The sequence below is a fragment of the Haemaphysalis longicornis genome, unplaced genomic scaffold, assembly GCF_048455015.1.
Source record: "Haemaphysalis longicornis isolate Haplotype H1 unplaced genomic scaffold, Haemaphysalis longicornis Haplotype H1 scaffold_6, whole genome shotgun sequence".
In the NCBI taxonomy this organism is placed as follows: Eukaryota; Metazoa; Arthropoda; class Arachnida; order Ixodida; family Ixodidae; genus Haemaphysalis; species Haemaphysalis longicornis.
Window position 1 is genome coordinate 22,541,494 of NW_027526407.1, and position 144,179 is coordinate 22,685,672.

The 144,179-nt window shown below is 44.3% G+C and overlaps 2 protein-coding genes across 2 annotated transcripts; both read left to right on the forward strand.

The window, feature by feature from the left end:
* The first annotated feature begins 5,194 nt into the window (after positions 1-5,194).
* On the forward strand, positions 5,195-110,407 carry Hn (phenylalanine hydroxylase). The gene is made up of 13 exons (XM_077673694.1): positions 5,195-5,362; positions 57,461-57,583; positions 61,464-61,644; positions 64,343-64,437; positions 69,624-69,691; positions 70,489-70,539; positions 77,973-78,118; positions 83,312-83,447; positions 85,972-86,098; positions 104,182-104,277; positions 105,888-106,021; positions 109,168-109,283; positions 110,223-110,407. Exons 1-13 carry the CDS (start codon positions 5,210-5,212, stop codon positions 110,261-110,263), a joined length of 1,467 nt encoding a protein of 488 aa, XP_077529820.1. The 5' UTR covers positions 5,195-5,209; the 3' UTR covers positions 110,264-110,407.
* On the forward strand, positions 40,849-46,223 carry LOC144142299 (uncharacterized). Its single transcript, XM_077673695.1, has one exon. It carries the CDS (start codon positions 41,277-41,279, stop codon positions 42,537-42,539), a length of 1,263 nt encoding a protein of 420 aa, XP_077529821.1. The 5' UTR covers positions 40,849-41,276; the 3' UTR covers positions 42,540-46,223.
* Positions 110,408-144,179: the final 33,772 nt, after the last annotated feature.

The following is a 144,179-nucleotide window of genomic DNA, read 5'->3' on the forward strand; positions in this document are numbered from 1 at the left end:
GAGTACCAACCAGGGGATCGTGTGTGGGTTTGGACTCCCATCCGACGACGCGGACTGAGTGAGAAACTTCTGCGACGGTATTTCGGACCCTACCAGATTCTGCGACGTGTTGGCCAACTTACCTACGAAGTGATCCCCGATGGTGACTCCGGCACATCACGACGACGTACGCGGCCCGAAGTCGTCCACGTGGTTCGCTTAAAACCTTTCTACGGAAGATGACGAACTTTTATTTTTATTTTCGGACTGTCGCTTATGTTAGCATCGGGTAGATGCACTCTTAGAGGGGGGGTAATGCCGCGAACCATACATTGGGTTTGTTTTTTTGTGTTTTGCTTTTACCGCCCGGCTGCGCCTGTCTGTGTTATCTCCGTGCCAAGGGAAGCGCGTGTTCCATTCCTTCTTTCTGTGCCGCATGTGTTATCTGTTGTGATAGGGAGAGCATTCCGATTTACGTGAACAGCCCGGAATAATCTTCTTGCATCTACAATGTTCTCGATGCGAATCGACGGTTCCAGAACCACGCGCGCCGAAAGATAAAAAGCCTGCAGAGCAGACGCCGGGGCATTCGATTCTGCGACGCTCGCCGACGCACGTACGTCACTTTGTTGACCGCTGCCTCGCCGCCTCTGTATTCTTTTCAGCTGTTAGGGGAGCACAAGTTCGCTCCAATAAACTTGTTTCTTTTCCAAACAACTGCGCCGTCCTTGGCTTCGTGACAATATATATATATATATATATATATATATATATATATATATATATATATATATATATTCTGAAATCAAAAACTCAGACAGAGCGCGAAAAAATAAGGTTAGTAGAGACAGGAGTCCTCTCCCTGAAACGTCAGTAAACTTTTATTTTTATTTTCAATGTCTTTCTCGTGTGTCTCTGTCTCTACTAACCTTATATATATGTATATATATATATATATATATATATATATATATATATATATATATATATATATATATATATCTTACCAGACATACACGTCGTACCAAGCATCGCACCAGACTGGTATTCTGGTCGGATCCCACATGACGGGAATTTTTTCTTCACTTTCTTTCTTTCCAAATTCTTTATATGTTTCAAAGACCTATCCTATCCTCCCCTTTGCTTTCCTCCGAGGTTTTCTTGACTGCCAAACTTTATTTCTGTCTTATATATATTCTCGATTCTCGAGGAACATTCTCTATATTCTCGAGGAACATTCTCGATTGCCCATTCGGGCAATCGAGAATGTTCCTTTTCTAGCACACACTAAGGACTTATTTTCAAAACACCAAATAGTAAAGGCCGAATACATATATCAATATAAACTTATCCGCACATATAGATCTGCTAAGCGAGGCAAAATAGACACTTTTCTGGACCTAGCACATTTAGAGGAAACCGTAAATGTATATTCACACCGATATAAGCCACCTTGGAAGATTCCATCATCACGGACTCATCATGGACAGCAGCTGCTCAAGCATACACTTCCAAATACACTAAATCACTTGCACTGACAGGACGTTGACATTGTGACTGTTAATGATGCCCGCATATTGGATATGTTTTTGTAGGTGTTGTACTTGTAGATTTTCACTGTTTTAATTATTTTGTATAATCGTGTTTTCAATGTACGTCGTACGTGACCGTAAATTGCTGTGTCGTCATTGCTGTCATTGCCGCGTCGGCGGACGGTGCCCTGTCAAGCTGTATTGTTGCAGCTTTTTCGCCGTTCGCTTTTTTCACCTGTGTAAAACATTCGTGGAAATAAAACTTTGATTGATTGATTGATATGTATATATATATATATATATATATATATATATATATATATATATATATATATAGGGAGAGAGAGATATCACAGCACAGACACATAAAAATAAAAAGGAGACTCGAACGAGTACTGGTAACACCACAGTTTTTTATTTGTCAGAATAAAGTTGGTTTCCTTTGGGGCCAGTCGACATGACAGTAAGGCCATAGTTTCTTTGTGCCTCGCAATGTCGGTGTCATTGTCTGGAGTTGTCCCTGAGAACAGTATTGTAAGCGATCTATCGAGATTGGCCCGCACTGCAGTACCATCCGTGCGCCATCTGGGGAGAGCTTCGGAAACTGCAGTAGCAAAGAGCGCGAATTTCAAACTGTACAAAACGCAAAAACAAAGGAAATATCATAAACTGTCAACGATAATTCGAGGAAAAAGAGCAGTTGCAATTACAGTTGAAACTACAGTGACTACAGCGAGCTACACGAGAGGGCGCTGCGGTGCAATGAGTATATAAGCGCGTTCCGGAATCAACCGACGTTGCCAACTGCAATCTAACCCCGCTCGACCTGTCTCTGCGCTTCACCGATCATAAGGCAGTGATTGTGAAGAGGAAACGCAACCCGGAACTCGGCACAACGTACCACTAATAACGTCAGCAAACACCGTATATATACACTGCAAACACAGTTGTACACTCATTATGCGCTTACTGCGCGATAGTTCGTGTCAATTCAGCCCAATTCGGGACAATAAAATCACAAATTTCCACGCCGTGAACGATGCCGAGGGTGCGAAGTACAGAGACGCGAATTGTCTTTCGTATGGCGCTTGCATTTACAGAGCATTCACTGCACCTCAAAATCATATAAAACTCAGAGTGCATCAGAAGCACGGACGATGACGCTCATCACACAGGCAATACCCAACTTGCGTCCCTGTGCTTCGCACCCTCGGTGTCGTTCACGGCATGAAGGTGTGTGACTTTGTACACCACCGGCCAGCCTGGGCAGTTGATCTTCATCCAAAGCAAGGACACTCTTTCTGGCACATATATGCGTGTACGTGCGTATGTGCGTATGTGTGTGTGTGTGTGTGTGTGTGTGTGTGTGTGTGCGCGTGTGCGTGTGTGCGTGTGCGTGTGCGTGTGCGTGTGTGTGTGTGTGCGTGCGTGCGTGCGTGTGTGTGTGTGTGTGTGTGTGTGTGTGTGTGTGTGTGTGTGTGTGTGTGTGTGTGTGTGTGTGTGTGTGTGTGTGTGTGTGTGTGTGTGTGTGTGTGTGTGTATAAACGCGTGAACATGTTAGCGTCCGTATTCTTCCAGTGTTCTATAAGTAGAACCTTTTCAAGTTGGGTTAGGAATTTTTTCGTACCCCAGCTCCACCCCAGCAACATCGAATCATCTGGCAGAAATGAAAAAACAACAACGTGTCACTTCAAACGTCTATCCGGCAGCGACTGCAGTTGTGGGAGCAAGATATTTACTGCCACGTCGGATGTGGTCCACCATTTTAAAATTTCAGCCATCGTTTTGGAGTTCCCTTCAGTTTATATTAAATCCGAACGCTCGGAATACATTGCTCATGTTTCTTCTACGGTATACGCTTAGTTATTGCCGCCATTCTTTTTGACAATAGTGTGACATACGTACGACCGTAGATGGCGACACTGTATTTCGCCTTCGATTCCTATTTTATTATCATTACGGTTGAACGTCCTACCCGGCAACACAAAGGCTCGGCATGCAATTTGAAAGTTTTTATAATCAATTCCTTACAGCTTACTGATGTTGGGATCAGATTGGTTAGGCAAGTTCACCCTTCAGATTCAGTGTTCTCCATCACCCTTCGGCTTGTCCTTCCTTACTTATCCGTCCACTTCCACCTAATCTAGCTTTTGCTCCTTCTCAGCGCACTGGCGCGAATACCGACCAGTCACCGCCTACAGGGACATTGCTTCCCTGTCCGCTTCTTAATTGGCGAGCACAAACAAACCACTGTCGGAAAATCCCGGAATGTTTCGCGCGTAGCTCGAAGACGTTTAACATTAATACCTCGAAAGCTCTTATCGCCAAGTTAAGCCGCCGGATGTTTTCGCGCTCAACGAGTTGTTCTTTCAAGAACGACGCCAATTTGCCAGTGACTGGGGCAAGCGACTGACATACGCCGTTCCGTGCATGTATCGCCGACAAGGTCGCGTGACCATGATCTCGCTTACTGAATTCCCCGCCTCGTTTTCGTGAATGACCTTTAAAACGGACTGTGATTTTTAAGGAACTTTTTACTTGTCTTCGGGAGTACCTGTTACAGTTCATTACTATACTTGGAAACGCCCGAGTGTGAAGTGATATGCAATGCGAGAACAAGCATCAAGCTTGGAAATTTTGCTATGCCACACACGTTTTTTTTTGTGAACGAGCTCTTGGTAAAATGAATTGACTTACTTTCCAGCTGTCCACTGCAGCTCATCATTGGTCCACATTTTGCTATCTGTAAACTTTTTATCTATTCTCAACCCGTGTTCGGAACACTTAAAAATTTCTACACGTAAAGCGTTACTCTTACTTATATGCTAACACAAGACACGGAACAAGGAATGAATTTGAGCTGAGCAGAGTGAACCCGCGCCTGCACTATGTGTCAACGTGAGGTCCTGGTCTAGAGTACCCATTTTTCATGCAGCATGCTGTGTTACTTGCCTTATATTTTCTAGCATGAGCTTAATTTGCAACACATCTCATGGTCTCGACAAGCTATATTCAAATGTAGTATCTGTTGTGACATCTGAGGCCCATTAAAAAGCCACACGTAGGACTTCGAATTGCACCCCCAACCTCGCGTTCAGCAGCCAGATACTCCAGTTGCCACGAGGATAAGTGAAACTTAATTTAATTAACTTGGTACTTTACAACAAATAAAAGTCTTTCTGTTATCTGCAAAATGTTCCTCGCTAAGATCTCCGAAATTACGTATCAAAGAACAAGTGTAAATATCATGGAATGTAAATGGCAAACAGTTAACGAATTGAGCTAATGAAGAAAAAAACCACTCTGAACATGATAATTGTGTCAACCTCCCGGCACCAGAAAACTTGCAGCAGGGAACTCCAGAATCCGTTCCCCAACATTGTTAATCAAACTCCACAAAAGTGAAGTCCGCCGAATTTCAAACAAACGACCACATCAGCTGTTTTTTTTTTGTCGTCGGTTTGCAGGCACCGAGGAATAACCCGGAATTGGGAGCCATTTGTGTCTTCTCTGTTTACCGTTCCTCCCTGTTAATTGATGAGGTGACCCACAGTAAAAATTCCCGCCACTACTGCCTCAGACGTTAGGGCACAATCTTGTGCCTTGGCTCAGCTTGGACCATCCGAGGCCGTACCTGATAGACCGTTTACGAATGTGTTTTGACGGCGTGGTCGCCTTATCGCGTCCTTCCCTACGGCATGTTGGCATCTTCATCACTTACACTTTTATTCCTCGTGTCTTTGACCTCAGATGTAGTCTGTGCTTTTCTTCTTCCTGGTGTCGTTGCACAGACTTCTCCACGAGGGAAAAGTTTAGCTTGTTGGCATTGTGCTGAAACACTTGCAGACAAGGTGAGTAAAATTTAACTTGATTTCAATTTTGTTTTGCGCCATATTATAACATATTGCGAACATTTATTTGTTCTATGCTACTATTACCATCGAAGCGCACGAAATTTTAAAATTGAAGGTGAACAAGTCGAATGGAGAACGACACAGCCACGTACATACGTAACCATAAGTTTACTAAACGGGAACAACTGAGCTGCATCCCAAATATCCTGATACCTTTAGAAACTTTTATGTTCTTTTGTTCAAATAGGTCGTTCCTTCAGAAACCACATCTAACGCTAGAAAAATCCTGTATCAATTATTTCCTCATAGCCTGAAAACATTGCAGCATCTCTTTATTGATGGTTTTGTCCACCATGAGAAAACATCTAATTAAACTGCAATATAGACTAGACAACACCAAAGTTTTTTTTACAGCAATGCCATTTACAGTTTACCCAACAAAGTCTAAAAAAGACAAAGCTCTACTTTACCACAAAAGAATGAAGCAGCACGCGCACTACAAGAACCGACTAATGCATTGATCTATCACGTAATGCTAATAGGTTTCACCATGTCCAACTGTCAAAAAGTAACCTATCTTGAAAAATATGTTTTATTCGTGATCGACTGTACAAACAAGTGCTGAAGGCAACCTTCAAAACTTCACGTTCTTGCCACGCCGTTTCTGCTACCTTCAATAGCGCTAGAATCGCAGTTTACAAGCGGTTATAAGGGACCGCCAGTTTTCACCTAGATTTTTATGGCGAAAATAGGTCCCAGAAAAGACCGGCTCTTGTGTATTCAAGGTGAATTTGTGCGCAAAAAGGTCAGCAGAAACATACTAATTGTCTTCAAACAATTTCGATCAATCTGTTTTGGCACTCATCGATTAGCACTCAGTACGTCGAAAATTTAGCGTCGCCAGCGACATAACCGAGACATGGTAGGCAAAATGGCTGAAATCCCAAAAAGAATACACCATATGTAAAGATAAAAGAACGTAGTTGAATGTGGGTTTGAATAAAAATCGAACCCAGACTGTCGTCATTGCGGTCCGAGCCCGCATTCCCAACGTTACTACGAATTATTGTCGCAGACTTAAGGGGCACCCAGTGAGAATTCGTCATTGTGTTTGACTTAAAAACCTGTGTTATCTTGGGACAGGCACTATGTCCTACATAAATAATCTCAGCATTCTAATTACAGACGTAGCTATAGGCGAGTAGCACTGTACATTCCCGCAAAATTTCCTTCCTGCTTGGCGTTGTGATCGTGGGTATGGGCTGGCATGCTGTTAGGCTTAGCGTTATGCCGTCTGTTCTCTTTTCGCCAACCGGTAGCCAATGGCTCCTACCTGCTTCGACTGTGCTTCGCATGACGTAAAGCTCAACGTTACCACCAAACGCCTTGACAGAAAGGATATAACCACACAAAAGGGAAACGTGACGATACCTAAGAGAGGAAACGTGATTTAGGCACGAGCCTCTCCGTGCTTCGCCCTTCCGCCACTGCCTCGCCCAGTGGCGCTGCAGTCACCAGCGATTCACGGCGTTATGGCGCTGCCTACAATGCCAGCATATTCGTTCGGCGAACGGAGAGAACCGCTTTTGCATTTGTGTGGTTTCAAATAGATGGGGAAGGAAGTGTACTGGGGATATTTTTGAGTTCGGCAGAGACCTCACCTGCATACAACCCAGCGCGATGTAGGGAAAGTGTAAGGGAGTGAAGGGATAGAGGAGAGCGTTAAGAGATAGAGAAAGCGAGAGGCATTCAGTAAAACAGGAGAAGTTGTGAGGGGTTCTCGAAGCTTTACGAGCTATTTATCTCGTTAAATATAGTTACTTGTAGTGGTGTTGTGAAGTGCTTTAAGGTAAAAATTGTTTCTTTATAGCCATGTTATCTCGAAAAAAGAGGTTACGGATTTTAGCTTAGGCGTTTTAATTGCGTAGAAGTCACATTTTTGGCAATATCACGTTCGTTGAGTTAGATTTTTACGAATAGATCATTGAAGAATGAAACAAAGTTAACATATTATCGTCAAATTAATTACTGTGCTGTTGAAAGGTACCAATGGCGTGGGAAAAGAAATCCCATTCGTCAACTCCAGTCACACTCCTTACATATAACCGGGCGCCACCCTCCCCTTGTTTAAGTTCCTTTTTTACATAACAGAATGACCATTTAGGACCTGTACTTTATTAAAATACTATTTCGGGTATTTCTGTACAGGTAATTTAGTTTAGTGCATCACTTGGCTAACAAAACGTATATACTGCTGGTGGTGAGCTTACGCCACTTTGTTTAATTATACTCGGCACTATGGCACTTTACGGCCAAAGGAATACTTTCTCACCTGCGAAAATACAAGCAAAGGGCTCTAGGAATACCGGGCTTTGTCTTCAATTTAAGAGACCTATTTTAAATGAATAATGTACAGGTAATTGAGTTTAGTGCTCAACTTGGATAACAAAACGAACGTTGTCCTGGTTGTGAGCCTCCGCCGTTTCAACTAAATATATTCGGCACTATGCCAATTTCGAGGACAAAGTAATACTTCGCCACCTACAAAAATACAAGTTCTAGGCTTTTGTAAAAACAGCCTTTGTATTTTTCACTTAGGAAACTCAGTTTTTTTTTGTTTCTGAGTCACTTTGCGTTGTACCTCGAAAGGAGTAAAATATTTACACCCCGTTAAATAGACTTTCAGGTTCCAAAATTTTTATAAATAGGGCGGATTTTTTATATTATTTCTTCGTTGCTTGCAGTTGGTGCCTATGCAAATCACTGAAACGGATCCCAGTTTATAACTACGGTTTAAAATACTGCAGTAGGAGCTACATTCAGTCTTTGGCAGATATTATAGACGGGTTCAGAAGGACGAAAACCTTGCTACAATAAAAAAGATGGCTTGTTTTGGTAAAACCCCTGAGAAACCTGTAGGCGCTTCCAATGCGAAAGCATAACGTGTCTTATTAAACGCCTCTGAGTGCGGCTTCCAGTATTGCGTTCAGATTGTTGTGGCTGTTGCGGCATTCTGGAGGGTCAGAGGGGCACGTGCTTGATTTACGAAAAACACAACGCTCACGTTCAAGGCTGCACTCTCGGCTTTCAACGGTGTTCCGATTGCCAGCGCGGTAATTTACTTTCTTAATACTGCGAACGAAGCTCGGGCTCTGACCGCCTTTGTTCGCAGTCGCGTGGGAGCTGTACTTCGGTTACACACGCCAACGCCGACGCCAACGCCATACGCAGGCTTTGTCGCTCAATGGTCAGGTAATGCTTTGCACAAGAAATTACATTTCTTGCTGCTCACCGAAAAGTTTTGTTTGGGAAAAGGCGTCATCCACAATGACCATTTCTATAACTGGATCAAGCGTACTGCTTCTCAGGGGGACTCTTTTCCTTTGGTAAATCTGAAATGAGTTCTAGGTTTTACACTTCAGGAGTCTACAACTGCTACCAACTGGTTTGTTCAACGCCAGTTGTAAGCGATTTAATGTAACGTGACGTGTAGTTTAACGCAACGTCTAAGCTTGGTGGTCTAGTGAGTTTATAGCACCACGAGCAAGTAGAACACTTTCGTGTACACACGAGTATTGTAGCTACAAGATTAGGAAAACACTCAACAAATGAGGGCGTCTGTGCTGGTTGTTCGCATGTAACTGCGACAGCAAATCTCTTAAAGTTTGGCCTGGTTCTAAAAGCGTGTAGCGCGCTGCATACGCCCAACTATTGCGGCTACCGGGATAAGTAACAAGCAAAGAAATGTTTTGTTAAGTGCGCCGCTAGATACCTGTGAGGTTAGCAGTGGCCATTTGAAGTGAAACTATTATGTCCAGGGTTCTATATATTTTTCGTGTAAGCCAACATGATCTCCCGAGGCCTCACGAGCGGTCGAAGCGCCAGACGTTGGAGAACCATCGACCGATTGGGTATGCGACATGTTCAACACCAAAGTAACATGCCGTTCAAAACACTATCTGGTCTTCAGGCTTATACATTCAAACCCATGCACGTGCACCTTGAGGAGGTTATTTATCTTAAAGACATCATTCTCGAGATCGGTGGAGTCTAAATAAAAATTAGAGCCCCTTTCATAAGGGAAAGACTAAAATGCAAACCCTTCTTCGATGCAATGCGAGTCAAAGTCCACAATCCAAACTGCTTCAACGGTGTCACAATGGCGCAGTCGGATAGACTTGGACTTCATAACGCGAGAGACTCGGATTGAAGGACGACCACAGAAGCATTTTTTTTTCTTCATGCGTTTGGTGCGCCTTCGCTAATCATCATCGTTTTCTGAAGCCCATTGCATACAGTTGCCTTTTCTTCAGTGAGTTTTGAGTGGCAAACGACGCCATCGGTATGGCACATCAAGCTTCGCTTTAAAAGATCGTACTTGTATGTATGCGCCTTACCCATGCCGTTGTAACGCTAATAAATTTCAATGATACCTTGCACACAATTTTGGTCTCACGTCTATGTCGTCTCCAACATAGCTTCGCTAGTGATCCGTATTCACAGATTAAAATGGCTCATGAATTTCAGCACTGTAACCGTTCTGAAGCATGTAATAAACACGAATAGATAAACACTCTTCTTTTATGGTTTTCTGTTATGACAAGTAACAGCTCCGCTTCGCAAGATAAAATACATCTGCGCGCAATTGTAATTAGGGTAGGTAACCTGCCACCTTTTCTAAACGTCTGATCGACCACAGTGTTTCATAAATGCCATGGCTATTTCGCGATATTTCAACCAATTCTATATTCCTTTGTTTCGCGGAACTTTCTGTGCCATTTATAACCATTAATGCTTAACACTCAATAGCGGGCTCTACTCGTAATCAACATGATCACTTTCCGTTATTTTCAACCAAATATTATAGTCACACCCACAACCACCAGATCCGCGTACGAAGCTTTGAAGCGCATGTGGGAAAACATCTTTGTGTTCTAAGACACAAAATATTGAAGTCACAAAATATACATTTACTGACTATGATCCCATACTCACCGCTATCGCACTGGCTCACGTTACCCACTAAAACTGTCAAGTCATGCTCATACTTCGGTTTACCTGACTTTAAATTAAACATACTGCCGCTTGTACCTTGTGTAAGCACGATTCCAAAGCATCAATGCACAACTCCTCAATTTCAACTGTATTTTTTCGCATAGTTTCATCCCCAGGGTGCAGCCATCCTTCTTACAAGGTGTACAGGTAAGTTCCTAGGGTTGTACCTAAGGGAGCCATGAAAATAAAATATAGGGTTAGGACACTCAAAAGACAGTTTTGTCCCTCTAACAGTACTTTCAGTTTCTTGCAAACTTCAAGCAAATAGCCAACATATTACGGAAAACATACGAAGCCGTAGCGACTCCCCGGTCGCTATCCGGCGATTTATGTATTACGTCACAAGATTTTGTTTGTGCGACTGGCGGCCGCTCTCCTGAGCAACTCCAAAAGACTATTATTGGGCGACTCTAGTAGGGTTCTAGGCCTGACCCACAATACGTACGTCACTCCTGCGCGTATGACGTCACTGTGGCGCTCAATGCTAAAGTTTTTCATAGTTCCTCATATTTTTGGTCAAAAAATTCACGCATCTCCACTAAAGGAAATCATGAAGAGTGGGTGATATACCGGGGGATTGTTCTTACCGTGAATCACCCGTGACATTACCCAGTCGCGCATGTACATGAGTGACAACGCGTTTGTACAGTATATACAATTAGAACCCAATCCAATCCGATACAATTCAATTTATTCCAATCCAATTCAATCCAAATCCAGTAAAATCCGTTGCTCCTCGCGCATGTGCTACACTGTGAACAAGGATGCCAAGGGACAAGCCACGGACAAAGCGAGGTCCTAAGGTGCTTCGCCCCTAAAAGGCATTGTTTGCAACTGGAGTGGAGTGGAGTGAGTTACCTTGGACTAGTTCTCTCAAACTCAATAAAAATGTTTTCTATCCTCAGGGCCCCTTTACAGATTGCTCTAACCACCTGCCACCCCTCTGTGAACATCATCAATGGCTGCCATATGTTACAAAATGAGTGCATTCCAACGTGGAAGGCGTTTGAAATTAGCGAGAATAGCATTTTCTTTCGGCACACGCTGTCATAAAAGTGCGAACGGTGGGTGCGTCGGGAGATAACTAGGCACGCGCAGTGCACTATCACTATCGTCCGGCTACCGGGTCACTCAACCTGTCTACTCTCTGCCCTCGCCTCCGTCACACTATACTCCTCAGTGATAACCATGGACGGGATAAGAGCCAACTTCAGACAAGCCGCCATGGCTCAATAGCTGAGCGGTTGGGCTACTGAGCACGCTACGGCGGTGTCAACTTCCAACCGCGGAGGCTGTTTCTCATGAATGCCGAAAAGGAAAACGGCGCTCAATCGAACTTTCGCCGAAGGTACACCCGGGTTATGAGGCGCGCGGTGTTGGAGGGCTCCAAACTAAATTTTCTCACCTCTACTTATTTAACGTGCGCGTAAATCTCGACCCATGTTCCTTTTCACTTTTTGCCTTCGTACGAGAAGCAGCCACCGCTGCCGGGATCGAATCCGCATCTTTTTTCTCAGCAAAACGACGTCTTAGGCACTGCTCCACCGTGGCGTATACATAACTAGATAAGCATTTGCAAACCAGAGGAATATAATTAAGTCCACATACTATCGCAAAGCCACACTACCACCTCACAGAGTTCTTGAAAGTTACTTTCGATTTGCGTAACGCAAAATGAGAGCTTCTGGGGTCACCGTGGTTAGCCCAGGTACTGAGGTCTGTGTACGTTGACTTCACGCCTGTCTACAACAATGAAAACAGCAGCTGTGCGATAACCCTCGGCAACTAAACCAACCTTACACCTGACTGCCTATCAAGACTTGTCGGTCCAACGCTGCTTCCCAAGAGTGTATTATCTCGTATTTTGTACTTGAACAGCCCAGTGCGGTGCCTCTTTACGGCTGAGAAAACTACAACGCACCCTCTCAGAGCCACCCCATCAGAGGCACAGTCAACCTTCACGGCGGGAAAAGAGCTCGCCGCTACTATTCTTCAAAGATGCTCAGACAGCACCTGTTGTAGTTTCCCTTGGAACCATACACGAAGCCTGTTGCTCTGCGTCTCGCCCACCGAGACATCTCCGCCGTTAGTGTCATCTGAGTCCTTCGTATTGCTGTGGGGACATCTAACGCACAAGGCCGATTCAGACGGCGCAGAACACCTATCTTCACGGCCCTCTGGGTACGCTCACGTGACCGGTTTCAGTTCCGCCCCTTGACGTGCCTAGTCCGTCGACGGCTGTTCAAAAAGCTTGGACTTTTTTCACGCGCAATGTTGGCCGGGACCGCGGCCCCAAAACCAGTTTTTGAGCAAGCAATGGCGCGTTTCCGTTGGGTGGCTCTGGTGGTACTGGCCAGGTGGCCTGCTCCAGTGCAGGGGCAGTATTGCTTTGCGGCCGGCAAAGCCCCGCTCACCCTCCGTGTTTCAAATATCTTGTTGAGCTCGCATGGTGTGCATTGATTAACAAGTACAAAGATAAACTTTGCGGCTTTTTGCAGATGATGAACTATTCGAAACCTTTCTTGCGCGCCTTTTGTTTGCGTAGGGTGGCTTTTTTTTCAGTACATTTGTAGGCATGGGAACAATTGCAGGACCATAAAAAAGTCGCTTTTATGGTCTTGAACTGCCCGAAAATGCTATAACGTAGTACCAAACAAACACAGTAGCGTGTAATATGACATAATCTGCAAAGCAGGCCGCTACGTGTATACAAAATAATGGTTTTAATTACTGTGTTTCTTCATATCACAATTCCTACCTGACTGCGTATGTGCCCTTACAATCTCCTGGTTTCGATAAAGAACACTCGTCTAAATTTGTAGCGTGGAATGTGTCTTATTCCACTTTCTTGCTTTGCCGAAGTCGTTATTATTAGCTTCATCCTGATATTATTGAGCCGCCAATGTAGTTGCTAATTTTCATCAGACTGGCCTTGCCTTAGTTGGGTACATTATATCAGAAGCAATATTTCTTGCATCTCCGTGACGTCAGTAGCTACTGTTGTCAAAACCAGTCCCCGGTTTCCTTTGCAACAATCATTCAATATATTTTCTTGGCGCTGCACGCTGTTCGTAAACCCGGGTACAAAACGCCGAATGGATTGCAGTCCCAGTCACATTTCTAGAAGTTTGATTTTTAAAATAAAAAATCCTTTTTTCCAGTGAGCGGATGGTGCGTTAGCGACCCACTGTGTAGAATATTGCAATTTATTACGTGAGTGTCATTGCCAGCACATTGTGACCGCTACGAAGTATCCAAGCTGTCATTTGTTGTGGGCTTTCTTAGAAAATAACAAAAGTGCGCAACAGTACACACTTCGAGAAAATATGATTTGTTGACAGCATTACCAAATCATCAGGGAGGCGCACTACACACCTGTAGCGTACTCATTTCAAACACAAATAAAAAGATCGCACGTAAGCGTCGCTTCAGCACCTACCCAGAAAGTGCGTGGGCTAAAAACTAAGAAATGAAACAAGGAATAGGTTAGAGGAGCACTGAATATGCAAATGAAACGGATAGGTGAAACTTACCTCTGGTCTCTTTCGGGCCTCGAAGCCAATGTAGGGACTTTTCTATACAGCTGTCGCACTTTTTCTCACACAATGGAGGAATTTAACCACGAGAGCAAGCATTGAAAATTGAAACCCTTGCATAATTGAGGAGATGGCCAAACGCAAACAGCTTTTCCCGTATTCACAAATCGTCCGTGGGTGCACCTCCAAGAAATTGTACCTTCACCAGCGCCCACTGGTACAGGTGAGAGCAAAGAAAAAACGTGTTCGTATAGAAGCTTTTCGGAAGTTCCCAGAAATAGCACGGTTGAATATCCCATGGCCTCACAAAACATCTGAAATTTCAATATTTAAGCCAGCCCGGAACCGTTTAGGCAATGGCCTTTGAAATCGCGCTCCTCCAAAACCCTTTTATTTTGTTTAAACAAGCAGAAATTGCTGTCTGTGGAAGCCGAAAAATTAAATGCGCCATTCGTCACAGAGAGCCCCTTGATGTTTGTTATCCAAATAGTACTCCGACAGAGGGGTTCAATAAAAAAACTAAATAATACGAACCTCTCTGTGAATAACGTATTTAATGCCTGTGCTACACGGTAAGTTTTTATTGACAATTGGACACTCGTCTAGAACTTCTACCTATGTATTTACAATAGGCCAGTCGATAGAGCATCGGTTCAACGGCCTTCCTAAGGCCTTTGAAACGACCCTGTAGCGCAGGTATAATACAAATTGGATGCAAAGTTCAGCGTTACCCAGAGGCTTCGGAAGTGTTTCCAAGGTGGGTAGGCTCAAACCAATCGACGGTTATTAATAATGTTATGGCTATTCCTCGGCACGATAAACACGATTGATTGATGAATTGGTTGGTGGAATGCCTGATTGATTCTTCGTTTTATTTTTATTTATTTATTTATTTATTTATTTATTTATTTATTTATTTATTTATTTATTTATTTATTTATTTATTTATTTGTAGTAATCACATTTATAATTCTAGAAACTAGAGCGCGTTTTCGCGGTGTCTCAAATGTATGGCTTTTTTCACACAGGTTTGCCCTACCCATTGAAACTTGAACCAGAAGCCTAATATTTTAAGAGCGCTTTACCTTTTGCAAACATCCTACACACAGCAATAATTAAAGTTATTTGTTTCGTTAGGGAAAAGCAATTGTACCCTCTGCGTGGCACTTGAACTGCACTGTACGCCTTCTCGCGTGAAACAGTTACGACGTCGTGAATAAAATCACTAAAAGCAAATCATATACTTGTCGAATTACAAAACGCTGAGGCGCTAGTAATAGCAATGCATCACGAACAAGCTACAAATAGAAAACAAACAAGGCGAATTGGTGGAATGAGGAACAAAAAGCTTGGCAGACGGGCTGAACGTTCTGGCTCATTGACTCGCTCGTGTTTTTTAAATGCAGAGCATTTCAGTAACTCACGATGTTACCCGCGTTGACGTCCGTAGTCGTAGTCCGCATCCCTCCCCCTACACTATAGAAAAAAAATATTATCCGGCGCCTGGCTTCGATCCCTCGACCCTGCCGGCGGAACGCAATGTACATGGTGCTCTACGCACTGCGCCACAAAGCCGACACAGAATGGGAGGCTACAAACCAGCCTTATATCCTTGACTCATTCAAACTACGTCAAGAAGCTGCTGATACAACGCATTCACTACCACCAACTCCCCAAACATTAAACGTTAACGCAATACACCCACCCCTTATGCGACGCATTTACTCGAGTCCCCCTCGAGGGGAGATGGGCCCAATTTTTAAATGCAGAGCATTTCAGTAACTCCCGATATCACCCGCGTTGACGTCCGTCGTAATCCGCACCGTCGTTGTCCGCACCCCTCCCCCTACACTATATAAAAAAAATACTATCCGCCGCCTGGTTTCGATCCCTCGACCCTGCGGGCGGAACGCAATGTACATAGTGCTCTACGCACTGCGCCAAGCCGACACAGAATGGGAGGCTACGAACGCGCCTTATATCCTTGACTCATTCAAACTACGTCAAGAAGCTGCTGATACAACGCATTCACTACCACCAAACTCCAAAAAAAGTGGCAGTGCAACGCCAGCATGCGCGGGAGGGAAAACAAGCACAAAAAGAACAGAACTCCTGCTAGCGCAGTTTCAGTCAGGGGGCGCGCCAGCACTGCGAAGGCGGGAAATTTGACATGCGTCGGGTGGTAGCAGTGAGCGGATAACGGCGCTACAGCCCATTATGGCGAATCAGTGCTCTGCATTTCCCACAGTTTTCACGTAGAGTGGAACGGCTGTAACTTTTTCCGTGGGATTTGGACCACTCCACCCAGTTTTTTAAGAGCCATGATTTGTGTTCTTCCAAGACCAGCGGATGGGCTGAGCCGCTTAGTTGCGGGAGCGAGAGGCCTCAACCCCACTGACGCCATCCTTCCCCAGCCATAGCCATTAGCAATTTCTGTTGTACTGCTATTACACTTTTATAATATAACGTTTTCTCTTCGAGCTCATCGGTGTAGAATATTTCTTATCGATGTGCAATATCCATGCTATTAATTTTGTCAGATCATTTTTGGTAATTTTTTTCTGTATTCTTCTTTCTGTTGTTTTTTTTATTCTGTATGAACAATTTTCTTCATTACCGCTATTATAAACATCAAAGGTGTTACTTCCACCTTATCTGCGTTTGTGTGTAATGCGAGGCGTCAAACGATCCTGGCTGTTTGGGTACTGGGCAAATAATGCCACGCATTAAAATAAATTTGGGTTATTAGTGTGCTGGAACAATGGAAAAAGCTCACTGGGGACGTGATTCGGCGCCTTTCCTGGCCACCATCAATCGCATCAGCAAAAACAGCAGGCACGAGTTGTTTCCAGAATGTCAGTGCATTATACTGTCGCCACATTCATACCTTATCTTTTTATAGGTGATGCAACCATGCATGTTCATACATGCGCCTGATGCCTCATCCAGTGGTAACTACTGCAGGCTCGTTTAGATCATCAACACTGCAAAATATTAACAATTTTTGGGGACAAATGACTTATTACCACAAGGAACTCTCTTCATTTTTTTGGTCACTGAGAGCTATGCCAAACGCTATGATGCAACCCAATAGTCTGCATCCGCAAATATTAGCACACTCATTCTCTTGGCGCCGACTGGCACCTCAGAGCAAGAAGCAACGAAACAGAAAAAGAAAACACAATATCATGAAGTCTCGTAAGGCATAAAGAATAAGAAAAGTTCATACGCATTTCGAAGAATTTTCCCGACCTCAAAATTCCTCACGCACTATTCCGTCTAAAATTTGACCCAGTCAGACTAAGAGCATCTAACCCAACCTGCAATGAACTACAAATTGAGAGCATCGCCGGTGGGTAAGCTTTGCCCAAATACACACAGAAATCCTAGACGAAACATGTTTTCAACTAGTCTCAGAAACTGACACTTCGCTTTTCTTCTCTTTGTACATTAACGAATACGGTATGCAGTTGATTTGGTTTTGAAAAAAAAACATTGTAGACACAATACAAACAAAGAAAGGCGCCCCTGAAAGAGTTTCTTCCTAAAAATGCCGGTATTTAGTTTCCGTTGGCTCTGTGTGGAATCTCTTGAAGTCTACAGGAGGCTTTTAGCCCTGGACGATATTTCATTTTGCTGCCACTCACCTTGGAACAATTCGACCCGGCACAAAATCCTTTCAGACGTGTTTACCCTACGACCTTATTTGGCTTTGCACAACCGGCGCTTCTTGTCGAATGTGCGAGAGCTTTACGTCAGACCGAAACGAGAAACCGTGGCTTGTACTTTGTCCTCATATTTTTGCGACAAGAGATTTAGTATGCAAGGCACCGCGTTGGCAACCATAACCTGCCTCCCCTTAGTATGAGTGCTGGGCAAGATTACTTAAGTGCATCATTGTGTTGTAATACCACACCATGATTCATCCGGAGTACGCGACATTACTGACACATTGTTCGAAAGTTTTAGTGCCGAGTAGTTGGAATCAACCTAATGAGTTTCGGTGTTCAGTTTCAGAAGCTCCACACTTGATACTGTCCGTCCACTCTTTGCCAGCCTTTTGCATTCAGTGCAGCAATACTCATTGTTATTACGTCTGCTACCACTGTGCTTCACTTAACACAACACTTACAAGCCCATTAGACATATAATATCATTTCCACGAGTCCTTCGTAATGGCAGTCAATCTATAAAAAAACAACCACTCCTTCTGGGTACTAGCTTAGCATCTCCGCTTTTCGCCGTTTAATGAAAATCAGGTTCTTGAGAGCGGCACCTGAATTTAAACCTTGTTCACCATTCATTGACGCTGGTGTTTTCACAGAGATAACGGACTAATTTAAGGAATTCTTGGCGCATCGTCAAGCCACGATTCTCGAGCTGATGTTTCCGACTTTGTCCATAGTCACATCTTGGGTACTCGCATCCTTTGTGGGCTCTTATTGAGGCGCTTCACTGGGCAGCTTAGATGTTGTGGCTGAAGGAATTGCTAGCCATGTACCTACTGCCGGAGTAGCTGGTGCTGACTCATCGCACTGGTCTGTTCGCAGGTAAATTTCACTCACCCTTTGCGGGAACGTCTGAACAGGTGGTCCAGAATCCATTGGCTTTTCGTGTGAAAGTTAGTGTTATAGTACTCCTCTAGTATCGACACCGCTTAATACCGGAGGGCCAGGCAGAACGCCATTCTCATGGTTCACTCCCCACCGGGCATTAACAATAACCTGTACATTTCTGAGACAGCGGGCCGCTGGGCTTTCTTCGCCTGATTCCCGCCCATGACGTCATTCGTTAGGCTGCACGCTAACGCAATAATAGAGGCCTCCGCTCTCTGCCCACAACGCCGACATTGGCAGCGCCGAGGGGCCGACACAAGTGGTTTGAATATTCAACCCTGGCGCACCCGAAAAAACCCAGTGTGGAAAGAAAGCAGATTATTGGAAAGCATATAAGGGATGACTACGAGTAAGGAGCATTGTATGCCGCCACTGACTCAACGGATGGGCACCCAATTTAACGAAAATAAAAACAAACTGCTGTGTTACGCTACGCTCCTACAAACCAAACCGCCGGCTGCCCAAATTTTTCCCATATGAAAATCAATAGCACAGTGCTGTGTTAAGCGAAGATCCTAGAAACCGCCGGCTGCCCAAATTTTTCCCTTAAGTAACATAAAAAAAGTTTAGTCTGTAAAAGTTGCGGAGTTACATTAAGCAGTTCAATTTCCTTGCCCTGCGGCTATGCATCGATGACTGTGAACAAACGCTTGGGAAATGCATTAATGCAAGCTAACTTTTACTCAAGGCCTATCTCATTTTGTTCACGGCTTACCACGTCATGAATGAGCATGCCTCTAATAAGGGCTCACGGAAGTTAGAAGCGCCGTGAGGTCATTTCTCAAGATAAGCATGCAGATAAAGGGTATTGAGGCCAACATCGCCGGCATTTAAACCGCACTTTGCTGATTTATTTTGGCTATGAACTCCGTACGACGATTAGGCAAAGTACCGCTGCTCTAAGCTCCAAAAGGAAGAGGCCAAGGCACCGCTCAGAACATCCTCTTCTGCCCCAGGTAGTATGAAAGATAATAAAACGTTAATGGAAGCTCTCACTTGTACGTAGTTATCAGAGAAGACTCGTGGCTAAGTCGTTGCTGATAACAAAGTGTAAACTACGGGCTTCCTATTCGCGTTTTATGACCTGTTTTAAGATACGACGGGATAAAGAAAATTCATTTAGGGCCTGTAGCTTTCGGTGAAACAAAAAAAAAGCCATTACCTACAATATATTGGCCGTTATCCAGCCGTGTTAGCGTACTCGAACGGTGGTCTATCGAAGGTCCACAGGAAACTATACGCAAATGACTCATGACCATTCACCAGAATCAGGCACTGTAATCAAGACAAGACTTCAATATCCGCCATTTAAATTATTGTCCTTCGAGAATCATCGTAATTGAATGGACATTGGTCAGGAGACATCGGTAATATTTCATAGCACGTTAACGTTATCATCCGTTTTTTTTCGTTAGGAATAAACAGTCATTAATAATAAGCAACCTCACTATAAAAGCCTGCCCCATGGCGGCTTGATCATTACCCATAATTAAAGTTTAAATCTACGTTTTCTGACGCCAACTTGTACATGTACCTTACGCCTTGCGTCGAGCGACGTCTACTCTTTAATCTGGACGAACTGGAGGTTTTCGAAATCCGTCAAAAAATTACATGGGTTGAACACGTTTAAATCGAGTTATTACCTGCTAAAGCATAGACTGTGCACATAGTGTTTTGTGAAACTTTGCTTTTGCTTGCTATTTCGCAGCCTGCAGTCTAGCTATATATACATCACTACTGGATAACTGGATTCACTTGAACAACATTACTCCTATTCTTATTCTTATATTTTCACTAATTTGCAAGAGCACTCTCAGCAGCTCAGTCTGAGCGCCATTGATACCCAGACTCACAGACCAAGCGCGGACAAAGCGGTATCTTCCATTTCGCGCATTCTGTGTTTCTCTAGTATTCGCTACTATAAACTAAGCCAGCGCAGTGTTTTCGTATAACTCTCGCCTAGTCTCGTGGTTCGCTTGCAGTGAACCACACGAACGCACGGGCAGCAGTAGCTTGATGATAAGGGCAGCTGAAGGAGCAGTTTCCTCCTCGCCCAGTCCCGTGGTAACGAGGCTTCGAAGTTCAGAACAACTTAACCGATAAGAAAGAAAGGCTCAACGTGCGTGCCGGCTGCTGAACGTCATTGCGAAGCTATGAATGACCATGGAAAATGTAGCGCAGTAGAGCTTACGCTGTAAAAGCCCACTTACATGGTTTCAAATTTTGTCAAATATAGCACCATTCGGGGCATCTAACCTATAAATCTGTGTCCTCGCACTTAGCGGCGTAGTGCCCTAATATCTGGGCAACTGGGACAGGGGACTGATAATGCGATTTAACGTTCAGATTTATGTATTTTGCCTAAGACAATGTGTGGTACAGATGTAATAGAACGAAAATGAAGCGTACATACGATGCGCATAATCAAGCTTTCTTTGCAATTTTTGAACGCAGCCTCAAACTTGACTATGTATCCTGATGGCGAAACTGCCCATTTTACGGCGCTAGAAACACGCTCCCATTTTCTTCGAGTTCTTTAACAAATCTTAGGGGAGATAAGTGACTGTTAAATTGGAGCTAAATCAGTGCGAAATCTCTGTACCGAACATTTCGTAAAAAATTTTCTTCGACACACAAGAAGCAAGCAGTACCATAAAAGGTACTCTATTCAAGTCAGCATAGCTAGGTCACCTAAACCACCCGCCGCGGTGGCTCAGTGGCTAAGGCGTTGCGCTGCTGAGCACGAGGTCGCGGGTTCGATTCCCGGCCGCGGCGGCCGCTTTTCTGATGGAGGCGAAAAGCAAAAACGTCCGTGTGTACGAGATTTCGGCGCACGTTAAAGATCCCCAGGTGGTCAAAATTAATCCGGAGCCCTCCACTACGGCGCGCCTCATCGCCTGCGTTGCGTTGGCGCGTTAAACCCTACAATCAATCAATCAGGTCACCTGAACCCAAACCCAATGTTCAATCAGCAAAACCCTCGGAATAAAGACGTTCTGGCATTCTGAATGTATCAATTTCTTCCCTCTTTTAGCACGTTCGAGGCGGTACTTTTTCTTTCCTTCACGGAAACATCCACCAGCAGTCCAGGAAGCCCTCGCCGAGGAGCCTGTCATTGCATTTGACTTGGTTTTAATGCAACATACATTGCGTGGGAGAATTGGCTGCGGCAATTTTACGTTATAATTTCAGCTCTTCCGCATTCGGTGGGGGGCTGCATAATGCGTATAGGTTTTTTTTACTCTCCTAGGAAACCCTAGTATTTAGGTAATGAAGGCAAATCTCAAGTTACAATTAAAGAATTATACGCGCCGTTCTACCCATTTGTGTAATATGAGCAACGCAGTTTAACCCCTTAAAAGGGCAACTTTGCGTGCAAAGCTTATTAATTTTAACTACAATTCAATGGAGACAAATGTAAAAAATTTGCACAGTTTTTCTGCAACTAAAACCAAAATGTCTCCGTTGCCTCCAAAGTACGTTCAATTCATTCAAACATATGCGGCGTTAGGCACAAAAGTCCTACCACGTTTATTGCAAACGTCACCTAGACACACAAATAAGTGTGGAAGATAAGGAATCCCCAGGGCAATTTACAAGCTACTTTACCGCGCTAGCTTTACGACGTATAACAGCATGCTTGTGCGTTAGGCGGGCAAAATCAAGCATGCTTGTGCTTGTGCTTAGGCGGGGAAAATCAAACCCAAAGTAAAAAAGGGCGTAAGCTTGCAACACGAGCTACTCACTCTCGAAATTGAGTGCATCTACTTGTGAAGTGGCAGGAATTGGTGGCTAAATAGTAGCTGCACAGCCTACATGGCGCTGCCCCGGGCTAATGCTGCAAAATACCTTCCATTGCGCAGACGAGATATAATACGACATGGGTAAACTGGCAAAAGTGACACTCACACTTACGTAAGCCTGTCATTCAGGCCGGCTTACGTAAGCGTGAGTGTCCCTTACGTAAGTGTGAGTGTGAGCCATACCCAGTCTTCGATGAAACTATTACAATGTAGCGAAAACAAGGGCCCTACAAGTCCCAAGACATAAAATAATTAAAGCCGTTCCACTCAATGTGAAAGCTATCGGAAGTGAAGAGTTGTCATTTGCCTTAATTGGCTGTAGCGCCGTTATCCGCTCACTTCTACCACCCAATGCAAATCAAATTTCCCGCCTTCGCAGTGCTCCCGCGTCCCCTGCCTGGAACTGCGCCAGCGGGAGTTCTGTTCTTTTTGTGCTTGCTTTTCCCCCCGCACGTGCCGGCGTTGCACTGCCACGAACCAACCCAACGAGCGTTCCTAATTAAATGAACGTGAGCGCTGCCGGTTAATTACGTATATTTTGCCTCAAAGGTACTTACAGTTTTCTTTTTACGCTAAACAACGCGGAGATGTATGAAAAGCGCCAGCGATTCACGAGTTTTGAAAGTTTATGACTATATAAAAAGGCTTCGCTTTCAAAGCCTCTGGGTGACGCCGCGACGACAGCGGCTGGGACGGAATGCCGTGCACGTGGCTCTACTTGGGTCGAGCGAGCGAGCTACGACGACAACGCGCGGTACTAAAGTGCTCTGTACTTAATAGATACAAGGAGCTGTGGCCGAGCGCCGTTACTGCACCATCCAGGATAGCCGACGGGCGCGTTTATGGGACGTTGGTTCCAGTTCCCGCTGGAATGTTGCGTTTGAATGTTGATTTTATTAAACGAAGCGGTTTTTCTTTTATGTACCGGCCATCATTATAGAAATGCTGATGTAACGCAACTGGGATACTGCAGAAGAATTGAATGCTTATCTTTATTCGCCGAACTTCCCTAGGAATTGGGCATCTTTTTTCTGCCACACAAGCAGAAAGGGTATTAGAAACCCCAAATGTTCAAATAAACAACGTTGTGGGTTGCTTTAAAAGTCATTGTAAACGTTATTCCAGACACAAGTAAATGTCCATCGTTCAATTCTATGCGAGAAAACTTTGTACAACCCAGAATAAACTTTTTAACTGTTGCTACAGAAAAGATTGTGGTGGCTCAAAACGCTGGGCAAGGTTTCATAGACACCTGTGTTTGTCGCCTCTGCTCTTAGTCCCGTCCCTGCGCCGTCCAACTTCATGCAGTGAACTAACTAGCCCCGTTACAAACCCACCTACAGTAACTGTGCACTCTAGCGTCCTTCCGGAGACACACAATTCTATCACAATGGAAGTAAAACTTGCTTAGGGCTACGAGCAAACAAACCAAAAATATCCACCTACAAGTGCGCAAACAAAATTGCCCCGATAGGGATCATAATTTGTACTACGTCGCGTGGTCAGCGCGTCACACCTAATTTCTCCGAGACACCTCGGCGCCTCTCTAAACCTTTCTTGGGGCAGTAAATGTGGCAATAAGCGCTTGTTATCCGAACGCCCGGGAAAAAACGCCTTCCCTGTAGGCGCAAGCGAGAAACGACAGCGATGCCTCGAGCAAGCCAGCGTCCCAGGGGCTCGCCTGAGAGATAGACGGAAGCTAACAAGGTCGCTGTGATTATAGGGTTCCCGAGCTCAGCCGGGACCCCTGATTGGGCGGAGCCGTGTGGTCAGACAGTGAGCTGGACATAAACAGCGCCGCGTGGAGATGTCCATCTTCTCTAATCACCGAGACAGGCGCCTTGGCTGAGACAGTTTTTCTCAACCGGAGGGGCTCCAGCTGGTCTACAGAGGGAGACGTACTGCGTTGGTGCCACTACGCAGGAGAAGGGCTACGACATTCCGAACGTTCTCAGAAGTCAACATCGGAAGAAACAGTTGAGGCGACATGGACGCACGCACTAATGGCTCGAACGGTCATGGGGAAGAGGTAGGCCGCACTTTTTGTTTGGCTTATTTCACCAGAACGTGATCTAACTACACCACAAAAGCAAAACTCCCCCGTGTTTCTTTCATAGTGTATATACGTGGACCAAATTGAGGTATCACCAGACTTACTCATCTGAGTCGCGATGCGTAAAGCTTCCACGTTTCTTTGTTAACCACTTAAGATGGGTCTCCTTGAGGAACCCTTCAGCGCTGGAGGATCGAGGAGCAACATGTAATTTATGGTGAAGTACACATTATAAAAGCGAGAACAAAAATTACCTGACAATTAATTACGTTAACTTTCCACCTACTTGCCGTCATAGCATGGCCGTTAAGCGTCCTGCTACGACTTATATAGTACAAACTCGAAATAAGGCGGTTTTCCATCAGCTATCCATATGTGGTGAATACCCCGGAGGTTTCATGAAGTTCTCCACTCTTTCTAGTGTTTTTTGTTGGGAAAAACGTACTACAGATTACTTTTGTTGCTGAAGAACACAAACGAAGTTCCTCGGCAAAATCGGGGCTTTGACGTTATGCAAGACGATTACGCCAACGTGGCGTGTAGATGTGCGCAATCCGGTGCATACAACATGCTCCTAAAATTCGCTGTTAAACAGTGCAAACTTTTTTGTAGGCATCAGCATAATTCGGCCGTTAGTGCGAAAAGCATCGCTTGATATTTTTGCCGGCAGCCCGGTATTACCAACAAGTAGGACATTTTTTTTTGTAGTATAGAAGGCCGATTTCTCTGTATTATGTAAAAGGGTGTTTCACGCCAACCTCGTTTTTTGTCCAGACACGTGTGAGTACCGTTTATTTGTTGGTTACTTTTTGTGCATTTTTTTTAAATGTTTTTATACGTTTCTGCGCAAAGAATAGCAAAATTTCAGTAGAGTTTTCTCGAGCGCTTCACTTAGTGGCAATACAACTTTGTACTTTGAACGGCGACGCCACGACGAAGGCAGTCATTTTTTAAGTCACCTTTAAATTTGACTTTCTTCATACTTAGTGACTGCGACTGAATGGTTTTTCAGGAGCCCAAATAGTTAACCTCATTACTTTTATCGCATTTTGAAACCTATGTGGGCTGTCACTTTATTTTGTTGTATCATCCCCCCCCATACCAACAATTCGTAAAACTTTAAACGTTTGTAGCTGGGCAAATAATGAATATGCTCTCCATGCAGCAAAATGTGAACATATTTCCATAATCAGAATCCAGCAGCTTGAGTAACTATAATAATTGGAGTGCTGGTTCAAACTTTTCTTAAAACTATTTGCTTTGGATAGACCTTGACTAGCTCCGTTGGATCATTAGCTCGCCCAGTGACCATAAAGCTGATTTCGTCGCAATAAGACCTTTTGAAGATAAAGACATGCATTTGTGACGACCGCACTTTAAGATTGTGGTATTACTGGGATTTCGATAATGACAAAAACATTGTGGTATTATGAAAAACCCACACCTTTTTATTTGCTTCTTCTAGCGTTCCATCCTCGCCTTTAGAAATTCTAAGCCCTTTTTTAAAGATAAGTAGAATATTACGCCGCCAACGCGTGCCACAGAATCCTGCAGGAAACTTTGTATTGCAAAAGATGAACAGGTGATAACAAGTGATAACTCGGTACTTTTATTAGCACGTGCTCATTGAAACGCCGTTATTTCTGTTATTTCTGCGTTAATGCTTAGAAACAACCTTGTTTTTCACGGATCTTTTTCTGCTTGCATGGACTGTTTTGCTTTCATTTACTGTGTCAAGCCCATTAGGGGCTGGGGCTGTCGACGTCTCATGTCGTCGTCGTGTTATGTCGTAGTATCATGTAGCCACAGCAGTTAGATAGAAGCAACTTTATTTAGTCGCCTGCAGAGCGACACCACGATTAAAGCACCGGGGCACTTGTTTTCCAATGCCTCGCGCTATAACGGAACGCGTACTAAAAGGACGCACCGGGCACTCGTTTTCCAAGGCTTTGCGTTAGAGCACCTCGAGATTCATAGACACGAGACTTGGAGAAAAACTTTATACCTATACCCCCCATCGGTTTCATTTCCGTGGGCAAAAAACGAAAAAGCACCAAGAATGCACTCACAGACTGCATGCTTCGCCCTTCTCCAGGTTTCTCGTCAGTGGACATGAGCCGGAATTTTTTTTTGCCTATTATGTGGCCTGCAGGGTGGAGGTATTAGATATTTCCGTAACGAGTGGCAGTTGAATTGTTTATAAACAGGACAAAGCATTTATTGACGTAGAGTAACTAATCACACATCTGCACTTCGTTGCTACAAAAATAACTGTTCTAAAAAGCGACGTGGAAGAGTCAATACCAAATATACAAGCCGCCTAAATCTTTATTCAACCCACATCCGTCATGTCAGTCGAGGCATGCTTCCATCTATAAAACTGCAGCGTCGTATGAAGCACTCAAAGTGAGCTTCCATCCGTCGCCATAAGATTTCTATTACACGGGTTTACTACTTCAACTCGCAACTTTTGTTATTCGCTCGTAAGTTTCGGTCTTTTCAGCCTAAGATTGAGAAGTAACTATCCTTAAGCCCTTTTTGCGTCTCCAGGATGCGCTACAACTTATGCCGGGTTCCGGCTGGTGCCGCCACTATCGTAATACCTTTAAAAAATGACGACATTCCTTGTCTCAGCCAACGGAACTGCGTGACACGCAGGTTTTTTACGTCCGTAGATCGCGATATGGCTTTTGCGTCTGTAGCCTGAACATTGCCTTATCCCCTTTCTTGTAGTTGTATTTACGCGTCTGTATGCCACATCTTTATTGCGCACACCATAATTTCTTGGCCAATTACAGAAACGTAGGTCGTACTTGAAAGCATGGCAAGGAAGTACTATCTTATTGCTGCGATGTTTATGCTTCGTCGGGTGCGTCGAAAAGGTCGAGTTTATCTTCATTTTCCGAGTGTAAAGTCGAACAAAAAATGAGGCACCGCCCGTCCTTTAACTTCGATTGCAAACATGGCCAAGCCAGGCATATAAACACCTCGTCACCCTTTGCGAAAAGTCGATAGACTAAGCTACTGAAAGCCGTTCCGCCTACACAGGAGTTCTTTATGTGCATAGGTATAGCTAAACAGAGATTCCTTTGAAGAACTGTGCTGCGGTTCCGCAAAAAAAAATTTCTGAATTGATTTTTTCTTGGAATCGGGAGATTGATACCAGCACAATGCGTTTCGAAGGGAAGTAGACTATTTTGAAGGGAATATTACTGGATCGCGACAGGTTCAACGATTTCACGGAGTCTCTCTCTCACAACGCTTTTCAGCTTTCCAGGACCGTGAATATGGGAAAAAAGTGTGTTTGAGGCAAAAGTTAAATGCAGAAGTGAAAACTGCAGCGTTAAATACACTCAATGTGCTCGTATGGTGTATGTTAGAGACAACAAAAAAACTGATTATAACATGGTGCTATATAACTGCTTGCTTTATATAACATAAGTGCTAGTTGCAATGCCATACCATTCTGCGTTTGGGAAGCTGTGGGTGTTCCCGCGTTTTGCTGTTTTCGCTTGGCCAAATGGTCTCATTCGATCAGCCCAAGGAGGCTTGAGCGTAACTTGAAGCTTGTAAAAAAAGGTGCAGGCTCCAAAAAATGGCAGTTCATTTTTTCTGCGTTACGTATGTACTTCTGTTTCCTCAGAGAAAACATCAAATGTGAGCTCCCTTATTTTAAAAATAGTCGCGGTTTTTTATGAAGTGCGATATAGCAATGAGTTTTCATGTACAATTCATTGTTTTTCTTAAGGTTTTATTCGGAGTGTCTTTCTGTGTCTAAGCCACGTTTTCCCCCATACCATAGGAACCCATCAATATCACTTATCAAACTAAGATTTCTCAATCACAGGAATCGTATGTATTCACATTAGAGCACTCAATGGCGCGCTCATTAGGAGGGACGCGATCTCTTAAAACACAAATGAAAGCCCGTTTTTCTATCCCAAAATCGCAATTCTTTATTTACCAGATGAACTTGGTTTTAGAGCCCAGTAGCCCTTCAAAACACTGACCATCAATGCTTAAACCTCCTAATTTTTACCGTCAATGTAGTCCTAATACAGTGCTTGCTCATACTGAGTTAAGCAATACCAACAGTGCTTGTACGCATGTCATGAACGCAAGACGAACCAACGACTCTAAAGCAGTTCACAGAACTCAAACTGCCATCATCTTGATTCCCTAAATACGTCCGCCCTCCCGTTTCACTTTCGCTTTCTCTCTATTCCTTTATTCTTTTAGACGTTTCGCCTGTCACGCAAAACGGATAGCAAAATAGGCTCTTGTCTGGCTAACATCACTCTGTTTCTCCTACCTTATCTAATTTCTTGTCATTGCTAGGCTATCATGTGGTTACAGTCCCTCCTAAGTAAAAAAACTCGAGCATGTTCGGTAAATCATCCTAAAAAGCTGTGACCAATAACAATAACATGTTAGTCTGGTTGGCTTCATTCAAACATTATTGGAACGAGGAAAGTCGAAGGCTCCGAAACATTTCCGTAGTTGTCACAATGTGTTTTTCTATTATCGTATATGGGAAGAGAACCCTTTAGAGGTTATTGTTTTGTTTCCATGTACTCCCTTAATTTCGCATGGACCCGAATTTAGGGCGCCATCTTTGCTTCTCCCCTCTCAAACACTAAAACAACACCCAATAACAATAAAATTTTACCTTAAAACATAAACTCGCCGCCTACTCAAGCTTTAAATTGGCCATTTGTACGGGCTGGAGCTGTGTTACAAATCGTCGAATGGTTGGGTGCTTTGAGCAAGTTTTTTATTATACTTTAAGGTTCATATCAGGCTACCTAATGCCCAAGATAGCGCCGCAAAGGCGTATATGGAACAGCAATTACAGCGCATTGGGATAACTGTAAACCAGTGCAGTAAAGTGTGAAAGCCCCATAGAGCAGAGGCACAAAGACGGGCACTACTGCTTTCTTTTATGTCCTTGCAGATTTTTTAATTAGAGCAACTCGACTATGTAACGCGCATTACAAACCTACACTTGCTATAACTGCCGTATTTTTCACATAAAGAGCGGGGTAATAGGCCAAAATTTCGTACAAATTTTTATTTCCGTGTAATAAGATGCAAATATACGTGCTACGTTATTGAGCCAAAAGGATTATGGGGATGCTCAAAACAATCTTTTAAGGTATTAGGTTTTTGCGGGATTCTTTAGATTGACAAATTCGCCGTATCAAGACGCAAGCTTTCCGTGTTGGCCTCCGTTTTCATGCATTTAAACAAAGATGACTTCACTTTTCTCGTGTAGCTAAATGGTTTAGGAACCATGAGTCGAATTCCTTCTAAACCAACATATTTTTAAGAAATCGCCAGGCGCACGATTGTATAAACAATTATATCTGTTCATCTCTCCTCTTTTCTTGTGTAGACTGAAGCTTCAGTTTTGGAGGTCAAATCATCAAAGTTAAATATCTGGCGTATTTTCCCGTTAACACAAAGACGACTCAAACAGGTTATACTTTTTTTGGAGGGAGGGGGGGGGGGCATTAGCTTTTTGTTTTACGCAGTCTGTTTTATAGCCACTGTTCGACGGTAATTTGTAAAATTAGTAGCGTTAGGCCGTCTGGCAGCATTATTATGGTAGCAATCCGAATTATCCGAGTAGGCTGCTCTTCTCTGCAGGCGACGGCAGACATCATGTTTATTCCATGAGTGCTTTAAGCAATATTGGCAATCTTTCAACAATCTTTCAACAATCGAATGTAGCTTGCTACATTCATTAGGATTCTGTAGCAGCCCTTTCTGATAGCTCTAATATACACACGCAACGAAGCTTCCGAAATCAGGAACAGACCATGGAATAGCTATAAATGAGGCTACTGTGAACATTGGAGTTGCAATTAGAGCTTCATTTAAGGAATTAGTGAGTCAACTTGAATCATTAAACGGCCAGAGTAAGGACACAAAAATACATTTGGTTTTCCCTTCTTTCTTTTTAGATATTTTGTTATCTGTGATTGTTGTATTCGGCGCTTATAAGACATTTGTATTAGCCCGCAGGGCGAGAAAATAATGACGCAAAGACATGATCCCTTGATATAGCCAGGCTTTTCTGTTTCTTGAGATAAGTTTGAGTCATCCTCACATTCTTCGAGCCTTTGCCGCAGATGTTTCCAGCTGCGATATATTTCTTTCATTGCAGTAGGATTCAACGTGGTTTAACACGGCTTCCCCAAAGCGCTATCACAAGGAAAGCTCGTATGTTGCCTATTCAGATAACACCAAATGGGCACGTGCCGGTAGTCTAAGTTCAGACGAATGCTTCTGTGTCCTGATGAAATCTCGAGATCTTGATGCGTCACCCTCCAGGGTCATATGATTTCCCTTGCGACGTCTAGCCAGACTGGCGGGCGCGTCTTGATGAATTACTGCGTTGCGGAAACTTGATCTCCTTGAACTTGGGCGATTATCTCCACTGGCAGGATACCGACGTCCGGTATCACCCCTCGGTGTCAGTGGCAGCTTTACGGAAAATAAAATAGAGGGAAATATAAGCACGACGGAAAGGGATAACACTAAAAGGGTACCACCAAGCCGCTCATTCTGTGTGGGAGTTTATTGGTCGTATTTCGAGAATATATTTTATGCAGCTTTATTTTCCTTTGTGCATGACAAACGCGCCTAGGTACCGTATTACTGGTTGTTCCCCTTGTTCATTGAAGTGACCCTGCAACACTTTCGCTAGACGCTGTCACTTTTTCCTTCGCGCCTGGAAGCACTGCGAAAGCTATAGTTATCGCCAGCACGGAGCCGCACTGCGTGATATTCTCGTCGCACCATACACGCCTTCCATCCCTGCTGTGTTTTCGTGGCTTTATTTTCAAAGTTGCTATCGAAAAGCGTTCATTGCTGCAACAGAAGGTAAACCGGCCAACATCCGCTACATCGCCTCAGTGACGTAATTCGGGCCGTCTAAGAACGTCAAGACCGGGAAAGAGAGAAAAATCCTTTGACCGAGTTTCCAACTTATCTGATGAGCTTAGAGCAGTAATTTTTAGCTAACGTACTTTGCGATCGTCTAATCCAACTACTGAATGTCTTGGGTGACTACGTTCTGCAAGCATTTAAGATTTCAAAAAAAAAGTTGCAAAAACTGTTGCAGGGTTCCTTTAAGACTCGAATTCATTCAGGCGCCGTGGAAACGGCGCAGAACTGTATGAACTGCTGATCCGCAGAGAAAAACCTAAATTCCGATGCCATCGTTTGAAGTTAAAATTTCGAATTTAAAAGGGGCAAAAAGTTGTTTCCAGAGTACGTTTGGACCCATTTTGTAGTTGCCTTATTTATTTATTTTTTCTTCTTGCTTCTTTTATTATTCAGGTCGCATTACTCCCTTCTTTCCTTCTTTCTTTCTTCCTTCCTTTCTTTCTTTCTCTCTTTCTTTTTCGTCCTTTCTTTTTTTTTGTTTACCTCCTTCCACGTATCTCTTGTGTTATTTTTTTATTTTTTTGTCATTTCTTGTTTTCTTTGAGTACTGGACCCTTACAGGCTGAAGTGACTTCGTTTAGCTCATTTTCCTACTGTCTCCCTTTCCTAAGAAATAAAATAGCCTTTGTATTGGCAGTGCATAACTGCAAATCTTTATGTTCCAGAGGAGACGCTATTTCGAGTAGTATATCGAAAACAAAGTTTCTGTAAGCGTAACTATTTCGCACCTTCTGGTGTAAGCAACCATACATTAGTCCTTCGCAATTTCCGGTTCACAAATAACGCGCCCTCTGCAGAATGATTTTTTGTTGTTTTCTGAAATCTAAATCGTTTACGGAATAAAAAATTGACCCATTCCCGAAGTGTTCTTTCACGATACGATTGTTTATTTCTTGTATAGGAATATATTTGGATGCAGTACGTTGTCAACTAAGTGGTTGCTTGGGAATTTAACGTGACAACCTGTTTTCGATGAAACGCTGTTCCTAATCGGAATGCAAGTATTCGCTCGAATTGCAGTATTTAAGGTTGTCGTAAAACGTGACCTAACCTGTAATGAACGCTTACAGTCTGAGGAAACCGCGAATTGCATTGCGTCAGCGCCGTGCTCCGCATTCTTCCCGACGAGCAGTCAAGGCCTCGAAAATGTCCCGGGGGCAGTTCTTACCCGTCCTTGGCCGTCGTAAGAAATCCCCTACGTTGCATCAGAAATTCCTCGCACTCCTTGTCGCCTGTTCTCTCTGTGCTCCAGAAACCGCATAGCGTGACAAGGGGTCCTTAACAGCTGCCAAGTAGCCGTCAACGTCGAGCGCATGTAATCCACAACGGTAAAACCGGCTGTCCTACCGTCAGACGGCGTGTGATAGCGGGTGCTAACGCATAAATCAGCGTCTCGGCGCTACTCCTTTCTTTGCAATTTTTACGCCCAGGAGTTGGTAGGGCGAGTACAAAAAAATGCAAAGTGTAGCCAACAGGAAACCGAGATCACTTCCAGGGGGACAGTCCGGAGTTGCAGGTTGTGAGGTTTCGAGGGACGCCGTGCTTGCACGTGCACGCGTGTGGTGAAAGAGAGACGATTCCAACGAATTGTCTAAAAGTAAAACATCCCGCTCCAACCAGTTTTTTGTATACTTTAGTCCACCAACGGCTACTGTAGCACAGAAAGTTGTGCGTACTTTTTTTCTGTTTTGGAAGGGTAGAAAGTATGATTCGGCGAAGCATAGCTTACCGCAGTTCACTCCCTCTTCTCGAGGCCGGCTATTACCTATGATCTGCTTTGGTGTAGTTTGCCGAGAGGCGTGGCTTAAAGCAATGCAAAAAATAAACGTTCCAATACAGCGTGAGTGAAGTACTTGAAGAAGCCCGGTAGGAAAGAAGGGGAAAAAATGACATGTGGTGGCAGCGCGCCACATTTACGAGGCTAACGTGTGTGCAGTCCCTTTACCCTGAGGTTGTGGTACCGTCGATCTGACTTCATTCCGCATGCGTGGAGGTAACGCTCGGCTCGTGGAGGCGAACTGTTCTCACTCTGTGTGGAGTGACCGCGGGGAGCAAGCTGCTTCCGAGGTAAGAGTGCTCTACAACCGCGAACATAGCCGAGAGCGCGGGATGCCACAGTTATCTTGAAAGCGGTGGTTTTGTTTTCCTAAACGCCCTTCCGCTGCGAATTTTCTCTATGAAGTTGTAAAGTTATTTCTCGTAAAACCTTGTATTTTGTTTATTGTGTCTTGAGAATCGCACAGTAGAAGATCCTCGTTTTTTTATTAGATTTTCAGTGTACAGAGGAATGGAAGAACTAAAAGTTCTTAATCCAAAACCTTTCACAGCCGGTAGCAATTTCAGATCAGTCTCTATTTACTGAGTATGAGATTTTGTTGGCCCCACCAACCCCGCGCGGACATACTGGGGCATTCGTTCGTGGTCACCAAAGAGAGCGTAGTTAAAGGGAAAAGAATAAATCTATGCTTGTTTGTACGTCCTGCGTTGTAAACTCATCCACTACTCCTCACAAACTAAAAACCATAACAAAGGCTACATTGTTTTTTAATATATTGGTGTAAATGTGCGGTTTTGCCGACGAGTTTTGTAGCCTGTTGCAAAGGCCCTGGAGGTAATCCAGGCGAAATCCTTAACGCTATGAAATATGTGTGCTATCGTACACCACGCAGGCGGTCGCACTTTGCACATAACTCCCGCGGACGACTATCAGTAAAATAATATTGTTAATGAGACCCAGAAGACTATTGGGTACCAGCAATCTATAATTTTCAGCTATTTATTTTTTTCCATTGGTGCCCATTTCTGCTACATTCCGTCGCGGTGGCTGACCGAAAAAGGATGAAATCTAATTAGCACGTGGTAGGAATGTGGATTTATTTTGCCGCTTTGCCCAAGTTTTCGCCTGCACGTCACGTTTACACCGAAGTTTTATTTTGGCATTTTATGCACTTTACTAGTTTCTGAGGGAAATGGGATTAGTAACATATTTAGAGAATCAGCTCCTACAAAGTTTCCCGTAATCGCGGCAGCGAGAAAATACATCAACCCGTCTTGTGTAACAGTTTTGTATACTTTAGGGGCGATAGATTCATGCCTCGTCTTTTGAGAACGCTATACATCATACACCTAACCAGAAATGAATCATAAATAAACATTCTAGCCAGCGGAAACAATATAACACACGACTTCATGATATCGTAGCCAAAAAACTGTTTAAAAAGTCATAGATTCGCTTTCAACTTTATAGTTCTGTGAAACGACCCACGGATTGGAAGCCTCTTATGAGTGCTCGTGAACCCGAGCTCGAAATCTTGTGCAATGTTTGCGTGTCTTCTCTTGTATGCTCCCCAGGTCTTTTATCGGTTTTCTGGTTTTCTGAGGGGCGCAATAAATAGAGTAGCAACCGGTTGTTTATACTTTTTTAGCTGGAAAAAATTAGAGGGTGGGTGTATTCCCCAGGTTGCAACAAAAACAACGGAGGAACTCCCGTTTTCAAACGTACAAAGTAGTTTTCCGAAATGTCCTACTAGGATATGGGACTTTATTCCGCAGCGTTACATTTTTCTCGATTGCTTGGTTATAGGGTTTCACGCGACGAAGCTGCACTTGTAGTATCAGGCGCACCGTAATCAAGGGCTCCGGTTTATTTTTGACACCTATGGATCTTTAAAGCACGCCGAAATCTAGAACAGACGGCCGTTTTCTTCTCTTTTCGCCTAAATCAGAAAAGTGGCCGCCACGGCAGGGAATCGAACCCGCGTCCTTCGGCACAGCAGCAAAACGCCTTAGCCACTCAATTAGTGCCGCGGAAGTTAAATAATTCTGATGTTTAATCAAATAAGGGAGTATAACGTAAAAAAATTCGGGCGCGGAAACTATTTCGCTGGAGCGCACCGTAATACCAACTAATGATTGAGCCATAATGCTATTAAAATAATTTAGAACGGGCCAGATTCGAATGACACGTGGAATCATCCAAACCAGAGCTTCTTAATGCTACACTAGGTCCCGCCTGGATCATTAAGGCGCGGTAACACTAGCATGATGGTCGGCAGATTCGGTCGGTTGACACCACGTCGGTAGGCCTATGGTGGATATGTCAACTGCTGGACGGCGATTGTCGGCAAGAAAGACGGCGTCCCGTTGGTGTCTTCTGAGTTTAGGCAGATGTTCTTGTGCCTCATCGGTGCCTCATCATCTCCTCTAATAACAATTCATCTCTTTCCATTTTCGAGGGCGCCTACAATCTCACTTTCTTCCTTGATGTTAGCGCTTTGTTTTAATGCTCGCTTCCGCTTTTCTATTATAGGAGGCTTTTTACGATGCATTTTGAGAACCCAAGATCGGGGGGGCGAGGGATATAGCTGTGTATACAACGTTCGATACTGAATGAATGACCGTGGCACCCAAAGTGGAGCGTAAAACGCTAATAGGCGTTGACATTTGTCTATAATTGCGCCTTAATTGAAGTACTCTTCAAAGTGGCAATCCGCAGCTGCGTACTGATACGTGGCCCTTCGGGGCAGCGCTGCTTCTCTCCGAACCTTCTCTGCGGCTTCCGACTGGTGCTTCCTTTACACGGCTCTTTATTTTCGTTTAGAATTCCCTGTTTGTGTTTTTATGGCAGCCAGAGCCTCACGCTTCTTAGCATCAAAACGCTATGCACAGGTTAGGCGCGCTCAACTTCCGTATCACAACTTCAGTGAACCCCTTTTAAGGACTGGGATGTCTTGTGGAACTGAACTTGCTGGATAACCTTTTGTGGCAGATTTTGGTTAACGAACCCAAAGGGACCCTGCAACGCTTTTTCCGGCTCTTTTATATATAATAATGAATAAAGAATGTAGTCAAGTAACACAATCAGTGGTTAGGTTAAGGAGTCATAGAGTATTTCAGCCAAACATTCGTGCTCTATGCCAATCAGATAACCTTGAAACTTCCTCAAAAAATGATCCTTTCTTTCCCAGTCTTGGCGTTCTTTGACTGCTCGAATTCCGTTTTTACAGCGGTCTAGCGGTTATCGGCTGGCTTTGCTCCAGTTGCAGCAATAAACGCATTCTGTCTTCACTTTAAAAAGACAGCCACACAAGCAAAGCATAAACGGAGAGCGCATCTGGTGCGACGAGGAAATCACGAAGTTTAGCTCCGCGCTTGCGATAACTTAAGATTTCGCATTGCTTCCAGACGCGCAAGAAAGAGTGAAATCGTTTTCCTTCAACCCTTTTCCTTCAAACTTTTCCCTTCAAGCCTGGAAGCACTGCGAAAGCTACGGTTATCGCCAGCACGGAGCGCAACTGCGTGATTTGCTCGTGGCACCAGATACGCCTTTCGATTCGTCTTTGTTTTTGGGGATTTATTTTTAAAGATGCCCTCGAAAAGCGTTCATTTCTGCAACTGAAGAAAAACCCGCCAAGAGCCGCTACGTGGCCTCAGTGACTTGATTGGAGCCACCGAAAAATGTCAAGACCGGAAAAGAGAGAAGAATCTTTTGGGCGAGTTTACAAGTCATCTGATGGGCGTAGACCTTTAATGTTTGGCTGAGGTACTTTGCGACTCCATAATTCAAGTACCGGGTGTGTTGGGTGGCTAAGTTCTGCAAGCATTTAATATTTCAAAAAATGTTGAAGAAAGTTTTGCAGGGTCCCTTTAATATCCCTTACCCACTTTACCATTTCTTCTTCTCCTTCCCTATTCTTTCAGTCATTCCTAGATCGGCTGGAAGCTTGGACTTTGGGGCGAAGCCTACTTTTTTGGCTGCTCCGGGAGAACCTTTATAACTATGATCAAATCGGGGTGAACTGTAAGAGAGATCCTAGCATTGACCCTTCATAAACGCGGGAAGCACCAAAGAACCTGAATCTGATCTGATCTGATCTGTATTATCGCCTGCTGTTGTCCTACTCCTGAGGTGGTTTTGAAGCAGTATGTACCCAACTAAGCCAAAGTCAACCTGTGATAATTTGATCCATTTTTTTACGATTGTTCGTGAAATGTCTTTAGTAATTAATGCATTATGCCTGCACCGTTTTGATAGCACGCCCTTGTGGGCATTAAAAATACCTGTAGGACATTTCTCAATGCACTTAAAAATGTCAGTCTGGTTATCTAGCCTGGAGTACAAAGCTTTCTAGTCACCGTTTTTCCCCCTTCACCGGTTACAAAGGAAATGAACACGCCCACGAAAGTTGGCGTTTACAAATGCGAATATTTGTGAGCACATTTGAAACGCAAGGGCAAAGCAGAAGCAGTGCACGTAAACATGTGACAAAAATACATGGATGACAGCTTCATAGTAAGTGCAGGTCCGCAGACCACCACGAAAGGAGGGACGAATAAAACTTGCGCGAATACATTACACTCCACTTGATGAAACCTTTAGGCGTGCAGAACTCGTCGAGAAAATATGGGCTGTTTGAGAAGCAACAGTATAATAAAGTTCTGTTGCTGCGAACAATTCCGGATTCCAGGAGAAAAGATTTCGCGACTGAGAAGAGTGAGAAAAGAGACGAAAAAGATGTTTTCTTCAAGGAGCCCGATGCTCCTATGTTATTAAACGTTCAGCCTAGCATGATGTTTGTGTTGCTTTGTGAACCGCTGAGACGGCCGTCGCGCTTACCAGTCTTCACCGGCTCTCTGATGCTTGTCTAGATATAGACGGTCTTAGCACATGAAGTAGTGAATAAAAGACACAGGCTATTTTTCTCAGACGCCCATACTAGCACCGCATTTCGGTGAACGTTTGGCGCTTCAGGAACGCCCTACGGGTGTTTAATCTTACCGAGAAAATAGGATTGAACGCTATTCAATTTGCTGCCTCAATTTGTATCCCCCTGTATGGTTTGCGACAGGTCGAAAACACGAACAGATTTAAACCAACCTGCTCTGTTTGGAAAATAAAGGCTTGCGAGCAGAGTGCACGTTTCTTGAACTCCATGTCTCCAATTTAGTGCGGTGCAAGGCTTCGTAAGCTTTAAGTTTTGTTTCATCTGTGCTGCTATTTGTACTTCCTTCCGACTAAGTCTTTCCTCCACGTCTATTGTTAGGGCTGTTCCACATAATGACATTCAACTGTCCGCATTGTAAAAGCAAAGACTGAGGCATATTGACTAGGCATTCTTTTGGGTACTTGCAACTTCTCTCTTAACCCTCTGCTCCAATGACCCGGACATTTCCTCGTCTATTTATTTCTTGTTCTCATTCCTTTTTTTCTGCTTCTTGTTTGTCGCCGTTACTCCCTTCACGTCCGAGCGTTTAGCTCCTCACGACCTGTCCACCAACCACGGCCCTGAAATACACCTCACCCGCTTACCCCCTCTCCATGCAACGACCATGTTTTAAGGCTTCCCGTTTCACGAGCACGAAATCATAGACAGCTAGCCTAAGCCCATTTCGCATTAAACTAAGGCGGCCACAATCCCAGTCGAGCACACCATAATGCGACGAATTCTACGCTTTGAACTAAAATGTCACCATAAATCTTGAGTCGGGTAGGAACCTCAGCGGAACCAGAGACGTTCCCGGACATTACGTGATGTCTCGAACGGGTCTTTATTGAAGTTTTCCTCAAAGTAGCGCGTCCGCCAGGATGCAGGTATTCAAGTCACCGTAGGGGAACCCGCCACCCCATGCTATTGGTCGCCGGTTCCCCGATGCTGTTACACTGGTGCGCCCCGTTTTAAAGCAAAGCTTTCTACCTTTACCATCCAACGCTTCCTTCGTGGCATGTGCAACAAAAAAACTCCCAACGCTCCTGGGGGCAATTTTCACTCACGAAGCACAGTGTAGGTGGCGTAGCGAATGGGTTACCCAGCGTTCCCCGCGCGCAAGTACTTCCTCAGAACAGCGGACGCGTCGGCGGGACGGCTTTGTCGTGTGGTTTAGCGACGGATGTTCTGGAGCTGTTTTAGCGCAGCTTCGCGTCCATTGCGCGCTTCCTTCGCACGGCTTGATTAACTTGTTCGAGAGCACCTCCTGGGAAAGCCTTATCGGGTGGCATTAAGTGGTCGTAAGGCATAGATACGTTGATGATGGGTTTGCAGGGCGGGAAAACCAACTGTAGAGACCACATACAGACATCGGGCCGCTGGAGAAACACTACATTTTGCGTAGTGGTTGCCGCTAATAGGACTCGGTTTTTTAAATTGGTAAATATCAATTAGGTTGTATTTTAAGACGTATTACAGAAGGTAAAAGGAGAAACGGGTTCTTATAAATTGAGAATATATCAGTTCAGTCAGCTTTCTCGCAATTCTGAAACTTACTAAACTAACTAATTTAAATCGGTATAAATGGCAATCATTAGGGGAGAGTCGGGAGGTTTGGGACGGTTGGAGGAATGGGACAGCTCGTTTATCTCTCCACGAGTTAGTTCAAACACGTTCATCGGCTGCTCACGAGATGGCGCTAGCATACCGATAGCCTGGCTGTAATGGTGGCCGTCTTCAGCGGATGGAGCTTTCTCTGACTACAACCCTTGTTTTTCACGTGTCAAAAGTAAGTATCCGCTTACTCAATTACACCTCCCTCAGTTTTAAACCGCCCTGCCTATGCTGATACCAATTTTTCTTCGAAAACACGCGTTAGGGTCGTACTTCATGCAATAACAAGTTTAGCTCTAACAAGAGAATTTTCGCCATTGAATGTATTTTTCGTTGGGCGAACCACCTGGGGAGGAATAAGACATTTGAGTCGCGGGTGGAATGGGACAGTGTCCCATTCCTCCCCACCATACGGCTGGTGCTGTGTCTAGCGAATACGCTTCAATGCTATGCCACTTTATTTCCGAAAGCAGTTATTTTTTTATTTGTTATTTAAAGTGTACAAATGCTTGGTGCCGTGATGTTAAATAACAGACAGGCTGTTTCTGCTACAGTTGACGTTAATACGCGCTAAACCAACGGGCATCATAAAAGGCAATGTTTCTCCAATAAAAAGGTGTGATTACTGTACACATTTGCGATAAGCCCGGAATAAGCACATGATTAGTAGGCAGCAATAGGAGTGCTGTTACGTGCATGCAAGGAAGTTAAGCGTGCTTGGTGTGCGTGAATATTTACATTTGCCAATTTTTGATCCATTTCCATTTTCAGGAAGATGCCGCGGGTTTACAAGAGGAAGCATCCCGACAGAGCTCGAACATCGAACAATTTAATCCTGGATGCTGTGAGATTGGTGTGCGATGAAAAGAAAAGTATAAGAGACGTAGCAGAAGCTTTCGAAATATCAAAATCATCGCTTGGCCGAGCAGTGAAGAAGTACAGAGAATGCGGTGACACAGGTGGCATCATGTTCAAGTCCAATTTGGTCTGCGGAATGGTCTTCACAACAGAAGATGAAGTACTCTTGAAAGAATATTTGCTGAAAGCAAGCAAAATGCACTATGGGCTTACGAGAATGCAAGTTCGTTCACTGGCGTACGAGTTTGCAACAGCCTTAAACCGGAAGTGCCCGGCGTCATGGGAACAGGACAAGGTGGCTGGAAGAGACTGGTTTATTGGCTTTATGGACCGCCATCACGAGCTATCGCTTCGATCGCCAGAAGCGACCAGTCTGGGTCGGGCAACAAGCTTCAATAAGAACAACGTCGATGCTTTCCTTTCAAACTGAAAAGTGTCTACGACCGATACAAGCTAACTCTGGACCGCATCTACAATTGTGATGAAACGGGCTTCACAACTGCACACAACTTACCAAAGGTAGTAGCAGCACGTGGAGAAAAGCAAATCGGTCAGGTTACATCCGCAGAACGCGGCGAACTGGTTTGTGCACTGTTTTGTGCACTTTTAATGCCATGGGAAACGCCCTGCCACCAGTGTTCATTTTTCCACGCGTGCGGTTTAAAGATTTTTTTCTCAAAAGGAAGGAAGCCTCGGTTTGGCAAGCAAGTCGGGATAAATGTCCACCGAACTGTTTTTGTTTGCATTAGAGCACACTGTGAGACATACGAAGTGCTCGAAGGAGGAACCAATTCTCTTAATTCTCGACAATCATGAAAGCCATGTGAGCATCAACACCATCAACAAGGCCAAAGAGAGCGGAGTCATCCTGCTGACCTTTCCCCCACACTGTAGCCACCGCCTGCAGCCACTTGATGTGTCCGCGTACGGACCATTTAAATCTCGGTACAACGCTGCTTGCAACGATTGGCTCATAAATAACCCCGGGAAGACCATCTCCATCCACAATGTTGCACAACTAATTGGATCCGCCTACGTATTAACGGTGACACAAAAGAACATAATCTCGCGCTTTCAGAAAACTGGAATTTGGCCTTTCAATAGCGAGCCCTTCACTTCGGATGACTACATGATGTCATCAGTCACTGACAGACCCGTAACGTCCGTAAGCGGAGAGGTGTCACGACAGACGGCCACCATCACCGAAAAAACGGACAGCGCAAGCCGACTGGAAAGTGATTTGAACTTTGAGACAAACGGCCATGGAGCTCGCAACGTCTCTACAGATGTCTTCCCACCTACTGTCGCCAACGCAGCCTCGACGTCAACTGCATCTCCCAGCCGGATTGTTCCAAGCGACCTAAGGCCCTACCCTAAGGCTGCACCGCGTGAGGCAGGGCAAAAAGGAAGGAAGAAAGGTAGGACGAAAGTCCTTACGGATACACCCGAGAAGCATGCGATTGAACAAGAAGCTGCAGAGAGGCTGGCACGACAGAGTCTGAACAAAAGAGAGCTTATCACAGCTAAGACTGTCGCCACTACCCGCCCAAAAAAGAAACGGCGACTTCAGAAGGAGTTCAGTTCTTCAAGTTCTTCTGTTGCCGTTGCATTTGATGATTCAGACAGTGAGATGTCGGGTTCCGATAATGAGAGGCGGGACATTTCTGAGGCCAATTGCTTAAACGAAAGTTTTCAAGTGACAAAAAGCGATTTTGTCCTTGTCAGATTTGGTAAGAAAAAATCTGACGTTTATTACACGGGTAGAGTCGAAAGTAGTGACAATATTGACGTCAGTGTCCAGTTCCTTCGAAAGAAAGAAGAGAGCTCAAAGTTTTACTTTCCTCCGCAGAAAGATATAGGGACTGTACCAATGACGGATATTGTGATGAAGCTGCCAGCGCCAAAAACTATTGGGGGAACGAAGCGCCTGCAAGCTTGCTTCAAGTTTGATGTGGAACTATCGGCTTTTAATGTCCGCTGAAGACGTTGGTACTGATACTTTACTGGCGTCCCATTCCTCCCAAAGGATGTCCCACTCCCCCTGAAGAGACGGGTGGAATGGGACAGATTTTAGCTGTTGGAAACTATTTTTTTGCAGTTGCGCTAGAAGTGGCAGTAACCCTTGTTTCTCAGAATTTGCGCAGCTTGTTTCGACTTGTACTATAATCCATCATCCATCTTTTTGCGTTCAAAATAAACAAAACAAAAAATGCATTTGTGAAAAGTGTCCCATTCCTCCCGACTCTCCCCTAAGCTCACATGACGAATTGTTTTGATGTCTGCGCTTGTGCCGCGCAGGGGTGTAGCCCCGAGCTAGCACATAGCACATAAGGATGGCTAGGCCTGTAGGCTATGATAGCCTGTCTCACCCTTCGAATAAAGCTTCTGTTCGTTTTCTTTGTGCCGATGCACGGCCGGGCTAGAGCGGCGGAAGCCGCGGCCGACACTACTGCGCTCGGGACACCGCCCCCGCGAATGCCAAGTAATGGCTGGCAGAATCTCTGGTTTCCCTCTTTGTAGAGCCACGTGTGTGAATTCAAGTGACGTCGCAAGGTAAATTGTTGTGGGTGTCGTTTAAATCTTTATTTTCCAACCAGATTCACAGCGTGGATTAGAGCCAATTTTTTTCGGCTTTAGCTAGTGCGGCGTTCAAGCGTTACGCGTTTTTGCAGTTTTCCTCGTCTGTCAGCTCCAGCGTCCAAACGCTTCCGGCCCTACAACTCGGCCTGAAATTAGCAGCTTTTCACGGCAATCAAGATTCTAGAGAGGCGTGTGTTCACGCAATGAGGTTGGTGCTCGCTTGCAGAAACCTAGCAGCCAATGCTCGCAAGCTCGTTTTCCTTGAGACATAGATCGGAAATCTTCCTGTTACGACGTTACGACACAGCTGCGTAGGCCATTATATTGTTTGGAAAAAAGCTTGGTTCTAGTTTATTTCTAGATCGTTTCTAGTGGTTCTTCTCTTCTTAAAAAGAATATAATGTCCATGAAGTCGTGTTATATCACTCGTAGTCCAAAAATTGCGCTGGAAACAAAAACGAAGGAACATGCTTAAAACAAGCTGTAGCACAACTCGCGATAATTTTTTTATTAGGCCCATCATCAAAATATATGCAATTCTAAGGCACACACGCCGTGGTGTAAGAGACACGAATGAAAGTGAGATGACCTTGTTCTGCCCTTATTTATCTATGAATGATCGATCACCGCAATATCTCATTACTGTGGGATGATAGATTCATAGCTAAGCTCCTTTTTGCGATACGACTAACTTCCACGATTTCCCGCACTTTTGCCTCATTGGGCATGTACGGTGTAGTGGTGTCAATAAAAATGGGACTACACTCACATATCTGGCAGTGAGTAGCCCAGCGATGGTGCACATTACACTTTAACGCTTGTATTTGCATCCAAGCTAAAGCGAAACATCTCTATGTTCGGCCGATATATAATCAGCCGCATCTGGTGTATGCACAAACTTCTGCGGATGCTTGATTGATGAAGCACTTTCGCTGCCCTAGGGTTTGTTTTTTCTTAACGGCATGAGAGATGCCAGAAAATTTATTTGGTCACAAAATATAATGCCTACTTCATAGCCGTTCTCTACGCTCTTGAAGGAATACGACATCCCATGAACATAAGCAATGACCGCCATTCTTTTTCTTGTTTTCCTTTCACGGCCTTCTCGGAAGTCGCTTGCAGACTCCATCTGCCCCGATGCCTCACGTTTTTACTTCGCGCAAACAGTAGGTATATCGCCATAGAAGCAACAGGCTTTCAGTTTGTTTACCTGTCGGTAAAAACGTGTGCCCATAGTGTGAATGCAAGATGTTCGAGAGCACCTTTTAGGCAGTAAGCTTCAATGCGACGTTTGGCGTTTTTTAATGCATAGACGAGAATCCGAGCTAATGCTTTCCTGACAGGGGTGAGAATGATAAGAAAAAATGGAAGGCGTGGAACCTAATCTCATATCCAAAAAGTGAATCGAATCACGATGCAGACGATTATAAATATAGATTACGCCATGGGCGCATTGCTTCACCTTTTTAATGTATTATCCGTGAAGGTGTTAGCAGCTTTTCTAGCGTTTAAAAAGGTTAAAAGGGTCCTCACTTATGCTGCGTAGTTGACTACTTAGTCGTCATGGTACACCTTGACTTTAACTATGTCCGCAGCGTATATTGGCAGCTTTTTAAACTATTCGGCCTTGAGCTAATATACACTTTCGGCTTGTGTAATAGTATAAACTTCGGTTTTGTGGCAGAAAATTCAGTTTTATGCCTTTCCATATTTTCTAGTCATTTTCACGTCGACCAAGCAAGTCGCTGGTGCGGTTGTTGTCTGCGCACTCAAAAATCTTGAAGCACGGCATGACAAACTCCTACTTAAAACCAGCATTTTTAAAATTCTTCATTCATACGTAAACGGGCTGAAAGCCTCGTAAATAGGTAAACAGGCTGAAAACCTCGCGCTTCCCTGGCCGCATCCTGTCAGCAGTAAGCGGGCCGTTATACATGCGGGCCACTCCTGTGCTAAAAGCTACTGCAATGAAGTTCATAGGCGAAAAAAATTTCACATTCCTGTTATTCATGGAATGTCGCATTTTCATAAGGGAGTGGACGACCGCTGTAAGGTTGGCACTTTATTCTCTGCACTGAAAATTTCGCCTAACATCTGGACTGCCGTAAAAAAAAAAAAGACAGCATGGACCAGGGGGTGCTTCATGTATCGCGCAATATCAGGAGTTCCTGCCTTTCAAGGTGTCTGTGTTTTGCATAATCTCTACCAGATGCGGCCGATAATATATCAGTCAACAAGGGTGGAGTTTGAGTTAGGCTGACGAACCCCAAAAGGCGTTGAATTGAACGTGCTGTACCGTCCGCCTACTCAGTACTAGGCTTGCCGGTGCAGTCCCGTATTTATTGACGTGACTACACCCTACATGCATAACAGGGCAAATTTGGGGCAAGTTGTCACAGCTTGCACTATCACAAAAAGGAAAAGAAAACATTATTCAGGATTCCGTCATCTTCAAGTCATCAGAAATCGTGTTCTTCGAGTAATTAAAGGTTGAAAGAATAACGGCTGCAACATCAAGGTATCCAATGTGGAGGCGTGTTTGTCATAGGATTTAATTTATTTTGGGGTTCTTTCTGAAAAAAATATGTTGGTTGCGAGTTGTCCTAAAGATTTATTCCCGTATATGAGTCTTCAGTCGCTCGTTGACCAACCTATTCTTGCACACTCTCACACCAGTATCTTATGTTCATCATAGTGAACTAGAATACCATGATAGCATGGACAGATGACAAATCATTATTCTTACGAAGACGTACGCAGCTAATGTTTATAACAGGTTTCTACCAGAACTGACCAATCTGGCTGTAGAACTGTCAACAATAAGCCTTGTTTGTTGTAGTGAACTGGAATTCCATGCTAGCATAGACAGGTGACAAAACATTCTTGCGAAGGCGTAGCCAGCTGATGTTTAGAACAGGTTTATACCTGAAGATCTGATCAATCTGGCTGTAGAACTGTCAACCAGAAGCCTTGATTTCAAGAGGCGTTCCCGACCCCTCCTTCGGCCACTCTGTAACACAGAATCAAAAATAAGCGAGCACAGACGATGGCAAGGAGCCATGCACGAGACGAACAGGGCCGGATACCTTGCAGTGCCGACGGGCATGGCAGGAACGTGATCTGGAAAGCGACCGGCGAGAAAGGGAGGCTAATAACTCGCCACACTCGACACAAGGGCCGCCGGCGCCCCTCATAAAGACCAGACACGTTCCGCAGCGCTGGACCCTGACGCACGCTGATCGATTTCGGAATACAAGATGACGGCCGTGGTGAGTTCGGAGCGTCTTGCGTCACGTTGAGGCTCCTATATATGTTTGACTATGCTGCCTCGCTGCCGGAACTTGTCTCTTCGTTGATTCTGTCAACTTGTAACGGTGCGGTGGAGTTTTGCGTCCTGGTTTAGTTGTGTTCCGGTCTGGCTCGCCGACTATGTCTGACGAGAGGATGTAACCCATGTGAAAGCAGCCGCCGCGAGTTTTGGTGACACCGCAGGAGGGGATAAAGGTAGTGCTGAATTAGTGCATGACGTTTCTTTTGTAGCCACCTGTTTCGGTGGCAGTGATGAAGTGCGAGCGCACGAAAAAGGTACAGCATTCGCGAAGGTATGGCAGTCGCGAATTACTCAAAAACAATATTGTGGTTGTTGTTGCTCTTCTGATTTTCTCACTCGTGCGCACTTACCCTCGTACGCTTAAGAATTGTGGCGCACAATTCGTAGCGATGTAGTGGGCGACCACTGAGATGCATGTAGTGTACGGGGTTCTTGACTATCAATGTTTGTGGAAGATTCATAAGGGCATCATTAAAACACTAGTAAATAACGCCTGAAATCCCTCAAGAGGCATTCGGGGTTTCGCGCATACACAGGTGAGCGAACACGGGCGTCGTCAACAAAGCACCACTTTAAATGCCATAACGGGTGTTTGCCGGGTGGGCTGACCCTCTATCTTTGTACGGGGAAGTTTGAAGATCTTTACCAACAATGGCGTATGGGAAGTGCATTAGGGCTCTATAGACGTGCATACGTGCCTCTGAAAGCCTGTTCCAGTTTACCCCTCAGAGTCCTAACTAGTTGGGCTCCTGTTTACGTGCAACAGTACACTCGAGCTCTCAGGATTCGTCCTTTGTGTGAAAGTAATCAGCTGCAAGACGCCAACTAATGATTGCAACGCAAAGTAGTAGTAGCTAGTAGCGTACCAAATTACGCTAATAGCGACAGCCCCGAAAAGTAACGAAGTTGTTCATGTCATCTTGAAAAAAAAGGATTTTAACAGCACATGCTTCTACTCTATATGAAATATTAGAGTAGTAATAGGAGATGAACATGTACTGCGGAAATATTAGCGTATTCCTAGCGCGAAGTACATGTAATGGTCTAAGTAAAAGCGAAAATTTCTTTAGGTTACTTCGTAAAATGTTTAGAGCTCACGGAAACCGAATAAGGTATTCTTTGTTGATCTTGTTCTTGGTGTACAAAAAGGGCGTTCCGTACCTTATTGTATTTCAGCAAATACTTGACGTTAAACGAGGAAGGCTTTATATAAGATAATGCGTAAGGAATTCCATGCTACCATTGCCCCGTTACAAAGGAAATGCACGAAAAACTTATTTAAATTAACAAGTTAAAACATAAACAGTAGTAAAGCCAATATGCATTCTCGCGGAGCTAATTCTTGTACAATTTGTATAGCCTAGTAACTTTTTATTTATATGGTCATTTACATATCTACATCTGGTGAAAATTATAGTAAGGAGACCAATGACCAATATTACCCAAAAGTTCGCAAACTTCAGAGAAGAAGCAAAAAAGTTTTAAAAAACAAAGGCATTCCAACATTAGGTAGCCACACAATTTCAGCCCACGACGAGAGTGCTAAAATTTTATATCAGGGTTAGGCAAATGCAGCGCTCAAGAGCAATGTTTTTCACCGTACCTGGTACACCCAGCGCAGGGCATCAACTACACTTAAGAATATAGTGCGCTATAAAATAGCATTGCAACGCATAAAAAGCCACAGTGAATTGATTCGAAACTACAAATATAATACCGCAGAAAAGGGGAAAAACTTCTATCATGAGCAATAGAATTACCTTACGAGAGCATAAATTCTACTGCTAACGTATTGTGGTTTAAAAAAGAACTTTGGTTGGTAGATGTGCGTGCGAAAATTTCTTTTATCTTTATTGGATGATCCCGACGCCCGCCCAAATGCATTGGTGATTGCAGACATGCCTCGTTGTTTAGATGTGTGTGATTTAAAAAAAATGTAACTGCTGATTTCGCAATAAATGTCGAGAATCGACGCTCCTCCACCATTTCTGCCCCGTAAATGCCTCTCTTCTCTTTCATGATCACCTTTCACTCGATTTCCCTCAGTGTCGCTTTGCCACAGTAAACATAGCGGAGGTTTGCTGAAGACCATTCAATTTTCCCGCGTTCCAGTTCTCGTGCTCCATATACTGGGACCTTGCGTTGCTCTTGCACTTCTTTGGAATGACGCCAGGTGGCCTAGGCTCGCGCGCGACCGCTTTTTGCATTTTTCGGTGAAGACAGTGTTTTCAATGCGGGTTTCGATTTTCCTTTGGCTTAAATGAAGCAGCGGTTTATTTTTAATTAAAAGTACATTGCTAATACCTGTCAAGTATTGATGTTTTGCCTCAAATATGTTGTGTTTTCCTTTGGCGAAACAATGTAGAAAAGTATGTAATGTGTTTTCAGATCAAATAGTTTGGGAAAGTTTTGCTGATATAGCCTTCTTGTTCAAGTAGCTTTAGCTGGGTTGCTGAACCAAGGACAAACAGACAGACAGACAGACAGACAGACAGACAGACAGACAGACAGACAGACAGACAGACAGACAGACAAACAGACAGACAGACAGACAGACAGACAGACAGACAGACAGACAGACTGGGTAATATTTTCGTGTTTGAGTAGCGCAAGAAAGGCTCTCGTCTTTAAAAATGCACTCATGCACTCCGCACTGATGGAACCAGCGAAACTGAAACACGAAGTTCTGCGCACACTACCGTCGCCTCTACACGCTGATGTCCCCTGAACTGTACTTAATGTAATAGCTCGCTGCAAGTGAGACTTCTGCCAGACTTTTTCGCTTTCTCCTATGCTCCGCTCCTACTTACCAATGTCGGTCGCTATTCACCCCGAGCGCGAACACAGTCGGCCCCTGGCGGTGGCGGGACGAACCGCTCCTAGTGTGGACGGCGCTCTCGCGTCGTCTGCTTTTTCACGTTGCGTGCGGCGCAAGACGCGTGCTGCACACGACAGAACAACCAATATGTGTGCTCGTTTGGCAGTAAGCAATGACATTGTTACCTCTGCTTGCGCATTTCCTCTAGAAACACAATAATCAGCGGCCGTTACGGGTTAATGAGCTCGTTTAATTCCACGAAACACCTCCGCCCTGGTCACCGCTTGAGTGTGAAACGTGTTATAAACATTGCTTCCACACATTGCACTTTTCTAATTGTTGAGTGCAGTCGTCTGCCGTTTCGGGAACGTCGAAGGGTGCTTTTTGAAGGTGGCGTGGCGATTATTTAAAGGATAAAAGTTTAGTACGCGAAACGGGTAAGAAGCGACAAGACCTATGCATACGAGTGCAAATTCCACACCCTTGTAAAATTGCGCTGTGTCCTTATAGAAAGAAGAAACAAACAAAAACATTTACACTGCACAAGACCCGTTCGCTATCGCCCATACATTACCGGACACGTATTTTACACCCGCAAGCTCCTGGGTGATCGTGTCCTTCCCGTACCTTTTCTAAACTAAATACCATTTTTGGACAGTCGTTGTTTATACTGAAAAGGAAGAATAAACCATTTTTCAACTGTATCGAGTTGATAATTTTACGTAATATTTAAAATATGTTTCTATGGAGGCGCAAGAGTACTTTGGGGGGATTTTTCGGTAAAATTAAGCAGTTGTGAGTTTGCGTCTGTCATGTGGCATTTCGTGTGTCATTTTCATATATATCATTTTCAAATCCGACATGAATCACCTTGTCCAGAAACGTGTCTCACTCAGCATAACCAAATGCCTAGTATGGTCCCGTCTTAACCTCTTAATGTGGAACTAAGTTTAAAGAAAGAGGAGAAAACGCGTAATATATTGCACGTTGTTGCCCACATGTATGAGGGGTGTGTGCCATGACTCGCTGTTTTTTTTCCCCACAATGTTTGCTTTCAATACAATTTTGAAAAAGGCGAGCCACAATTTCTGGACAATCCCGGACCAAAGGGGGGTTAATCAGTTTTGAAAATACGTACTGCTTTTTCACCGCTACAGAACACGACGCCTAGTGCAGTTTCGATTGTAAGTAATACTGATAACCATAGTTTGGCTTTTCGCGTTACATGCGTTCTCTTCTCGCTGCTCTTGCAACGTTGGCAGCCCCCCCCCCCCCCCTTCCCGAAAAAAAACTATATGCACAGAATTTCAATTTTTAACCAATACTAAAGAATTAAATGCCAAGACAAATGCGATATTCAGTTTACAAAGCAAAGTAGTTACCGGGAACCCGTTGTGCTGATTCGCAACGAGAAATAAAAAGGAAATGTTTTACTACATCTGCAACTGCGCAACTTCATTTATTGCCATCTTTAGGGTTCGTAAGCGACCTTATACGCAAGAATGCAAACACATCTCTCTGTTGCAGGCACCTGTTAGATTTTCATAGGAACGCAAAAGGTCAACAAAGCAGCCGTAACAGAAAATTTGTGCTCACTGTGAGGTCCTAGAAGCTTGGTTTGCACACTGTAAACCTGCTTGTCACTTTGCGAAAACCTAGCTAAACATGAGATGTTGATTGTACTGCGGGCGTTGACAATTCAATTCGCAAGTTCACTTGCGACGAAAGCCGTAAAAAAGTGATCCGAACCCATTATTCATCAAACCTTCCTTCAGAGTCATTAAAATTTCATTTAAAAGACCCGTTATGGCGGTTACATTTATATCTCTGCGGTGATCAAAATTCAGTAATTTTATGTTGCCTTTTGAACACACAAAAAAAAATATCGTAAGCTCTTAGAAAGAATTTCGGGGCAGTTAAGTAGTGTGACCATTTCAGGGCATCCCACAAATACGAAAATGCGTCATGCTATTAGTTAAAGCGATTGAGATTTTTGTTTTTTTTATTTGTTTTTGTTTTTGTTTGAATTTATTTCGTTTTGTGTTACAACAAGAATGTATACAATAGAAGATTTCAGAAGGAGGTCCCGGAGTCAGAGGGGACATCCGTCCACATTATTCTTTCGTTTGGTAATATGTGTTTTTTGGCCCTTTGTGTTGCAATACTATTTTGGGACAAGTACTTCTTAAGGCTTCACGCTGGGCTAGTTTGGTACGCGTATTTAAAAGCAAAAAAAAAACGCCCAACGACGAACACGAATGGAGTGCTAAACAGGAGCGCTGTAATTTGTCACTTCTGTTCTCCTCTAAGCACTGTTTTTTTACAGACGACTACTTCAATAATCCCACAGAACTCCCCTTAATGCAGCCGCACAAAGGTGAAAACTTTTAAGTTCAACGTGGGCTGTTATCCGGCCCACTTATCCTTTGAACCACTTACACTAGATTCAACCACTTATACTTCCTAATGTGAAAGGTCACATATGATACATTTTGTTGCGAGCGAAAGGACAGGTCGATAAACAACGAACCACACATCCACCAAGGGTCACCTTCAGCCACCCCTCGACACAAACAGACAGAGAGAAACGAGTCAAAAAGATAAGCACCGAAGGACCAATCTAACAACACGTGCTCCTGTTTACAATGCGTTTGGGTCTGCGGAGCGCACAGAGATTAGTGGGGCCCATTCGTCGCTGTTTTCCTCAAGGCAGGCTCATTTCACATGGCCCGCGACGGGGCTGCGGTCTTTCCTTTCCCGTCTAATTAGGGGGCCATTTGCAAACCCAATGACACGTGACAGTGGAATGTGGCGGACACAGTGCGAACCCTCGAGGCCTCTCTGAGCTGGAAGAGCCTTTAACGCCCTTGCTCCGGGGCCTGTTTACACGCGGAGTTCGCGAGCCCTGCTGCCGTGCTAATGACCAGTGAACGGACGGAAGCGGACAGGATCCGGAAAAGTTAGTCCTGTGAGGGTGGAACACATAATTTAGGGTGACATGTAGAGTGGGGATTGCCTTCCGGTTAAGCTTTTGGCGCCAGAGAGAGCCTTTCAACACTGCTTTAGTAATTGCGGGTTTTTTTCCTTTTCTTGCCAGAGTTCAGGAGAGACCCGGTCGCCTCCACATGTGGGCAGTGCCATGTTTTTGTTTGCCGCTGTTGGCTCGCATTCGTTGGATAACAATTCATGGAAACGTGGCTCAGCGTATGCCCTTTTGTGTCGACTGAATTCCCACTGGTGGCAGCGTTAGTTTCAGCTTTTTCTCTTTGAGCACAGCACGAATTTTCTCTTTGAGGAAGCTACTATGTTACGCAACTGGTGAAGCAAAAATCACAATACATGTATTTAACATATCTTTGTGCTCAGTAATGGTGTCATGTCCTTTAGTTTATTTCTTAGTATATTTGTACTCGAAGTAACATTTGAAACATTATAAATGGTTATCATGAAAGAATATCTGCTTACAAGAGGGGGGGGATTTATTTCATAAAAAACAGTACAAACATGTTGATATACAGACGAGGGTCCCAGAGTCCACAGACTGTAAGGGGACCCTCGATTATGAATGCACAAACACATTCGTAAAAGCAGCAAATGGACGTGAGAGCTCATCATATAATCAAAGCAGCATAAAAAACAAGTGAAGTAAATCTATAATGTACATACACTCAAAAAGTAAGCCTAAAATAAATACTAAAAGTTATACAAACAATTTAAGGATAACACGAAGGAAATAAAAGCATAAGACAACATAAGAGTAAAACTATCATAAATACGAACAAAACAGGGCAATAATTAAATCAAAGAAACTCTCTAAGGTTTTTTTAAAGCACGTAATAGATGACGATGATTGGATCATGACAGGCAAATTATTCCACAATGTGACAGCTGCGAAACAAGAGGTTTTCTTACCGTAATTAGTGCGAACCGTTGGTAATAAGAAAGTATTATTACTTGAAAATCTAGTGACGCTTTTGCTTCTTAAACTAACATGATCAATGAAATCATGTGAATGGTAACAGTGCAATAATTTGTAAAAAAATATTCCCAAGTTGTAATGAAATACTGCATTAATTGATAGTATGTTATTCTGACGTAGTAGACCTGAGGCAGAGGAACGACATGAACTAAACGTTATAATGCGAATACATTGATTTTGAATGTGTTGAACCGATGAAACGTGAGAAGAGCAAGCGTTGCCCTATGAAATAATGCCATAATGGAAGTGACTGTGAACAAAAGCAAAATATAAAGACAGCAAAGCATGATGAGGGAAAAAGCGGCGAGCCTTGATTAAAGCTCGAATGCCGAAAGCGGTTTTTTGCTTGAGATTGGAAAGGTGAGATTTATATGTAAGGATAGGGTCGAGATGAATGCCAAGGAATGTAATTCGGTCACATGGCGCAATTAAATGAGGCTCAAGTTTTATTTCCTGAAAAATACTGATAGTGCTCTGACATGACTTGAACACCATAAATTTAGTTTTTTTCCGGGTTAATAATTAGGTAATTGTTATGACACCAGTTTACAACATTGTTCAGCAATGCATTCAAGTTAGAGGTGAGGGAAATTATTAGTTTATTAGATAATGATATGGTTGTGTCGTCCGCATACAAGACGCAGTGAGAGGAATTAACGCAATCTGGAAGGTCATTAATATATAAAATAAAAAGTAAAGAACCAAAGATTTATCCCTGGGGTACACCTTGATGAAACGTTCTTGTATCAGAGAAAGCATCAGCCACATATACAGTGTATTGTCTGTTTAGTAAGTAACTTTTCAAAAATAATAATGCAGGTCTTGTTATGCCATAAGCTTCTAATTTATTAAACAACATTTGGTGATTAGTGGTATCAAAGGCTTTAGTAAAGTCTAAAAAAACTGAACCAACAAAATTTCCATAGTCAATTGATTTCTTAATATAGTCAGTTAACGAAAGTAAAGCTAGGTTAGTGGAACGTCCAGACCGGAAACTGAATTGACAGGGGTTAAGTATATTAAACGTAGTGAGGTAGCTGTTGAGACGTTTGGAAAATAGCTGTTCAATAAGTTTACTTAGACAACAGAGAATGGAAATGGGGCGGTAATTAGATATTAATAATCGATCGCTTTTTTTGAAAATGGGTATCAATTTCGCTTTCTTTAGAGATGATAGAAAAGTTCCAGATCTAAATACAAGATTTATTATATGGCTGAGTGTATTTCCAATTAAATCGGTAACTAACATCAAATGGCGAATTGAAATGTTATCTAGGCCTGGGCTCCTGTTTTTTATGCACCAAGCGTAGACAGCGCTTCTGGTGCAACAGGGAATAAAAAGAAAGATTGGCTAGCATGGTGCATACCAAGTTGCGCATTCGCAGACTGAGGGGTATTGTTATAGATAGAAGGAAAATAATCGCAAAAAGCTTCCGCAATGTCAGTGGGCTGATTTAGGTTTGTTCCATTGTGGGTAATTTTTCGTATTGAGGCATTAACTGTAGTCGTGTTTAGAAAGGTGTTAAACAAATTCCATTGTTTTTTGGGGCTATTTTCGTGTTTAGCACATTCATTCTCATAATAATGTTTTTTAGCCTGTTTTAAAATAATGTTTAGGAGGGAGAAGTATTTCTTGTAACGTATAGCTAAATTGGAATTGAAGGGTTGCTTTTTGGTTTTTTTGTGGAGATTATCTTTCTTTCGCATGCTTTCTAAAAGACCATTAGTAATCCAAGGATTAGTAGGGTAGCTGAATCTTTTTTTACATTTAACCGTAGTTGTGCTAGATGACACAGCTTTTAAAAATGCACAAGAAAACTGCTGCAGTGCTACATCTGCATCATCCAAAGAGTTAATTATACGCCAGTCAGTCGCCCTTATAGCGTCTCTAAATTTTACTGAATCAAATACGGATGTAAAGTGAGAACTGCATTTTTCAGGCCCGTCCGCGTCAAAAATAAGCAAAACAGGAAAATGATCGTTGATGTCTGTGTCAAGAACCGCTGAAAAAGGTCTGGGTGATAGGTTTAGATAAAGCATGATCTAATAAAGTACAAGGACCATTGCGCACGCATCTGGTAGGCGAATGTATCAGAGATTCGAATCCGAATCCACTAAAGCAGTCTGTATATGCAGCAAATGAGTTAGAATCGGTATCAAGCAAGTTAATGTTTAGATCGCCAACTAACAAAACGTCCTTGTTCTCAAATGCTAGCTGATTAAGAATGGTATCAAGGTTAAGCAGGAATTCAATGAGAGAAGATGAAGGGGAGCGATAGATGCAACCAATGACAAAATTTTTATTGTTATGTGGAAGGAGGGACCTATCTGTTTCGATAAACACTGATTCGCAAAGAGTAGTAGTAAACGATAGATCTTTTCTACGCGTGTATGAGATATTAGGGGAAATTAAAATTGCTGTTCCTCCATGGCTATCTGATGCTCGATGACAATACTCGGTTTGATATGACGGGAAACTGTACATATAGCGGTCAGAATCAGAAAGCCAGGTTTCTGATATGCATATGAACGAGAAAGGATGTTTGAGCGAAGCTATAAAATTAGTGATTGTGTCGATGTTCTTCTTTAGGCTTCGTGCATTGTTCCATTTAGGTGAAAGAAAGAAAAACAAAACTGCAGTTGTTTTTTATCATACTCTCATTTAAACAGATGCACGTGACAAATCGTGGTTCGCTTAGCCTAATGAGGCGTCATTTTCTTGCTGCATTTGGAAGAGATAGTGCGTCTTTGTGGTACAAATTACCGGCGTTCCACTGCTGAGCCGCGATAGCATCGTGTGTTGTCGGGTCCCGGGCGGCCTGCCACTGATGGCTTGTGCAAGTACGTTGCGATCAGAAATCGATAAAAGCCTTCTTTGCGCAACGCTTGGCTGGCTTCTCCATTTTAACAAAACAGATTTCCCTGCAGCTTTGCGGAGCTGTTTGACTCTTTTGAGTTGTTAAATCTAAGTTCCAAGATTGCCGCACAAACACGAGTTTCTGTCTGAAGGGTGTTCGATAAGTTGGGGCAAATACCAGAACTAAGAAATCTACACTTTCTTAGATGGCAAATATTTTACCCATCATTTCTGTAACTCAAGTTGGTCATTACATTACACCGCAAAATTGGCTATGATACGAGCTTTTTTGAGGTACCAAGTTCTGCTGTCACTCGGCGTACTATTGTTAATGCATTAGCACAAGTCTGCATGAACTTCGAGTGCAATATACGTTTATGAAGAGCGTGAATCCTTTTTGCCAAATAAAATTTTCTGTTCTGTCGCAAGAGACCTACATTTGTTGTTGCAAATATCCTGGCGTCACAAGCTGAGCCGCGGCATCACCGTAAATGTACGTGACGAAGAATTACTAGCCGGAAAACAAGGTATAAAATATTATTCACATGTGCTAGGAAGCAGTGATCTCGTCTTACAGCTGCTCTGAGAAAGCTCTTTGAGGCTCTTCCGCCAAAACTCCCCTTTTAAATGGCTCAGGCATTATATATTTGTATAACTTTTTGCGAAAACATAATGTAGTCCGACTACTCACCCTTTAACCGATGACTTTCTCCATATATACGGGCACAATCAGATTCCAGAATTGATTATTTATGTTTGCCGATATAACGAGGGGCTAAACGCAAGCACTCACGCCTTCAAATTTAAATTTAAATTCAAATTTATCCAGGAAAACAAAACAGCATCTGTACATTGGCCAGAATGTACAGATGCCGTTCACAAAGTTGACAAATCACCCGCCGCGGTGGCTCAGTGGCTAAGGCGTTGCGCTGCTGAGCACGAGGTCGCGGGTTCGATTCCCGGCCGCGGCGGCCGCTTTTCTGATGGAGGCCAAAAGCAAAAACGCCCGTGTGTACGAGATTTCGGCGCACGATAAAGATCCCCAGGTGTTCAAAATTAATCCGAAGCCCTCCACTACGGCGCGCCTCATCGCCTGCATTGCGTCGGCGCGTTAAACCCCACAATCAATCAATCAAGTTGACAAATCGCAGGCAGGGCCTGCTCCGAGTGAATTGTTTATTATAATATTTCAGAAATTCGTCCTTTACAGGCATGCGTAAACCAACCATTTCTATAAAGGTTCAAAATATTTCAATCATTGTTTGTTTTTATGTGGTGTGTGTCAACGTTACAATTCTCTGAAAATATGCATTGCTATATATTTCAAATTTGCGCAGCCGACCCGGATCTCCAAGGGCTACATCATGGAACCCAAGGCTGTGAACAGCAGCGCCAACTCGGTGATCTTTTCATTGAAAGAAGAAGTGGGCGCTCTGGCCAGAGCGTTACAGATATTCAAGGTTGGTGTTTGTTGCTCTGCTGGAACTTTCTGCGACATGCCTTTCCCCGTGTAGGCACCATCCGAATTAACTTCAACTATAGAGCAAAACAGGTCGCTGGAAACCCGCGGAACTTGGTGTTACTAAGAGTCGATCGGTAGTTAGAGGTGAAATGTCTCGTCGATCATAATGCATGGCGTGCTATGCACAAGTAATATAAAATCATAAAACTCAATGTTTTGCTGTTTTTATGACGAGGAGGACTTTTTGAACGCACGCATTTTTAACCACATAGCGTTACTAGGCTCCTTCTGCGATTTTTCTTAGGTGCTGACTGTGCGATACCAGACACACTCATCAAGGCTCCAAGGAAATGAATCAGCTACGAAACAACATCTAGCACCATGATAACGCAGATTAACAAAAAAAGCAAATCCGTGAAAACATACAGCTTGGCTATCAAAAACTGACCGAAGGCCTAAATCTTGTAAAGAAAGAAACCAAAATGTGTGTTAGAAATACCACACCGCACATAAATTGTAATTACACCGATTTGCATATTACGTTTTGATTTTCTTCAGGCTTTGTCTAGCAAACTGTTTCTAGCAAACTATGTTTCTAGCAAACTATGCAGAGCGTGGAGAGCAAAAATCCTAAACGGAGCAGGTGCGTTTCAAAACATTCGCTCGGCGACAGAGTACAACGTTTACATGGTGCAAGTTAAGACAGAAACGCAGATGTCCCCTCCAACTTTTTTTTTACTTTTAAGATATAATATTTGGCAGCTGGTTCCCCTCAAATACGTGAAAAATGTTTTGCCATATCATATGCGAGTAATCCTTACTTCCCTAATTAAGATAATCTTCTGCAGAAATTCAGATAATTATCTACTATTGCGTAGCATTCTTATTCCGCTTGTCGAAAGTTTTCTCCGTACATTTTTAGTTTTTTTGCTAAATCCAATACGACCAAGTATCTCCAATTACGATATTATAACGATTACAGGTGAAATTTGTGCGAAATCTTCATAATTATAGAAATGCAGGTTGTTACACAGTTCGTCATTTTCTGTAATTATTTCTTATTTTTATTATTTCTTGTGGTTTTTTTTTTAAATTTCGTTCGACCTTTTATATCCATTTACGCTATTACAACGATTACAGGTTGAACTTTCGCGAAATCTGCATTATTGTGGAAATGTCATGCGGTGTACGTTTCACCATTTTCAGTAATTATTTTATATTTTTCGTATTTTTCAGTTTTTCGAAAATTTCTACGACCAATTATTTCCAATTACCTAATTACAGCGATTACATTTGGAACTTTCCCGAAGAAAGTATTATTGTGGAAATGCAGGGCGTTACACGGTCCGCCATTTCCGTAATTATAATATATTTTTGTATTTGTTTAGTTTTTTAATGTTTCGTTCAACCAATTATGTCATTTAGGCTATTACAACGACTACAGGTTGAACTTTCCCGAAATCTGCATGATTCAGGAAATGGCATGCGGTATACGTTTTGATATTTACCGTAATTTTTATACTTTTTATAGTTTTTAATTTTTCAAAATTTCGTTGGACCATTTATCTTCATTTAAGTTATTCAAACGATTATTTTAGAACTTTCGCGAAATCTGCATTATTTAAGAAAGGCAGGGCGTCACAGGGTTCGGCATTTTTCGTAAATATTTCATACTTTTTTTATTTTTTTAGTTTTCAAAATTTTGTTCGTCTAATTATCGTCATTTACGTTAATATAGTGATTACAGGTGGAACTTTCGCGAAATCTGCATTATTGTGGAAATGCAGGGCGTTACACGTTTCCCCTTTCCCTGGTTTTTTGTTTTATATTTTTGCTATTTCTTTGTTTATCAAAATTTCACGCGACGAGTTATCTTCATGAACGCCATTGTAGCGATTGCAGGTAGAAATTCCGCGATATCCGCATTTTTTGTGGAAATTCTGGGGGTTACGCGGTACTGGCTGGGGGAATGCTTGGCAAAAATGCTCCTCATTTGTATGTGATTTCTGAGTGAAGCTCAGTATTGGCAGCGGTATCGAACATCCTTAAAGGAGCCATGAAGAGAAAATGCAAGTTAGTTTTTTTTCGAAAGATTTCGTGTTTTATAGTGCCCCCAGCGCTTGTCCGGATACAAACGGTGCTTTATTCACTGAGAAATTAAACAATTTAGGTTAAAATTTTGATTTTCCCGCTCAATCGTGCGTTTTCGTGGTCCCAAGTGACATCACTGGAACCGACCGCTCTGCAGCCTAGAGTACCTTCATTCACGCATCCGCCGTACAGGGTAGAGACACGTATACGCTGGCGCCGCCATTTTCGGTTGCTCGCTCGCCGCCGAAGCAAGTCATTGTGTCAAAACCGCGCTAAAATTATCGCCGCAACGCGGTTTACTGAAGAAGTTTGAATCATATTGTCTGTTTCGCGTTGCTAGGTCTCGTGGGAAACGAAAAGAATAACGCGTTGAGCCCGTTGGCCCAATTGCGGCGGCACGGGACCGTTCAAAGGTTGTCTCCGCCCTGTACAGCGGTGTTGGTTTGTTCCCGTGTTTCTTTACGTTCCGTAACCTAGATGGCGCCACCATACCGTGGCAAGCGTTTGGTTTGTTTTTGCCCGCATTTAAACCTGGCTTGTTTTTGTTCTGGGAGAAAATATTCGTTCCCTGAAACAGTGCTCGCTCTACAAATGGGGTCACGTAAAACACCGTTGCTTGCGTCAATCGGCCAGTGTCGCCTGAGACAACCCCAAGCCCCGTAGTGCTGTGCAGCTAAACAAGCATGCTGTGCGCAGTACGAACAGCAGAACGCATCAGTACTTCTATGTTTAGATGTGCTTTCGTAACTTCCACTGTTTGTCCCATCATTCTTATTGCGTTGTAAAGAATGTGCCCTAAATTTAAGCGCAAATCGCTCGTTCGTCTAGTTTGTAAGTTCTACCTAATTTGCGTCTGCTTCTGCCAGCCTCCGCCAATCGCAGAGCTTAGCTCATGTGACGACATAGGTTCATTTGCGGGAAATGAGCTGGTGGGTCGCATGACCGTTCCCGTTTTTCCTAATTATGTAGCTTATTTGAGCGAAGTTTACGTTAAAAGTGGTGTCAGTATGATTCTAACGAGACAATCTTTTGAATGAACCAAACGTGTTTTCTCTTCATGGCTCCTTTAAACAACATGGGGAACTTATTTGAAGTGTCAGTAAGGCTGTGTCTCCGTATCCCTCTAATGAGTTTGTATCGTGGCTGCACCGAGAATGTGCAGTAAATACTTTGTGTGAAATTCAGGAATTCTGAAAACCCCAATTGTTGGCGGACGGGCCCGGGTTATTTTACACTGATGTGAGAGCAGTTCTGCGCACTACACGAAGATTATAGCACGTCATTGAACCAAGCTCCATGAGATGTTACGACTACAGGGCTTTATACTTTCCCTGCCTTTTACCAGGTGCAAACAAGCACTCGTTGCAGATTAACGTGTGCCCAAAATCTCCTCTGGGTCCGAATTGGTTCTCTTCTTAGTTCTCTTGATTCCCTTGGAGCGCAAAACAAAAATATGTGGGCTGGCTTTCCCACTTTCCTCAACGCTACATACTTCTCAGATATAGAGTGTGGGCAGTGCCTCCTCTAACTTTGATGAAACCTCACAAAACACAGCTGTGCTTGTAACCTCTATTCTAGGTCTCATCGTTTTCTCTGTGTCTTTCTCCCATTCCTTCGAAACCCTTCCAAGATGCCCATTAGTAAAAATCAAGACAGTATACTTCTTATGCCTATGTGCTCCGGGAGCTTTTCACAATTTCGCTCGCAGCTCTTTTTTCTTTCTGGTGCAATCGAATGCGATGTTTGTACTGAAAAAAAGGGACTGGAATGCATCTTCCGTACTACAGGACAACCACGTGAACCTGGTGCACATTGAGTCGCGCTCTTCGGCCCGTTTCAAGGATGGCTACGAGTTCATCATCAACTTCAACCCAAGCGAGGGGAATGTTCACGAGGCCTTGGAGAAAATCAAGAGCATGTCGCAGTACGTGCAGGTCATTGCACGCGACCTCCCTCCCAAGTCCGAGGGTAAGCATGCAGATTGGATGCGTCGTACAGCTTGCTGTCTCCAGACTTGTCGACACATTTGGCTGTTGAGCATTTACCTTCATTATGCCCATTCCCTCATGGCAATGCACTATCATCACCTTCCTCTTGGCACTGCTGGATACGCGTTTTTGCATCACTGTAGTAAAACTCCTAACAATCTTCCTCTCAGCGCTATTTTTAGTTCTGCTATCGACTTATATCAATAAGACTGTCGATGGTAGTACGACAGTTACGATAACCCGCCCGGTGGCTCATTGGCAAAAGTGATGTGCTGCTGAGCACAACGACGCGGGTTAGAACCCGGCCGCGGTCGGTCCATCTCTGGGGGAGGCAAAAAGCGACAACGCCCGTGTGTCGAGCTTTCGGCGCACGTCAAAGATCCCCACGTGGTCAAAATTAATGCCGAGACTACTTATACGGGGCGCGTCTTAGACAAGTTGCAGCTTCAGCGCGCTAAACACAATGATCAGTCAATCAACCAAAGTCACAATGCCCTACTGGATGTAACCTTTGAAACTTTCAGCCAGGCGCACTGGGCTCATCCGCTCGATACCCAGCAAACTGAGGTGCACTTCGACGCTTGTCTTCGTAATCGCCTAAAGAGATTGATTTGTCGCCGCTCCCAATATGTTGAAGCTCAGCGTAAGGGGCGGAGCCCGTTAGGGGCTGTTGGCATATTCGTTCGGCGTCGTCGTCGTAATCGTCTCCGTAATTGTCGTCTCGTGTGGTCACGGTGCTAGAACACCGGGAAACTCGTTAACGCCTCGCACTAGAATGTAGCACATGCTAAAAGCACACCGGGACACTCGTTTACACTTCGCGCTGGAGCGCTCCGTAACGCGTACTAAAACACTCTGGTAAACTCGTTTACGCCTCGTGCTAGAGACAAGACACAAGCCTCGCGCTTCAAAGACACAAGACTTACAAAAGAAATATGTAGAACTCTACCCCCGAATGGTTGTATCTCTGTTGGCAAAAACGCCAAGGTGCCAAGAATACATTTATACGCTGCATTATTTGCGCCCCCCCCCCCCCCCCTCAGGTTTCACGTTAGTAAAGATGGCCCGGGATTTTTATGATTGGCTTCGCAAGGATTGGAAACTACTCGTAAATTTTGAGGTTCATGCGATGGATAGTTACAAAAGGAGAAGAACTTGCCTCCAGATGAACTCAGCTTTAAATAGGCAGCATCAATATTTCAAAGAAACTGGTTCATATTTTCTCACTGTCTTATTGACGAAAAATAAAACAAGGTGCACGGATGTTTAGTCTATCAAAAATGGTGCTCACATAATTGAAACCATCCCATTCGGATAAGTAGCAAATGCTACGGTAATTTTATGGTCACCAATTATATTTCCTTGAACCTGATACTAATTACAATGTCAGACACACCTAATTCCTCTGATCACTTCAGCCGCTAAAAGTGGTGTTTCATTGATATCTCTACGTGTTCAAGAGTTTCCAAATTGCTTCTCTAAATCCCCACTTTATATTGCAATTTAAACAGAACTACTCCACGAAAAGATACTTCTTGAGGGGATTGGTCAGTTGAATTTATTCCTGTAAATTGCCTCTACAACTTCTTACAGATGATACTGGTGGCTCCACAGCGACAGTCAGTTTAGTCTCGGTTGGCAACTAATAGCACCAGGGAGATCGTTTTTCTGATAGTTGGTTATTGATAACATACGTCGATAGTCGCATAAAGGCAGTACAGTATGGACTGTTTCCTGACGGTGATAGTTACGCTCTTATTGACCTTATCGAAAAGTTATCCATTCAGCTAGTGTTACCCGTTTCATTGCTGTCTCCCCGCCGTATTTTTTGTTGTGCATCTGAACTACAAAACATTCTTTCTGGTAACACTAATTTTAGGGTGGCATTAAGACCTCTGCCTAAAGAAAGACTGACTGACTGACTGACTGACTGACTGACTGACTGACTGACTGACTGACTGACTGACTGACTGACTGACTGACTGCAACGGCTTACTTGCACGAATGCTTTGCTCTGTGGACAGCCAATGCACTCGCCATTTGTACAAGTGCGGCAGGCACACACACAGCTGGCTGGCGCCGCATCTTTTCAAAGTGTTACGAGTTGTGCCGCGCCTCCGCCAGGTGGCGCCACGGGTCCCGCGACCGAGAGAAGACACAGTGAAACATCCCCCTCGCGAGGGGCACGATCAAATGCAGAGCATTTCCGGGGACTCACGACGTTAAGTAGTTTGCGTTACGTTAATGTTGTTGCACTTGTGGCAACTGCTGACGCGAGAGCGCTCGTCAGCAGTAATTTGAATGAGTCAACGATATAAGGCGCGTTCGTAGCGTCCCATTCTGTGTCGGCTTTGTGGCGCAGTGGGTAGAGCACCATGTACATTGCGTTCCGCCCGCAGGGTCGAGGGATCGAAACCGGGCGCCAGATAGTATTTTTTTATATAGTAGGGACAACGACGGTGCGGACTACGGACGTCAACAAGGGTTACATCGTGAGTTACTGAAATGCTCTGCATTTAATACGTATTTGTCTCGTTACCTCAGGAAGTTATAGACATATTGCAACTCAGTGTGCCCGTTTGAGTGACGTCGTGGATGGTGAGGCCTCATTTTCACTAATGAAGCATCTACGGGAATGCAAGTGTTACCGAGCGCCTTTTGATTGGTTTTGCCTGCAGATGCCGTGCCCTGGTTTCCGAGGAAGATTAAAGACCTGGATATCTTTGCCAACCACATTCTGAGCTATGGCTCTGAACTTGACGCTGACCACCCGGTGAGTAAAGAAGGCAAGCAGTTGGAATCGGATATCGTTATAACGTTGTTCTGCCTACATTTGCCCTATTATTATCAAAACCCCTCAGCAATCTAAAACGCGTTCAATGGCTGGGGTAATGCGAGAAAATTCAGAAAAGTGACGGGGCAGCATCGGAAACGGGTTCATCCTTAGCTTAAATGAAGCGGCTTTGCACCTCAAGACACTGTGATCTATTTGTTTATTTTTCATCATCAAAACTCGGGTGCCTGCTCTGCTAAGCGAGCAAGAATTCATGCCTCGCACTTGATAGAATAACTCCTCTCTTAAGCTTACCAAGCACGTAAACATCAAGGACAGTTCGTTGTATTAAATTGTACCAAATTTAATGATAAAGACATTTTCGTCTGAGGCAGCGCAAATACAAGCTCGGTGCATGACGCGACTATTATAGCAGTACCGAGAAGACAGCGACGCATTTCGGAGTTGCAAGTGTAAATTAACTGGAACGGCTTCCTACAGATAAATTAATTACCAGAATAAAACTGCAATAAATACGAGGTAAAAACAGGTTTAACAGGTGCTTTGTTTTTACAGTAAGGTATATTGTTACCAAATTTACCTTTAGGTGATTCTAGCTTGCGTATATATGAGCCCATCGTTAATGGAGTACTATTTCAAGACGAACCCAGTCTTTTCACCACTCATGTATTTCCCCTCTTTCTTCAGTTGTGGCGTACCGGACTCGACGTATACTTTGTAACATCTTGCCAAGGAAATACAAATGAAGCAAAGTTGTATGCATGTCGACATAACCATAGCTTTCGCGTGTGTCTCCGCTAATAAGAAGATGTTGTGCAGTGCACGCTCGTTTGTAACCAAACTCTCGAGCATTTCTCTCGTTCAGATTCCCTTCTCTTCATTGATTGAAGTTATTTATTTAGCAAGTAGCCAGATAAGGGAAGCGTTAAAATTCCCAATGTCCTAGCATTAACAGAGTAGTGCCTGGCAATTTTTTCTTGCAAGAGCTCGATCGTTGACCGACGCGAGCGTGAACGGGTCGTTAAAGGATGAAATCAAAAACCAGCACGAGCACTCGTGTCCGCGAGAAGCATAACTTAGAGCAAGCGTCGCTTGGTCGCATATTGCAACTAGGAGTCGTTGTCGTGCTGCCCTCGCTTTTTACTACGAGCTGTTATAAGGCCAGACAAGTACAAAGGTCTGTGACCGGGCGCGAGATGCTTTTGCTTGCTGACAGTGAACAAGGACGAAACGCCTTACAATTCAGAGGGTGCTGTAGTACTCGTTGCGACAGCCCAGGGGAGGGCGCGTACAATGATTAGGCCTCGGTGCAGACGCACTTAGAGTCGCGAACATTTATTCGAAGTGAATAATTTATTTCGCATTAAAAGGAACACGATGCTCGATGCCTGCGGAAAAAGCTCTGGAAAAGAGCTGGATGGAACCGCAAGCTCCCATTTAATCCCATTTAATTCCTGTCCTCTAAACTGCACATTAAAAAGCAAACGAAAAAATCGAGGACAACCCGCACCAACACAGCTATCGAATGTTTAAACCGATTCAATATCAATAAAATGGGACTAGGGCAAAATGACTTTTAGAAAAAAGCCGATTTTATGTGTAAAAAAATAAAAAGAACACAAGAAAGGTTACACTCCACATCCAAGGGCTCTACAGTCTACATCCACACTAAAAGAATCATTACGCATCAGAAGTAATTTTTAAATCTAACAGTATGAAACTAAACATGTGAAAATAGTTGAAGGGCGTCACGAGATGAGAATACGCTAAAGAATACACGCAAAACAGAACACTAACAATGTAATTACAGCAAGTTCTGGAACTATGCGAAATTGGTTGGTGCATCAGTGATCCTTTTCTCATCGCATGCAGCCCCACGGGCGCTATATTTACACTAAAACGGATCTACCAAAAATTAACCAGCTAGACAGCTAGAAGTGACACAAAACCACGTAGTTCAAAGAAACAGTACTCGGTCGGAAAGTAAACACTATCTTCCACTAAACTTTGCATCGTATTTCCAATTTTACAGTCATTCACTGTAAATACACCTCACTGCACTGCCGTGTCTGCTTCACTGTGTTATGAAACTGGAGTTAATCATTCACCAAATCGCACTTAGATAACGCAGGAGCCACTAATAACGCGTATTGGGTCGATTGGAAAGTTACCGCAAATCACCGCACTGCCACAATACACTACACAACACATAGCACCACACAAATCAAATGACCGCGTAAGACGTCGTCTCTTGATGAAGCTGGCTTCCAGAAAGGCAGGTGAGCAAGTCACACTTCAGGCACAGATCTCCCCAAGGAGTCTATGGAAATCATAATTTCTGCATTATCACCAAGTAATTATCCCAGGCTTGGTAGTTCAAGAGGCTGTTGTGTGAGCCTCTGCAATTTTTGGATGAAGGATCTTGTTTCAACGCGGGCCAGTAAGTAATGAGCCACAGATCAGGCAATGTGTCCACAAAAACACTGGAAGGCGGTTGCAGGCGGTAAAACGTAGGGCGGGTAGCGTCCTTGGCCTGTTAACAATGTGGTCAGATTTCTGGGGAATTGGAAACTTCTGGGTATGTCTAAAACACGCTGGGTCCATTGATGCACTTCTGAACTGCAGTGAATGTTCGAACCAGGAATTCTGCCACACTAAGCGACCAGCTTTTAGTAAGGCCGGACACGCGATGAGCTAAGTGGTTTTGCCGTGCACATCTACGCCCCTCGTTGCGGCGTGAGTTGCAATAGGCTCAACAAGTTCATTTCCCCAGACACCAAAGTGACTGGGGATGTGGTATATATGAAAGAGTGCGATCAATGCAAGAGAGTTTGTTTTCCTTGAGAATGTATATGCTGCTTGAAATGGTGAAAGGGTCACGTTGGCAGGTGCACAGACCATTGAAAACATCTGCAAGCAACTCGTTTACTATAAAATACACTCACCCCTTCATGGATCCGTAGGCACCTTGACTCTGAAAAAAAAAGGTTGTTGCATTCACTAAGGGAACACTAAAAGTTACTTGTCCCAGTACACACTAAGTACTTAGTAACTAAAGGTAACAAATGTAGCACTAGTTAGGGTTACTAACTGAAGCAGGTAGTAAGCAGCACTACTTTTACTAGGAAAGTCTTAGCGATAATACCCTTCTGAGCTACACGCTTTTACTAACTTGCCATGCATAACCTAGTCATAAGCACGACCTTGATATAGTGTGTGCAACTTCTTACAACCAATTAATTTCTTAACCATACAATTGCTAGCGGCAGAGCCTACACACCGTACCGCGGGGTAATAAAGTTCGTAAGGAGTTTGTAAATACGGCCGTTACTACCCGTTTCCGACCTTTATTGATTAAGAGGGCATGTTGCAGGTGTACAGCGCATTCAAAGCGTGTGCAAGCAACTATTTTATGTACTATAACGTCCACTCACCTACGCTACAGTTAGAAAAAAAATATAGCATTGGCACGTAACAAACTGCGCAAGCAAGATCTCCAAAATACATGTAAATTTGTTCCTTAAGGTCATACATTTACATCCTCCTCCAACTTTCGATCACTGGCGGTCCTCGCACGTGCCGCCCTAGAAACATTTGTAAATCGGCACTTCTGACCCGTGAAACAAATATAGATTCTCAGAGCTTGGCTGCGCCTGTGTTCTTTACGTTTTCCTAATGGGAAACATCTGGTCTATGTACACACACCAGATGATGTCGGACGGAAAAGCTTGGCCGCGTATCTTGTAGCTTCCCTGCAAATGATACTGAAATGCGATAATGCCTCTGTCTGGCGGCCACTTAATGGCCTCTACTGCCTGTCCTCGTATTCTTTATTCCCATCACGGATTGCTCCCTTCGTTCGGCACCCGGACCGGCACACCCGATTGCCAAACGCACACATGTGCTTGACCTCCCAGCTTCTTCAAAGAGGCCAAGGCACGTGACAATAATTTTATACGCTAGGCACATCTTACTGAGTGCTCCCCCGTGGCTCCTTCTACGCGTTAGTGATTTGTCTACGTTTTGCGGCAGGCAAATTGAGCTGCCATATCTTGCAATCCGGGCACGACCACTAGAGTCGAGTTTTTGCAAAAGTTGCGAAATTTTGTTGGACATTCAGGTTCGCATTTAGATTAAAGATTTCTTGGAAAGGGTAGTACTGTTACCGATATGCAGTGCACGTAGGTGAGTTTAGGGGCGAGAAATAAAATTGAACCGTCTAGGATGATGAAAATGCTTGTAACCGCCCAAATTCTTCCTGCACTCTCAACCCGCGCTCAAGAGCCGTATTCCAAGCGCCTTTGGAATACGGCTCTGACACGTCCTTCCGTCCTGCCACAATTGGTGGGAAGATCAACGCTATCTATTGGAGTAAAAGACTTGTAACACCATGTTCAGAACATCAGTGTAAGATATATAGCATCAAAACTTGCTAGAATAAATTCTGTTTAACATGCAAAGTTTATTTCAGCCTATAATGCTAGAAAAGCCTTTGAAGGCACGTTAAAATTACACTAGTTTCGTACCACACAATTGTGGGAGGGTGGGGGCGTATTTTTTGGTTCATTTCTCCGTCGAAGGTTTCCAACCCGCCAGTCAAAAATAAATTAGACGTTGCATCGTCCAGACTCGCTTTGCGCGCAGCGACAACACACGAGAAACGATAACTCAAGAGTAGCAAATTGGTATGCAATACAATAAATACGTTCTTGTGACTTTTTCAACTAGACTAAGGTGATCTTCTCTGTTTTTATTCTCATTTTTTTGCAGTTAGAGGCATAGGTCAACTTCATGTTCAACTATAATAACATCACACATCAACCAGCCGCGAATATATGTGTTGATTTTGAATGCTAACCATTTTCACAGTGAGTTGAGTGTGCCTGTACGCAAAAAAGTCGTGTAACGAACCTTAAAGAGACTAAATAATGCTACTCCTTTTGGGAATCTTATATCGTTAAATGGGTTGCCCTTGGTCCGTTGGATTAGCATGTGTCTATGAGTTTTTAAGTGCGGTCTTAAGTCTGTAAGTTCATTTCTTCTTATGCAAAGAACGTACGCTCATTGTTGATTCCTACCTACGATTTCTGTCAATGATTTTGTTTCCCAACGAAGTTTTTGGTATGGTAGTGTTATTTTGACGCATAATTTTTTTCTTTGCCAAGGGGTTCACTGATGAAAAATACCGCCAACGACGAAAGTACTTCGCGGACATCGCTTACGAATACAAGCAGTAAGTAATTTTCTTTCCTATGAATGAGTTGATTTTGAGGTACCTAGCGCTACTTTAACCGTTGTTTTATTTTTAAATTGAACTCCTTTGCGTTGCGTTGAAGTTAGGAGGGCTATTCATAACTTCCGTTTCCTTTCCTATCAGAGCCGGAAAAATTTCGAACTTTTATGAATGGTTTAACAAGCCCCGTTTGTTTCAGAGGACCTTAATATTTATTTATTACTGCATACTCAACTTGGCGCTCCCTATCTTGAGCCCACAATCAATGTTAACGTTGAAAGACTGACCTATACCATTTTTTACCTTGTCCAAAGTGCATATGTCCAATATTCGCAACTTCATAAACTGTATAAAAGTGTCCCTCATGTGCGTTCTGAATAATTATTTGATTGGGAAGAATCCAACCTATATAACTTCAGCATGTTTTTACAAATATGCTGCGGTGTAAATGGTAGATAAAGGGCGTAACGATTATTACTGAGTTTTTATTATTCTTAGTCGGAAGAAAACAACTACCTCAACAATTTTGTTGCTTTTTTGACCTCCCGCCCCCCAACACGTCGCGAATGGCTTCCGAAGCACTCTACTTCTGTGAAATCGGAACGTGCATACTGTATAGTGACAAGAAATGAAGAATAAAGATATTTTAACCTTAAATGTATGATAGGTGGCGTGAATATTGTTGCGAACAACACTCAACAAACGCAAATGGCACGCAACCTCGTCCTCGTCCCCAATGATTGAACGTTCATTTGCGCTTTAAGATTTTTCAGCGCCCATTGTTTTACGATTTCCAGTGGACAGCCTATCCCAAGAGTTCAGTACAGTGAGGAGGAGACAAAGACATGGTAAGCATTTCTTCTTGGCCGAAACTAGCTGCTCGTCATGCTCAGAAAATTAGCAGATTTGGGTATTACCCAAAGTTTGAGCATTGATTTGCACTTGTTGGAGTCAGCAGGAAGCAAATAAGGTTCTGAGTATATACCGCGATATGATACCTTGGACCTCTCTGTGCACGGCAGCGCGTGCGATGAGCCGAGACACTGACTGTAATGTCACCGATTACTTCAACTGCGTGAGCGAACGGTCAGGCATGTTTTCATAGCAAAACCACAAAATGGAGCCGTCACTGATGCAAAGACATTCGGTGACAGAAACAAAACCCTGAGCACTTTGCGACAACCACTTTCGGGAAATTTCCTGGAAGAGACCCTCGGAACTTTATGTAACATCCGCGGCAGACTGTAATCTCGTTTTGAAGTTACAGAACCTCACTGAAAAAACTTTCTCGCGAAACCTCAAGTACTCTCAACAGAGATGTCTCAAACTTTGCCGGCACGTTTACATCATGTACGAAGTTACCCCACAGAGCAACAATTCCTCAACCATCTGCCTGCATCAGATCCACCTACATGCTTTAACCTGTGTGCCTCCTGCCAGTTAAGAAAGTTTGCGACCCCGTAATTTCTCAGCTGTAGGTTTTACGCCCATAAAGCGACTCGTGCATAGTGGACAGTTCGTTATGGTAAGCCAAATAATTGTGGTTAACACTAACGAGATGGTCACTTCGCTTCTCCGCAACGTGTTGACAAGCTAAAGTGCTTTTGCGACACTCAGATGACCTCTATATGGGCTCCTGGCACTTTCCAGCACAAGTTGTAACCATCTAGAAGTATTAAACTTCAAAGGGCACTTACACACCTGTACTACAAGAGAACGCCATACATCTGGCCACAGGTTAGATTTGCGGCAGGTAGGACTATTCAATTTGACCAAGCGTTCTCACGTCGGGCACTAATGTCGTTCCCTTCTAGCTAAAAAACGGGTGACACGGCAGAGGACAGACCTCCGTCCCCACGCTTACCAGAACAGCGGCTTAATCAAATACACCGCTGTAGGCTGCACAAGGCGTATTAAGTTGCAGCTTGGCGGAGCTGGGTTTGTGCAATTTTCCAAGCTTTTCGAGCCCATATTACCTGAGCCGGATTAAGGCTCAGCACCCCTTCTGTGGCAATGCCCGCTCTGATCTCGTTAAAGCAGGTTATTTACTGAGTTTAATTAAGCCCGATCCCGACGGGCTCTCTGCCATTCTGTTGAAGGCATCCCTGTTATATTTAATGTAAACTGTGTGCCTTCAACATAACGACCCATACGTGTACGTTCCTACAGTGGCCCCATGTGGACGGTAAAGTCTTTGAAATCAGGGAAAACGCAGTGAACTACAGAGAAGACGTTATTGGCGTTATCTCAACCTGTAGTAACGTAACCACTCTTGTAAGGACCCAGCTACGCAGCTAATCATTACCAAACTGGGAGAGAGGAGTGTGGAATGAGAAGGTACTGACGCAAGCGGCAGCGCAATGCCTCCGGTGGCTGGTTCGCGGGACAACATCTGGAGCCAGAATTGGCGTCATATGAGAGCGTGAGCGTGTACTCTAATTAAGGAGATCGGGTGGGCATCTCGTACTGGTTTCAGACCATCTTTCAGTTTTAGAAAATGTATATTGCGTCTTCTTTGCTGGTTGAGAAAAACCGAAGACGTTATTGATTTTCCTAAAACTGTAGTTGCCATCGGGTTCGAGCGTTTACCTTTATTCCTTCCACTTAGTGCTCAATCCGTCAACAAAACGTCGATGAAAAAACTTTAAAGTTGGTATTTGGGTTAGCACATCTCAGGTTATGACAGAACTGTGCACAGGATTAAAACAAATAGCGCTATATGCTTGTTACATCATGTTATAGGACTCTGACGTCCCAGTGCTACCTTTAAGAAATCGAAAATGCCTAATTGTGTTCGTAAAATCAAAGCACCAAAACATTTTTTTGGTCATGCAATGATATAGATACAAATGAACCTAATATTGTTATGACGACCATGATTTGTTACTTTCTTGCCGAAAACCTTACATTGTAAGATGCAATTTCACTTCTCAACCTGCAATATACAGGAAGGAAAGCGGTATATTCTGGCGCTGGATGTTTCTTTTTGCGCTGGCTTCCGTTTTTTTAACTTGATTTTGTATTCAAAGCTTTCCTAAAGGAAACACGTGTTTTTTATTATCTGCATTTAACCGACACCAGGATGCTTCCGTGAATATGGCGCAGAAGTTATGTGACTTAATATTTATTTGAAAGCGCAGTAAATATTGCCATTTCCCTTAATTTTTGTAACAAAATTTTATTGATTTTAAAAAAGCAACCACCACATTTATTACTACAATATAGTTCTAGCATAGCTTCAGAAAACAGCTTCCAGAGAAACAATGATTACGTTTACATTAGAAGGCGTTCTTGGCAGTTGGAATAATTGAAAGAGTGCTAGCAGAGGTGAGGCATTACCCTGGAGTGATGAAATAAAGACTAGCCACTACTAGTATCCTAAACTAGCATAAAATTTAATTCATGGGCAATATGTGTCCCATGAGGAGAAAATACGGGAACGAGCGGTGGTCCTAAATATGGCCGACGGCATCAAGGAACGTAGGGAAAGAAAAATTACATGATTTTAAACGCGTAGTATGTAAAACAAGCGTCCAATGCGCGCTCCCGACACTACGGCTGACCATTGGTTCGAGCCTGCTCAAGGTAGACTGAGTGAACGAGCAGTAGTCCTCTGTTTCGGAACGTGTCTTCGAGACATATACTGAAGGTATTAGAGCTTCCGACTCATGACTTACACTATTTTTGGGCGCTTTGTGAGCATTATCTTTCTCTAGATTTATTTACATGTATATATATATATATATATATATATATATATATATATATATATATATATATATATATATATATATATATATATATATATATATATATATATATATATATATATATATATATAGAGAGAGAGAGAGAGAGAGAGAGAGAGAGAAATAATGGTTGGCAGTCAAGAAAACCTCGGAAAGCAAACGGGAGGATATGGTAAGTCAGTGAAACAGATAAAGAATTTGGAAAGAACGATGGTGGAGAAAAAATGCCCGCCGGGTTGTAAACGAACCCATGACCCCCCGAATACATTTGTGGTGCGGTGACCACTACGCTACCAGAACAGCCCCGCCGGTAGCGTAGTCGTCATCGCACCTGACCGGTATTCAGGAGGTCGTGGGTTCGGGTCCCACCCGGCGGGCATTTTTTCTCCACTTTCTTTCGAATGTCTTTATCTGTATTCCTTTTATACATCTATAGATGTAACTATAGATGAAACACACACACACACACACACATATATATATATATATATATATATATATATATATATATATATATATATATATATATATATATATATATATATATATATATATATATATATATATTATATATATATATATATATATATATATATATAAAAGACAGAAATAAGAATTGGCAGTCAAGAAGACCTCGGAAAGCAAAGGGGAGGATGTAGTAGCTCAAGATAAAGAATTTGGAAAATAAGAAAGTGGAGAAAACATGGTGAAAAAGCAAAATATAATGCTTTGGGCTGCCCACGCGTAAGAAGTTTTGTGTGTCGCTTTGATCGTATTCGGCTTTGTTAGCCCCACGTACGCCACTTTATAAGCTTCATTGAAATTACACCTTTAACTAAAAAAGAACTGTTATAATTTGTTTTTAGTTACAGAGAACGAAATAATTACAACCAATTTTTCAAATATAAGACCTACAATGCGTACAGAAAAAAGGAGTTGTAAAAACTTTGATATTTATTAGCGCTACGAATTTATACTTTTGATATTCGCTGGCACACTAGAATGTCTCATCGGCCGCATCATATCGAGTGGGTTAGAAATGTGACTACATTACATAGGGTGGTGCCGAAATCAGCTAACAAAACACATAACGCTAACATATCGAATGCAGACGTATTAGGATGCCAATGATTAAAAAACTCATGTTGAAAATAAAATAGACCCTACACTCTTTGCACAACACAATAAAACAGTAAAAAGATAACACAGCTGTTCGCAACAACTGGCAGTCGAGCTCAAGACAACGTCCGGGGCAGCAGCGATGATTATATAAAAAATATGCAATTTAGTGAAATAAGTTTTGATTCCTCAAGTTCGCTGGGTGCAGGCCGCGTGTGGCATCGCCTTGTTTGCCCAGTGAGGAACCGTACTTTCAACGCTGCACATGTTAGATAGAAAAATACAAGCAGATAACTAAGGGCAAGGTAGCATTCGCGCAGGACTAAGTTATCATGTTTGTAGCGGTATATATTGCGTAAATGGTCCCCATGCCGGGGAGCATACGACTGATATAAATGCAAAATACCCCCGGCAACTTTTGCCGCTGAAATAAATATGTATATGTTTGGCAAGGAAAGCGAAAAAAAGAGACAGAGCTTGGTTCCCTGCTTGCTAGATTCACTGTAAAATATATCAAGAAACGACAGCGTTTCTCCCTCCTCCGAACCAGTAAAAACAAACCTCTTCACTCACCTCATATCCTCCTTGTGCTACTTCAGTTCCTCAGTTCCTCCTTTAACGCTTCCCCCATTCCCACTTTTTTTCGCTGCAAACTTCTCTCCGTCCCCTTTCCGTGTTCCTATCTCCCTGACTCTCTGTCCAAGCTTCGTTTCGCCACTACCTGAACGTTTCCTGTTCCATCGTCTCCTTTCCTTCCCTCCTGTCTCCCTCTTGTTCCTTCTACCTCGCCTGCCTTGCCCATGGATGAGTCAGTAAAAGTGTGAAATGTGGTGTTCGTTCATGAGAGCAACAATAATACAGAACTCGAAACAATGAGTAGAAAGAACAACACTGAGACTGCGCTGAAAGAGTGTCTCTGCACCCCCTTTTACGTACCCTTCCTCTTCTGTTGAGAAGTGGTTTCCACTAATGTAGTTCCCGTGTCTTTTCTGCCACATCGTCCCACTCCACTCCTCCTCCGAATCCTCTCATGCTGTTTCCGAACCTCCTTCCACTGTTATGTCATTCTGCTCCTACTTTCCCATTTCCCAAACTATACTAAACTTCATCCTCCTCTCACATCCTTCACCACCCCGATCCTCCTTTTCCCTTTACCCACATCATGCTTTATAAACTCATCTTCCCATTGTAATCTCCATCATCCGTTCCTATTTAACACCGCCTCCTTGGCCGCCTTCCAGTACGCTAGCGGTACCACTCAGAGGTCACATGATCCGTCGGTTACGCCCAAGTCACCATTGGTAGGTCCTTATTTGGTTAGCGTTCGTTCACTCGCAACAACGTAAGGGGCGGGTAACGTGAAGGAGCAGTGCGACCAGTGTTCCAGTGACTCTTGTCTCATTGGTTCTCTGGTGACAACCATTGACCCGCCAATCGTCGGTGAATCACCGACCTACTGGAGGGCACATCTAATCATAACATTTTCGACTTCTGTGGAGAGAGGCAGAACCTTTGTGTTTGCCCAACTGAAGAAAGGCTATCGTGGTTAAAAGAGACAAGTCAAATCTCACCCCTTCATTTCGAATTTACGCATGGTTGAGCCCTTTTGCGTTTCGGCTCCGTGAGCAAATGCCAATCTACATAAGAGTACTCGAGCGCGGCCTTACGATCACAAATGATTTGCTCTTGCACTCCCGAAAGCAGCTAGCAGACGGCGCCAGCACCATCACACGACCTCACTCCACTTGAGAGGTGCTAACGGCAGCGACGGGGGCATGGCAGAAATGTCTGCTGAAAAACAAACACCACAATAAAAGCACACATGTTACTCAAACTTTTTTTCGGGGAAGCAAACCGTGCAGAAAACGAAATGTAAAGACACCGTCTGGATAAGACGAACAGCACCAGCACCAGCCCCCTCGTGAATAATAACGGGACGGCAACGGTACTTTTTAAACAAAATGATTAATAACTCCCTCCTCCAACTTCCAAGTAAGAAAGCTCAACCGCTTACCGTAGCACGGTCAGCATTAAAATTTTCGTATATGCGAGACGCGTAGTGGAAAAAAAATGGCGCTGCACTTGCAAGGTAAGAATACCGAAATGGAAACCACGCCTAATGCATATGTTACTAGGAGAAAAACATAAGTTAGAAATCTCAGTGTCACCATTCCCACTTTGCGAATTCCTAGGAAAGGTAAAGAAGAGATAAACGTGAACCTCCACCTGTACTCGTGCTACTGCTGCGACCAAGAAAACCTCATTAAAACGTTCTTTAAACCCACCCGGAACTCAATTTCGTGTGTTTAATGGCTTGGTAAGGGTGCATTACGGCTCATGTACTACGCTTAACTGACACTCGAGCTCCAGACAGCGGCCTTTATCAGGACGGCAGTTAGGGTCCCGCTAACCAAAGTGACTTAGCACAGCCCACATTCACCAGTTTTGACACAATTTACCTTGTCCCCACAATCTCTCCTAGCGAAATGAGTGGCTCTTCTCCACGACGTGGTAAAGCAATCACAGGCCGAAGAACGAAGTTAACGCCGGCTCATTGTGGTTTCGCTTCAAACTCCTTGTTCTTTTTTTACTGCCAGCATACGCCGAAGCTGGCTGCGTTATCGAAATGTTAAGAATTCATGGTTAACTACTTTCTAAAACGCATTGTGAAGAACGTGGAAAAAGCTGCCAGTGATGAGTGCACTCACCCTCACCCGTGGACTCAAATACATCCCCTCTTCCATCTCCTTTGTTCAAGCTTGGGTACGACATGGCACACCAATTCTTCTCTTGAGGAGATGGTTTTTGAGTATGCTGCGCGAAACGACGTTTCTTGTGGGTACAAGAGACACAACAGCTTGCAGATTTTCCGAATGTTTAAACATCTCATATACCTACTCTCGAGACCCGGAGCTTTTACAAAAAATAGTTCCCTTAGCAACAACAAAAAAGATATGCAGACAATACAGTTAAAGCAGCTCCGGAAGTACGGTCTCGAAACTATTTGTTCCTATGGTGGAGGCAACGGCGGCAACAAGCTGGTTCGATACTTTCGTCATTTGTTAATGAAATATTCATTGTACCAAGTAGTGCGAGAGGCAGAGAAAAATATGCATTAAAAATAGGTATCGCGATTGTTGTACAGAATGTGATGTACAGAATGTGCATCGCCATGGTCTTACTGAGATATTTTCATTTAAACTTGTAGCGCGATCACATGGAGGTACCTATTGTTAGCAACCAAACGCTTCGCCATCCTGGGCCTCATTGTGCCCCGTTTCGCACAGGAAGATGACAATAACTGTAGACAAGTTCAGGAATCTCCACGCCTTAGCGATTTCGCTCCCTGGCTCATCCAGCGAAAGGGCTAATGAGGGGATTTTGATAACTGAATGCCGTTATCGGTCTTCCAGGGGCACGGTTTTCCGCGAGCTGACGAAGCTGTACAAGACGCACGCCTGCCGGGAGCACAACCACATCTTCCCGCTTCTCATGGAAAACTGCGGATATCGGGAGGACAACGTGCCACAGCTGGAAGACGTCTCCAACTTCTTGAGAGGTAAGCTCTCGTACCTATTTACACTACACGGGAAAACAAGCATACGTTTCGGGTACATAGCAACAAAAAAATCCCGGGAAATTTTTATTGAACATGTGGAGGCCGGTGCTTCATTTTCAGTCACACAACTAAACTTTGCGAGCAGAATTCCTGAAGCACGTCGCGGAATTCATTCCCGGTGATGCTATTTGCAAATTTAAATGGTTGAAGTATTCACCATTTATTCGTAATCCGTGATTCTTCCCTGTTGAGTTTTGTAGCACTCCTTCCAAGCCCGCACTAAATGTTTTTTTTAAGATATTGTCTCCCAGTCTGACACCGTATATAACAGGGGGCATCTCAGTCTTCATATGAATAATTATTTTACCGGTCTATCATTCGCGTATGTCTTCAATCAGCGCTACTCAGGCGTCAAGTATTCGGTCACCCTTAACGCTTCCCCCACCGTGGTAGTGGTCGTTGTTTCAAGCAGCCAGAATTAGCCTGATGCATCCTGCGTGGCATGTGAACGTGAAGGCGAGTGACTAGAACTGGTGCAGTTCACCGGCGGAAAGCTCTTGACCTGGGGACGGTGTGGGCTGAAGTGCGGCCAGCCTGTCTGTCAAAGTCATTGGCGCAAAAATACGAAAAATATGAAAGCGAAGAAACGGGCGCCAACGCGACCTCGTAGCTAAGAGAGCTAAGAGCCGCTAAGGATTCACCTTGAAAAACGGGGAGCTGAATAATGTCTCGAGGAATTCTTTGGCAAACACTTGCTTAGTCGGTGGCAGAAATATTCCGTCATTTATTTGCAGGTTAAGGGAAGCATGCATTTGCAACGCTAATTCTTTGTGTACCAGTTATCACGCTTGGGGCCAATTGTATGATATTACTTACGTTAACTGAGCTTATAAAAGTGCCTGTACTGCGGTTTACGTTAAGCTTGGGAATACAATTGAATATCACTCAGCTACATGCGTTAGTTCTGACTAGTGTATTTTTTTTTCAAATCTAGGCACAGTTGTTGTAGTGATAACATCACGTAAACACATGATATTTAGGTTGGGCGTACCTATTATGACTCACAATAACTCGAAGAACTGGGTTAAAGGTGCATGAGAATAACTTGTTCCATTCTGCAAAAACGGTTTCTGAAAGCGCGAGCAGAGAATTTTTAATCAGTATACATTTGATCGTCCCTTTTTGTTAATTTTTTCTTCGCAAGATTGAGTATGAATCATTCAGAAACTGGTTAATTTATTAACAATAACCCTGGGGCCATCACTTGTTCCACTTACATTCTTCTGAGAACAACCTCTTTCAGCTTTCCTAGTAAATTTCGGCAGCGTATTTGAGCGCTCTTTATAGCGAAATTGCCGCGCACTGTTAGGTGCCTGGCATTTCGCTTTCATAATGTAGGGTCGTTGTTACAAGCGTTAGCATTGCTTCTTAGTAATAAATCTGTTTCTTCTCGAAGCATACCCGCTGGCATTGGCACAGTATATCAGAGTTGAGCAGTAACGTATTAGAGATGTGCCAAGCGGTTATGAAATTGCACCTGGGGCCCCTGTTCCCTAAATATGTAACCTGTTATTTCCAGGAAACATTTCCATGCATGTTAATACACCAAACTGTAAGTTTAGTTCGAATACAAACCATAGCTTAAAATCTTGTACTGCTGTCAATCACTCCAGTATCAACGATTTCATCATAATTCAACGGCACCTAATCAACAAAGCTAGATTGCGGTAATCGGACATAGGTACATAGGTACATAGGGTATCGGATCACGATTCTTCTCGCTATGAAAACAGCATTTTCAGCTCCTACAATCCTTTTCCGCGGATGCTTTCGTGAAGCCAGCTCTCAAACCTAATGTTCCGGTAAGTTCCGAAAGCTCTATGCACCAAGGTTGCGTTGGCAGCCAAAAACAGATGCTAGTGGCTGAATCTCGGCTCCGCACTTGGTCTTGGCCTATGTCACAAATTCAAATGAGGCAACCAAAATATTATTCTTCACGCATTGCATGAGGACGCTCACGTTGTTCCCAATGCGCAGCAACTATACTCGCGCGCTCAACCACACAAATACTTCTACTAAGTCCGGAGGGCGCGAGAAGAAAGTCTATAGGGGTAAAATGGCTTCCCGGTGCAGCGCCAGGCGAAACGGAGTATAGCGCTGCGTTTCTTTGATGAATAAGTAAAAGTCCACGGGGACCCCTGCCGGATTCCGCAGCAGTGGTAAATGACGCACCGCGTGAATCTGGCTTCGAAGTTGAAATAAAATTGGAAAAATATGTAATAGCGGCAAATGTGTCGGCGTTATACGTTGTCCGCGTTATACGTACTAAGCGCACTTTTCCTGTGCGGGGGCGTGCGGGGTCCCCACGGGAGCAACGCTTGCCGGACGGTTAACACCACCGAACTTCATTCATCCTTGTTTTCAATGAGAGCTCCACCACGAGCGGAAATGTGTTTTTATGTGCACACGCACGACCCTGCGTCTCCACCCCTGAACGTGTTTAAATTTAGCTTTTTTTCTGTTTTTATGCGTATTCTAACGACAAGAAAAATGTGGAGGAAGTGTGCATAGTGCAATGTTATTCCACCTCAGATGAGGACGAAGTATCAGGCAGTTAGCAGCCGGGCTAGAAATTTTGTGGCTTCTTGAAACCAGATCGCCTCAACTTGTAAATACATCGAGTCCTCTGCCATGTTTTGCGTCGCATTGCGTCGCCATGTTTTGCGTCTCGACATGTCGTACACGCTCCAGTTACGGCATGATGAATAAAAGGAAGATCCTCTTCACCGGTAGTTTTTGTAGCGGCGCTGGACCCAGATGTGGGTAGCAATAACTTGCACCTAAACACCCAAAAAAGCAGAGGAGAGCACAGCCTCCCCGGTAGCCTAGTTTGTATCCCATCAGACCATTATTCTTAAGATGATATGTTCAGATCCCACCATGGCAACTGAAAGAGGTTCAGCTGGAAAGTACGGAAATGAAGCACGGCCGAGAGAAACATGGACAGATTGCTGACTAAAAACTGAAGTTTGCTGCGGAAAAACACACATATACACAGAGTAACATGGGCAACTTGGTGAAAATTTGGCAGTAAATAGTGCTGGCTTTCGCATTCAGAAATAACAGGCAGGCTTCAATCGCGGCTTCAAATGCCATAAATATCCGTTTGTGCAAAAGCTAATGTTAACGATTAATACGCAAGCGCTTTAAACGACTCCCCCCGAAATCTGTCTGTACGTCTCCCCGTTACGCGTGGTACCGAATGCTCAATCTTTACATAGATTTTGTGGTGTAAATAATAACAGCACTTTTAATAGAAATTCAACCCAGATCCACCGAGAGTGATATCAGATTAAACACGGGAGCTCTGGTTCTCTACTGTCGGATCAAACAGAAAAGCGTGCCCGCCACCGAAAGGCAGCGCCATCGCCGCACAAATTCTACGGTTCGCTTTCAGGAATCGGCAGCTAAACGTCAACGGCGGTAGGCTTCTTCCGTCTCCCTCCCCAACAGGGAGGGAGAGGTCCCCGCCTTTGCGAGACCACCGCGCCCTCAATCGGTGGGTCTGAGAACTGCTTTCTGCGAGTGCGCAGACGGGTGTGGGAACCTGCTCTAACCATTGGATGAAGCACGACATTTAGCAAGCTTACAAAAGGCTCAACTTACAACAGCTATGCCGTTGAAGTGCCGTATAGCCTGAGATCTATGTCGTCAAAGCAAACAAACGTGCAAACAGAAGTATCTCCGCAGAGGAATCTCTCAAATGAAGGCCTATGCAGTGTCAGACCATTTCTGCTAGGGAGTTAGTGCACGTTTCTTTGCATAATAAAGTTACAAATGCGCCCCGCTATAAACACAATCTACTGGCGAGCGTCCTTTCCACCAAAACACTTTCCGGTGTCAGGCCATCACGAAATATTATTACGTATGTTATTATCACAGGTAAAAATAACAAAGGTACGCTTTAAAGTGTGTGCTTTGATAGTCAATACCAGGCTATCTGAGTTTATTCACGGCAAAGGAGGCCCCAAAAATGTTCAAGTCATCGGCAGAAAACTCAGCATGCAATTGTTCAGAGCCCGAATAACAACCGCCGCGTCAAATGCCTAAAGTTTTTTTGTGATAAGCAGGGCCCACTAGGGGGCAAAGCACAAATAAGGCCAAGAAAGCTAAACGACGGGCCTTGTGCGAAAAGGTAAAGCTGTACTTAAGTTTTTGATGGATATTGGAGTGAATGAGGCATACTAAAGATAACCATATAAACGTGAAATGAGCTATTCTGAAATAATAAAGAAGCTGCAGCGGAAACCTGAGGCACGCCATTAATATGCAGAGCACGAAAAAAGCCAGGAACAATAAACGGAGGACAAGAAACGGGTTGATCTTGCTACTGGGGCGCATATTGCAGTGATTTTTTGCTTAGTAATTATCAAATTCACGAAGCCACAGAACCATACAGCCGGGACAAATTGAAATTACAGCACCAGTCTCTGCTTGCCAAACGGCGTTGTGCCACGAGAGGACGCAGAGATATGAAGAAACAAGGAGATGACATCCACCGCTGAACGAGACCTAATCAACACCAGTAACCTTCAAAGCCATACACGTTTCTTGTGTTTTTTTGGCTTCCACAAACTTTCAAACTAAGACAATTAATAAAAACGAGCTCATTCGTATCAAACTTCTGAGGTTTCTAAACTTTTTCCATGTTCGACCAGCGCCACAGCCATTGACTATGAAGCCCGTAAAATGAATGATCAAAGAGTTGAAAATGGTTGCAGGATTGGCCTAGGGGAGGCAGAATACTCAATTTTCCCAGGATTGCGAATATTCCGAAGCCAAGTTGTCAACAATGAGCGGTTATGTTTGCACAAATAAATCACACATATATTGTCTTCGCCCTGGTCACAACCTCTATTGCTTCTGTAAATTGTTTTCTTTGTGGTATTAATTTGAAAGCATCGTTTTCACCGTGCCGAATGTCCATTAGTACACTAAATCTCAATGAGAGGGGCCGCGACAATTTTTATTAGCAGCTTTGAAATGGTGCCTTTGAGTTCATTTGGCAATAATTTGTCCTCATTATAGCGATAAGGACGTTTTAGCGGGACCAGTGAATTTATACTCTTGTTCAGTGTACACGTCCCAAGGTAGTGCCCAGTATACCCAGTGTAATGCACGCGTGTGTCCCAGACTGCACCGGATTCACACTGCGTCCCGTGGCTGGCCTCCTGTCCTCGCGCGACTTCCTCGCTGGCCTGGCCTTCCGTGTATTCCATTCGACGCAGTACATCCGGCATCCGTCCCAGCCCCTCTACACGCCGGAGCCGTGAGTGCATTAATGCCTGTACATCCGCGTCTGAATCTTGCACGAGCCTACTTAGGTCAACAGTTACGTTCTTCCTCGAAATTGGAATGTTTAGCAGTGTTAAACAGTTAACTCGTACGTTATTCTGCATATAGCAGGACAAAGGAATACAATGTAATTGAAAAATGCTGCACATCTTAGTCGCTGATCTTCGGCAACTAAGCTAAGTCAGCAATTACCATTATACTCTAACAAGAAATTGGTTCGACTTATCCGTTTAGTCAGTTGAGGGGCTAGTTTTGTCTCTACTGGGCATATTAAGACAGAAAACAGAGCTAAGAAGTATATTTCGGCAATACAAATGCTCCTGCCCTCGGATTTTGTCATTTCATCAAGGGGTAAATAAAAATTCATTTCCAATGTTTCCAAATAGAGTAATAACTAGGAGGCGAATATCACTAATCTGTAACTCTTCAGATATATCAGTAAGGGCGGTTGTTTCCTAATGCCGAACCGCTCACGGATTGAAGGGTTTTTATGGTGACGGAACACAAAATGGCGCTTGAAGCCAAAACCCCGAATACAAATGATCAAGAACAAAAACCAGTCACTAATTAGCACAGGAAGTTTATTGGACGGACGAATGAACGAAATGTGGTGTGTAATCAACCTATTTTTACCTCCAAAGCCAATTCGTGACATCATCGTTTTATGAAGGCTCCACAAAATCTCATGATAGCCTCTCTGGGGATAAACACAATACGAGGTTATCGTCCCAGCCTGCCATACAAAGCGCTTGCATTAGTTGAACGGCCTTCGTTCATCTGTTGCTGGGATAACCGATGTGACCACTTTTCGATCTGCTGTAATGAAGCTGTTGTGTAAGTTTACGTTGTTATTTTCAGCATGTATTTGTGCTTGTGCTTTTCTTTTTCTGTTTCACAGGATGTAACCGATTCTCCTCTGTATTTTCCTTTGGGCCATGCGGGTAATAAAAATAAATAAATAAATATTTGTGCCTGTACAGAGAAACACCACCGTTCCCGGCTTCGGTAAACACTGCAACGTCGCTCGGCATTGGCTCAAGCTTAGTACAGGATCATTTGTTGCGTTACAGCTTAACATACTGTTTTACCGCGTGTATAAAACGCATGTACTAAAACCGGTAGATATGTAAATGCAATTGTGTTAAGCTTAACAGCACGTAACCTTACATATGCTGAGCTCTTCCAAGGATTTCTTCCGAACGCCATCACAAACCTCAAATAAACTACAGATACGCCGGCTTTCTATTCGTTTTTGGGATTGATGTTTTTTTTAACTATGCAGTATCGGTCTTCGCTGCACGTTTTATTACTGTAGTCACAGTCATAAATAAACACTACTACTAGAAGTAGCGCTTGCTTATGGTGGAAGTATTACTTGCAGTCGTTTTTGTAGTACATGAGCTGCCGTAGGTGAAAATGGGAGCAGTAATAGATAAAAGTACTGTAATAAGAGAATGCATAGTAAGCGTTAAACGATGTAAGTACATATTTGCTGAACGCCTCAACGGCAACCCGAGAAAATTTATTTTGATGCGGCATATACTCGAGAGACAATTTTAATAAAACTGCAGGGATCAATTAAAAATTAAGAATACTTGAAAAATTGTATAATTAATAGTGTCTCTCCAAAGTGTAGCCAATATGTAATAAAGGGTGTCCGCATTTTTAGGTTCTGATTATACCCATTGATTCTACTCATTCTCCCGACCTGCTGAGGGCCTCGGTGTTTAATTCATAGGCTACCTGCAAGCCATTAGGAATTGAAATGGCTATTTGTACACACACAGATTGAAGCACCATGAAAAGTCCGTTTGCTATTTTAAAGTCGCCTTGATTGACAATATGCAAGTCATGTCAGCTGTCAGCCTTGGCATCAAAACCAAAATATTTTCTTTGGAGTGCCCACAGAAATCGAGATTTCCAGAGCAAGTCGCACACTTTGCTTTGGAGGGGTCTTTTCGCAATGTTGAGCCAAGTGCCTAGGTGTAGACTCAAATGTAACAATTCACGTACCTTCCACGAACATTTTCTCTTTGAGCATTTTTTTCTTACTTCCATCTGCGTGGGTTAGTCAGTGATTTCTGTTTTTATATTTCGTCATTCTCGGCACTTCCGCAGTGCAGCGCACTGTACATTGCGGTGCTTTTTTTTCCGAGCTGAGCCAAGTTTGCTTCCAAAAAAACGCTTATGTTTACCAAAGCTCAATACGCTTGCAGGGACACCCCATGCGTGTTCTGGGTAAACAAAGTGAAGACGGAGCTGGAATCTCAGCTTTCGTCACTTGCAGTGGATTTCAGCGGCATAAGAAAACAAATATGTTCCTCAAACATGCGAAGCAACTCAACTATTATAATTCTTACTATCTGGACTCTACCCTCTTTTTTCGCATCTCATTTTGGCTTATATTATGTAGAGAAAGCACGTAGACAAACGTGCAGCCTTCCTTAGAGCTCTAGGACGTACAGAATCTAACTAAAGCCTCTCTGCGGTGTTTCCAGAGACATCTGCCATGAGCTGCTCGGCCATGCGCCCCTGTTCGCCGATCCCAGTTTTGCCAGGTTTTCCCAGGAGATCGGCCTGGCGTCCCTGGGAGCTCCCGACGACTACATCGAGAAGCTCGCCACGGTAACTGACTCCAACTATTTTTTGTTATCTTGACAAAACAGAACAATAGTAACGGTGTTCAAGTAAAATGCACCAGTTACATTATTATTCAATCGTCTAACATGTGGTCCTCAACAGGGCACCGTGACCAACCAAGCAGTGCACAAATCAAGGCAAACATAAACGACCAGCAGAGGGTGAATAGCTCTTTTCATTGAACGGGACTGCATGCTCTTTATTTTATTCTAGTATCCAGGAGGTACCCTACAAACACGAAAGCGAACATCCACTAACGCGTCCAGAGCTCTTCCTCTATCGGTTCCGTTCTAGGCTGCACGAAGTAAACTGGACGCTACTTGTGTTAATATTGCAAGCTTTTTTTTCCTAACAGCAGGTACGACACTAGCCTTGAAAATACTCGTGTTAAGGCTTCGATGGCATTGAACACATATATTCTAAATGACACTGTAACTTTGCCCACAGAAAACGAATAGACCCACAGCCATTTTTGGTGTATTAGACGCCCCTTGGCAGAATATTCCCGTGAAATGTGAATAAACACACGTGATTATACAACCAGAAAATAATGAGTGAGCAAGGCATGGTAAGCTGCTAAAATCAACCGGGGGAGTGGCACGAAGTTAATCGAAGGCCGAGAGCATTTGGGCAGTGTGTGGAGGTTGCGGAGTTTTTTTTACTTTGCGCGGCTACCGAACTTCAGCGTTAACAAAGTTCTATTTATAGCAACCGTTTGAGGAATAGTTTAGCAGCATACCAGGTGTATGCTACAGCCTGATGCTAAGATGAAATGCCAGCCAGAAGTATTGTTTGCTGTGCCCGAAACCTTTGCTCCCCATAAATTGGTGCCAGCTGATCCCAGAAATTTCTAAGCCTAAAACCAAATGCGACAGTACTGCGACAGTATAACGCACATTTGCCGCTGACAATCTTCTCCACGAAAGAGCGCTGAAAGACTTCCTTTCGTCAAGGCTTCAACCATAGCCACGTATATACTAGTACAACATCATGCTAACAACTCAATCACTCCTTGTGTATATTGCGAGGTCAATGCAGAATGAAACGTCCCTTTGTACCATTTTCCCCAATTCTTGGCTTCCTTCTTAAACGAAACAGAAAAAGACTCAAGGAGATCAAGGTCGCTATAGTTTATATAATTCAGTAATAATTCCTTTATTTCCCATTCTTCGAGATGAGGGAGGCAAGAAAAAAATGCTTTACAAACATGTTGACAAGCTCCCCCCTTCCCCCAAGTGATGTACAATGTGGCACGTTCAAGTTTTAAGCAGCGTGCAGGGTAAAGGGAAACACGACAGCCAATTCTAGAGAAAAAACATCAAAAATAGAAGAAAAACAATCCGTCTTTTTGAACACCTATTCTATATAACATCTTGGTAGTTGTCATTGGCCAGTTAAAATGGCGCTTTTCTCGGAAGTCTCATGCTTTCCCCTGAAAGAGACCCGCCTCTCAGCCTAGATGCGACTGATTGGCCGTGCCCTTTGGGACGTCAGTAGAGGGTACTCTCCTACCTTGAAAGGACGGATGCTTGGACTTGTTGGTGATTCATACCCGACTAAGTGCATGGCGCAAAGAATAGGGACGGTGGGCAAGAGAAGGCACAAGACAGATCCTGTCCTGTGCCCTCTCTTAACCGTTGTCCTTGTTGTCTCCGCTCTAAACGTACTCTTCTACCTTGTTTGCTCTAAGAAGCAAAGCAAACGTCTCGTTCGGCAGCTGCGCTTGCTTTTAACCACCACTGGCTGGGGAACTACAATTTGAAATCGAAAGTCACTGTATATGTGACACTCACGGACATATTTGTTACGTGACGTAGAGATCTAATTTGCATCACGCGAGCGATGGCGGCAAAACTGCGATTGGGTTATAATTGGATGTTTACATAACAACAAAAGCAGCACAAAATGTTTACGTCGCCGAAAGTACCGTGTTATCATCCAACCCCTAGGCTCGTGGTTTATTTGTGTTTTATTATCGATGTGTACGCATAAACTAGCCACGCGTACAAAACTATGACATTATTATGCGGCAGGTGGATTTCTTATTGAGTGCCGGGGTCCTTTGTCAAAATCTGGCCAAATACACCAAAACAAAACTCAGCTCCCGAATTTGCCTTGTTTATTAGAATTTACGCTAACCTTCCGCCATCCTACGCATTTTTGGAAACGGCGCAATGGACAATCAATCAATGAACAAATTTCCTTTAATGACTTCGTATGTGTTAGTAAAAAAGTGGGGTCAAAAAAATGTTCTACTATCGCCGCATTAAGGAGGTGCAGAAACCTGTGCACAGCCATGGCAGCCTTAGCAGAAGAGAAAACAACAAAAAAATCCCACACAACCTGTTGAAGCCGTTTGAATATATAGAGCAAGCATCTTGATATACAGAACGTATTACAGTTTCAACTGCTTTTTATTAGCACAGGTCACAGCACAGGAAATAAATGGGCATAAATGGGCACATGGGTCACAAAAGAAGGCTTACACCTCTTTGTCGGAACAACATTTAGTTAGAAAAACTATGGCAACTGCCGAACCTCCAATGGCCTACAACAAAGTGATACGTGAAAAACAAAATACGCATCTCCTGTTTCTGCAATGAAATAATTGTAAAGAAAGGAACAAACAGCGACAGCCCGAGCAGAGTTCGCGGACGTATAACAGAATATTCGCAAACATTACACAGAATTACGCTTTCCGTGGTAAACCTTATAAAGGCATCACATTAGAAAGTTGTAGCCTTCTATATGCTCTATGTTTTTCGTTCGTACTGTGCTGACTGGGACCAAACTGCGCCTGCGTGCGACACCACGGCGAGGAGTTCATGCCCCACCGTAACGAATGCACGGGCATAGCGAAGGCTGGCTCGTGGAACCAATGCGCAAGTGCCCAGTCGGGTCTTAGTCAACACGGTACAAAAGGAGCAGACGAAGCAAGCGGAATGCTAGAACTCTCTATTAAATAACAACTTCCGTACCGGTTCTCTACAGAGTCATGTCAGTGACGTATCGATTGCCTTTTTTCTTCTACTCTTGTAGCAACGTAGTGCTACGCTTTTGTAGAATTTGCAGCCCGGGTCAGGCGGGCTTTTTGCACCTTTAATGAAGCATTTTTCTTACACAAGATAGAAGGGCCTCCACGTTACAGCAGAAATTTGCACAGTAATTACGCTGTTTGAAATAGCCTGTGCGAACGCTGGTGCGAATATATTGCTTGCTAGTCGTTGTCACCAGATTTGCTAATTTACTTGGAGAGGGAAACAAAGACAAGATTTTTGTGCTTTTGTTTCCAGTACGGCAAGAAATTATTCATCTCTTCTTTCTGCAAAGTCTTCAATAATGGAATTTGGGAGTACACGCGCTGCAAAGACACCATGTTTGATTTAAGAAAAGGCAAACACGCAGCCTACAAGAGCCCACGTATGTATAGCCATATGCGAAACGGAATTCTCTAAAGCGGTCTTAGAAACTCCGCTTTATACTATGAGGATTCAATAAGTGCCTCATTAGTTCGAAACCTAGTAGCCTAATTGTCGTATTCTCTGAAGGAATTATTCGTGATTCTTTACACCGTTACCTGAAGCGAAGTGATTAGGTTTAACCCCCGCTTCCCAAGCTATAAAGGCTCTTTTGGTGCTCCCGTTGAGCCAACGTCTATACGAAGTTCGGTGACCAACATCACTGCGAGGCTTTTGCGTGTGTGACAGACACATCACCACGTGTCATTCCAAATCTTTTCGTTTTGCCAATTTTTAATCAAGTCTCGTACAAAAACTTTCCGCGCCGACGTGACTAAGGTCTCCACCACCATACTCTGTCTCGCTCTTTCTTCAGCCTTTCTATATGCATTACCTTTGGGCGTAGGACGCGAATTGTTCATGATCTGCACACTAACCTGGACATTAATATACAGACTGAACCATCTTTCTTGACTTTGCAAAAGCATTCGACAAAGTACCCCACAACAGCCTGATCTCAAATTTTTCGAAAATAAAGTTAGACCCTACAATTTTAACTCGGATTCAAGAATTTCTGACTAATCGTTCCTAATTTGTTATTGTTAATGGATTCTTACCCTTTGGTCGTAACATCAGGCGTCCCGCAAGGATCTGTTCTCGGCCACTTATTACTCCTAATATACATCAACATTCTACCTTTTCATGTATTTAGCAATGTTTGTATGTTTTGCAGACGATTGTGTAATATACCGTACCGTTACTAACACATGAGCTCAAGTTGCACTGCAAGATGATAATAACCGTGTGGTTAACTGGTGCAATCGTTTGCTCATGACACTAAACCCTAATGAATGCAACTCCCTCTTTTTCCACTGCCGCCGCAGCCTCCTCACCTATTCTTATCAAATCGGCAACTATACCTTGGATAATGTCATCACTTATAAGTACATGGGAGTCACTTTGAGTAATGATTTATCATGGCACGGACATATTACCAACATCATATCGTCAGCTAACAGAATGCTTGGTTTCTTAAAAAGACCCCTACGTCATGCACCCTATCATGTAAAATTGCTAGCCTACAAATCTTTATTTCGCACCTAACCTAAATACGTGTCGCCTAACTGGAGCCCTCATCAAGCATACTTGACCGACGCACTAGAATCAGTCCACAATCGAGCGGCTAGATTCACTCATTCCTCATATTCGCACAACGTGAGTGTTTCATCTCTTGAACATACTTCTGGTCTTTTAAACCTTAACATTCATCACCTACTTGCCAGCCTCATTTTGTTCCACAAGTTCTATCACAGTCCACTCGGTCACCGCCCTATATTTTGCCTCTTGCACGCATATCTCACCGCACCGCCCATTCTTTTCATGTCGCCCGGCCACGTGTCCGCACCCCGACATTTGCCGCTTCCTTTTTTCGCGCAGCCTCCGACTGGAATGGCCTTTCCGCTGATCTTGCCACCATAACTTGCCACTCAACATTTACACAAAATATAGCTCTCTTCTTTTCAATTTGAATACTCAAGCGTGTTCTTTTTTGTACTCGTGGTGCTCGCTTTGTCTTTCTTTTGTGTTTTTCTTAATGAAACTGCAAAAAGTTGCGCCTGGTAATATTTATACCGATCCTGCATATGAATTCTTTTTCTTTCTGTAGTGGTTACCCCTGTTTGTATTTATACCCATCCTGCATATGTATAGCATTTGTTGTATCTGCTTCCCATCCCTCATATAATACCCCCTCTAGGGGGTCGTTAAGGTAACAAAGTGGTACGGTGTGATGGGAACCTCGTTAGTGTATCAGCATTGCAAATGGGATGGCGTTGCAGAATCCACAAAATCAAGGAAGGGCGAACGATAGATAAAACGACAAACTGTCCACGTACTAATCACCGCACCAGTTACATAGAACCCTAAATTATGCACATCATAGTCGAGCAAAAGTATGAATTTTCTTGCGAAATCGTTCCAGTGAAGCATAAATGCGTTGACTTTCTCTGCTGCCATCTGTGAATGCTTTTGCGACCTCCATAAGCCGTAATAATGGATGCAAATGCCAACGTCAGTGTACTGAAAAATGCAACTAGGGTAAGCTTTGACGAAGCCGTATAACACAAGGAGACAAGAACGCCATTAAACAAATTGCATGGTCATTAGGGGTGCGTTTTGTTACGGGGAAATAGGTATTTAGTGGATTTGTTCATGGGAAACTGGTTCTGCATAGAGCGACAAAATCTCGCTGCTTTTGTATTTGTGCTCGATGTGAAAACGGAATTATTCGGAGTCGCCCATTGTTTCTGCTACGAAACCACCTCTCATGTGGAGCGAAGTGTTACGTCAGGACGCTGAAACACGCTTGCGGAAATATTTTAGATATGAACAAGAAACACGGCAGCTCAAAAGTATCGGTAAATTCATCTAAGTGCTTTACATTGCGCGGCATACGCTTGAAGTTTCACACCCGTCACAAAGGAGGAACCAAAGTTTTGATAATATAAACGGTATTTTTATTGTGGTTTTGTAATGAAGATGTAACTGTATATTTGGCCAAATAAATGGGAGTGCGCTTTGCCGCTTTACGTCAATTTTCATCGGGTTCCTCGTTGAACAGATTTCACAGGGAGACCAGCGATAAGAACGACGATGAACCAAGGAAGTTTTTGTCACTTGCCTTTGGTTTTCAAGAAATAAACGTACGTGGAAAAATTTCTTGGCAACGACTGTCAGTGGCTATGTTCACCGGAACGAAGATATGGGAGGGGTGTTTACCGACGCTGTCACTGTCTATGTGCAGTTGGGTAATGAATGTCCCTTGTATGCAAAGATTAACGAATGCGTTCACGGGTTTGGACAATGTCTTTGACACTCTACACCAATGTATAGAGGGCTGAAAAACTGTAGCAAACTTTCTTGCAAATCACGTGCCTGCCAATGAATTTGCACATGACGGTGCCTCAACGCAGCTCCAGGGTGCGAAATAACAAAAAAAAACAAGAAATCCTGATAACATCCCAGGTGGATTCCTTTTGTTCCCGTTTATTTCCGGTTCCATTGGCTGGCGTAATGGTTCGCAAGCGTTAAAGGAGCCATAAAGACACAATACAAGTTTGTGTTATTCGAAAGATTTTGTGTTTTGTAGTGCCCCCAGCGCTTGTTCGAATGCAAACGCTGCTTTATTCACTGAGAAATTAATCAATTTATGTTAAAATTTAGATTTTCCCGCTAAATCGTGGGTTTTCGTAGCTGCAATGACATCACAGACCGCTCTGCAGCCAAGGATCCCTTTATTCACGCGTTCTCTGTACAGAGTAGAGACACGTACACGCTGGGGCCGCCATTTTGGATAGCTCGCTCGCCGCCGAACAAAGTCATTGTATCAAAATCGCGCTAAACGTATCACCGCACCGCGGTTAACTAGCGAAGTTTGAATCAACATATCTGTTTCGCGTTGCTGGGTCGCGTCGGAAACGAAACGAACAACGCGCTGAGCACGTTGAACCAATCGCAGCGGCACGGGACCGTTCAAAGGGTGTCTCCACCCTGTACGGCAGAGTTGGTATCGAGGTATTCGCGCATTTGTTTACGTTACTGCACCTAGATGGCGCCACCATACTGTGGCGTGTCGTTTTCTGCCTTTTTTGTTTTTGTTCTGGGAGAAATTTGTTTCGTGAAACATACTGCTCGCTCGACAAATATGTTCATGTAAGACACCGTCGCGTCAATCAATCGGCCAGTGTCGTCTGAGACAACCCCAAAGCCCCACAGTCCTGTGCAGCTAAACAAGAATAGTGCGCGCAGTACCAACAACAGCAGTACGCAGCGGTACTTCTATGTTTACATGTGCTTTCGTAACTTACACTTAGCACCATTCCTGCGGTTTTAAAAAGAATGTGCCCTAAATTTAAGGCAAATAGCTCGTTCGGCAGGCTTATACTCTGCCTAATTTTCGTTTGCTTTTGCCGCCCTCCGCCAATCGCAGAACTGCCTTGTTTGACATCATATGTTCTGTTGCGGGAAATGAGCTAGTGGGTCGCATGGCCATTCCCTTTTTTCCTAATTATGTGGCTTATTTGAGCGAAGTTTACGTTAAAAGTGGTGTCAGTATGATTCTAACGAGGCAATCTTTTGAATGAACCAAACTTGTGTTTTCTCTTCACGGCTCCTTTAAAAAGGTTCGGTAACTTATAACGTAAAGCGCAAGAAATAGAGGTTCAAATGAACGGACTATTAAAAGAGAACATACTGTTTTTTTTTCTCCCTGCCATCCTTGCACTGCCTCGAAGCTGCCATCGCCCCGTATTGCACCCTCCTGCTGTCATTGAAAACAAGTAGTGGAATAGCTTCGACCACGGAATTTGGAACCTCCCAAAGTGAGCGACTGTTAATGCTAACCCCCCCTCCCAAAAAAAAACAAATTATGATAAATAACACTGACAATTAACAATGAAGCCTTGGATAAAGCACACACGCGCATACCATTTGGCCTTCACGGTATTTCCAATAATAAACATGCTGACACACGCACACAGGCAGATAGCCAGAAATAATTTTTGGAGGGGGTATGCGTTACCGGAAGGCAGAAATATTTTGCTGAGAGGAACACTAAGTCTCGCTTACGCACTGCGGGAAAAAATTAAGAGGGGTTTCAAATCCCCGGCCCCCCCTCTGGTAATGTCCCTACACGCACGAACAGAAATACATACACAGACACACAAAAAAAAAATAGTAGTGGCTTAGCTCTGCTATGCCAGGATATTCGTAGCGTGAGCTAAGGTTCACCAATCCAGTCCAATCCAGTCTTATCCAGTTCAGTCCAATCCAGTCCAGTCCAGTCCAGTCCAGTCCACTGCAGTCCGATTCAGTCTAACCCAGTCCAGTCCAGTCCAGTCACTGCACCTCGGGCATGCTCAGCACGGCTCTTCACGAGCCACGCGAAACGGCTATTAAGCGGCTCCGCTGCAGCGTCGTACTTGGCTACTGCGATATTGAGGCGCACACCTGGGCACGCGCAGGCGCCAGCGCGTCTGCCGCGACTATGACGCAACACGATCCAACATAATCCACTTTAATCCAATCCAATCCAAATCAAATCCAAGCCAAGTCAAGTCAAGCCAATTCAGTCCAATGTCCCTCGCGCTTGCGCAGAATGGCCTTTCACTGCACACGCTAAACTGCTCAACCTCGGTCAGTGTAGCTTAGGCTACAAAAACGGCCATTGGCTGTGTCAGCTAGCGAAAAGAAGCTTTCCTCGTGAGTTCCATTAGTTTCACACTGATCGTGGAGAGCCATATTGCGTGGCTGCATAAACATATATGCAGACACCACGTGCCTTGCGTCCACAAATTGCGGTATACCGAAACTTGCAATGTATGCGACAAATGACAGGCCAAAAGTGAATAAGGCTGGGAAAATGCCGAGTCTACAACAAGGTATTCATGCGTATAGGTTCTCGTTTGGGGCGCACTGAACTTTTTGTGAAGCCATGCGCACGAACATCCAAGTACGCACTATTGCTACCAAGGGCCAAACTACACGCCTTGACTACGTAGTACGGGCCTTGACTACGTTATCAAAGCAGCTGGCGATCATGGCGCACGGAGGGGTCCGCCCATACCGAATGGAATTCCTCGCTGGCTGACTTCACGTAGCGAGCTCGGCGTTTTTCTAGGGCTCAACTCACCATTTTTTTTTACTTTGCTTACGAGTGTCCTTTCTTGAGCAATTTCCAATTTCTCTTAACCCGCAGGGCATGATGGTCGAATTGTGGGTTTTTTGCTATTTTGTGTGTCTTCAAAGGTGTTAATATTACATTACGGACGTTGTGAGAATATACATCGAAGCCGCGTTAGTTCTATGCGTATCTGACATAAGACAAGTATTTGTCACTACTGAACATTTACTGACATTGGGAGTTCGGGCTTGTCCATTTTCCCTTCGCAGTTTTGGGGCTTCGGATATTTCACAACGCGCCAGCGCCCACTCAACAACCAATTCTGTTCACTTGGTGCACTGGTGCTCACAATTCTCGATGCCAAGCAACATTCTACTTGCACAATAACTAATTTCCAGGTCAAAATGCTTTGTTTCAAGCGAGCGCATTTGTTACCGTTATATAACTCAGCTTTAGTCAGGCTACGCAGTTTACTAATCCCGAGTGACAGTACCAACCATCCCAAATTGCGCTCCGAGACCTGCTGCAACAGTGCTAACAAAACATTTGAAGACAAATGCGTGCGTTCTGAGTATGTGGGTTTGTCGATCTGTTGGCTAACCGGTAAAGCGACGGACGCTGTGAGGAAATATCCAGTGACGGTTGGAACAAATGGGCTCTCCGGCGTTCCACCACTTACTTTGTCTGCATTCCGCGCGGGTTGTTCCCAGTAATTGGTAGCGGGCGGTACACGACGACGTACGCCACTTACCGACATATTCGTATTCACAAAGGAATGTACATGTTCTTTCTAGGCTTAGGCGAAATAACAATCCAAAGCTTGGAATGGCCGCTCTTTCATATGCCGCTGATTCCAGGAAAATGTATGTTTTCCCATAATATATCTCTGTCAGGGCGGCTGCGGGAGGTTTATATAAATGAAGTAAAGGCTGTCATGACGGCGTGGTGGTTAAATTGGTCTGCTATTGTCCACGAGGGCATAGCTTTCTCTTTAATGTGCGACTGCTTTGGTGCTTCCCATGTATATTAATAGTGTGGGCGTTTTTTTCGCGCAAAAGCGTCCAGAGAGTCTCCTAAGCCTAGGGATTTACGTTTAAATTGCAAATGCACCGCAACTGTGTTTCATTTGCTTGGTGAGTGGTTGAGGCGCAACATCTACTTCGTTACCACAGCTTTTGCAATAGTAGTGGGAAACCAGACGTGAACGTTGTTATTGTTTCTGCATACCAATGACGGCTTAACTGAAGGCCGCGTAAATAAAGCGCTCAAAATTACAAAACATGAATTCGAGCGAATGTCTTATTTCGTGGAACGTCAGAAGCATTCGACGGCAGTAACATCATCGCACACTCGAAGACACGAAATGGACTTGCAGCATTTATTGCAATTGAATATTTTTTGCGCAATCGAGGCTTCGTGTTCACCCAGAATACTCTTGCGTGCTTCCTGCAGATTTGCAATACTGACCGGTCTTGGCATTATTTGGACAACTATGAACCACCGTCGTCCGCGAAAGACAATTCCTTGAATTCGCTTCATTTTTGTTTCCATATGATCAGCAGATATCCCTAGCTCATTCTCACAACACTGACATTCTCTGCAGCGCACAGTGCACCTTCAACGGTATTTCTGGCGGAGCAGGAGGTGCTTTCTCCGGCATAAAAAACTACCTGATTCTAAGAAAACGATAAAGACTCTGGGCAGAGATATCTTCTTTGTAGGCTGGTCAGGGAGAGGAAAAGTGGGTATCTTAATGTAAATTTTATTAGGGCTTACATAATGTGATCATCTCACCTGCAATGGTCAACTGGTAGTGTAAAGACAAAAAAATAAGCCCGTAAACGGCATGGCGAGAAACCTTTACAGCCTTGCGAACAGCTTTACAGCCCGGAAAGAGAGAATTTCGTTGCTTCAAAATTACTACCTACATTTTTAGACATGCCTGAAACATGTCTACCCGCCGCGGTGGCTCAGTGGCTAAGGCGTTGCGCTGCTGAGCACGAGGTCGCGGGTTCGATTCCCGGCCGCGGCGGCCGCTTTTCTGATGGAGGCGAAAAGCAAAAACGCCCGTGTGTACGAGATTTCGGCGCACGATGAAGATCCCCAGGTGGTCAAAATTAATCCGGAGCCCTCCACTACGGCGCGCCTCATCGCCTGCTTTGCGTCGGCGCGTTAAACCCTACAATCAATCAATCAAACATGTCTACGTTAGTAATAAAATGCGAATGATTCTCCTGAGTCGGAGTCATTTTCCCCAATGCGGCCGGTATTACGAGAAGACTAGAAAGATTTTCTAGGCACACTGCCGGAATCACCTGGTGCCCACGTGAAGATAACACGCCTGGAAGCATTTGCACTTCCTGGCACTTGAAATGAACGGGAAAAGTTTGAAGCAATTGGAAACAGGTGCATACAGCAGTGAGGATTGAACACACGCAAGCAGATTACCTTTATCCAGAACCAATTAACCAACATTCGTCTACGTGTTGTTGGTGCGCTGGTGACGCCCCAGCAAACCACGTTACGTCGTGCAGATATCCCGGAGACGTCAGCAATCGACATTGCAGATGTCCAGGAGACGTACCGTTGGGGTCGGAGTTACATATACTCAACGTTGCTACAACCGCAAAAAACCCATCCAAATAACGCGAAGGATAACGTCCAGTAGACGTCTCCTGGTACTTTTATACGCTGTTTACGGGATGTTACTTTAGTGGTACGTCTTATGGATGTTGTCGTGGTACGCATGCAAGACGTATATAGATGTCTGTTCTACATTGGTTTTCTGTCTTTGGCACAAGCATTAGTTTTTTATATTCATGACTTGTGTACGTTAGTATGATATTGTTGAGATGAACCTGTATGCCTGAAATTTACATTCTTTATACATTATTTCGAAGTTTGGCCAGCCCCCTTTCCAAGGTTGCCTGCGTGTTGTGGGCATTTATACCTCAAATACATGTCTTACTAGCTATTCAGCACTGTTTGCTGTTACTTGTCACCTGGTTACTAGATTAATGTGTTTCCACTTTTGAAGTGCTGCATACTGCATGAAGTCTCGTATGTGAAGTGCCAAGCTGACCACACACTCTCGCAGAAGCACACGAAGCACAGCTCTAAACAGAAATGTCGCATCGAAAACAAGAGGCAGTAAGTAACAGCAAACCAGTCCTGATCAGCACAAGCGCCCTGGACACTAAGGCAACCACAGTGGCGTCATCGAATTGTACCATACAGCACGGCTGTACAGACCTTCTGCAAATAAACTATCAAAGAAACAATTCAAAAATTAATCGAATTAAAATGACAGTCTCCCATCCTATCTGTAAGTACCTGCAGCTGGGTAGTAAGAACGCTTTCAAAGCACACATAAAACACAAAAGAGTTCGGGTAAAACAGTTTATATTGACTTCCAAATTATATAACATGCTTTCGCAACACAACCACTTTAATTTTCATTCCTATCTGCCCTGGACCACAGGGTACACATTGTACAATTACAAGAATAGAACAGATATTCATGACAATAAACAAGTCACACACAAAAAGGTTGACAAAAAATAGGGAAAAAAGCAAACATGTAAACCCAGGGTACAAGAACAAGATAGCTATCCAACTTGAAATATCGCACATTAAAATAATTGGGTGAAAAACAACGCAAGAAAAGTGTGAAAACAAAGAAATTATTGAATGGTGGTTATAAAAACGCAGCAAATTTACGGAACTAAATAGTTCACATCTAGTGAAAAGTTTGTGGAACCATAAAACAAAAGCACCTAGGAAACACAGAAGGGGTGTTGTTGAGTGGTGGTTGTGAGTGCCATACAAATTTAAGCTACTTTAAACAAACCAACATCTAGGGAAATGATTATGATCTATAGAAAAGGTGTGTATAAAGAAATGACTGTACGGCGGTTACAAGAGCAGTAGAAATTTACGTGATGAAATGATTCACACTTAGCAAAATGGCAGGACAACAATAAAACAACAAAAAACTTTAAAACAACTTATTCAACCAGAAGGTTAGGAAAACAAAACGTTACACTATTTCAATATTTCACACAAAGTGAAATGATTTGGGAACAAACAAAAAAACCGGGAACACGGAAATGATTGATTATTAGTTACAAGAAGCCAGATTTACTTGACTACGTGATTCACACCAAGTGATACGCTCAAAGAACAATCACACAAAATAAAAACGCACGGAAGCACGGAAATGATACAATAGTGGTTCAATGGTGCATGCCTCCATCATCAGTTATGGTAGGGAGTCTTGAACAGTTTGCGTTCTTCGTTGTGGTGCGCCAGAAACTGCCAAAATAGTTTCAGCAGACCAGATTGCTCGCAAAGTGAGTAAAAATTTAATGTTCCAAAGGCTGAAAGAAATTTAATACCGCTTCTAGCAATGAAAACTAAGAAGCCGCAGGTTGTCGACAAAGCTGATATTTGCGCAGGATGGACTGAAAATAAAAATCTGGGCCGTATACATTGTCTGGTGAAAGAATTTGATGATGTCTGTAACAACACGAAGATATCTAGTTACACACAATACAGGATGCCACTCGCAGGTGGAAAAAAGCGTGTTCCCTGTTTTCCAAACCAGGAGAAGTCCTGCGCCAAGTTGACCGTCAACAGAGCTGGAGCAGGCGCATTGTGCAGACTGTTGCAGTAGCACATCGCTTGCAAGCCAGTTCATCAATCTAGGCATGGGTACAGGAAAATCTGTGTTGTAATACAGATTTTTAAGACTCGTATAATACGGAATGGCCGCTTACATTGTCCCTGAAAAAGAGAGTGCATGACAGCTGCATGCTACCGGTACTCGCCTACGGGGCAGAAACTTCCAGGCTAACTAAAAGGGTCTAACATAAATTAAGGACGACTTAGCAGGCAATAGAACGCTAGAGGATGGGTGTAACATTAAGGGACAGGAAGAAAGCGGAGTGGATATACTTTAATGCCAGCATTGGCACTACTAAGGCAACCTTAACATTATAACAGCTAATGTGAGGTACCATTAAATATAAGAACTACATTTCGTGAATGGGGATTTTGAGGACATTTTAGCCCAGCTACAGGTCCCATCTGAACTTGCAAAATATTTTTCTGTGTCTATCCAAACCGCTTGGTGGATTGAAGTGACAATATATACACGGATGAAGCCATGTCCACAAAATGTGGCAAAAGGAAACATGAACAAAACCGGACAACTTCACTGCCATGGACGTATACTTCGTGCAGCAGAATGGCGAGGTGGGCTAGCTGGTATATATGCATAACTAAACCTTCAAAAAGCACATCACTGAAACACTCGTCATGTTGTCCTGTTCGCCTGTCCTGCTAGGCGTACATTTTTAGTTGAAATGCGTTGTACAGCGGGAAGCATCAAAGTAGTGCAAGAAATGATTACAGCACAATCACATTCACACATAGTCTAAGTTGCACCAGACAGCAGCCTGCAACATCTAAGGTATTAACAAACGACAGGCCAGACACCAGAATCATACTGTGCCTTAAACCTGCGAAATCTCAAATGCTGTGTTACTCTGACCACCAAGGTGTGTTACACACTAAATTCATTAAGCTGAAAATTCCATAATTGACAGAAATTTAACAGCCATTTTTGAATATTTTTACTAGGTTCTGAAAGGTTAATTTACGTTTGCGATGCTGCAGTAAGAGTACGAAGCACAACCAGCGCTGCTCATACTACTGTACCAGTTACGACATGCGTGTAGTTCTGACGTTACAAATAGATTCGGACCCGCCGCGGTGGCTCAGTGGCTAAGGCGTTGCGCTGCTGAGCACGAGGTCGCGGGTTCGATTCCCGGCCGCGGTGGCCGCTTTTCTGATGGAGGCGAAAAGCAAAAACGCCCGTGTGTACGAGATTTCGGCGCACGTTAAAGATCCCCAGGTGGTCAAAATTAATCCGGAGCCCTCCACTACGGCGCGCCTCATCGCCTGCGTTGCGTCGGCGCGTTAAACCCCACAATCAATCAATCAACAAATAGATTCGGGTTGCATACACGTTGTTCATTCCGACATTTCACGGCCAGACTGAGCGTTCGAAAACATTGAACACTCAATGGAAACGCGAAAACAGCATCCAGATTGCATTTTAAGATTTAATTTAATCTCTCGGAATTCCCTGGATTAATATTTTATTTTAATGCTACACGAACGGCAATCATTCAATGTATTGTGCACGTTTTTTAACCGAAAACTATTATGACGAATAAAACGGCATCTGCAGAAACGAAACAAAAACCTACATCACGCTAAAAGTGCACGATGTGCGTGTAACGCATTCGCACACGCACTTATATTCGCACTCTCCGGCTTCCCTTATTTCATTTCATATCAAAACGTTCGCCTAGCAAAACAGGACAGAACACAAACACTTCACCAAACACAGGGCTAGAAACTGCGCGAGAACTGATTCTGTTTACAAACGCAGCAGCCAGGTACAAAGGTGTACCGACAAATCTCCGCAACGCGCAAAGCGAGTCCCTCAAATCGTTAGGGCTAACCGCTTACGCGTACCGAAGTTCGAGAGCAACTCTGCTACGTTAAATACATACGACAAGAAAACAAGGTTCACTAGTACTCGCTTACCTCCACTACTTGGCAGTATTTCTTCGTCCGGTAGATAAATCCATGGTAGTCAAGTCACCGAAATAACGAAAGTTGAAGGCGTGCACGCCCGTGCCGTCACCGGCCTGTAGCACGCGTATCGATACGGAGTGCAGTTAATACACTGTCGGACGATCGGAATTTGCGCGCAACGACTTCCTGTCTGTGTTCGTATGAGGGAAAAACTAGTTCCTGAAAGACACCCACCTTGATAAAAACGCGTTGCGAAATACATGGCCAAGTTATTGGTAAATAAAGATATTAGTTGCCATTTATGTACAAGAAAAGATTGGGCGTGAGTATTTTTTAAAGAAAATAGTAATTGTACCTACAATCTAGATTACGGCTTTTAAGGCAATTTCAGGGTATGCGGTGGAAATGCAGCTGCCGTGTGGTTGTGGGCCCCGTAATTTTACGGTTTGTTGTGAGGCTGCAACCACTTGTAGAGTATTTTCTGCGCTTTCGCGCGTCGACATCGCCCCGCGTTGACGGCGTCAGCAAAATGCACGGCGCCGTGAGCTGACGCGGGAGGAGGAGGAGGGGAAGAAAACTTTGAACGAACAGGTAGATCCAGCTTATAAGTGGGAGGGGTCCTCAGTCCAGCACTCCGTTGGTGCGGCCTGCCGTCTTCGCCCTTTCAGCGAGTTAAAGCTGCTTACTTAGGTCCGAGCTGGCAAGTTCACTCTCCGACTGCTCCTATGTAGCTACGCCGATGTCTATGCTGCTCGCCAGATATCAGCGTCGACGCAGCGCCAGAAAGCATCCGAAAGCACGCGACATCGTCCGGATTCCATGTTCATCTCCTGGTTTGGGGTCATTACGTTCGCAGAAAACAACCATTTTTTTTAATGTGCGGTAATTTGGTGCCTTCAGGTAACTTACAAACTGCGCAATCCTCCGTGGCTAGCTTGGCTTTAATCGGGGAGATCGGGGGATTGAGACAGCTTTTTGCCAGTTAAATACGGGCGCTCTCGCTACATCGCTTGTAGTGTTAGCATGGAGGGCTTGTCTGCAAGATCGGTGCGTAACGAACAAAGTTTATCAACGCCAGAAATCTAGCGGTGCATTCAATTTCATTCGCGGCTACCGTAGCCTGCATAGGGGGAACGATGAAGCGCGATAGCTTTGCTTGGCTTAAATAAGGGAGGTTTGGTTACATCACTTGCAGTATTAGCATAATTGACCTCGCCTCCAAGATCGGTGCGGAAGAAACAAGCGTTAGCACTGCCGAAATTTGTCAAATACGACCAAAACGAATCACCCGACAATATTCGTTGGCAGCCTCTGTTAAGGTACCAAATTCTTGGGTACACGCATTGTTTCCTGGCGTGGTCGAGTGGATTGGAGCTTAGGTGCTTGTGTTGTTTTGAAAGTCTATGGTTCGAATCTTAGCGAAGTCTCACGGATTTTTTTAGTTTTTTTTTTTTTTGCAATGAGGGTGCCATCGACTTTTTTTTAAGGCAAAAAAGGCAGAGTGCCTTGCCGTTTTACCTACAAGTGACGTTTGACGGTAAGCTCAGTATCAAGGCAGCCCCGAAATCTGCTTTGCTCACACTTTGAATGCATGAAGCTCTAGTCGGTATGTAACATCAAGGTTAAATCAAGTAGCAAGTAAAGTTGTGCTAATTGAGTCTTCGTTCATCATCCTATCTTATTTTGTTCATATTTGACGGCAATGACCCCCGCCCCTCCCCCCCCCCCCTCCACCCATCGAAAAAAACCTTACAAGGCTCGTTGGCAACGTCGCTTCTAAACGAATTCTGCACTAAGTCCCTGCCTCTCTCCGTGAGGTTCGGTATTTGGCAAATGTTTTGAAGGTCAAAGGTTAAAAGCAATAGTGGTGGATTACAATACTTGCACAAAACCCCTCGGTACAAAACCCTTACAAAACACATTCAAAACACCTCGGTAACTTCAGTACAGTACGGCTGCGGAAAGTTTGAAAATAAAGTGTAGCAGATGTAGCTAAAATAATTTAACTGCGATGGACATGTTCGAAGTAAAAAACGGACATACCAGAAACATCTGAACAACGTCAGCAAAATATGTCTAAATACCGTCCCCAAATGATGCAGCAGCAACATCGAGAGTACGTCTTTAGCAAAGTTGAAAGAACGTCCGACATTAAGGTACCAGCAACGTTATGTCAACATCCAAAAATTTTCATTAAAATATTGCACGTTGTACGGATGTCTAATAGAGATACTGCTGGGACATAGACGTTTGGATCTTTTTGGGACGTCGCAGAGATGTTAGTGGTTTGCTGGGGCTGAGCTGTTTTGTTTTTGTTACAGTGCTACTGGTTCACAGTGGAGTTTGGCATCTGCAAGCAAGACGGCCAGCTGAAGGCCTACGGTGCCGGACTGCTCTCTTCCTTCGGCGAACTTGAGGTAATTTCATCCAAAAGTCACAGCTACGATTCCTGCCCAACTACACACAACATCTAGCGCTCTTACTCGGCATTATTACGCATGTAACGCAGAGGGAACGGCGCCAAAGAGAAACAATGAAAGTAGTTCCTGCAATATACACTTTGCAAACGTTTTATCATGTAGTATGGTGCAGAACAAAATCATTGTGGCACACATTTGGAGTTTAATCAACTATAGGATAAGGCTCAAATGAGATAATAACCTGTTTTTTAGACTTGTAGGTAAGCAGCGTTCTAAAATGGGGCACTGGGACAGGAAGGTCAGAAAAAATGTAGAGAGCTCAGAGTACATGAATTGTTATTAAAGGCACATCCATCATCCCATCTTTTTTCCCACAGTACCAACTGTAGAGGATATAAACCTAATTTTGCTGCCGCAGGCATTCCATTTAGTTACCGCCAGCAAATGCCCCACAAAATAATCGAAGCGTTTCCCATTTCAGAAAGAGAACTGTATTAGCTAAGCAAGTGTGCGTCTCCATCCCAAAAAGTTGCCTATCTGAGAGGGCCTTGATAGTAGCTGGTGTTTATCTAGTTGCCTCCTCACCTTAAGATTTATAAACTCGTTTCGCTCCTGCGCAATGCTTTTTTCTTTTTGTTGAATGTTTATATTCACCCTTCTCGGTATTAAACTTTGGTGGCTAGGCCCACGGCCGTCCTCCTGCTCAACTTCCTTTGTCGTTGTTTACGTTCGCGCTAGTTCCAGCCACAAATTAAAACCAATAAACGGCAAATAAATAACAGACAAAAGAACCGCACGTATGCCGTCAGTTACAATCTACGCAATTTAAATTTTCGTAGCTACACCGACCAAATATTGGGAGCAAGTTGTCCCGATATTATATCCAAAGTCCGAACTCTGAAAAGATGTCAATTTTACTGCGTCGTGTCTTTCAGGCAACATTAGTAAAATTTAATTCTATTCGAGGCTCTACGAATTGCGCCAATTATTCTAACAAAGAATACATCTTTCCGTAATAGGGCGCTCTCAAAAAACAGACTGGTCTGTCGGTTTAGTAAGGAACATATGTCTGCAGACGGATGTGGGATTTGGCTTTAATCTTAGCACAGTTCTGCGTACATGAAAGTCGTATTAGAGCTTGACTTCAAATTGCATAAACGGTGAAATTCCAACTAAAAGTGAAAGTAGGACTGCCATCTTCTAAAATTATGCAAACTACCTTAGTTTTGTTGTAAAGGTCACTCGGGAAAATACCTTTTGTTTCACCGGCAGCCGCGAGATCTTTCAACTTTAAACCTCGCATCTATTCTTCGATGTCCCTATTTTTTATTGTTAGAACCCTTTACAATTTTTTTCTTTTTTTGACTTGTTTCTCGATCACCTTTGTCATTAAAATCAAAGAGAAACCTCTTTCCTTAAACTAATGCCTCATACGTGCACATAATGCATCCAAAAGGAACCACACGAGATAACAAAAAAAAACTTTTAATGTGCTTTGAAGTTTACATCGGAGTACAATTCCCTCTGCAAGATCCTAATCACGTTCTGCGAGCGAGATGATCTTCTGCGGCGTCGTGCTTCGTACATAATGTATGCTGTCTTTCCAGTACTGTTTGAGTGGTAAGCCAGAGATGAAGCCCTTTGAGCCAGCCGTGACGGGAGAGCAGAAGTACCCCATTACCCAGTACCAGCCGGTGTATTACGTCGCTGAGAGTTTTCAGCACGCTCAGAAGAAAGTCCGGTAAGCAGATTCCGAGGCTTTTTTTTTATGCTCGCTTGCGCTGGCTTTTGTTGGGAGTCTTTCCAGCTTATTGCGGCGCATGCTCTTTTTTCTTGTAAAACCCTTGTTTACATATTTTCGTAAGTGTGCGCAAATGTGCTTCTAGTTAAGGCGACTGTGAGGGAAGGATATTTTGGGAGCGATAATATTCCTCGACTACGAAGAGAAAGCATTTAGATCAAAAGAAAACTAGTTGATAGCCATGAAAAATGTGTTTTGCCACGTACTTCCCCAAACTTGGCCAAAGGGGAATAAAGATTAAACCCAACACCTTAATCAATGTATATTGGTGATTAAAAACTCACTTTTTAAGACCAAACTCACGTGGTATGAAGGTTAGAGGATACGTTGCTTCAAGCTGTATGTCTGTTAATAAAACTTACATGGAGAGTAGCCCTTCTGAAATGCCGATATCTATTTGAAAACAAAATTATACTAAGTAGCATTCAAGCAAGGAATGTTTTAGCAACCTCGCCGAGGAGGGCTGTTCAGGGTATTGCTGCTAGCATTACATCAGCGGTGACTTGCTACCATTGCTTTCGTGCTGCACGTTTGGTAAGCGGAGCACTGCAGACAATATTTCTTCATCCGTTCAAGTCTTGAGAATGCTTTCCCTAGGGCACTGCTTAAGTGATCTCTGGGCTTAGATAGCGTTCTTAGGCGCAATGACTAGCCACCTAGGAGGGGTGGGGGCATTACCACGAAACAAAGGCTGCGTTTGTGAACTGAAGATAAAAAACCTCGCGATACAGCCACATTCGTCTTCGCTGCACAAAAAGAAGTATCGCAGAGTAAATAATACAGTAAATCATTGATACCTCACAACCATTATTAGCAACTAGAATGGTCCGCCTGTATGGGGGTGCAATAAGAAAGAAGATAAAATAGGATTGTCTAGACTATGACACTTGTTGATCGTTGTGTCGAAAACTTGGGCCGTCCCGATTCGCCACGAGCTTCTCTTAACACTTCGCCCGCTATAATATCGAGCAAAAAATTTGCCTCCTAACGAGTGCTTTCTGAGGTACGCGATATACTCGATTGAATTTCGTCGATACAAATTGCACCGTCACTTCACAGTATCACGGCATTCTAGCCACAATGACTCTAGTAACGCTCGACACGCAGACACCTTTCAGCTGTGGTCGTGTCTACCACAGCACTCTCTCACTGCATCCGGGAGGATTTCAAATTCCGCGCTCTTCCCTCCGCGCGCAGTTCGCCCTACCAAGCTCAGCCCCGACAGCAATTCGCGACCTTCACCTCAATCACTTACGTACAGAAACGTACGGCTTCCATGTCACATGAATGGTGTGCTCGCTTGGCAGTTGGGAGCTCCCTACATGAAAACCTGTAAAAGAGAAACATACATTTTTTTACTCTAGGTTCTGTGATAACTGAGGATTCCTCCAACATCCCCATACATCATTAATAAATGTACATCATTTTTTGTTAAATAATTCATTGATACATCACAAACTGGGCCCCCTCACAGAAGCAAATTCTCCTCCTCGTTTATGGGCGCAGCTGGTTCTGATGATGATGATGATGATGCAGGACAAGACAACGAACAAACAAACGTACCAACAAACCAACTAAGCAGTCAACCAAGCATGCACAAAATGCTGGCGAGGAAGTTCACGTTATATTAAGTTCACGGTATATTTTCGCCGAGCTCGAAAGGTCCTTTGAGTGGTCGAGTGATCGCTGTTGTAGGTGGTGTTTGCTAATGTCGATCCGTGTAGAAGAATTAAGAACTCCCGTTGGGTATCACAAAGGTGGTAGAATGTGTGCGTTGTGAGCAAACAGCTACAATTACATTGGGCTTACCGAGGGTCTGGCTTCAGTGCCCTAGTTCCTTTTTGCTCTTTTGTCTACATATACTCCCCCGAGTTTTTTAGCCCGTTTGTATGATTGTACCGAGTGTGTTGGTTCCTCCTTAGGCCAGATGTGATGAATGAATCCAAGTAATTCTGTATAAAAACCGTTTAATAAAAGCTATAAATACTTGACTATCTGGGATTCGAATTGTAATTCTCGTGTGCTACTGTTTGTTGCGATCACATTTTTGTAATTGCTTATTTTACGTGCCTCCCGACATTACTGAATCTTTCATGTAAAATAAAAAAAAACAGTATGGCCACGTGTAATATTATTTACGTATATTGTGGCGTCATTTGTGGCAAGCGACATTTCAGCGCTTTATTCGTAACTATTGCATTATTCAATAGGAAAAATTACGCCAACCTCCCCTCGCTGGAACCCTGGTGTGATGCAACGCATCTCATGGGGGGTTCCATTGGCGTTTTCCATCATATTGATTACGCTTATTGCAGGGATTCTCACGCGAAGGGGAAGTGGGCGTAATTTTCTATTTTCACCATGCAATGCACATGCAGTGCGCGTATGCTCAGGTACGGTTTTTATTGCAGACCAGAATTAGTGCCATGTGGTCCGTAAAGTGCACAGTTAGGGGCTCGACGATCGTCGAGTACTGCGAGAGAGTGCAAGCGTAACGCGGACGAACGCCGGACAGACGCAGGAAGGACAGAGGGGCGAGCATGAGATGTGTTACATCTAAAAACCAAAAAATAGAAATGATTTGGGCATTGATTTTTGTGGTGTACTAGACTACCTTCGTGCTGGTGGTCTAGTAATACCATCGATTATTCCACTTTAGCTGTAAGTTAGGTTAGCTCAAATTCATATCAGTAAGTAATCCCTTTCGAGGACAGGCTTTAAAGTCCTTCTGTGAGATACTTCACTGAGACTGCAGAAGAAAAGGAATTCCTGCTCAAGTGCCCATCTTTTGTGCAGTGCGCACATTTATGTTACCTAGAGTTCTCTGTATGATTGTGCGTGGTAAAAATAGCGGTCTAGTAGTCAATATTGTCGTGTACCACGTCCATTGCACCTGGTCGTTACTGCTACATTTGATAAGCCCACGTGAGCTCTCAGGTAAGATTCAGTTAATTTCAGTTAAGAATCGCTTTCATGGGGTGGATTCAATCCCCTTCGGTTCCCTGCTTCAGCTAGGTTATTTCTATAAAAAGCAAGCTGTGGCACCCGAGTCTAGCATTCGCGCAATGCGTACTCTTCTGTTACAGGGAGTATGCTCTGTCCATCCCGAGGCCTTTCACTGTGCGCTACAATCCGTACACCCAGAGCGTCGAGATCGTGGACACAAACATCCAAGTTCAGAACCTGGCACAGGATATTCAGTGTGAGTAGTGTCATGCGTAAGGGTTATATATGGTCCCATCTGGCTATATAATTTATGTTTTTCATAAAAATGTGCGCTTGCAACGTGGCATGATTATAATTTGTAATGAATGGCAATTTTTGCAATGTTTTGTTCATTCGTGACTGATTTGCTGTTCCGCTCAAGCTTTGGCATCATTCAATCACCTCCCGAAGGAAAGAACGCACAGTATCTTCTACCACGCTATGAATACGGTAAAGCAAGTGCAAATAAAGGACAAAGAGATTGCTTGATTTTCGACTGTGTACGCACCATTTAACAGGGCGCCAGGAGGATCAAAACGCAAGGCAACAACTTTTCTAGTGACTCCTTTCTTTACCCTTGCCATAACATGCCACGTCGAAGGTACACAAAATTAATCGTTTGCTCAACCAGTTAAGGCAGCAGCACGAAGTCCTTTCATGTTGTAGGTGAAAACCTAAGAAAATTATTACCAAACGCGTGTACACTCGGGGAACTCTTGAGCCGCTGAGCCCTCTTTATTAAAACGTGTGCATTAATACAAATATTCTGTAAACCACAACTGAGACTCAGCACTGGATGCATGAGATTGTATCTGCCTCACGACAACGCATATATTCGGCGCCTCGCAGAAACAAGGCATTCAGAGGAATACCAAACATGGTTTGCTAAGTTATGTACCTGGATTTACTGAGGGTCAACCAAGCCGTTTGGGTTGCCGATAGAGTGCTGCGTGTGAGCGTAAATAAAGAAATCTCTTAAGATTAATGAAGTTTTCAACCTATTAACACAGACTACAACGTTCTTCCTACATACTTGACCTTATTAAGGAACAAAATACAAAAGCAATTATGTTCTGGTGCTGCCCATTTGCCACAATCAAAACTTTTGACCTTATACAACACCAGTAAAATGCGAACAATCTCGTTTCCTTTCCAGCCGACATGACCCTTCTGGCGGATGCCCTGAAGAAGATTTAGGTGGAAGAGAGCTTACTGCCTACGGCAATAACCAATATTTACAATACTTCCGGCAGCATCATAGCTCAATGGTGCGGCTTCTGTAAGCATGCGCCTTGCCTTTCTGGTTTACAGTTGTCAATAAAGCTATACGAGCTGAATAAACACACATGTACGAATCCTTTCTTCGTTATTGCTATTGACTAAGAAACGTAGCCGAGCACTGTTCAAGACATTAGTAGTTCACTGTAGCAGTGATGCTCCCTCTTAGGTCATCACTTCTTCAACTCTTATTTGTCGTGTGATCAATCACTCTCTCATTTTGCGCCTCAGTCCTAAGGAACAACCTATATACTTAAACATTTCATTGCCGCTACCCTTGCAGTAATGCCTTTTAATTATAGGCAACGGGTTCTCAATCCTGTATTTTGGACGATAAAATGCTGTAGTGGAGAAACAAACCATTTTCAGAACCTCTACGCAATGCACAGAGAAGTCGCGCACAGCACGCCATGCAAGGGGCCGCAGCCAGTCGGAGGTTTAAGAGCCGTTTAGCAGCTACAAAAACCGGACGCCAGTTTGTCGTGCAAGGGGCCACTTACACCAACGGATGCTTAAGAGCTCTGAGTCCCTTTGAACCAATGAAGAACAGAAAAGCGTAGAAAAAATCGTCAGTGGAGAAAATCTCAGCTCAAGCTTGGAAGCATAGTTCAGTAAAGTGAAATTGCAGCGCCGGGCCAGGGTTCTGAGAAATTGGATGGAGCGCGTAACGGAAAATAGAAAGATCAACGAAGAAGGAAGGTAAGGAAAAAGGGCGGCGGGCCGAACAATTCATACGCGTGTTGTAAGAGTCTCTACCTGAGCTTAGTGCTTCATTCCACACTGAAATATAGACGACATAACAGAATCTAGTCGCAAGGAGGGAAGACTAGGCTAGAGCAGCTAGAGGCTAGAGCAGCCTAAACCACCGCTCGTCGTACCGCCGTTGGGGGGAAGCGGCCATGTGAAGCTGCGGCAGCAGCCCGTCTAAATATAATCAATCAATCAATCAATCAATCAATCAATCAATCAATCAATCAATCAATCAATCAATCAATCAATCAATCAATCAATCAATCAATCAATCAATCAATCAATCAATCAAAAAAATAAATTAAGGAACCGATCGAGAGATTGATTGATTTATCGATCAATCAATCAATCAATCAATCAGTGAATCAATCCATCAAACTTTATTGAAGCAAATCAACGGTGGTGAAAACGGTATGAGGTGAGCACAATCAGAGGTCGAACCCTAGGCCATCGTATAGACGTGAAGGGTCCAACCGAGGCCACCTACAGAGGCGAAGGCCTTGGCGCGCTGTATATGAGGTCGAGTTGATGCTGTAACGAGGTGTTTATCAGGTGTTTATCCCACAATTCAAGGGAGGTGGGTGGGGAGATTAGGAGTTGTGGGGGTGCCTTCCCCCATGGAGGAGGTCATGCTCGTGTTTCGCTGAACAATTTTGCTGTTTTTACGCAGCACTTCCTGCCTTCGTCTATTCACCGCTCAACGAAGGTAGGGAAACCAATGCCTGCTCAGCTTGGCGGTACCTATCTCCAAGCGCTATCTGTTCTCTGTTATGTGCCACCTATCGCTCCCAAAATAGTAACTCGAAATGACACGCAGTCCTCTGATAATGTTTTGTAGAGTATGGTATGGTGTTAAGGAAGTGAATTATTTAAATGAGCAAGAAGGAATGGCTTACTACAGAGCCTTGACTCAGAGATTAGGTGACAACAAATAACGGAACCATAATGATTGCCCGCTACAAACTGTAATCTGATCAATAGAAATTCTTAATTTTCCAAACGAGGCCAGAACACGAGACAAACAGAAAGTGTACGGAGAAATGTTTTACAGAAAAGAAAGAATGGCATCTTTTGTTCACAAACTCAAAAATTTATAACTTGTTTTGGCTTATTTGAGCAAACTTACGAAACCGACGACCGATTAAACCGGCTCACCTGAAATTATGTGGATTCGCAATAGAAGAAACTCAGCAATTTCCACCGTTAATAAGACCATTATCAAGGGCACAAAAAGGTCTAATGCATAAAAGGTCTTACAGGAGGAGGAGCAGGAGGAATAAACTTTATTTCAATATTAGTTTTTGTAGTAGTGGCAATGGGGGGTCTTCTCAGTCCAGAAGTCCCTGGGCGGTCGCTGCTAGGCGGGCCCTTTCAACCAGCCGAAGCTGATTGCCGGGGTCCGGGCTGGCTAGCATGCCTTCCCACTGCTCATGGTTGGGGGAGGGAGTAGGGGGGAGGGATGGTGTGTGGGAGCACGCCCAAATCATATGATAGAGTGTCCAGGGTTGGGGACAGTACTTGCAGGTGGCGGAGTAGGAGCTGGGATGAATGGCGTGGAGGAGGGTGCCGTGCGGGTAGGTGTTTATTTACTTATTTATTTATTTATGATACCCTCAAGGCCAAAGGCATTACAGAGGGGAGGGGGGTAGAGTACAGGTAAACAAACAAGGAAAAAAATGAAGTACAATATAAGCTAATTATACAATATTAGCTAGATCAACGAAGAGAAAAAAAAAGCAACTCACAGTCATAACAAAAGAGCAGTCACAGATTCATACAATTTTTACATAGTATACAGATTTATAGACTTTGTACTATTTATACAATTCGAGCAATAAAATTTCGGAACTGTTCGTTATCATTAATAGATACAGCACTAGAAGGAAGGCGATTCCATTCCCTAGTCTTGGGCAAGAAAGAGTGAAAGAAATGCTGGGTGTTGCAAATGTCAATTCCAACTTTGTGGCTGTGGTCGATACGATCAGATCGATAATGGGGTGTAGCGATAAACTGGTCAGGCAGAACATGGTGGTGATACAGTTTGTGAAAAAGAGTTAGTCGGGAAATTTGACGGCGTGCTGACAGAGACGGGAGGGCAAGGTTAGATTTCATGACTAATACTGGCTGTTCTGTTATAGTTGGACAGAATAAACCTAACTGAGTTATTTTGAACAAGTTCTAGGGAATTTTTAAGTTTATCCTGACTTGGGTCCCATACCGAGCATGCGTATTCCAGTTTGGAACGTATAAGTGTTTTGTAGAGCCTTAGTTTAAGTTGCGATGGCGCCTTATAGAAACTACGACGTAAGTAACCGAGCATGAGGTTTGCGTTGCTAATTACATATTCTGTGTGAAGGTTCCAGGTTAAGTTTGTAGTAATGTGGATTCCAAGGTATTTATAAGATGTAACGGATTCTAATTGGACACTGTTAAGATAAAAGGGTGGTGGGACAGTCTTGGTGCGGGAAATACGCATTGCTTTACATTTTTTAATGTTAAGTTCCATTGACCAGGCTTTGGACCAGTTAGCAACAGCATTAAGGTCAGACTGTAATATGGTGGTGTCATTGTCACTAATTGTTTCACGAAATATAACACAATCATCTGCAAATAGAAGAACATTCGAGTTTAAAAGACTAGCAAATTCGTTGATATAAACAAGGAACAATAGAGGCCCAAGCACCGATCCCTGTGGAACGCCAGATGCAACGTGACTAAAACCAGAACTATATTCATTAGCAACAACAAACTGAGAACGATTAGTAAGAAAAAATTCTATCCATTTTAACAAGGTATCGTCCAAATTTAAGCCTTTTAGTTTATGAAGCAGCAATCTATGTGAAACCCTGTCAAACGCATTTGAAAAATCTAAGAAGATGCAATCGTCATGAGATGCTCGATCTAATATTTGGTGAAATTTGTGAGTAAAACATATCAGTTGGGTTTCAGACGAGTATGACTTACGGAATCCATGTTGAGCTGCGGAAAAAAATGAGTTAGACTCAAGAAAGTTAACCAAGTTACTGTAGATGATGTGTTCTATTATTTTGCAACAGTTACTGGTGAGAGAAATAGGGCGATAATTTAAAGGAGAGGTTTTGCTGCCTGATTTAAAGAGTAGAATCACCTTCCCTATTTTCCATTGTTTAGGAAGCGTACCCGTGTCCAAAGACTGTTGGAATATTTTTGTTAATAGAACTGAAAAATATGCGCTAGTGTTTTTCAGAAATTTGGCGTTAATACCATCGAAGCCGGGAGATGACGAGTTGTTCAACCCGTCGATAAGCTTAGCGACACCAGATACATCTATTCGTACTGGAGGTGTATATTCATAATTCAATGCTTGTGTTGGGGGAATTTCCTTCGAAGAATCAGAGGCAAAATTGCTGATAAACGTTTCGTTGAGAAGTGCTGCACAGAGATTGTTGGGGATGGGTTTGTCAGATGAATCATGCAAGGCAATAGTATCATAAGAAGGAGGGTTAATGGTCCGCCAAAATTTTTTTACATTTGAAGCAAGCATCGATGGAAGGACGTTAGATAGAAAATTTTCTTTCGCCGGTTTGATAGCTGCAAGATATGCTTCAGTTGCAGTCTTGTACGCATTCCAACGCAAGCTGGAAGGTGATCGTTTAGCTGCGGAATAGCGACGCTTCTTCTTGTTCGATAACCGTTTGATATGAATGTTATACCATGGTGCGTGAGAATGCGTGGTAATGACTCGCTTTGGAATATATTTTTCAATTAGTTCATGCACGTTGTTTTCGAATGCGTCCCAGTTGGATTGTAGTGAGTTATTGTCGAAGTTGCTCAAGAAGACGGCTGTAAATGCATCGAGTTCAGTACTTATTGCGTTGAAGTTTGTTCTGTTGTAGTCGAAAACAGTTTTGCGTTTTTTGGAGCGTTCGGGCACGGAATCGTTTATATGAAAGTTAAGCAGTAGATGGTCACTGATTCCAGGAAAGCAAGGAAAGGAAAGTGTTCCAGGAAAGTGTTGGTTTGAAGGCGGCGGTACCTGGTGGCTTCTTCTTTAGTCAACTTGTCGTGGGGTGGGGGAAAGATGCGGCGTTCGAGGCGGTAATGTTCGAGGATGTCGTTGAATTTTTGAGGCACAGAATGGTGGACTTCCGACGGTGATGCTGGAGTGTTGGAGGGGAACGCCCGGTAGATATGCGCGCGGGCGGCAGCATGAGCCGCCTCATTCCCCTCCAGAGACTCATGTCCCGGGGTCCAGAGAATATAGAGGTAAGGAGGGTTAGGAATGGACTGTAGGATGCGGAGGGCTAAGGGTGCTATGTGACCGGCGGCGTAATGGCGACAGGCAGCTTGCTAATCTGTGACGATGGAGATAATGTTTTGAGATGTAGTGGCTGCGAGGGCTATTGCGATTTCTTCTGCAGTTGTGGAGTCGTGGCCAATTACTGTCGCGGAAGCCAATTCAATTCCTCGGTGGTCTACTGTTGAAATTGCGAAGGCTGGTTCATCGGCATATTTGGCGGCGTCAACGTAGCGGGTTTCTCGTGGCTTGACTTGAAGCATCCTGCGAAGCATTCGAATCCGGGCTTGTCGGCGACCCTGATTATGAAGGGGGTGCATATTCTTGGGTATTGGGGCGACGGAGATGCAATTGCGTAGTTCCAGAGGGATGCGTTGGCGAGGGTGATGGGTGGCAGGTAGTGGGTAGCCGAGGCGACGGAGCAGGTGACAGCCAGTGTGTGAAAGCTTGAGCCGTTCGATCTGGTTGACATGATGTGCCTCTCGAAGTTCGTCCCAGGTGTTATGAAGTCCCATCTGTAGTAATTTGGCAGTGGAAGTTGTCGGTGGCAGCCCTAGTGCTAATTTATAGGCTTGCCGGACGATTATGTCGAGTTTTTGTATTTCACTATTTTTGAGAGCCAAATATGGAGTTCCGTGCTGCAAATTAGGAGGGCTTGAATTAGGCGCACGAGGTCATTTTCTTTCAGTCCTTGTCGACGATTAGCAATGCGTTTGATGAGGTGAGGTCATTGCTCACGCAACATGCGTGAGCAATGCGTGAACATGCGGCGACGCTGAAGACGGGAACAGGAAGCAATCTGGCTCTTCACTGTAAGACTGACTGCAAGCCAAAGGGCGGCGAACCAGCGTTTGAGAGGACCCGAGTGCTGCATTCATATCGCAAAAAAGAAGAGCGGGAAGTGTTAGAGGCCTACGTCATAAAAAAGATGGGAGACCGATGTGTCAGCAAACCTTCAGTTGACCTTCTTTCGAGTGAGGTGGATTATCTGGATGATTAGTTAGGCGAGTGCGGCAGCTGCAAGCGTTTCCACACGTGGTGCAACTAGTGTCACATGGTTGACTTCCTCCAGTTGTGCCTGGCGCTTAACGTGTTCCCATGACAGAACAAGATTAGGGGAAGTTATTAGTGCCAGACTCAGCCCATTAGCGTTTGGTATTACGGACGAGTTGTTTACGCTAAAGGTTCCCAAAAAGGGAACTCGCAACAAAGAGGGAAAACTAAGTACCTGAGAGATCGGCTCAGCTTACGAAGGCAACTCTTTTGCGATAGATAAAATCCCCCCCCCAAAAAAATAAAATGGTTTCGGAAATGGTGTGAGGGTGGTATTTAGTGCACCATTATCAGTGCGGAGGGCGTGATGATCAGCCTGTAGATGATAAAAAAATATGGCATCATGGTTTATTATGCACTTTCCTGCACACAGTTTCTCGAGCGATGAAACGGTAATTACAAAGTGCTCATGGTAGGTCATGAGTGAATCAGCTTGCCTTTCTACAATCTTGTGCCGCGATCACAACAGTACAAATAAAGGCTTTCGTCAATGAAGGACTTTCTGGCATAATACGTTGGCAGAGAGGGAAGTTGAGTTGGCGCCGCGAGATATGCTTCACGCGTAAAAATTAACGAGAAAAATCGCTACGGTATTGAAAACGCTACAGATATTTAAAGCAAAGAAAAAAATTCACACACAGAAACACTCATCTAGATATCAAGCAGACCAATAGGCCTATATGTCTGTGTAGAGGAAACACCAGGTTTTTATGGAGTCCTTAATGGCTATCACCGATATCCTGACACAGTATCAGAAGGATAAATGTACACGCGAGATTTTCTTTTTGTGAGGCCATTAGTGTGGCAATGGGGAAACAGCTAACCACTCGCTCGCCCTAATGTAGTAACTTTTGGCACAGTTTTGTGGTTACACCCCAGAAAGCTTTGAAAATTTTTACACTGGAAGCTTTGTGTTTCTACAGAGAAGAAAATAACGCATATATCATTTTCAAGAAAGAAAATTGACCTGGTATAAGTCTTATATAAGAGAAGCTTCGAAAGTCTTTTGGGGGCTCCTTTGCCTGATTTGACACGGCCGTTTCTTGACTAAACTAATATGCGAAATTGTTGTTTCTGCTGATGCCCATGATTTCGCTTTACTATAAAATGGTCTGTAAATATTTTTTTTTCACGAAAAATTGATGTTTTAATTTGCAAAGGCAACTTGTAAGAAAATTTGGTTGAAAACTCACCACTTCATCAGCCGAATAAAACACTCCAAGTGGTGCACAGCCTTCAGACACAGCCAGTTTTCTTCAGCAGCATTCATGTTTGGTTCGGGTCAGTTGCCTCCGCTTGCAAGATTACCTCAATTTTTCTCACCTCGTAGAGTAGCGGAGGGACTTCCATGGATGTTTAAGAATGTACCAATGTATGCATTGTAACAGAGACAAAACCGAATTCTCCGTCTCACTGCGATCCTTACGTTGGAGTACAGGGTTTAGCTCAATGTCACTGCCAAAAATTAGATGCTTCTCAAAAAACACACCTTCAAAAACAATGTCGCAATAAATGTGGGACTTCGGCGGAGCATCAGTTTGGCATTGTAAGTGCGCTATCAATAAAAGGGGGCCACAAAACAACTCGTGCAAAGCAGAGCAACACTTCAGGCTACCGCATCACAACTGCTGTCCCAAGCATACAGAAGAATAAGCCGGGGAGCCCACATAAAGACGTCGAGGAAGGGATGCCGATGTCGAAAGGGCTAGTGCGGGAACAATCACAGAAGGTGCTAGAATAATAATTTCATCCGAATAACATCACCACTCATGATGCGTGGCACGAGAATAAGTATTTTGTAAATGTCCTGCCTATACGTTAGCGTGGCCTAGCATTCTTGGAACTTTTTTATAAGGGCGATTGAATTTCGTGACCGACAGAAATCCCCTCGTTAAGCAAGCCTCAAAAAAGACTATGTTCTTTAAAACGAATAAATACCCACTTTCCTGGGGCAGGTGCTTCTTTTCTGAACTATTTTTTGTTCCAAGTAAGGAGATCACATGATCCGGACGAGGTAATATACTTCGTTGGAATATAGGCTGACTGGTGATGGGCGAACCCATCTGCCAGCATTTTTCTCGCTCGCTAGGGCTTCCGTTATCTAATGTGCAAGCCTGCCTTTTTTTTTCATTTTTCAGGAGATGGCCTAATTTTCATTGAGTTAGGGCGTCCGCCGGAAATTACGATAATACATCGCCAAGTCTCCGGTAGATGTCGTAGTGCAAGTCGGTATATTTCTGGAGGAAAGAAGCTCGAACATTGACAGGGAGCACAGCACAAAGAAAACAGGACACAGCACGGTGTCCTGTTTTTCTTGTCCTTTATTTTTTGTCAACGTTTGACCTGCTTTCAATCAATGAAGATGCGGTCTCGCGCGACTCAATTTTTCTACATTTTTCCAACATTGAGCCTGTTTGCATGCAGGTCCATTACAGCGGTGATTACAAGAATCAAATGCAATTTAGCCGCCTTCTGCGTAATTTATGCTAGGTTGTTCCTATAGAAGCCAAGGTAAGAAACTCGAGAGACAGAAAGACAGAGAGAGAGAGTGATTGAGAGAGTCTTTGTTAAGGAAGAACACACAGAGAGGTTAGCCGACATGAGTTCGTCAGCATGCTACTCTGCCCAGAAAGCTGTGATCAAAGGAGTAGGTACTGGTAAGATGAGTAGCACAAAAAATTACACAAAAACAAAATACAATCCTAGTTTAGGGCCTTGATTAAGAGTTTTTGGCAATGAAGGAAAGCCTACAATATTTCAGATGCACCAATGTCCTCGAGAAATTTGTATAATGCAGACAGGTCTTTGTGATGAGCACAGAGAGATGGCCATGATCCAACTACAGTCTCAGCCAAATGGACCAAGGTCATTGCAAGCAATTCGATGCTGCAAACGGCACCTTGATTCAGCATGAGCAGAGCACTCCAGCAATATGTGTTCGACAGTTTCAGGTAAGCCACAGTTATCACAATGTGGGCTTGATGTCTGGCCCATCTGATATGTAATTGCTACGTCGAAACGAAGCCTATAGAACATTGTCTCCAGTCGGCGGGGTTGATATGTGGGTAAAAAACCCTGATGGTTTGCGTCGGTGAAGCTATACGGAGGCAGTAACGACGCCAATGCGCAAAACATTACGTCAATTGTGTGTTGTGCGCTAAGCAGGAACCAAAGCGACGTTGCAACCAATGAAGAGAACAAAAACGTCCGCCTACTCAATAAACACGTCCAACTTGGCGCGTGGCCAACTTCCATTGCTCTTCAATATTTTGTCCTCTTGATCCGTTTGCATAAAATAAGATAAAAGTGAATTAAAATTGCCTTAAAAGAGGCTGCTGCGGCTGCGGAAGCTAAAGTATTCATCACCGTGATAAAGCAGGGGCTACCGAATTAAGCAACCTTACCCTCCTCAGAGAAAAAAGACGCAATGTGTCGGTGAGAATATAGAGGTCGGCGCTATCATCCAGCGCAGTGCTTCAACATACCTATTCACAACATGAACCGGTAATTTTCAAAGGTATGGGATTACTTTGCAGACAAACGTGTTCAGGTTACCTGTAAAAGACAAATATCAGCAAAAATGCCGCCGTGGCATGCTCAAACTTTAGTTTCTTTGTTTTTAGAATTGAAAAAACTCTTTAATATTCATACAAACACACATCCTGTTCCGGCACTTTAGCATCACCAGCCAGTAGGGTTGGGGGAAGGTCAATTAGGCCGCGGAGGTTATGGATGCCAGTTTCATCGAGAGTAATGACTTTGTGCAAGATCAAAGGAAGAGATTTCCTTGCCAGGCAAAGGCCATCACATGCCTTACAAGACCCGAATACTCGCACAAATGCGTGCACGGCATGCTCAAACTGTGGTTTCATTGCTTTTACCATTGAATAAAGCCGGATAATATTCGTCCCTCTGTATTCCCTTTTCCTACCGTTACCCTGTTTTAATTGATGGATCAGCAGCTAGCTTAATAACGCCATCGTTATCTAACTTGATCACGTGTCGACCGTCGTGCGCTTTATTAGTCTGAAATACAGATTTATAGCTATGAACGACAAGAGAAATGCTACAATTTCATTATCATCAGTGTAGAAAAAACAGGCACCCGTTCGGAAAGTTAACGAATCGTCAGTCTTCAATGCTAATGTGTTTTACAGTGGAAAGTTGGGCTATGATTTCAATCTACGACAATCGGAAAACATTACTTAATAAGAGGGACTGACATCTACATTCTGATCGCATCAGGCAGCGAAAAAACAGTGACTCGGGTGGTGAAAAACTAACCAGTTTACTACCCATCACCGAAACTGTTTCGCTCCACGTATGCCCCAGGTACACAAGCTTGGGTTTTTGGGCATTTAGGTATAAAGTAGGGCCGGAATTCTAATTTACCCCTCTTTGCTGCTGTAGGGTTTAGATGCATTGCACATTCAAGCTGTTAAACTGACCCACCTCTCAGCATTGCCCGTTTACCTATGGAACCATTCATAAGTATGTCAGCAACTCATTGAATAAAACAACATGTTATGCGAAAATATTATCAAAACTTGAAACCAACAATTTTTAAACGATTCGAATTGCATCTTTTCAAAGCATCATTCACCTAGTTATCGGGCGAAGTGCTTGATAGCCACAACCGATGCACCGCGAGATTTCCCATTTTCTGGAAACGGAAGATAATCGCCGAAATTTCTGAAAAGGCTGAAAACATTTGGCAGCCATCATTACATTTTTACACACACAAATACATTCATAAATGTTGATCTGCAGCTAAACCTTAACATCTCAAAATAGAAACATTATCATTGCGGTTCTTCAAAGTATTAAGCTTGGAAGCGCACTGTTACACAATATATAAGGTGTTCAACAAAGTTACATTCATTTTCTTTTTAATAACCTTGCACCAAAACAAATCTAACAACTTGAAATGCAATTATGTGGATCGAGTTTACAAAAGCAATGGAGTGGGTGTGGTACCATCCTGAATATTGTTAGTCGTATCGAACCTTCCAAGCTGTGGACCTGCGGCTTCGAGTTCTCTAATGCGAGCGAAAAAAATTCCCGAGGGTAAAAACAACTGGCTCGCGTTTTTTTCCTGGCCTGCGCTGCCGAAAATGGAGTAGCTGTCGCTGAACGGAAAACGACTACCTGCAGCTCCAGCAGAATCTCTGCTTGAAATAGCCCGACCAGACCTAAAACGCCTAAAAGCTTTTTTCCGAGGTCTTGTTACCAAGCGACAAAAACGAAGCGTTCGTTTCTACTGGTGGAATTTAAGTTGTCGGGAGATCGACGTGAGTCACCCCTACGGCTCTATTTCCTCATCTTACTCCTCGACCTAGTTAGCGCTCTTATATCCATGTCGCCAAAGTTTTTTCGAGGCTTACAATCCAGTCCCCGTCCTTCAGTACTTCTCAGCTAACAAGCAGAAGCTAGGTTCATGCAAAAGCCCTGCCCATAATCTTTCATCTTCACCAGGCCAAACTCTTGCTTAAATTTGCATAACCGCGAGGGGATATTTCCACGTTAACAACCTTGTCACGGGCGAATCCCCGCCGCGTCGCGCATTTCTTGCGGCAAGCTGATAGAGACCTTTCGTCAGACGACGTTCCACTTATGCTTGAGTACCCGGCGAAATGACCCCGCAAAACAGCGAAATACGGGGCGGGTATTTCAAAATAGACCAAATTTCTGTCGCCTGGAAAAGCTAGGCAGGGTTTAGAAAAAAAGGGCGTCTCTCGCTTAATTTTCTTTCAAAGCTATGCAGCAACTTTAAAGCTGGTTTTTTAGCCTAATGGATGTATTAAATGAGAAATAAAAACTATTCGTAATTTTTCTTCAAAACACGTAGTTCCTGGGGATTACTTTTTCGGTCTGTGTTGTTTCTCAACCGAAAAGATATAATACGTAGGGGGTGTGAAGAAACTTGATCCGCTTAACCTCGTAACCTCCAAATATTCCGCAGGACTTTCTAATCGTTCTATCTATATTAAACAGCCTTCTTGAAGGCATATACTGTTTCCGAAAAATAAAAGATAAAAACAACAAACATACGTCAGGCGTCCAGCCGAACATAGTTTAACCAGGGGCGCAAACAGTCCTTAAAGTTGCACTTGTAAAGGTCAAGCTGAAAAGAGAAAGCGACGCCGACGATCCAGGGATTTGACTACGAGCTCTACCCTAAACGAGACATTTCAGATTACCCCGCAACAACTGCTTATAAATTACAAAGGAAATGTTAAACCTTTGCCACTGAAGGTACTTAACTATAGATGCCTATCCGACGGTACATTTTTTCATAGGAAACCTTTTAGAGAACAAACACCACGTGGGTCAACTACAAGAAATCTCTGTGCGCCTTCTGAACCCTGTGAGCGGGAATTCACGACTAGGGCAGCGGGACACACCCACAGACAGGCACATAATTACCAAGGCGCACTACGCCATGCTTTCGACTCAATTTCCACTCAATTCTTTCGCAAATCAACTTAATCCTTTTATTCGCCAATGTTTACAATCAATAATCCAATAATCCGGGGAAGTCACGCGTAAGCAATAAGATGGGCCACCCGAAAAAATTAGTGCGCACACTAGGACGGCCATTTCTGTGCTCGGGAGCCTAGCCAAAGGATACGTTATCGCACGGATGTATTCAGCGCCACTTGCAAGAGAAATCGAATCCCTTTTCTTAAAGGCGTACTGACACAAAATTTCACTGTTTCGGTTGTTGGGCTCTAAAGAATAACTATTAGGGTTTTTTTTCTGAGCCCTTTCACGCATTCCTGACGTGTAACTACAAAAGTACGAGTGAATGATTGAAACAATTTATTCAGGACGACAGGCCATGAGGCCCTGTGGGGAAGTGAGGATGGCGGAGGTGGAGGAGAAAGGAAAGGATCACAATTCATCCCAATTCACACAGTGTACAGAGTTCTAGTTTTAAGGTCCTATTCACACAATGCACAGTTGACTCTATCAGTGGCACCAAAATGCACAGTTTGCACTGTTGACATTGGCCGTGGATGGGTATGGCCAGTCCGGGACAGTATGCGTTCTCATCAGTACAAACTATTAGCGCGCACCTGGTCTCAGAGAAAATTGCTTATCAGGCACTTCAGAATCGAATAAACGTTTTTTGAGCATGGTATTCCGGTGAACACACTTTAGCTTGGTCATCAACCATCTTTCACTAAGCACTGTCGACGACGACTATATGCAAGAGTAAGGCGACAATAATCGAGATTGGGTGGGTTATAAAAAAGTTTTTTCTTGCAATCATGCAAAACACAGATTTGGTCAGCTAGCATTGTAGGTCTGTTCCACCCTGGCGCGCATCTTGTTACTACTCCTACAAACAGCTCTGCTCCAGACTGGTCACTACTTCTACAGACTGGTCGGCATAAATGCACAGCCCTAATATCTGTGCCGTCCGCTTGCTTGCAAGAAACGCACTTATAGTGCAATGGGTGCCTAAAATTTCGTGGCTCCCACAAATTTTATAATGAAGTGTATAGAACTATGCCACCCATTGTCTAAGATTTTGTCTCAAGATTTCTCATATCCACGTTGATTACTGATATTATACAATTGCAAAAGTATACTTGTAATTGTTTACGTATCACATCAACTGCAGTGAAAAAATTACACCATGTTCCAATGTGGGAACCCTGAGGGTATGCAAAGCCGTGGAGTAGTAGCGTGTTGATTGGTTGTTAGAGTAAAGACACGTGTAGTAGCGTATAAATGTCTTTATTTATCGAGTAGTGGGGAACGTTTGGCGGCTTCTCGTTCTCGAAGCGAGAAATCCGCTGTTCGACGCTGGCGTTTCGAAGCGTTGTCACGTTGCCGAACGCCATCTGGATCAGCTACTCCATGCTGGCGTTTCAAAGCGGCTTCTCGTTCTCGAAGGGAGGAATCCGCTGCTCGACGCTGCCGCTGACGCTCGGCGTTGCGAGCTCTCTGTGCAGCCTTGTATTCGGAGGCACGAGACGAGCCGAGCGGCGAGGAGGGGCGGCGAGGAGGAGAGCGGCGTTATCACAGCTGGTTAGGGCTCCTGGAGCGACAGTGTTGCCGGTGTCTTCCTGAGCCGGCACGAGACTAGCCGAGCGGCGAGGAGGAGAGCGGCATTATCACAGCTTGGGTTGGAGATGGCGACGCGGAAAAGAGGTGCGGACGCCGGACGACGGAGGGTCGACTAAGGGATGCTTTGCATCTAAAAATCAATTGAGGGTACTGTAAAGAAAAAAACCAAAATGGTGTTTCCCTTCCTTACTGTACTGATTAAGCATGACGGTTATAAAATTTTTGTCCTTCGTTAGACAGTGCACACGAAATCAGAAAGTGTCTACTAATATGGAAGCCCTACTCCCTTTTCTTCGTTATAAGTTGTTTTTTGGCCACATTTCTGTATAGGTAGCCAAATACGTTATGTTACTTTAGTGTTTCATAGCTTTGTTTTTGTTTTTGTATGCGTGTAATGTACATTTATACGGTTATTACGATTACCTGCCATAACTTCATACGTGATGTTCTTTTGTGCTGATGCAATTTTTTTTCAAAATTTTCGTCGACTTAGTTCCTCCATTTATGAGATAATAAAGCTGAAATATGTGGACTCCGAAAATTATGCATTTTTTAAGTGCGATGCACTTCTTAAGCGACCCTGAACCTGCGTCCACCGGCGATGTCCGCATAGCATACCCACGTGGGGGATTGGCCAGGAATCTCCTCGTCTTCCTTGGCAACGGGGGGAGATGGGCGCGCGCTGCCTGGCCGCTGACATGGCACATCCCACGTGGGGGATTGGCCAGGAATCGGGCGTGAGAAGGGCTAATGCACCCGCTTAAAGGAGTACTGACACGAAATTTCAAAGCTGAGATCCGCTCTAGCAATCAAGTACAACGACAACACAAATAGGTGTCTGTGAATAAATGCATCTTTCTTTCTTTGTAGTTGTGTGTGTGTGTGTGATCTCTCTTTCACGAACATTACCGAACCGCGCAAATTGAACTCGTGCATTCGCACTTTCACATTCTTCCCCTCGGGGAAATGCGGGGAATTTTTTGCTGGTGCTGGGCTTTGGAGGGTTGGATCTGTTTCCACGATTTTTTTCGTCTTACCGCCGTTCTTTATGGGGTTTCCCTTTTCGGAATGATTAGATGATGCATTTATGGTTTCGTTAGATTTGGCGGGGAGGTCATTTTTCTTTTTTCTGTTTTTATTCAGTTCAAACAAATATCTTTGTTCACGGCGATGTTAAGATTAAAGGTCCAAACTCCGCCAATTATACGTTTTCAAATTAGAATACCAGGTTACTGCTTGCACTTCAAGTCGGCATGCCCTTATGCCCACGAAAGGTGCGCGTCCTCTTTATTAGAGCGCAGACACCGTTTCGTACAATGGCTGCTAAACGCTCACTCGACATGCAACGCGTACACTATGACATGCCTGTCAGCAAGCCGTAACCAGGATTCTATTGTAACGTCTGTCAACTGCCCAAATGCAGTGCACAAAGTCTCATAGGAGTAGCCTACCTGATATAACTAGACTGACTGAGCTGTTGGCGCATGACCCCGCAAGTATGACGTGTACGCGGCTTGTGTAGACATCCACAAGCTACAAAATGCTTTTTCACTGGAAACATATCACCCAATGTTTACCCGGAGTTTTGTGCAAATATTTATGCGCGAGCTGTGATTGTGTCTACATTGTTAATTATATCATTTAGAGGGACGGCTAATACTACAATTCAATGATGTAACAAAGTGTAAAGTGTGGTTTAATTCCCTGGACCAACATGCGCAGACTTCTAACTATAAAATCAACTTACGCCAGGCAGGTGTTATTGGCACTGAAAATGGCTTCAGCTTCAGACTCTACCCTGAATCTCTCTAGGTACAAAAACGCCGATTATCGAACAGTTTAAAATGCGCCCCCGGCCTAAGCAAGGTATTTAGGACACGTGGTTTATGTTATTAAAACTCTCAGATTCCTTACTCAGCCGCGATTAGGAAGGTTTCCGTTCGGCTGGGGCGAACTGTAATTATGTTGTTTCTCCTTGTGGTCAGTGTCTTCTCTTTTAAATGCAGAGCATTTCAGTAACTCACGATGTCACCCGCGTTGGCGTCCGTAGTCCACACCGTCGTTGTCCCTACTATATAAAAAAATACTATCCGGCGCCCGGTTTCGATCCCTCGACCCTGCGGGCGGAACGCAATGTACATGGGGCTCTACCCACTGCGCCACAAAGCCGACACAGAATGGGACGCTACGAACGCGCCTTATATCGTTGACTCATTCAAATTACTGCTGACGAGCGCTCTCTCGTCAGCAGTAACCACAAGCGCAACAACATTAACGTAACGCAAACTACTTAACGTCGTGCGCCCCCGAAAATGCTCTGCATTTTGTCGTGCCCCTCGCGAGGGGGATGTTTCAATGCGTCTTCTTTCGGTCGCGGGACCCGTGGCGCCATCTGGCGGAGGCGCGGCACAACTCGTAGCACTTTGAAAAGATTCGGCGCCAGCCAGCTGTGTGTGTGCGTGCCGCACTTGTACAAATGGCGAGTGCATTGGCTGTCCACAGATCAAAGCATTCGTGCAAGTAAGCCCTTGCAGTCAGTCAGTCAGTCAGTCAGTCAGTCAGTCAGTTAGTTAGTTAACAACTCCGCAAGCATTTGCGTTTCTTGCTTTGTAAACAAAGCGAAACACGCAAGAATGACGAAATTTCCTTGACTCATTCAAACTACGTCAAGAAGCTGCTGATACAACGCATTCACTACCCCCAACTCCCCATACAGTAAACGTTAACGCAATACACCCACCCCCTATGCGACGCATTTACTCGAGTCCCCCTCGCGGGGAGATGGGCCCAATTTGTTTCGCTTTCGTGGGGCGCTGCGACTCAATGCAAAGTGCGCTCCGGGCGAACTGCTCCGCGCACCCTAGACGAGGCTACAGTCGCCCCGGGACGGCAGTCGCCACTCGGATTTGCGAGCGCTGCACCGGCGAATTCCGCGCGCGGTCGACAGAGGAGAAGGCGAAAAGCTCTGCGGCATAGAGTTAATACTACTGACTCTAGAGGAAAAGCTGCCCGGCCAGCCCGTGCATTGAAACCGTGCTACACCCGGGCGCTGACATGATGCCACCCTTACAGCGTTGCCCGCTGCCTTTTTGCCTACTAGAGGTGGCGGCAGTAGTGGGTATTCACCTAGCAACCATCGCATTCCATCATGGCAGCCACCGTTGCTGTGAGTGCGCCGTGAAAACTTTGCTGTGCAGAAACGTTGTGTGAAGTTTTTCCTGTGGTAGGTAGCGAACTTTTGTGCCATGCTGCCGCGTTTTGCATTCCGTACGGTCGGAGAGGTAGCTTTTTCTTCTACACGGGAATAAGTATACACGTCTGCTCACAAAAGAAAAGGTTTGCCCTTTTCGCTCTTTCCGTTCCTTAGAAGTTAGGGTAAGCTTTTTATCCTGATGCCGAGCTAATGGAAGTGACACGCTCCTTCCCGCATGTCATTCCTGTGCCAGTCTCGCGTGCTGACATAGGAGATTGCTCCGGACGGTGCCGGTTTCTTCATACCACCGAGAGGACACCGATTACTTACAAACACACACAGACAGCTCGGAGAAATCGCATACATTGCGTACCTTCTCCGGATATCCGGCGAACAAGACAGGAAACAGGATCTTGGAGACACGCCGGTAAAAGCAATAACAAGGAATCAAGTGTCTTGTTACTCGTTTTTATTTCGTTTTCGTCTACCTCAGCTTTCGTGTAGGAGCCAAGCTCACCTCTAGGACCAACAGTAAGACAAGAAGGAGTAACCTCAGCGGGTCATATGGTGTTCGCATCAAATAAACACACACACACACACAAAGAAACTATCGATTAATTATGAATCCCCATCCTCCCTTTCATTTTGTGTCCGCTGTTTCTCAGGTGTCACTTAGTTCTCTTTCGCCAGCTCCCGGTTCTTGTCGTTCTTGTGGATTGAGGGGAAATCGAAGCCAGCTTATGCTCGAGAAGGATAATGCCACACTAATGCATCGTATTGCTGTGTTTGCAAAGGCACATTCCTCGCCTCTTTGCTAGTTGCTGTCCGAGCCAAGAGGCTCTGTCTGTTGGGAAGCGAGTTTAGCGGCCTTCTGAGCTATGCGGTTTCCTGTTATTCTTTCTCGCAGCCATTAACACACCTCCCCCAAATAAAGAAGCTTCTTTCAATCTGAAACCGACCGTTTTCTGTGAGAGTCCAGTGCAAGGTGCTTGACTACATCGCAGAAGATTAATTGGAGCAGGATTACCCCTCGCGGACATAACACCATTCCGCAAAGCCTTCCGCCAGATGTAGAGCCCTCAATCCGATTTTGGTCTCATCGCTGCATCGGCAAAAGCCCCGATGACGACAGCATATACCCAATCAAGCCAGCGCGACGGATGCCTCCAGTCGTTAGTTCTTCATTCCCCGCGGTCGTCGAGATCGTTTTGCACACACGGAAGGTTTGGCGACGCAGAACACTGGTCTAAAAGCTTTTACCATGTTGTTTCAAGAAACGAGCGGCCTTAAGAGCGCAAGCCAGGTAATGTGTAATCCCTCTATGACATGCTACAGGGATGAAGCTGGAATTTGGCTGCAGTCGAAAAAGACCCTGTTCCACATTATCAAGCACCGCCTTCCAACTTCAAGACGTACCCCGGTGTGGCCCGGCAAGCTAATTCCTTGAATAAGCAGTGTCAGCCTGTTTAGGTGTCATGGCTTCAACGGTACTTGAATATCCGCATAGACGCCACCCGCATAATAGCCTAGAAAGTGGCCAAATGGCACACGGTGAGCAGTGAAGCAAGTTATGTTCTCCACCAGTACCACAACCCTATGGTGGTTCACCTCCATCCTTTTTGCCCCCTATTCAATGAGCGTTCAGAGTATCTGCCCCTTTTCTGCAGCCATCGCAACACAAGCCCTACTCTATTTCCCCCCGTATGTAAATGTCCGCTAGGCCCCCGCTCAATTGAGGTCACTGACCAGTCCCCAAACCGTCTTTCTGGAAAGGGATGACGGCATTCTGCAAGCGTGTGGCGTCCAGAATTCAAACACGTGATTGTATTGCGCAAACTCAGCGAACCAGCCAAAAACGAATTAGGTCACCAGCCCACTACCCGACAAAACCAACTCCGCGGCGTCAGAAAGGCAAGGAATTTGACTACTTGCTTGAACATTTGGACTTAAAAAGCTACGTTTAATACAAGACACACAGGAACAACATACAGAAGCGATGCTGGAAATACCAATTGGATTTCCTTTTCAACACAATCCCGTACAAAGCATACAGAAAACACAATCTTTGCTCGGTGGCACTCCTTTTATATTAAGGAATTACAGGAACATGCAAAAAACATCCTAGTGCCCCGAGCATCTTTTCTCTTTTATTTTCTCTTCTCCTTTGTTCGTGCACAAGCATCTTAAATTCGCCACCTCTAAGTGGAGCCGATGATACGCTGGCACAATTTTCTTGTCTGCTTTCATTATGATAACGACGCGCATAGTTTCCAACTCCACTCTCACGTAATTTTCGATAAGACTTCGGAAATTCTGCAACCCTTTGCTGCGTCGGAAAAGACCCCGGTCCACGTTACGGAGCACCTTCTTCCAACCTCAGGACGTGCCCCGGTGTGCCCCTCCAAGCAAATTCCTTGGCTAAGCAGTTCCAGCCTCGACCAGTGACAATTGTCTCCCTAGAACTAGGAATGCACGCGCTCATTTCTGAGAGTCGTGAGAATAGGGGAATGATTTTATCGAAATTCCTTTTACAGTGGGTCAGTATTCCACACCCCTCCTTTGGATAGCGATGCTGATATTTTTTGCACTAAGTAGGAGCGAGATAGAAAGAAAACTCTAGATGACGGCTCCATGGGGAGTACTGTCCCCATTTGTGCATGTTTGGCGCTCCTCCAGTAGCGCCGATAGGCGAATGCACCGTTGGAACTAAGAACATCATATTTACCTTCAGACTTTGAACTGCCGAAATGTTCGGATCACCGCGTTCTTGAATTAGACTTGACTGAAAAGTTCAGGGTGAACGTCAAATACTAACGCGGTAGAAACAGAAGAGAAGCATGGACAAAAGGGTAACTGTCAACTGTTTAATGTCCTACCGTTTGTTGTTTTTAGGTTCATGCTAGAGCTTCCACTCAATACAAACTAACTCACCCAAACCTAAGTCATTCTACAAGAGTTAGTGTAGTAACCATGGCAGGGCCACGCCAACCTGTCCCCACAGGCTATGTCATGCCGCTGTGTACCTGCAGTGGCATGTGAGCCGCTTGCTTTTCGCATTAAACCTGCTTTACCATTTGAGTCCAGCGTCATCCTAATCGGCTAAAACAAGTGGCAACAAGATATACAACTTGCTACACATAACGGCGGGGCTGCGTCCCGTGAGCAACGACTACTGGAAAGCAAAAGCCCAGGTATGGCGATGGTGTGGGAATTTGATGTTTTAATAGAAGAAGAAAACGAAATCCTTGCTTCGTAGGCGAACCGTTTAGGAACTTCCAAAGTAGCCGGCGTGCACGACGAACAACTTGTACGCCGGAAATTCAGCATTCCTGTCAGTGGCTAGAAAGACAGCGTACAAGACGCTTAAAAATCTTCTTTTACCGCAAACCCTAAAAGAAGACTTTCGAGCTGTTTCTGAAAGTGCTGAGTGACCACTACCAGAACTCATGTTAAGTCATTGCGATTTGCTTAATTGAACAGGTGGTACCAGGAAGAAGGAGGGTAAGGCACAACATTTGCAGTCACTGTACAACACATGGCAGCGAAGTGCGACTAGGCTGCGTTTCTCGACGACGCTCAACGTGCCGTCTCGTCACTAGATTAAGCAACTAATTACACCATACAGACCGTATTGCTGAAGAGGAAATAATTGATGTACGAATTGGCCTGCGTTTTCGCGAAGAACGTTGAGCTGGCTGAGCTGTAGTAGGAAGGCATCCGACCAATTTTGAGCATGGATACTGCAAAGAACACAGGAACAAAACCCGACTTTGCTAGCAATCCCGCGAATAAGTGAAAAACAAAGTTATTATCTATGCGGTGAAGAGCATGACGCCCTTTCCTGACTACGCCAGAAAATCAAGCGCATAGGCCATTTGGACCGCATGTGGAGAAGATGCAAGGAATCGATGACTGGCACCGTTTATAACGTGAACGAGGGGCTAGCGGAGGCACACTGCCGGGCTACTGCGCAGCGTTTATCTCGTAGCCACGGAAAACAACCGTATGAAATTGATGTTCTGATGGCAGTCAAGCTTGTAAAGATCCAAGTAGGTACGGGTGCACTGGAATACCTCGATCAGGAATGCGTATCACCACCATCATCATCAGCGTGTCTACGCCCACTGCAGGTCATGTATCTCCAAATGTACCGGTCCTGGGCTAACGGCGCCCAATTTACCTCCGCGCACATCTTGTTCTCATGTGGCCACCTAACCAACGTTACTAGAATAAACTTACTAGAATAAACTCAGTTTCGGAGCTCCGCATCTCCGCCAGCGGAGGAGGGTGGGCCAAACGGCGGTCGCGAGAACTAGCGGCGCTGCAGTCAAGTCTTGCGCTACTCCCGGGGCGTCGTCTGCTACTGTGGCGGCGGCGGCGGCGGCGTGCCGTGGTGGTCCGCCGCGGAGTTGCTCGCGGCAGCTTTCTAGTAGTGCTATGGCCAAACTTAAACATTTATCATCCTTGCAGTCGACAAACTTCAAAATTAGTCATCCTTCCAGTTGACACCCCGCATCACATTTGCGCACTCTTTACGTAGATATGCAACTAAGTCGGTAAGTTGGGCGAGTTGGTTACTGACTAAGGAAATCATCGTACTATCGAACACTTAACAGAGACAGAGGTAAAAGAGGCGCCGAAACACAAGCTAGATGTGTTCTAGCGTGTGTTTCGTCGCCTCTTTTACCTCTGTCTCTGTTTAGTGTTCGCTAGTACGATTATTTCCTTAGTAGATATGCATACAGTCGTCTGTATGCATTGACTTGCGTGCGTTGCTCATTGGATGGCTGATTCGACGGTGGGCCTATATTTGAGCTGTGTAGATTGCGTGTAATTTCCATATACGGGAGTTTCTTAGCGAGTGAGCATTTTCAGCGTAGTTCCAATAACTACTGAGCTGTCTTATCTCGACCAAAAACGACCCAACAAGTTCGTAAGATAGTGACTTTATATTGTATTTATTTATTTGAGGTTACCCTCAAGGCCCGGGTAGGGCGTTACAGAGGGGCGTGAGTATAATAGGTACAGATTTATAATAAGCAGACAAAAAAAGCAAGTGTACAATGCAAAATAATGAAGTATCAACAAAACAATGTACTGAAGACAAGAGGCACAAACAGGATATGTGCAAAAAAGTGGACTTACACAATATACAAGAACATTGTAGAAAAAAAATATTCTTGTTTCCTGCTATTTACAAAAAAGGCGTTATAGAAAAACAGTAACCATGCTTTACACTATTTTACAATGCTTTACAAGTTTTCGCGACGGCTATCATTAGCGCAGAGTGCAAAATGTTACAGCAACTTCACCTTTTTTCTGGCATTTTTTACTTTTTCAGACAGCTGTAGTTCTTGATTGCTTTTCTTGCAAAAAAAGAACATTCGCATCACAATGTAAAACTTGACTACTCTGGCCATCATATGTTGATCATGAGCAGTGCAGCCCAAAGAAGGCAGTGGAAACCACTTCAACTTTTCAAGGACAATCCAGAAAAGGTCACCAACTATGGTGTTTTCGTCGAAGGCCTCTTGGGCAGCTTTCTCGATAGCCTTTATTGTAGAAAATAGGCTGCGTGAGGGATGCCGTAGGCAGCCTTCTTTGAAAGACCTGAGTTGAGTGAGTGCACTTTCATGCGGTTTGGGCGTGGCTGTATACTCCCCAGGCGTACTTGTGAGCGATGCTAGGCACTCTGTGCACGTTGTTACTTTTTCCATTTTCCTATGAACGTACCCACAGAGGTGGTAAACCACCATGTCGTGAACACTGCAGTTGGACGAGTCCTGCGTGTCACTCTCGTCGGGAAATGAAATTATGCACTGAAGCTTCTTGTGAAGCTTGGACTCAATTGTGGTCTTGAGTTCAGCTGCGGCTTTTGCCTTGGAGCCCAAACTGTCCTGAAACGAAACTAGAACGGAGTCGCATGGGCCAGTGCAGTTGCCCTTGATTGCAGTCTTCAGTGGCGTGTACAGGGACAGAAGTCTGTATATTTGGCTGAACTGGGTGATGCTGGGGTGATCTTCGTCCCCTTTGAAGCAGCGTACGATGCCAAAAAACCGCTGCACAAGAAATGTTACGAAAACAATTTAGTCCAGTAATAAAGGCATCACTTATGCGGCTTATGCGGTTGCTATAAATGAGCGAATTTATTATAACTGGGAGAGATACCAGTGGCAGGTAGCGTTATTACCTCAAGAGGATCTTGGTTGAGCTTTGCTGTCAGTACATACAATGTACTTCCTGCTGCAAGAAGCTCTTCAATTATGTCCAGCACAGACAGGAGCGTTACACGCAGGGATTCCATTGTTTGTTGGGAGGCAAAAAGGATCATGTTTTTCTCGCGGTGGTTTCGCTCCGTCTCGTTCAGCATGTTCAGGAAGTCCTTGATGACCTGTAATTCGAGAAATGTGTGATTTAAAAACGTGAATGCAAACTGACTGTGGCCTTGGTAATAGGGAGATAATCTGACCATGCATATCGCTTGCCTGGATCTTTGGAGAGCCCCTTCGGATGCCTTCTTTTGGATGTTTCGCATTGAGCGCATCGAACAGGTCGTTCATTAGCTTTGTGAAGGCTTCTGTGCCAGAACTGTCCTGAAGTTCCACGACGCCAGCCTCCCGGTAAATCCTCAAACCAATTGCAGTGCTGCGACTGAAAAGCTGCAAACACAAATGCACGTTCCCAGTCAAACACTTTCAGCGACTTTGGAGGTCGTCATTATCAAAATATGTCGGATGAGCTCCATACCTGTGTGGCGAGCCGCACGTTCATTTTCTGCAGGTTGCTTGGTTGTACATTAGCCTCGGTTAGCTTCGGCACGACTTTCAAGTGCTCTGTTTTTTTCTGTTTCGAAGAGCACCTTGTAATGGCTGAAGTTTATGCGATGCTCTCCAGCCTAAGAAAAAGTAATGGAAATACACTATTAAAGACGTCCCTACGTACGTGTATAAGTACATACCTGGCCATACTCGTGCTTCAGCAGGTGGTTCCTGACGCACTTTATTGCATGGGGCACATCGCAGATGAAGTGCAATTGCTGTCCTTCAGGAAGGCACGGGTGTTGAATTTTGTGCCTGGGGTTTGAAGCGGTACCACTGACGCCAAATTGCTGCCACATGGACTTGTTATTCCCGGCACCATCGCTCACCACGGCAATAACTGTCGCACCATATTTGTGCAGCTGCACGACGGCTTCGAGTACAAGCTCAGCCAACATGAGGCCAGGTGCGGCACCCTTTGTAGCAAAACTGGCGATAGGCTGTACCCATCCTTCGAACATGGGCACGAACATAAACACCAACGCATGGTCAGCTAACTGGCCTGTGCCCTCCTTCACGATGCCACCGTAATCAACAAAGCCATCTATTTTGTAGGTAGATTTGTTGAACTCGTAGGACTGCTTCAGCTTGATTTCATCAAAAACAAGCGTTCCCAACGCTCTGTTCAGAGGCTGCTTGCTCATTTGCCGTTGTATGGCTTCCAGGCAGACGACTTGAAATCCATATTTACACGGGATTCCCTTCAGAATTTGCGTCAGCCGGCTCATGGTTGGTAGTGGTAGCATGTTGAGGTCTATCAGAAGCTTGTAGGCCCGAGGGCTGGCAATTCGTACAAGCATGCAGTTAAGCAACCATTCTGAGTTGTACCGCATTCCGCACGGTGCTTTTGCCTTGATTTTGCGGAATGCTGTTGCAACCGCAAGCTTTTGGAGCGGTGGAAGACAATCCAGCTGCTTGTTCAGGAACTCCTCCGAGGTCGTTTCTAACTTCCCTTTCAGCTCCACGATTTCTTTCTTCTGCTTCTCACGAGCTGCTGTGGCCCTGAGAAACTTTCTTCTAAGATTTTTCATTGTACGCTTCTTAACGGTTGCCCTCGCTGGTCTCTTCTGTCGGATCTTTCTACGTTGCCTTAAGCAATTCGGACAGATCGGCCGTGATGTGAGAACCGAGCAGTTCTTCGCATGTACTCTGTCGCTAGACGAGTCGTCAGTATGGACTAATGCTCCTTCACACACCTTCAGCTCTTCAACTTCACCAAGCAGGCGTTCCTTGTCCGCAGAACTTTTTACACTGTACGACAGCTGTTTGCGTTGCGTGCTGTAGCCGTTCACTACGCAGTTAATCTGCTCGTCTACTACAGCTGTCTTTGGCACAAGCAAGTCCCCATTCACAAGCCGGCGAGTGTAAAATATTCCACACCTTTTGTTCGTTGCCTCGTCGTAAAAACTCTCGAAAATCCACTGCTTTGAAGGCAGCGTGACACTTGACAATTTATCAATTGTCAGTGTGAGGCCAGGGCAACTCTGAGTCATGGCAGCGTTGCTAATGATCGCTTGCCTTTCGTCTTGCTGTTCTACTTCCGGCGGCTCCACCGCCGAAGAACTAGGCACTGGACTTTTGCGGGACACCGTGCGTTTTTGGGGTGATTTGCGCCTTGATCCCGAAAGTTTCGGCTTCGATATATGGGGTGGAAGTGCTGGGAACAAACGCGGAATGGCACCGGGCGCGAGCTCCCACTTTCCGCGTGCTATCAAAATTTCTTGTCCGGCAACAACATGACGGTAGTGCTTTACAATGTCGTCATCTTCAAAATGAATGTCACAGACTTTGCATTTCGCAGTTAGCTTTTTATCTTTGCGATGTAAAGCTTGCTCCCACCTTTTGAATTCCGTAGGGTCCTTTGGTGGCCCGAAGAAGTGGCGTGAAGTGGAGTCGCCGTTGCGGTAGCCGCTCTTGCACCCCGGCGCAAAGCAAGTCGGCATGCCGAACTGTGGATGAATCTCTTGCTCCTCCTACGCTTTGTACATGACGTACGTGTCTTCGTGCAAGCTCCTTCGCATGGCCGAAAACAGTTCCAAAAATGACCGACGAGCAAAGCGTACACACTCGCTGCCAACGTTACTAGTAATGTTGGTCGCTGCAAAACACGCGCACTTGCACCGACGAGCTTAATGAAAACCTTCTGTAGTGAAGGAGGCGCCGACGCTCGCCAGGCAAAACAACACGTGTTTTGCCTGGCTTCAGGCAAAACACGTGAGGGTGGTCGTTCCGGCCCGCATGGCAGTACGACAGTTTTTGTGAACCTCATCAGTGGGAGGTCCCGTTAACCAGCTTCCGGTGTGGAGTTCCTGTGCTGAATTTTTATGTGCGCCGGGCTGGCCCCACCTTCTACGGCCTTTCGAATTAATTCCGGGTGAATAAAAATCATATACCCTTTTGTTGCTTCCACCGAGTACCTGACTTTTGGAATGTTTCAAGCGAATACGCATTACGCCCGCGAACGGCTGAATGCGTATTCGATCATATTTAATCGCGTACGGCTAATATGGAATTGCTTAAACAACTGCCTTATGCAGCTCCTTTGGAAGGTAGTAGGGTTGTTGTTTTTTGACACCCCTTTCCTTTTACGCAACCAAAAAATGCTTTCAGGTGGTTTTGAGGCATCTTGTGCGTGAGCACATTCTGCAGCTTCCCTGTTTCCACAAGCCTGTCAAAAGTTGCCATGACACTGTTCATACGTATGGGGAGTCCTAAAAATACGGTTTTCTTGAGACCCTCAATTGCTTATTTTTTCTGTGCCTCCTGGGGTCCTGTTATATACAATTCAGCCTTTAAGAAAGTCCTCATTGAATCCTCATTCGCGTTTCGCAGAGGTGCCTTGTACGATCAGGTGGAGGGATTTCGTGAGTTCAAAATATCAAAAAGGCGGTCAAAGATCCTTATGAACTTAGGCGTAGAATCCACACCTTTAAATTGTGGATTAAAGCTTTAACGTCATTTCGCAAAAGTCGAGTGCATCTGTGAGAGATGAACTGAGCGTCAGAACTGTAGGCGAACTTTCATCTTCGGTGATCTAATGTCTCGTATGCACCACAAACAGCGCTGAGGCCAGAGGAGGTGAGACGAACCCGGCGCATATAAAAGTTGAGAATAGGAACTCTACATCGGAAGCTGGTTAACGGAACCTCGCATTAACGAGATTCACAAAAACTGTCGTGTTGCTGCACAGGCATAAAGGCACGGCTTTTACAAACGTGTTGCGTCATTTTTCGTCGAGACACGACAGCGCAGTACTTATCGAAACTACGCTGAAAATGCTCACTCGCTAAGAAACTCCCGTATATGGAAGTTAAACGCAATCTACACAGCTAAAATATAGGCCCACCGTCGATTATTAGCCAGCCAATGAGCAACGCATGCAAGTCAATGCGCATACAGACGATCGTATGCATATCTACTCAAACAGTGCACAAATGGGATGCGGTAACGTCGACTGGAAGGATGAAGATGTTTAAGCTTGTCGACCGGGAAGATGATATATGTTTAAGTTTAGCAATAGCAGTACTAGAAAGCCGCCGCGGTACGTCGGGGCGGCGGCCCGCCGCGGACGGCTGCTGCGGCCAGCTGCGGCGGCCCGCCGCAGTAGCAGACGACGCGCCGAGAGTAGCGCAAGACTTGACTACAGCGCCACTAGTTCTCGCGCCCGCCACGCGGCCCGCCTCTCCGGCGGAGCTTTCAAACTGAGTTTATTCTAGTAACGTTGCACCTAACGTTCTGCCGCCCCCTGCAAAGTTTGGCTTCTCTCGCGGTCCCCTCTGCTACACTTAACGACCAACGGTTGTCTTGCCTTCGCATTACATCCCATGCCCACGCCAATTTGTTCTTCCTACATTCTACTAATATATACTTAACACGCGTTTGTTCACTGGCCAACTCCACTCTTCTTGTCCCTTAATGTTACCCCTACCATAATCCGTTCCATTGTTCGCTGAGTCATCCTCAATTTAAGTTGAACCCTTTTAGTGAGCCTCCAAGTTTCTGCCCCGTATGTGAGTACCGGTAAGAGGCAGCTGCTATGCACTTTCCTATTCAGGGACAATGGTAGGCCGCCATTCACTATCTGAGAATGTCTGCAGAATGTACTCCACCTCATTCTTGTCCTTCAAATTATCTCTCTCACATGGTTGGGATCCAGGGTCACTACTTGGCCTAAGTAGATATAATCACTCACCACTTCCACTGCCTCGCCACCTATCCCAAACGATTGTGCTGTCCCGAGAGCGTTATTCTCTCCCTGGAATGCGTATTTCATGAGCGACTTGACGCTCCAGACTTACGGCGGAGCGGTGCCGGAAGACAAAGACCAAGCCCAACTGTTGGTCCACTACAAGAGACAACCAACAAAACGTTCCGCCAGTCATTTCTGTATCAGGAGGTGAGCCAGCATTGCTAGGCGGCGACTGAATGGCCAACCTAAGAATGGACCTGAACACCATCCCCCTGGGGGACGCACAACCTTTCGTGAACAGTATCTTGACAAGGTATGCTAGCGTTTTCCAACTGATCTAGGCTTCATAAAAGGCTACCAAGCACAGCTTGGTCTTAAGGAGGGAAGCGTGCCTATTTTTTGCAAGGCATGGTCTGTGTTGTATGCCATTCGTGAACCGCTGGAGCAGAAGAACAACAATTTCAAAAGCGATGGCGTACTGTTCCCGGTAACAAGCAGCGCCTGGGCAACGCCTCTGGTAGCTCTCCACAAGCCAGATGTAATAGTGATATTATGCAGAGACAATAAATTGACGGTAAACCTATGCCTAAACACAGACCACTATCCGCTACCAGCGGTTACAGATTTGTTCAAGGCCTTCAGATGGCATATCAGAAAATTGAGCTGTGCCCTGGCTTGTGGTCTTTTCTTACGAGTGTAAGATCGGTTTTTAGTAAGGTCAAATACAGTATCGTACCTCAAAGACACCTGCAGTTTTTCAGGCCATCACAGATTGGCCTCTGGAGGTACTACCGGAGGTATCCTGCTACGTTCACGTCACGGCAGCATCCTATGCCAAATTCTTGGCCCGAGTGAAGCAGTCCTACAAATTTTCGTGGAACATGGCGTCAACGTTAGAAAATAAACATGCAAGTTTTAGATGCAAAGAATCTTTTGCTCGGGGCTGTGTTCGTTGTACGCTGTCCGTTGGCGTCCGCACCTCTCGTCCTTCTCCCCCTCTTCACGCCAGCTGTGCGATAATGCGCTTCTCACTCCGTCCTCCTCTCCACGCCAGCTGCGCGATAGCGCGCTGCTCCCACCATCCACCTCTCCACGCCAGCTGTGCGATAGCGCGCTGCTCCCTCCGGCCTACTCTCCACGCCAGCTGCGGGATAGCGCGCTCATGCGCGCCTCTCCCTCCGTCCTCCTTTCCACGCCAGCGCTATATATAACCGCGAGCACGCTCCGCTGGCTGAGTTGCTTCGTCGGATGAGCCTCGCTCCGGCGTCTGATTAGTACCGACAGTCCTGCTAGCGGATTGGCTGACACAAGTTCACCCAGCATCAGCCAACCAGTTAACAGAGCCGTTTGTCAGAGGTGAACCCTGAGGTGATGCGAAGCATCGCGGAGTTTCCAACAGCGTTCACGCGATGTGTGTAACCAAAGCAAGTTAAAATAAAGGGAACTCCGCGATGCTTTGCATCGCCTGAGGGTTCCCCTCGAGAACATGGTGTAATTTTCTTCTGTGAAGTATCTTGGGCATACAATTTACAAAAATGGTGTGCACCAGTGCGCTGAGAAGGTTGAAGACTTAAGGAAGGTACCCACACCTAATAACGATAGTGAGCTCAAAGCTTGCTTCGGAATGATAACTTCTTAGCCAAGTTCATGACAAATATGTCGCCCGGGCTAAAGTTTTTGTATGAACTACTTTATACAGAAAAGACGTGGGTCTACTCTTCAACGAAGAAAAAATCCTTTGATGAAAGATAGAGCCACCTCACGCCAGTTAGCGTGCTAACATTGCGGCACCCAAAAAGCCTCTCGCATTATCCTGAGGCGCATTTCCTCACGGGATTCGCAAACTGTTGTTTTATGTCCTAAATGAGGAGCGAAGACCTGTAGCTTATGCGTAACGCAGTATGCGCAAAGCCGAAGGTATCCCCGCACACAAAAAAAACGAAGCTTTAGCTGTTGTTGTCGGGGTCAATTTTATTCACAAAACCATTTCTTGACGGCTTGCGCATGCGTACGCATGCGCAGACACGGTGCTGCTCCCATTTTGAAACGTTGCCTTGTCGCCGAATTGTGTTGATTCACGCATTTGTGCACCCAAGTTTTTGACACGGCTCAAAACTTGGTGAACGGAAGCAGCTTCGTCAACGGAAGTACCACCTCAAGAAGAGGTGGGGTGACCCCGCAAGTATTGCAATAGGAAACCAGGTGGCTGCAGTTGAGACACTTGTGGTTTCACCTCACCTTTTTTCTGAAGCACTAATTGAGATCCCGCACGCGCGAAATTTTTGATGCTGCAGAAAGAACGTGACTACTTAGACGCAGCATGTCGGAGATAGCAGCATCAAAATGTTACCCTCAGTGCTGTGTACATTGTTAATAGTTTAGCTGTTTTTTTATCATTTCCATTTCTTTTGCGCTTTCGATGATCGCAAAGATATGATGTTGCCAATTGATAGTCAGCGCTTTTACTGTCTTTTTTTTCGTTCTTTCGTCCACGCCCTTGCGCTGTTTTTTTTAATTATGTATAGCTAAATAGCCCGAACCCAAGCCTTAATAAGTGTATAATTTTATGGCCTTGTTATTCTGCTCCCTAAACCCTCAGTCTATCCACGATGTGCAGATCTCTTTCGGATTTGCATTGAAACTTGTGGTTTGTGTACATGGATGTCTTTAAATTTTTTGCTCAACTTGTCGAACAGCTCAATCATAATTAGTGCCGTTTTCCACGCTACGCATTTATCTTGCCTCCTTTAAACCCGAATAAAATATCCTGCTTTGCATTTGAGCCCCTCAAGTTTCTGGGAGAGCTCTGAGGGTATTATCTTCAGCCCTTTGAAGACAACTATGATATGCGCATTTCAGGCAGCAACTGGCAAGGTCTGTGTGCGCTGATGCTTGCATGTTTGCGTCTACCATGGACGTTTCAAGTGTAATTTATGTGAGACACCTCATTCCCTTTCTCGTTATCGAAGTGTGATGTGCCCTTCATTTAGGGCCAGGAGAAGCGCGGCTACTTTACGAGGCAGGCGTCTCCGCAATTTTATTCTGCTTTGGCTGAGTCGAAGCCGAATATAGAAGGTACCCCTGTACTAAGACGCTCTGACAATGATACTGACATGGAACTGTACGAGGATAGAACAAACTTTGGTCATGGTGCAGAGCCAGAACAAATTTACAGTTGTCCTGAAGGTGACATTGCTAATTCAGGTGGCAGTCTGTTAGCAGCTGAAATTGTTGGTTTTATTTTTTTTAAAAGCGCTCCGCCCTGATATCGGGACTTTCAAAAAGCTTCTTGCATGCCTATAAGCAAAACCATTCCGAGCCGCGAGTCGCTGACAACATATGCACTGGCTCGGCGATCTCATAGCCTTGAGGACGTACCCCAGTTACATTGTAAGGCTTCAATTGTTGGATGTCACAATCTCCTACAGTCCGGACGACACCAAACCGATTGTGGCTGCCTATCCCAAGCCACCCCTAAGCGGCACCCGGTTTACTCGGAAGAGGATATAGTCTTGCTAGGCGCCCTGCGATAACCCGCTCTTAGCACAGAAGAGAAATACCCAATCTTCAGGCGCTCGTTGAGTACGCCGCAGGCATAAGCTCGCGGACTCCGCAATTACGCGGTCTTTTCTATTGCGATTCACTCTGTAGCTCCCTCTATTTGTAGTGTTGGCAATGTAAAAACGCAGCAAAACCGAGCCTCGCTTGCAAGAAGAAATGACACTACGCATTTCTTTACAATCGCTCTGTCTTCTTCAAACGAAGCGGAGAACGCAAGAGCAATTTGTTCTGGAATAAGATTGCGTGCGACGGAGGAGCTAAATCGCGACACTCGTCCACACTGCTTCTTCAGTCAGCAGTAGCATCAAGAGCTATTCCAAGTCACAGCTGATCTACGGTGCAATCACTCAAAGCAGTCGCAGCAATTAAGCACCCTGACACAAGCGAGGAAGACACACAGGTTGTACCAACAGGCTCGTACTAAAACTCCCGTGCACTAAAAAACCGGCTTAAAAGTAGCACTGCTCAGTCAAGTTGATGATTACTACTTCAACCATTTATAAAACGCCATCTTGAAGCACATGCCATACAGGATTAGATGGGGCCTACCAAGATGGCACCTCCCGCAGAAGAGGACTTTTTCAGGAGAAACAGCGTCGTGAATTTGCTGACGGTATCCAATTCTTAAGGAAGTGGAGGATGCGAGACAACTGCACCTGCCACAGAGGCGAGATACCTCATTTATTTGCTGCGAAGCCGCTTTACTGCCCGGAATTCGAGATGTGAATAGATAGGGTGAACAAAGTAGCGCGACCTCAAGTGTTTGAACAACCTTTTTAAAACATAATTCATGACTGCTTCGCGATGCACTTGCTACAAGTCGAGTTGGCATATTGCAAAGACAGGGGTTAAAGTCAAGCGCTACTTGTTTCCTAGCGTCAATGCGCTTGACCTATTTTGTGACCCGTTTATATAACACGTCACTCCTAGGAGCAACGAGCTTCACGTTATAGCAGTTGCTTCAGGGTCACGGAGCCTCAACTTATGGATACGATGCTGCTTTCTCGATGGTACTTCGCATTATATTGCAGCGCAAATACATTACTCGCTACGATGGGCCAGCCCGACATGTTGGGGATCCTTGCATCCGATGCCCACACTCGATGACAGCGGGAGCTATCAATGCCATAAAACGAAGGCCTACCATCCAGGTGACCAAGCATGGACGTGGAGTTTTGCGCCCACAAAATGGCGTTGCGCTGTGCTTTTGCGTCGTTACTACGGCAGTTACAGCATGCTGCACCGAATAAGGGAGGTTACATACCATGCTTGGGTGGGCTTAACATGTTATGCACGGAGCCTGCGACATGTAATTTTATTTCACGAGAAAGGCAAATGTTTTTTTAAACAGGCCGCCATTGCTTAAAATGCGTGCAGAAACATTCCAGAGATTAAAACTAAAAGTATATTAGAATTTCAACTGTCTTTATGTAAAATGTTCAATAACAGCTTCTGCATTGCTTCCTTTTTATATAATAAATTGATTGATTGTAGGGTGTAACACGCCGACGCAACGCAGGTGATGAGGCGCGCCGTAGTGTACGCCTACGGATTAATTTCTACCACCTGGGGATCTTTATCGTCCGCCTAAATCTCGAACACACGGACGTTTTTGCTTTTAGCCTCCATTAGAAAAGCGGCCGCCGCGGCCGGGAATCGAACCCGCAACCTCGTGCTCCGCAGCGCAAGGCCGCCTTATGTAATAAATTATCACCTGCGCAGTTCCATGATCATACATACATACATACATACATACATACATACATACATACATGCATACATACATACATACATACATACATACATACATACATACATACATACATACATACATACATACATACATACATACATACATACATACATACATACATACATACACGAAATTTCTGCGCCTAAGGACGAGGGTTCGATTC

Excerpts from the sequence above, each read along its gene's own strand:
- LOC144142299 (XM_077673695.1), top strand. The coding sequence starts at position 41,277 with ATGTCCACCGAACTGTTTTTGTTTGCATTAGAGCACACTGTGAGACAT.
- Hn (XM_077673694.1), top strand. The coding sequence starts at position 5,210 with ATGTTGGCATCTTCATCACTTACACTTTTATTCCTCGTGTCTTTGACC. Across the intron at positions 70,540-77,972 it reads GAGGAGGAGACAAAGACATG|GGGCACGGTTTTCCGCGAGC; the intron begins GTAAGCATTTCT and ends TCGGTCTTCCAG. Across the intron at positions 86,099-104,181 it reads ACATCGAGAAGCTCGCCACG|TGCTACTGGTTCACAGTGGA; the intron begins GTAACTGACTCC and ends TTTTTGTTACAG.